General features: G+C 46.4%; 8 protein-coding genes and 1 non-coding gene across 12 annotated transcripts; 4 read left to right on the top strand and 5 right to left on the bottom strand.

Moving 5' to 3' along the window:
- Window positions 1–7,657: 7,657 nt before the first annotated feature.
- LOC135822250 (forkhead box protein L2-like) lies at window positions 7,658–10,149 on the top strand. The gene has a single exon (XM_065334975.1). It carries the CDS (start codon window positions 7,976–7,978, stop codon window positions 9,470–9,472), a length of 1,497 nt encoding a protein of 498 aa, XP_065191047.1. The 5' UTR covers window positions 7,658–7,975; the 3' UTR covers window positions 9,473–10,149.
- Window positions 10,150–22,619: 12,470 nt separating this feature from the next.
- On the bottom strand, window positions 22,620–36,633 carry LOC135822249 (ras-related protein Rab-1C-like). The gene is made up of 10 exons (XM_065334974.1): window positions 36,204–36,633; window positions 31,878–31,955; window positions 30,299–30,486; window positions 29,492–29,579; window positions 27,938–28,049; window positions 27,631–27,712; window positions 26,127–26,241; window positions 24,558–24,671; window positions 23,551–23,627; window positions 22,620–23,372 (listed from the first exon to the last, which is right to left on the bottom strand). The coding sequence occupies exons 2-10, from the start codon at window positions 31,950–31,952 to the stop codon at window positions 23,231–23,233; spliced, it is 993 nt and encodes a 330-aa protein (XP_065191046.1). The 5' UTR covers window positions 31,953–31,955; window positions 36,204–36,633; the 3' UTR covers window positions 22,620–23,230.
- Window positions 36,634–39,568: 2,935 nt separating this feature from the next.
- Window positions 39,569–41,227, bottom strand: LOC135822247 (retinaldehyde-binding protein 1-like). The gene has a single exon (XM_065334972.1). The coding sequence runs from the start codon at window positions 40,972–40,974 to the stop codon at window positions 40,138–40,140; it is 837 nt and encodes a 278-aa protein (XP_065191044.1). The 5' UTR covers window positions 40,975–41,227; the 3' UTR covers window positions 39,569–40,137.
- A 134-nt stretch (window positions 41,228–41,361) lies between these two features.
- On the top strand, window positions 41,362–48,116 carry LOC135822248 (charged multivesicular body protein 3-like). Its single transcript, XM_065334973.1, has 7 exons — window positions 41,362–41,545; window positions 41,725–41,785; window positions 43,315–43,494; window positions 44,454–44,575; window positions 45,172–45,286; window positions 45,765–45,805; window positions 46,612–48,116. Exons 1-7 carry the CDS (start codon window positions 41,501–41,503, stop codon window positions 46,705–46,707), a joined length of 660 nt encoding a protein of 219 aa, XP_065191045.1. The 5' UTR covers window positions 41,362–41,500; the 3' UTR covers window positions 46,708–48,116.
- A 578-nt stretch (window positions 48,117–48,694) lies between these two features.
- Window positions 48,695–69,253, bottom strand: LOC135822246 (Na(+)/H(+) exchanger beta-like). Its single transcript, XM_065334971.1, has 20 exons — window positions 68,874–69,253; window positions 66,015–66,060; window positions 65,258–65,299; window positions 64,693–64,755; window positions 63,764–63,845; window positions 62,931–62,958; window positions 61,883–61,995; window positions 61,474–61,620; window positions 60,382–60,493; window positions 59,894–59,975; window positions 59,294–59,389; window positions 57,017–57,138; window positions 54,638–54,711; window positions 53,998–54,126; window positions 53,489–53,635; window positions 52,992–53,134; window positions 52,586–52,736; window positions 51,985–52,080; window positions 50,313–50,542; window positions 48,695–49,771 (listed from the first exon to the last, which is right to left on the bottom strand). The coding sequence occupies exons 1-20, from the start codon at window positions 69,109–69,111 to the stop codon at window positions 49,495–49,497; spliced, it is 2,418 nt and encodes an 805-aa protein (XP_065191043.1). The 5' UTR covers window positions 69,112–69,253; the 3' UTR covers window positions 48,695–49,494.
- Trnaa-cgc (transfer RNA alanine (anticodon CGC)) lies at window positions 55,819–55,890 on the bottom strand. The gene has a single exon. It is a non-coding gene; the product is annotated as a tRNA-Ala (tRNA).
- Window positions 69,254–70,059: 806 nt separating the features above from the next.
- On the top strand, window positions 70,060–104,156 carry LOC135822243 (kinesin-like protein unc-104). Of its 2 annotated transcripts, none has more exons than XM_065334967.1 (50): window positions 70,060–70,399; window positions 70,532–70,599; window positions 71,247–71,329; window positions 72,264–72,366; window positions 72,582–72,647; window positions 73,339–73,415; window positions 75,121–75,222; window positions 76,145–76,222; window positions 76,437–76,470; window positions 76,634–76,711; window positions 77,401–77,466; window positions 77,765–77,855; window positions 78,597–78,739; window positions 79,059–79,143; window positions 79,496–79,676; window positions 80,666–80,919; window positions 81,257–81,407; window positions 84,265–84,396; window positions 84,825–84,897; window positions 85,053–85,137; window positions 85,560–85,636; window positions 86,049–86,117; window positions 86,648–87,006; window positions 87,700–87,819; window positions 87,998–88,116; window positions 89,017–89,066; window positions 89,789–89,911; window positions 90,480–90,781; window positions 91,125–91,212; window positions 91,397–91,503; window positions 91,846–91,883; window positions 92,318–92,345; window positions 92,868–92,933; window positions 93,431–93,497; window positions 94,440–94,524; window positions 94,682–94,787; window positions 95,251–95,313; window positions 95,500–95,551; window positions 96,158–96,240; window positions 96,727–96,783; window positions 97,198–97,256; window positions 97,841–97,983; window positions 98,338–98,452; window positions 98,573–98,685; window positions 99,328–99,375; window positions 99,970–100,064; window positions 100,343–100,463; window positions 100,587–100,655; window positions 102,487–102,605; window positions 103,301–104,156. In XM_065334967.1, the coding sequence occupies exons 1-50, from the start codon at window positions 70,300–70,302 to the stop codon at window positions 103,323–103,325; spliced, it is 5,016 nt and encodes a 1,671-aa protein (XP_065191039.1). In that variant the 5' UTR covers window positions 70,060–70,299; the 3' UTR covers window positions 103,326–104,156. The 2 variants fall into 2 exon arrangements, with proteins under 2 accessions (XP_065191039.1, XP_065191038.1); XM_065334966.1 differs by having other exon boundaries at window positions 70,061–70,399; window positions 92,865–92,933.
- Window positions 104,157–104,204: 48 nt separating this feature from the next.
- On the bottom strand, window positions 104,205–112,401 carry LOC135822244 (CD63 antigen-like). Of its 2 annotated transcripts, none has more exons than XM_065334969.1 (8): window positions 112,150–112,401; window positions 111,887–111,974; window positions 108,587–108,784; window positions 107,819–107,893; window positions 106,915–107,016; window positions 106,261–106,422; window positions 105,665–105,748; window positions 104,205–105,024 (listed from the first exon to the last, which is right to left on the bottom strand). In XM_065334969.1, the coding sequence occupies exons 2-8, from the start codon at window positions 111,947–111,949 to the stop codon at window positions 104,962–104,964; spliced, it is 747 nt and encodes a 248-aa protein (XP_065191041.1). In that variant the 5' UTR covers window positions 111,950–111,974; window positions 112,150–112,401; the 3' UTR covers window positions 104,205–104,961. The 2 variants fall into 2 exon arrangements, with proteins under 2 accessions (XP_065191041.1, XP_065191040.1); XM_065334968.1 differs by having other exon boundaries at window positions 111,887–111,979; window positions 112,150–112,393.
- A 7,039-nt stretch (window positions 112,402–119,440) lies between these two features.
- LOC135823254 (uncharacterized) lies at window positions 119,441–120,937 on the top strand. 2 transcript variants are annotated; one of them, XR_010554639.1, is made up of 3 exons: window positions 119,441–119,836; window positions 120,102–120,423; window positions 120,571–120,937. XR_010554639.1 is itself a non-coding variant. In XM_065336102.1 (2 exons), the coding sequence occupies exons 1-2, from the start codon at window positions 119,719–119,721 to the stop codon at window positions 120,894–120,896; spliced, it is 444 nt and encodes a 147-aa protein (XP_065192174.1). In that variant the 5' UTR covers window positions 119,441–119,718; the 3' UTR covers window positions 120,897–120,937. The 2 variants fall into 2 exon arrangements, 1 of the variants encoding a protein (XP_065192174.1); XM_065336102.1 differs by lacking the exon at window positions 120,102–120,423.
- The last annotated feature ends 7,689 nt before the right edge of the window (window positions 120,938–128,626 follow it).

Below are 128,626 nucleotides of genomic sequence, written 5' to 3'. Positions count from 1 at the left end.
GCCAACACCAACCTTGAAATCCTATGCATTCAACTTAAAAATGGCCACAAAGATGTCTATATTTTCTGCTGTTATCGGCCACCAAGGCAGGATCATTCAACCTTCCTCTCTGGCTTGCGTGAGTCCATCTCTTCCATTACGGACACTACGGCTTCCATTATCATCCTCGGTGACTTTAATGCTCGGCACAACGAATGGTATAGGCAGGACCCGAACACTGCTGCTGGAAGATGCCTTGTCGAACTGCTGGATGATACTGGTTTTACACAACTTGTACGCGACCGCCCAACACGTTTCTCCGCCGCAGGTCAGAGCTCTTCTCTCCTTGACCTTGTTCTTTGTAACCAACCATTCCTCATCCACAACCTCACCACACTTCCCCCTGTTTCTGATCACTGTCCTGTGGTATTTGATCTCGCAATACAGACTCGTTCCCAGCAACCAGTGCACTCTGATTTGCTCGTGAACAACTATGCAGCCACAGACTGGCCCGCACTTAATAACCACCTTTGGAGCCTCCCTCTTCTCGCTGCTGTACAAGAAGCCAGTAGTACAGATGAAGCATGGGTCTCCTGACGAACACTAGTTGACACAGCCATATTATCTTTTGTTCCGAAGGTTCGAAAACGAACAAATCGTTATGGAAAGCCTTGGTTCACCTCTGTGCACCATCGCCTCTGTCAACGTCGAGATCGACTATTTGCTGCAGCAAAACGTGTCAATACCCCTGAGTGCTGGGCTGCTTATCGCATTTCAAGGAACTGCCTCGTCGCTGCCATCCGTAAAGCTAAACGTCACTTCTACGACCAGATGTCAGAAGGCCTTCATGCAGATCGAGGATCTTATGACTGGTGGAAGAGAGTCAAGAAAATGTGCCACATCAATTGTCCTCACACCGCTATACCTGATATACAAGGAGTCGATACCTTAGCGGCTACCGACCCTGAGAAAGCGAACATCTTCTGTCAACAGTTCGCCAAGAATAGTCAAGCTACACCGTCGTCGGATGCAGATCATCGTGATCTCGCCATGCCTTCTTCTCCGGAAACATTTGCCATCCGCCCTCTGTCTATCGTGGAAGTATTCAAGGCACTGTCGACCCTAAGTGTGCGAAAGTCTACAGCTGGCAGTCTTCCTAACAGGATCCTACGAGAGACAGCAGAAGTGCTCGCCCAATCCCTCACTGCTCTCTTTAACCGCTGCACCACTTACCGATCCCAACCCCTTGAGTGGAAAGTTGCAATCGTTACCCCAATTTACAAGGGTAAGGGAAGTCGCAATGACCCTGCTAACTACCGGCCGATATCTCTGCTGAATGGTGTGGCAAAATGCTACGAAGCGTTAATCAGCCGCCAGGTGTACGCGTTTGTAGCGAAACACAAACTACTGTCGCCGAAACAGTTCGGGTTTCGCCACCACCGAAGCACGGTTGACCAACTTGTGCATATCACATCAACTGTCAGCTCTGCATTTGATAACCGGGCCCAGTGTGATGCCGTCTTTCTCGATTTCTCGAAGGCATTTGATCGTACCAGCCATCGCCTCCTAGCCTCATGTCTGTCCGGTTGGTGTGCACCTGACTCATTCGCGTGGCTGATGGACTTCCTGGAAGGCCGATCGATGTCTGTGCGGGTCGGAACCTCCTTATCAACCCATATGTCGCTCACCGCTGGTGTGCCACAAGGCTCCCACCTAGGCCCTCTATTATTCAACCTTTCTATCAACTCCCTTCCCAGCATTCCCCAATCCAGCGATCTGACTCTGTTTGCGGATGATTCCAACATGGTCTGCGTTTCTCCGCCTACTGTCGTACCCGCCGCGCACACTGCCTCCCTGCAACTAGACCTTGATAGATGTGTGAACTGGTCCCATAAAGCTGAAGCAGTTTTCAATGCTAACAAATGTGTCCATGTTCCCTTTTGCAGACCTAAATCAAACCCACCTGATCCCAGGACCGTCACCATGGCCGGTACGTTACTGACCCAGCCCTCTTCCCACCGCCATCTGGGCATCATCCTCACTCCTTCACTCAATCTGTCCCCCCATATTCAACACATTACCAGCAAATTTCGAGGTCGGGTTTTTCTTTTAAACCACATGTCCAACTTCCTTCCTTTTCCTGCTGTGAATCTTTTGTATAAATGTTATGTTCGTCCCCTCCTTGAATATGCTGTTCCCGTTTGGATGTTTTCCGTTTCAGCCACCATGTCCACAACCCTTGATAAACTGCAGGCTACTGCTGCTAGAGCATACTTAAATAGTAAACTCAAGCGTCGGCCTGACTGGACGACTTCCAAAGAAGACCTCAATGTTCTGTCCTCTTGGGAATCGTTAGCATGGCGACGGCAGATTCTTGGCCTTGTCTATTTCCACCATGTATTCTCCCAATACCCCTCCTTGTTGTCTCACTTCCAGCTACCCTCTTCCCAAAGCAGTCGTCACCCTTCATCCATAATTCTTCCTAAAGCTGGCACCTTCTTTCGTAAATCAACCCTTTTTTCTTTGAGTGTTGCCTGGAATAAACTTCCTGAAGATATTCGTTCACTCTCTACATCAGCGAAATTTAGTATTGCTGTTCGTCGGTATCATTCGCAATCTATGTTTTCTTTGAAAGGTATTCCTGACTTTTGTGTCTAGGCTAACCACATCTATGATAGTTTCAATAGTTTGTGTATATGTCAGTTATAGTAGTCCGCAATGCTGCTTTTCTAATTCTCATTATGATTAGCATGCAATGTACTACCCGAAGTACTGAATTTACTTCTTCTGTACTCTATATTCTAATGTATCTTCTACCTCTTCTCCCTTACGAACATACTTTCTCATTTTCCATACTTATATAGGAGACTCCCTTCGATAGGCATCTATTTGCCTCTGGAGGATCCGTGAAATAAAAATCAAAAAATCAATCAAAAAAAACTTCAATCATGTACATACTATACATGTATGTGAATGTGCGTGTGGATGTATCTTGAGAGACTAATCAATTTTGTTGATATCCAATAGAAGTTGAATTTATGGAACCTATGCAGCGTGATATTGTCTTCCACATGTACCGTACAGCTAACCTTCAATATAACGTAAATGTTCTTTCAAGAACCGTAAAAGTGTTTTTTTTTTTTACTAAATGTGCATGTACATGTACATGCACCCAATCCACAGGATTGATAGCGCAATGCAGGTCCTGCGAAGCAGTACTCTATACCCTGTGTACGTTATACCATGGTGCTGGTTAATGAACTGCTTCGCTATACTCCATTGGCATTGTGTTGATAAACGGCGCTGATCCGAGATAAGCCTTGGCTGGACGTCACAGTGTTCTATGGTGTTATGCACTTGACACAGCATTATCACAAAGACCAGTATTTCACTAAGCGTTATGTGTGTCTCCCGATCACTAGAAGAAATTTGGCATTGATTATCACAGCCTCTTTTACGGGCAAACACAATCAACATAAATGCAATACAAAACCCAATCATATGAACAGAACTCAATAAGTGAATTTCACTGCGTACACGACGTGTACTTCGATTGTATACACACGATAATACAGTCATGTATGTTGAAACTCTTCTGTTCAGTATTAATCCTTAACGACCCCTTCATTTTGACTGACTAAATCTGTACCTGCCAGGTACGATCAGTCACGTACAATGCAGTTGCCGACGATCTCTGCCTCAGACATGGACACAGCGCTTTGGTTCACTCGGTTACCAGGGAAAACTCTTGCTCAACCGTCAGGCGCCTGCATACTAGTACCTGTGTTGCTGCATAGTCCTGTCAATCGATTTCTGAAATGGCACTTATCGTGCGAGAAATCGAATTACATGACTTTATCACTGCTATCCTACATTGTATATTGCAGCTTTGTTGCAATGTCGAGTGCTCACTACATACATGTATATCATTACGTACATGTATTTCCTAATGGAGCCTGAGTAGGATGTCTAGGACGAGGGCGGGTGCCTTATCTTTAAAAACGCCTCAAATACTGACGTTAAGAATGCGACAATTGACATGTACATGTAGATTGGATGTGGACACATACATACTGTACATGACTGTACATTGGGATTCCTTCAACTGGTTTATGGTTGTAGTCAGCAGCACTGTGCGTCCTCCGTCTTTTAACATGCTGTCCACTTCTGTTTAACATGTGTACACCTCTGCGCCTTTTACACAGACGTAGTACTTTCGTCTGGTGGTATGTCCCATGCTTTAGAAGCAAGAGGTTGCTTGTTCCACCATCGTTTCCATTGTTGTTTTTGGTTTTTTGTCCATTGCCTACGCTGTCTGTCGACCCATGTGAAGAAACAGCTACTGCCTGCCCAGGCAACTAGCCTTTGCCTATCCTCATTGCTCTCTTCTCTCCTAGACTCTAGTGACCGGGACACCTTTTAGGAGATCTCCTACTCCTAGATCACTAACGCGTCTACTTCGAGGAGATGACTTAGATAATCTAGAGCTCGGCATCTGACTGTGATCGGCTAACAGCTACATGTGCCTGCACGCAACACAGCTAGTAGTACTAGCCGATTGGTGGCCGGCAACAGCACAATCATGTAGCGGTGGCAGTCTGAACCTTAAGACCAGTGGTAACTGTTGATGATTTGTCTTGGCGTCATTGTTAGGCATAATACTGCACTGATAACATCCTGTGAGCTTCGCTAGCCTGCAGTGACTTGAAGTAATAGTAATACTAATAGTTGTACCCGACAAACCCTACATAACATTCACTAAGTACTTCGAAGTACAATGCAGTACGAAAGGGGCGTATTACAGTACTGGCCGGGCAGAGAAGATTGTAACTCGGGTTTGGCCAAGATTGTAACTCGGGTTTGGCCAAGATTGTAACTCGGGTTTGGCCAAGCTGTTTAGTCATGTACTGTAGTCAGTCATGTAGTTAGGTACACCATAATGTAAGTTGCTAGATCGATCTCATCATCAGTACTATACAGTAGCCAGCGGATGGAAGGTAAATGTGCCTGTACAAGTGCATGCTGTAAGATGGAAATGTAGTGCCGCATATCACAAGCTGCGTTTGGCATTGTTCTATTGGAGTATTGCTGCCCACGGCCATGACTTGAAGCAAGTTGGTTGGGGCAAACGAACACTTTTGGCAATCCATGTAAGCAAGTATTTTGCCAACAGGGAAATTGAGCTATGTATAGGATCTGTAACTATCGGTCTCAATCGGCACGACCTTGTTTTCTATTTTGCCAATCGCACTGTACTTCCGGTCACATTGTAGTGCAATACTACTACTACTCACTGCTTCCAACAGTATGCGTGAATCATGGCTGCAATCAGCAATACGATTCAGTGATAAATGCATTACTCTCATGATTATACATGTATATGCCTCTAGCTAAGGTATACTAAGTGGATCTCCTGATATGTGGCATATATAGTCGCGTGCTAGTAAGCAGCATAGTGCCAAGACTGCAAGAGTAAATAACCCCCATGGTTAACGCCTTGAGCGGGGGTTATGTACTCTTGATAGTACACATGGTACAAAGCTAGCTAAAGGTTCAGTTGGACGTGCAACCATGCACCACGAAGATGGACCATGGACAATCATAGCATGCTCGATGTTGATGACGCCTGCCAAGGCTGCCATGCCCTGCGCTGAAATGACCATGGAGGAATCCTCATTTGAACAATGGAGTATGTGTGTGTGCGCAGAGTGCCGACTCGACACAGCGCAGGTGTGAGGCCTATCTGTTGCTGCTGGGCGCGTGCTTCATTATTGGACAACAGTTGCTGAGTGTGGCCAATCGAAACACTCAACCTGTGCCACTTTGTTGTCCCACAAATGGACGTGCTGGTAATGCGCTATATTGCACGCTTAGTTCTCGCAACTTAGTTCAAATGCCAACTATAGATCCGAAACGCCACCACGGGGCTCTAATCCATTGGGATTTATTGCCGGTCTGGTTGGGCGATTGACCATTGCGTAGTCCGGGCTGAACGGCTAACTGCAACTTTGTGATGCGCCCCAGGCTTGGGTTAGTCCTGAGCAACTGGGCTTGAAATGTCTGCAGGTAGTGCTGGCAGGCAGGGATGGTGCATTCCACTATCAGCAGAGCTTACCCTAGGCTGTGGAGACCAGAAAACTGCTCCTCGGGCCAATCCCTCCGGTCAGAACATTATGATTATGGATTAGCAACATGGATGCATAATAAACGCAGCGGCATATTTACCACTGATATCCGCTGGGAATGAGCGAAACCGGACACAAATAGATCTCCAATCATCAATCCTGTGTTGATAGGATAAGACAAACACTTGATGGAAGAGATGTTGGAACTACTTGGATGAGGAGCATGAGATACACAATGCATCATGTACCGGTACAGTCATGGTGAACAGCGTTACCGGGCCAATAGTATCCGTACTGTGACAATGTCACTGCAGTTCTATATTTCTAGTGCTGTAAAAAAATCTAGTGCTGTGGTGGATAGTATTGGATTTCGCCATTGCCATTCCTGACCAGAGTTCAACTGAACGCCTTGACACGCTCGTGTAACACCCAGCATGCCTTATGCCACTTGCGGTCCGCTTTTGAGCGCCGTGATGCTTGATACTGTGTCGGTGGTGAAGAAGCAACGGTCAACCAACCAACAACGAAATAAAATACCCTGCCACTGGTACGGATGTAGTTGATTGCAAATGCAATACATCTACAATGGCCTGGCTGCAGTGTAATGCGACGCCCGAGTGGGATAGCATGGCCACTGTTGTCAATGTGAAGGACTTCACAGCGGGAAATCAGTTCTGTTTCAGCGGCTCCACATCAGCAGTATGGCGTTCCTGACATAATCCACACCCAGCTGGCTGACAGGGAGCATGCGAGAATCGTCACAGTTGAAACGACGCCCTTTTCCGAACACTAGTCTTCACTGTAGAGGGATTGACGCCGTGACAGGCAGCTCTTTAAGTTTAGAGGGAGACGGGAGCCTTTATTCTTTGCTGGGACAACATCATTATGTAGTAGTACACATACCCCGTACCTCAGTTACTGCGATACATGCACAATGACACTCCACACAGTCCACAGGGACTACAATGTCATGTTCTATCGATCCCTCATCATCACAGAGAAGGGCCTCTTTTACGGGCAATCCAGAGAAAACCTCATCATCGTCGTCATCATCATTCAGCGCAATAATGCTGTGGTATCGCAGCGTACATGTATTATCTCTGACTGGGAGATACACTCAGTGACTGGGAGATACACTCGGTGACTGGGAGGATTATGTACATGTATTTATGGATGCCTGAGAACGTATTCATCCTGTGGAACGTCTGAGTGTCAACACTCGTGGCAAGGTAAAACATTGACCCATCCACCGTGGCTTACATGTACCGTACATCTTACGTGATCCCGATCAACAGAGCCGGAGCTGAGGCAAGGCAGCAACATTCACAGCCGCACAATTGCTGCACTTGTCTCCTCGCGTGTATGTACTCATTTGAGCCAAGCACCATCGATGATGCAGCATTGGCAAGTTAGTTAGTTGGTTGTCTGTGGCGGTACACGCAGCAGACTTCCACTGCCATGGCACATGCACACCAATCAGCAGCATGCACTAGCAAGGACGTGCAGTCAGTGGCCATACACGTAGCTCGTGTGGAGTACTAGTAGCTGCCTCTCGACCAATACAATACTAGGCAATAGCCTAAAACCGTCCTAGGTAGGTATCCGACACTGTCCGATGTTCCGCCAGGGGTGGAGTGTCTGCTCACTGCAGTCCCATAATTCTAATAAAACCACGGCCACCGCGTGAATTTCATCTTATTCCTATGAACTACCCGATTGTCAGGAGATAGGACAAATAGTTTGCATAGCTTCCCCGACATCAAAGTCTTCCAGCTTCCCCTTGAGGTGTGCCCTGTTGCGGTCCGCTGTTGGTCTATGTGCGCGAGCAAGAGTGACCCTTCCGTCCCGTCGGTGGGTGGCGAAAAGTGTGAATGCCTCCCGCCATGTACCACATTGACCACGCGTCGTCACAGCAGGTAGCTAGTCAGGCCAATACCTGCACAGTGGGGGAGCGTCACCAACAGCATTCTCTAGACCTGCACGTCATGCCGTCGTCTGCCAGTGGTAGTAGTGGTTATCGCTGTGCCGAGCAGTCCCTACTTCACCACAGTGCTGATGGTTATGCGACTGGTCGGCACCAACAGCAACAACTACAGCATCAAAGCTGTTTCCTTACTCCAGGCGACATGACTAACTCTGTGGGACAAGCCACAGGTGTTGGAGATGCTCAAAGCAGCAGACCGTCAGATGGTGCAAGCACCTTGAGCCCAAAGCAAGAACTCACAATGTCGCCCATCAGCCTTGACGACCAGGATTCGTCTAGAACCCAATTGGTCTTATCTGGTTTGGGCGGCGCGGCCGCTGACGAGGGTCCTGGTGATCAGGAAGCGGTTGCAGACAGTACGACTATGACTGGATGCAGCGACGAGGCTAACTCTGATGCAGCGTCGCCAGACCACCCCACCAAACCACAGTTCTCCTACAACGCCATGATCGTAATGGCAATACGCCAATCTCATAACAAGAAGATCAGCCTACGTGGTATCTATGATTTCATCACTGGAAACTTCCCCTACTATCGGCACAAACAAGGATGGAAAAACAGCATTCGACACAACCTATCACTGAATAAATGCTTTGTCAAAGTTCCACGCCAGTATGCTGACCCAGGCAAAGGAAACTACTGGATGGTTGATCCCCATTATGAAAACATGGAGATTGGTAGCACATCAGGCAAATTGTGCCGTAGACCGACCACAAGAAGATCATCTATGCCCTCGTTGGGTTCGGATGGTTCGTTAGAATCACAGAGAGGTAGTTCGACAGTGCCGTATTGTGCCCCCTGGCCAGTGCAGTATAGATCCTCCTGGCCAACTCCGCCGCCGCCCAACAGGACTACCTGCTTCCATCCCTCCACCCCGCTCTCGCCCAGCTCCACCTCCTACCTGGGATCCGATATGTCATCATACCCTACGTCACCGGTACGACAGCATACAGCCATGGTACCTCAGAGCAACAACTACTCCTCATCAGCTTTGCGTGATTATACTGCCAACAGTCAACAGCTACAGCAACGACAACAGCTACCTGTGCAAGTACATCCTGAGCGACAACAGCATCACCACCACCACCACCCACAACAACAACAGCAACAACAATACCACCACCACCAGCCGTCGCCACAGCAACAGGTCCCTACGTCTCAGCAGGCGGCAATTGTTGCTGTACCGGGTCCGGGGCAATGCGGCACATTGGCATCTCCAAGGCTTGGCCAGCCCACGACTGGTTTTGCAAACTATCGAGCTGTGTACTCGACGTTCTTCCCGACCGCCGCTTGCATATCGTACCATGTCGGTACTACGCCTGGATCCTCTGCTCCTCCCGTTTACCCAGTTCTTGCCCAAGTACCAAACCCCAACTCCGCTTGATCTCTGCCTCAGTGAAAGCATTGTGGGCAGAATCACGTTGATCATAGCAAGGATCTCCAATAGCCAGTCGAACACTTGGACGTACATGGACTAATGATAATTATTATGAGTATAACAACGCTCCTTGTGGCTACATACTCAGCCAGTAATTACTTATGTGCTATTCTAAGACAATCACCAAGTAATACAATGACTAATTTCAAATGTCAGAATACAATGGACTCCGATAAACAGTAACTAAGTCTAACATTGTTTCAGTAAGGGCATGCCAGAAGCGTACCCCTTATAACGCTTATGATCTAGGGTCATACTTTTCCTTCCCTATAATCGTTTTTATGTTCTACATTTTCTAAACTAAAGGTACTATTTTAACAACAGGGCCAGGTCCTACAAATTTACCCGCTTGCAATTTTTTGCAGTGTTCCTTTCTAAGCATGCTGTAAGGTTAACACGATTCTATGTACTTGTACTTGTACGATCAGCTCTCTTACTCTAATCAGATACATCTACATGTCAAAACGTGTTGCTTGTGTAATTAATTCGTAGCAGATAAAATTGTCTCTAATTATTGTCAAGATACATCATGTACACATCGCCTATTCTGGGGGATGAATGCCTTCAACTACCATTCGTACATTTATCATCAATACCTCGAATTCACATCGTGCTTTTGATATGATAATGTTGTACAGTGTACATGTAGGTCATAGCCATGATGAGTTCGTGCAGTGTAACCTCCTAGCCAATTTCCATGGGGACACTTCTTCTCTGATGCGGACAAATTCAGAGGCTGTGTAAAGTGAGCGGCTCTGGATTGAGCAGGGTCACTTTGCTGATCATGATTCGAGGGTCATTCCACAACCACTACAGGCGTATCAATGTCATGCCTGGCACACAACTCGCTTCAATAAGGCGTATCCCAAGTGTCTAATTCGATAACCCCCCTGCCATGCTAGGCATGGAGGTGATCACTGGTACCACGTGCCACGGTCAATGGATCAACTCCTCTTGCCCACGGGACTTCTTAGATCATCTTGCAACCTAAATACAGTAAATCAGCCTGCTCTGCAACGGAAACACCTGAAAATTGAGTTCATCACCGGAGTGCTCGCGCGGTGGATCACTTTCCCATTGTTTCCTCGCGTGCTGATTAGGTCAGTTCATCATTAGCATCTCTTGTTAGCATAAGAAATTTCCTCCGACCACTTGTCTAAAACGGGGAGTGCCGGTCAACGCTTGCCAGGACAACAAATTCGTCATAATAATACATGTACATGGAGCTGTCTCAGGCACGTACACATTCATAATTTCTGGACAACACTATAATTATTATTTTATTGTAATTATTTTACTTTTACAATGTACGTGTGCACATGTGGAGGTTGGAGCGATGGATCTGAGTCAGTTGATGATAGGTTACCCATGCGCCTACTTCTGCCTTATGTTTTCACTGAGAGTCTGATATCGCCTAGGGCAGCAGGGGTAAGCGGTGGTGTATGGAAAACACATCAATCCTCTGCTGTAGTTGCGTCTGCAAAATGCAGTCTGATTGTTTGATCATGACCGAGATAATCCCCGAAAGTTCCTAGCAAAAGTCTCACTGAGGGCTCGTGCCTCTTCAAACACACTGTGCCAGTGACACTGTGTATCCACAAATTCACACTTTGACACGAACATTGTTATTCAAATTCTCAAATTAATTGCAATGATACCGGGTTGTGCGCTGATTCCGATCTTTCGGCCTACGCATCCCAAAATTATTGTGAGCAGAAAAGTGGCAGGTGTCGTTCCGCCCAACAGCACCTGGAACCAAGTGAGTGGAAGATAATCTCATACATGTACATGTACAATGTACATCCATCGATACCTACATGTATCAACATAATTATTATAAGAGTCGAGTTCAGTTCATGCCCTGCATTACAGCCAAGACAAGAGTATAACCCCGGGGTTTCATATACTCTTGTTACTACATGTACCAAACTCTAGTCCAGTCACCTCAGTGCCTAATGAATATTGTCTGATATTACTTCGATTCACATCATGTGTACAGTATCCTGTTTAGACTATTTGAAAGATTACTCAAAGGCTTGTTGGGAGATCTCAAAGTGGAATAAATGCCAGCAATCTCTGTTTGCAATCTGTTTGGCCAGTGGGAAAGAAGCACTGGGCACCCGCACGTGCCCTTGTCCACTCCCTGGTGAGATCCTGAACAATGAAAATGTCATCTAGGACATCTACGAGAGAGAGAGAGAGAGAGAGAGAGAGAGAGAGAGAGAGAGAGAGAGAAGGGGGGGGGGGAGCTAGAACATCTACAAATTAACATGTAGTTCTACTAACCCAGTCCCCTGTGGAATCCATCAACTTCATAGTGACCAACCATGTTATACAATACGTTTCTGGATCTTTTCTATGCACATGAAGCTTTGAATGATGGATTTTCTATGCACATGAAGCTTTGAATGATGGAATTTCGTATGAGGTGCATGCTTCTATTTTTAAAGGATGGCCACAAATACAGGAACAACTCTACAAACCACAACTACAGGAACAACTCTACAAACCACAACTACAGGAACAACTCTACAAACCACAAATACAGGAACAACTCTACAAACCACAAATACAGGAACAACTCTACAAACCACAACTACAGGAACAACTCTACAAACCACAAATACAGGAACAACTCTACAAACCACAACTACATTCAATGGTACTACATTGAAGTTTTCCAGAGCATGCATGTACATGTATCTGTTTGTGTGTTTGTTAGTTTGATTCAGTTCCTGCCTTCTTGCGTGATCGCATGGCCAATCTCGCACATGTACATGTAAGAGAAAACAGTTGTATGAAGCAGGCAATCAGCAATATGGTTGGATCCATGGAGAAATAAAAGTGCGTGTGGAAGAGAGAGAGAGAGAGAGAGAGAGAGAGAGAGAGAGAGAGAGAGAGAGAGAGAGAGAGAGAGAGAGAGAGAGAGAGAGAGAGAGAGAGAGAGAGAGAGAGGGGGGGGGGGGTAAATGTAGACCACGAACGTCTCATCCAAGCAAAGGTTGGGATTCGGCCTTTTCGGGGCTCTGGAGTCCGGGTACAAAACGTCCTGGCGTGCCAAAAGAACAGATGTAACCTGTGTCGCTCCCTACTGTTGCATGTAATGTGCCATTGACCACTGACCAGTGCTCGGCCTGGATTTCACTACAGGTCTCTTGCGGCGCTTTGTGCAGGTGCCCCACAGACTGCAGTGCATAATTCGATTACATCAAGTACTCCTGTTCAGGTGCATGCTGCTGTTGGTTAACTGAACACTGCTTCCTTGTACTATTGGCACATGCAAAACAAGGCAATTCACACCTACATGATTGTACTATTGTTGAAGTCAAGTCATACAGTCATGTACTACATATGTACATGCTCTGTAGTTTCCGTGTTCATCGACTTCTCTCTGAAGTTAGCGATGACAATGATTATAATGACACTACATTGCACATCTGCCCGATACTACTAAACTGTACTGTCCGCTAATATCACATCATCTCCTTCACACTTACGAGTACTGTGACTAACTAATAGGGACCTTTAGCACCACGTTGTTTACGACGTAAGCCTGACGTAGGGCCTTGTCCGGGTTCGGGGTCACGTCGCGACGTAGGATGTACGTTCATCAAGCAACGTTTTCGACGTAGAAAAGGCCTTTTGTACGTTGTGACAAGACGTAGGAATTTGCCTTTGAACTTGCACCAAGAGGTCAAGAGTTCAAAAAAAACATCGATGTTTTGATGTTGTAGTTTTTGTTATTCTAGGTACGATCGATCGAGAGGCGTAATTTTATTCTTTGCTATCTTTGTTTTGTGTTTCAGTATGGCTGCCGAGGACACGCAGACTAAGGCTGTGTGCCAGAAATTTTGTTTTGGAGCCAAGGAGGACAGTCATCAATTTGTTGAAAGAAGTAGTGGCAGCGTCGAGCGAAAAGCCCTTCTCTCGTGGCTCGCCGGCCTGGAACACTGTACTCCTGAGTTTGGCAACTATATACCACGCCAAATGGAAGCCGGTAACCATCCGTACACTTCGAGATAGAACTCATTCGATGGTGACTCGGACTAATTTTCGAAGTACAGTACATGTACGAGGTGATTCGTCATTATTTAACACGAAAGTAAAAAAGCCTTCCGTAGGGTTCGAGGTGCGAATCTTTCCATCTCTTCCTCTAAAAATGAAATACTAATGTCCTTAGATTGCTATGGTGCGTTGTTCATTCACATAATCCTTGGTGTTGGGAAGCGGGGGGCAGTTGAAAAATGGCAATTTTTCTGCATATTATTTGTTGTGGTCATTTCTTAACATCATGGTAAAATCGGCCTTAGCACCACAATTTCAAGTCAGTTTTCAATAGAAAGAGACCCTACGTATCCAGGATGGTCCAGAAAGACTGGATCAAGAATATGTTCATCCAAATACAACCCATTCAAGCTTGCATAGCAATAGGTGTATCACCCTGATTTCGTATGCAATTGTGATCAACATCTGTTAGTATTCAGTAATTGCTAATGTTTGGCCAATACCAGGGCCAACACACCGACATTCCTCCTTCCCAGGCGTCGCTTCCAGTTTGTAGCTATCATATATATTCCTCTTCAGCTAAATGTGTTGTCACTGGGGGTTGAAACCAGCGGCTATGACTCTCTTATACTCTATTTTACCGTAAACATCGCGCACATGCAGACTGAAAGCTCTTGCAATGTCACTTCCTGCAGGAATATCAGTCTCAATTTTGGAGGCGAACTTGACAGAACATCGGCAATGGCAATGGCAAAAAGAAATTTGACATGACTTTTGCAGGCGCTGGCAATGAGATATTTTACCGATTTGTTAAGAAATGACTCAATGTTAAAAATTACGAATCACCTCGTAGTTTACAAAAAAAGTCTTTTCATCCACATTTCCCGCGAGGAACTTTGAAATCACGCGCGCCATTCTGCTCTGTTCCTGTGGCAACGACGTCGATCCATAATCACGTCTCGCAAAAGGCTAGCCAAGTATGCAAAACACGTATCGCGCACCCCGATCGACGTGATCAAGTACGTCAAAAGGCCTACGTTGTAACGTGGTGCTAAAGGTCCCTAGTGTTGGGCCAACGAGTGACATGCTAACTACGTTAGTGGTATGTTTCACATGGCAAACAGTTCGGTCTCAGCATGACAAAGCAGCCTAGCACTACATGTCATGATAGCAAACAATAAGAGGACCGAAGAAAGTGTTTTAACTCTGTGTTTCACGCACTAAGTGATCACCAGAAACATGTAGCAAACATGGGGATTGTGTAAGACTGCAAGACTGGCCGGGATTGAGTTGTGGCTGCAACATCTCAAGACTCAGTGGAACCACCGGCCAATGTGAAGAGAATGGGTGATAGGCTGATCTCCAACAGTCCACCGCCTCCCTCCAAGGGTCCCTCAACAGTCTTGAGGAGTGGGGCCGCAAGTGGCGTATCTGTTTTGAGCCAGCCAAGACACAGCGCATGACTCTACATCGCAAGCACGTTCCCCCCTGCACTCCACCAGTCACCTTTGGAGGTGAAGTACTCCAGGAGACAGATACCCTGAAGCTGCTGGGAGTCATGCTCGACCCTACTCTCTCCTACAGAGCGCACACTCGCAGTGTTGCACTGCGCGCCTCCCAAAGGCTGGGTTTCCTACGAAAGGCAGCACCCATCCTGGACGACCATGGTCGAGTGACGGTCTACAAGGGATTCGTGCGACCCCTACTTGAATATGCCCCACTGGCCTGGTCGAGCGCAGCCGCAACTAACATGGCCCAGCTGGACAAGGTTCAGCAACGTGCCCTGCATTTCCTGGGACCTGGAACCATCCTCCAAAGTCTTCAGCTTCGTCGGATGGTGGCAGCCCTGTCATACTTGTTCAAGCTGCACTACATTCCAGGGCCTCCCCAGGTAAAGGCCATGCTGCCACCAACCAAGCCCACTGCCGTAGCTAGCATGTGCACAAGGCAAACACGTCAGACGCACCATGCCTTTCAGCTGAAGTGGACACCCCCTCGCACAGCCCCTGACTACCTCCTGCGATCCTTCCCCTTCTTCGCCATCACACCCTGGAACAACCTGCCTGCGGACCTCCTGCTTCACGAGCCTCATTCAAGACGCCTCCAAACCTTCAAGGTCAACGTATGTAAGGATCTAATCCGAAAGAGATGGCTGTGGTCCACACAGTACCTGTGACGATGATATTGAGATTTGAGACCCATTTAGTATTTACCTCTCTACTACTACTTGCTTGTTATGATTATTGTCCTCTTTCTTCATTTTCCCTTCTGGTTTAGTCATTACACGTATTAATTTATATTATTTGGTGCAATACTAGCGCCCCTTTATCGCACCAAATTATTATTTTTGCTACCGGACCATGCAACCCCCCCCCCTTTTTTCGATGCCAGGTTGCAACGCTAACGCCGAGACCCCTGGTCGGTCGAGTTGCTCCCTGTACATCGGCACGTCGTCCCTACATCCCCTGTGTCTTGTCTTGTGTTTGTCTCCACATGTCTCTTTGTAGGGCTGTGTTCCCAATAAATAAAAAAAAAAAAAAAAAAAAAAAAAAAAAGCCAACCACGGTGATAAAGAAAAGCAGGGGTTAGGAGGGAAAACGAAAGAGTACAAGTTGCAAAATTTGAGAAAGAGTAGCAAAAGCAGCAGCCTCCGTGAAGAAAGAGGATGTCAATAACCTTGAATTCCGACCATACAATGGTCATGTACATCTACACGATCCTAGAAGTACATGTAATAGTACTCATGCAGCATCGCTGCTGGTCGCAAGCCTACATGTATATCTACATTGTACAGAGTACACAAATTCAGTGCTGTAATGGGAACCACCAGTCCGGGGCGCAAGGTTCGCACCAGGGAGTAGCACAATACCATTGTACTACTCCCTCAGCCTGGTTTGCACTGTGGGTGGGATTTCACGTCACACAGCTTCACATTATATGCGGTAAGAACAGTAAGAAGTAAGTTAGTTAGTTACACACGTACAGCCATGCAGTGATGCACTTCCTCTGCCAAGCACACAGTTCAATGCCAAAGTGCCATTGCTGTCCGCTCGTTTACACTACTACTACTAGTACTAGCACGTTCGTTCCAACTTTTTTGAACCTCCTACTGTATTTGCAGAATGCGGTGACTGTGGTGAAACTCCTACTTATAATCCGATTTCCTAGCTGGAATGTTTCCCTACGGACTGAAGCTTTGAAGGACCGTGTGCCAGTGCTTGCTTATTCGTGGCGGCTTTGTATGATCAGGACGCCCCGCCGAGTTGCATTGTACTGTACTTGCAAGAACAGGATTGTACGTTTGTACGTGTGACTGTGTGACTGTGTGACAGTGACTGACAGTCTGCACAATCCTGAGCACTACTGCGGTGAACGCTTGCATGCGTGATGCTTTCCATCCAACCCTACACACTTACTAGCTACAGTACTTCATGTCCTCACAGTCAAAGTCAGTGATTTGTCTCAACAACTCGAACGCAGCAAGAAACAGCAACAGCCGCTAACACACGATCCTCATGCACTCTACACCACAATCATGAATAATCTAGCGTCTCCGGACTCCGTAACTAGGCCCAATGATAGAAAGGCGAATGGACAGGCCAGGCCGCAAAGAAGAAATGAAAGGAGAGGAACGAAACACGTCTACAGGCATGTACATGCACTGTACAATGCAATGACATTCGATCGAGTCACTCAAGTACGCGCCGGGCGTTGCGCAGCCCTGGGCCTGCGAGCACTGGGTTGCAAAATGGTGCAGGGCGCAAACTATTTTTTTATTTTCAGAGAGCATGTCTGAGAAAACAAGAAAAGCTGGGCTGGGCCATCTCTCCGATTTCGCTCAAATTTTGCAGGTAGGTTTCCCTTTGAGTCTACAACGATTGCAACCATGCAAAAGGATTCGTTGCACAACTTCCCTCACCTTGGAACTGGGGACCACCTCGAAATGGGCCCTAAATACGACTGAATTTTAGGTCAGCTGACAACAGTTACTGTCTCCACCATGCCACTGTCGTGAGAAGGTGCTCTCTGTAGACGAGGTTGGGGACAGTTCCGACGCGGCCATGGCCCATGGCCGCGTCGGAACATCACCAGCCTGAGAGAGGGACGCCATGGGCAGAAGTTGGAAAAAGAAAAAAGAAAGAGTAGAAAAAGATGAAAGACGAACAATTCAGAACAAAGGCTACAAAGTTTATGAGGACTGAGTATCAAGAAGAACTGGAGCGAACAAAGAAAACACGGCGTACATTGGAATGGCAGGAGGACTCAAACAACTCCCGTAGTATAATGAGGGTAAAAACCAGGGCTAACACCCATAGATCTACGGTTCAAATGATCGAAAGACCGGCAAGGGCTAGGGCTCTGCCAACCTTGGACGTCCGGACATGGTGGATGCATGTAGTCAAGAGTACATAACCCCCCTGTACGTACTCTTGATGTAGTTATAAGGCTAATACTTGTAAGGGACACTGTTTCCGAACACAGCCAGTGGTCCTCCGCCTTGTAACATGCTGTCAACCAACTACAGTGCTGGCAACTGAAATCCGACCCCCTAGCAGTGCGCTAGCCGCGTTAGCGATTCGTACGAGACGCTAGGTGGTCGGATTTCAGTTGCCAGCACTATACTGTACTAGTAGTTGTACACTGGAGAATATACATGTACGACATGTACAGTGCTGGCAACTGAAATCCGACCCCTGGGCGGTGCGCCCACATCGCAAAGAATGTGAACCCACCGCTCAGGGGGTCGGATTTCAGTTGCCAGCACTGTACATGATTGTACTACACAGTCGCTGCACCATGCAAATGCAGCATGGGGAGTTGTCGTAGATCCGGATCAGGGAGTCAACGACTACTTCAACTATGTACTTTGTACTTAGTAGATCTACTTGCCTGCACCTGGTCCGGATACCCATTCACAGCGTCGGCGTCGCACATGTAGACCTACCACTACCAGCAAAAGGTCATGAGTAGTAGATCTACCTAGATTCGAAGAGAGGGAAAAATGATGCATGTTTTCCTATTTCCGGTGTATTGTTTCAATTATTTTGTTTGTGTGCGGGAGGATGAGGCCGACGCTGCGCTTGCCAACAAAATATTTTCTGCTTCAAGAAAGGCCGCTTCTAGCGGCAGTGCACAGTATCTAACTTATCATGTCATCGCTGAATGACCTACCGGACAGAACCGAAGCGTTGGACTTGCTCCTTCGCGCTGACAGCATCGACCAAGCTCTTGCAAGCGAGCACGTCATTGTCGCCGGCATCGGTGTAGCAAGGCGAATTCTGGTAGTCGGCGTCATCCTGAATGGTCTCTTGTGTCACATCTCACAGGAACTGATGTTGCAACTGCAGCACAATCCCTGGACGGTGCAGCTCAACCAGCTTTTCGGCATTGAAGCACAGAACTTTCAAACGTTGAACTTTGCCTTCCACCACCAATCGTCCCTGGATAAGGCCACTCACTATTTGACTATACCCGCTGAGTTCATCGCTTGGGCGTACGTAATACGATTCAGTCTGGGCACGGCGTCGTGTGTTGGCATGCTAGTATTGGTGGTGGTTCAGGCAGTCACCAGCAGGTTCGTGCCACTGATAGTGCTAACAGCCACTGCCAACCTTCTCACGCTTGCAGCAGTTCTGCAGGCAAGAGATCTGCCTATGGGCGAGCAGCTGATCATACAGCGTGCCATGCAGTGTGTGATCCTGTGTGGTGCTCCTGTCAGAGTGCTCGGCCATTTCTGTGCCCGGGGAGAGAATGCGAGCAGCAGGCCAAGTCGACGTCGGCATGACTCAATATCCGTGCATGCCAGGAATCGCAGGAGGCTGCCGTTCAGCCCGCATGCCATGGCCCTGACTCTGCCACACACATTATTTGCTGAGGCAAGTGCTGGTATGCCACTACGCCTTCTTGTACCTATGCTCAACAGCTCATTGGGCTGTGTATTTGAATCAGAGGAGCCGGCGACAAACACCAATACTGCAGCAGAGGACCCTGCAGAGGACCCAGCAGCAAGCACCAAAATAATGTGCAGTTGGCAAAGAAATAGAAAACAGGAAAGAAAGCTGGATGTTTACTCGACCGCCCCTGAAACGCCAAATTGAGTCAGCCCAGAGTTTGGAGTTTGTTCCTGAGTGGCTACCTGGCATGTTTTTGCCAGTCAAGTGGTTTTGGTTTTATCTAGTCGAGGTGTTGTTCTTACTGCTGCTCTCCATCATCTGGGTGTTCGCGCCCGGCGTGTTCCTTGGTGGATTCACCGTGCTCAACACACAGCATGTGCCAGCCATGGGTGGCGGCAGTGTGAACAGAGGTGGCAATGAGAATAATACTGCACTGCCGCCTTCCAGTATTGCGCTGGCCACGGCAGCGGGAGCAATCACTGCCACACTCATGTGGATACTGGCGCGAATGCTGTCGGCCAGAAAGCTGGACATCGGCATGTTCACCTATACCGTTGAACGTCTCACCATGTGCTGGATGCTGAACTTTGGCTTTGGTGTGGTTCTGCAAGTGAAAAGCTTGACGAGCACCAGCAACACGGTACTGCACACTGAGCATCCTGACATTGTTGCCATTGGTAGTGGAGCCATTGGCAGTGGAGCCATCATCGTACTGGCCATTATTCTCGTCCACGTGTTCTTCCTGCAAGTTGAAATACCTATCATCAATGCTCATAAACGCCACAGCCAGGAAAATGTAGCAGAAGCCCGGGGAAGAGACTAAGACAAGGGGACTAGCATGCCTGATCCTGATGTAGTGTCAGCACAAGCAGAAGAAGACACTTCGGACGCTGAAAACGATTGTCTAGACACTGGCAAGATGCTAAGCCGCATGGGCAGAGCGTCACGTCGTGTCTGGAGGCGTGCATCGTCGGGGTCATTTAATATGGTGTCCACTAGCAGTGGTTGAACGCTCTGACACAGCAGCTGAGCAGCATAGGTAAGAAGTACTAAGAACATTATCACATAAGATGAGGACCAACTGGATGGTGAACCTTGCTCTGACTTGCTATCTGAAGCAGATTATTGTGGTACTCAGCGCAGAGCCCAAGTGACCAGGTTGGGAGGTTCTTGCAGTGAAAGCTATAAGCCACGCGTAGTGCCGTACATTTCAGAGAAAGCCGGGCTCAGTAGTACAGTCAGACTGGTCCTCTTCCATCCATATCCCTTTGCCATCCGGAAAGAAATTGCTGGCAACCGATTTACAGCCGTGCATGATACGTGGCGCATCCGACTCGTACAACATGCCACGTGGCATTCAGAAACCTGAACCAGGGAATTGGTATAAACAAAAGGGATTTGTATGACTCTGACCTGCTGGCTACATGATAAGAGCACTGAGTTGCATGCACTTGTCATTTTTTTCTCGCTTGTTATACAGAATTGTACTAGTGAGGCGGACATAACGAAAAAAAAACAAAACAAAAAAAAACAAAGAGAATAATTATGTTTCCATATGTCCTTTTCCTTTCTACATTTATTATTGGCTCAACATCCGAGTTGCAAAGAGAATATGGTGAATCTAAATGCAAGCTTTCCTAATCCATTTTCATGAGACAATCCGATGATCAGGGAAAGTCGTCTCAACAACAGAAGCTATGTGGGAAAACAACAGAAGCTATGCGGGAAAACAAACGTATACGTCAAGAGGATAGTGCGAAGTATAAAGGTGAGATGTGAAAAAAACCCAATGTGGGACAGTACAGAGTGTGTGGGTTTACTGTATTGCATGGGATCGAGTAGCCATATACATAATATGCATACATATACATAATATGCATACATATATGCACAATTTCACACCATGACTGTGATGTTGCACATACTTATAAAGTATGTGCGTTCGGTTATCCGGCTCCCTCTTCTATCCTGATAGTCAGTGGAAAACGGATGTGTGCATTTAAGCGAGCTCTGACCGCTGGTATACCACTCGTCGAGCAAGACGGTGTGTATACTTTGCAATTATCATGTACAATGTTCTGCAGAGACGAACCAGTCCTTACCCTGCTGTAATGCATAACCAATTGTAGTACTGTGTCAAATGCCTTCAACTGACCAAAACCATTCTCTTCTTCACAGGTTCTTGATGAATTCAAAATGACGAAAAAAATCCCAAACAAGATGCCTTATGTATGATCTTCATTCACACTGAGCAGCGATTTTGGTGTCAGTTTTATGCTTGGAAGTTTTGATACTGAACTGACCTTATTGAATGAGACCGGAAACCGTGAAAACCTGTTCATGGCATCTCCGCTGACGAATGGTGCCTGAAGGCGTGATCATCAATAGCGTCCACTGATAGGACTCAGGGAGATTGTGGGTGTTTGTCTGCGTGAGTGTGTGTGTGTGTGTGTGTGTGTGTGTGTACGTGTACCAGGCTGAATAGTGGTGGTCTATTCTTCAGCCTTGCAAGCTGTTGGATGGTGCAATCCCAGCACAAGTTGCTATGGCTTCAATCGTAGCTTCGCTATCATCGCCTCCAGCGATGGGCGTCAAAAGGTCAAAGGGGTGTACGTGTGTGTGTGTGTGTGTATGTGTGTGTGTGTTTGGAAGAGGTGAAAGTTCATATCATGACGAGGCTATGTAAGAGTTACGCCATTCTCATTAAATGGTATACATATCCTATAAGATCCCCTCTGAACTGGCGATGTCCGGCGGTAGACGTTGTTGGATCCTGAGATGGCTACCCTGATGCTGTGGATCCATTTTTTGCACCTGGTGTTACCCACTTACCAGGGTGTGGTGAGGCTGGTGATCTCATGAGTGTGATCATTTCCTAGCCCACCCCAATGCAGCAGCCAGAGCTGAGCCGGGATTCAGGAATGCCGGCCAATAGGAGGTTTGATTTACAGTAGAGTCGTCATTCCGATATTCCTTCCAGCGCATGTTTCTCCCCTAGCTCTTACATAGAGACCCCAATGATCAGCCTCTGGCAGTGATCGAATGTGAACAGGTGCGAGCACGGGCAGGTGTGTGCTCCCTATGCCCATTTGTACTTGTATTCCCCACAGGCCTTTGCCTAAATTGAGGGGTCTCCGACACACGGTGCACAGCACCGGTTCCTATCAAGCAGTACAGCTGTGATGATGGGCAGGTTCTTGGCAGGAGTGAGTATTCAACAGCCCGGCGATATAGGTCTGATCGGCTCATCTACCGCAAAGCGTAGGGCCTACAAGTAAACCTGTCGCCTTAGATCTGACAGGATTTACTAGTGGTACATCTTCAAGGATGCCAGAAAAGTAAGAAAGGCGCTTGCGAACAACACGTGAAGTTAAATATACACAGCATCAAAACTGTAAGAAAGAAAAGGAATGCAAGAAAACGGAAAGACACTCGTGCTCAGATTGTTAGGGTCAGTTCATTGTCACTTGCACGAATTCGGCTTCCAATACGGTGCAGCAGGGAGACAATGTCCATAGTGCAAGAGGTGAGCTGGTGAGCATGCGATGAAATCAAAGTTCAAAGAAACCTAGTTGGATAGGTTTTAAAATGGCGTACAGAAGTGGTGCTTGGGCATATTCCGCAGGATTATTTGTTTGACAATTGAGACTGTAAATGTTGAGACCAGGTATACGGCTGCATGTGACTATGTTTAAAGCTGAAGTATCTTTTTTTTAAATGAGCTCCTTCCTATGTCAGAATCAGCTGAACGAAACGGTGAATTCGGCAGGTATGTTTCAAAACTACCCGTAGTCCCTTGGTAAAGTTACGTACAGCAACCGGAGGGTTTTGGTTGAGACGGCTCGGTGTCTAGTTGTGTGGAAGCACATGTATCTCTTCCCTCTGCAATGTTCTCGGCCAGTTGTCTTGTTTTGCTCAGCTCCTCATCTTCTGCTTTATGAAGCGCCCTGCACATGGAGAAATCCAAAGCAAAATACTAAACGGACAAGACAGACAGGCTCGTATACGAGCGTGAACATAAACTTGCCCGTCAGGACATGGCAGCATATCATAGCATGAGCACAGCTGAACACCCGTGCCTGAAGATACAACTTCAATCTACAATGCTGAGTGGTAGTGACTCACCGTGCAAGAGAAACACAGCAGGCTTGAACACCGTCTCCCTGCAAAGCACTGATCTCCGCAAAAAGAGCATTGTAGGACTGTGTGTCAGATGGCAAACACCGGGGAAAATAGTCAACAGCGGGTTAGACCCGGCACAATAAGTTACTGTGTATGTGTCGATGCGTTCAATGACATAGTGGACTATGTTAATCTGGCCGTAATAAGGAACACACATTACAGCATAGAATTGCGGAAAGAGTGGGTTCATGGATCGCGCAAGCATGGAAATGACCTCTAGTTGCATACAGGTGACAGCTGATTTCAGTGGTCAGCAGAGGGATAGGCCTTCGTACAGGTAGTATATGGAACCAGCTGAACACTGCACATTACTGTACTTTCCAGAGTATAAGCAGATTTTTTACCACGAAACACAGACATCTACCGTATTTTACCGGTTGTAAGTCGACCCCGGTTATAGGTCGACCCCCGTATCCGGAGGTCTCAATTCTGCTTTTTAAAGTTGTCACCCAGCAAAGCACTACTAACTACTCTCTGCTACTAACACATCAAACAAATCATGTAAACATTCCTTATTGGAGGGTATAACGTCCCAATCCTTGAAAAAGGCCAATAAACTGGCAAAAATGTGTACACATGGTGCACTCGTGCATGCAGTGCAGGTCATTTTTTGTAAGATACTGATAGTTCCCGGTTACAAGTCGAATCCCGGTTGTAAGTCGCCCCGCCCTTTCTCCTTCTATTTTTAGTCGTAAAAGGTCGACTTACAACCGGAAAAATACGGTACACCAATTATCACCGCTAATTAAAGTGCAGCTTATAAAGATGCTGAAGCCTCTGTGCATACAGGTCACAGTGTGGCAGAGAACACTGGCTGGACTGTTACGTACAGCAGAATGCTGAGTAGGAAAGACACACAGACTCACACAGACGTGCAGACGCACAGATACGCAGACGTACAGATGCACAGACACACAAACACATAGACACACAGATGCACACGTAAATACCTCGGCAACACTCGAGCCAACATCCTGCGGCACGGTCTTGCTCGAGCTGCCGTCTGGAGCCACATCAATCTTGTTACCAGTTACCATAACAACCACACTCGGCCTGGCTTTTTCCTAATAGAGAAACAGAGACCAGGACACTGTTCACAGTTAGGTTCTGCATGATAAGAGTGATACACCGATTCCTGCACTGTGTAGGTCACTCACAAAACTGCATACAGAACCTGTCAAGGCGACCACTTGGATAAGGTGACCACCTGCCCCAGTAGACCACTGCAGCCAGCACCAAGGGATGCTGTGTCCAGTCAAATGACCCTGGATAAGCAGACCACCTGGTAACGGCAGAGACTACATTTTGAAGGTCCCTTGAGCGGTCGTCTCTGTCTCTGTCTGTCTGTTTGTGTTTGTGTGTGTGTGTGTGTCTCTCTCTCTCTCCTCCTCCTCCTCCTCCCCCCCCCCCCCCTCCGCATCCCAACATGATTATCAGATACCACTTAAAATACACATGCACACAGACATTAACACACACACACACACACACACACGTGCTCTCTCTCTCTCTCTCTCTCACATACACACACACACACACACACACACACACACACACCTCAGACCTGCCCATCGCGGAAACGATGATAGCGAACAACTACCGTAATGTCGCGTGCATAAGCCGGATTTGTGCATAAGCCTGTCTCGTGTAGAAGCATGAAATCTGCAACAGCTTTTCGCGTACAAGCCTGTCGAATGCATAAGCCGGGCCAGTACACGAGACGCGCCACGTGTCGCGTGCGTAAGCCGGGCTACTACGCAAGACTGGTGAGCGCGCCTTTTACATGTTCATGTTTGCATGGTACCGTACACTTGCACACGCGGAAAACGTGGGAAGATGCGGAAATCAACACCAGCTGCGCTCGACGGCCATGCAGCACTCTTCAAGCTTCAAACTTACCTTTCCCATGGCATTTTCCGTCTTGTCCCTTGGCAAGTTGCTTGTTTGAAGTTGTTTCGGCGCTCCTCGAACTTTTCACTTGTGTTTGTTGCAGTCTACCCGTAGATAGAACTCATCTCAACCAAGTCTGCTTGTCGAAATGCCGAAAACAAAAGGACTTCGGAGAGAGAGAGAGAGAGAGAGAAAGGAGAGGGGGGACGCGGTTCAGGGAGCGAAAAAAAAGAAAAAAAATCCCGTTGGAAAATGTTGGTTTTGACGTCCAAAAGTCAGCAGTTTGCGCATACAAGCCTGGTCATTGAGTGGTGCTTGTCATATAAGCCTGTCTCGTGTATAAGCCTGTCTTGTGTACAAGCCTGACTCCATCACCGGCTTATAGGCATATAAGCCCCGGCTAATGCACGCGACATTACGGTATGTTAGACATAGCAACTTGTGCTGGGATTACACCATTCAACAGCTTGCAACGCTGATGAATTGACCGCCACTAATTTTAGCCTGGTCAACACCACACGGCTGATTGAAGTGGCTTTTTTCTGGCCAGTGAATCCCAATTTTTTCATTTTCCATTTTTTCACACACACATACACACACACATTATAATCATAAGCAAACAGACTGACCTGCACATCTACCATCCACGAATGCACACTGGTAAATGATGTGCTGCTCGTAACATCATACATGAGGATGACAGCATCGGCATCACGCAGAAAGGACCGGGAAATAGCACGGTACCTAGGAACAATAGGTTGAGAACAACAACAGCAGAAATGGTGAGATTTGAGTAGACAACTTCCTCAAAGTACGACGTGAACTGTACAAGTCAGCAAATAGGCCAAACTCACACCAAACAAGCTGTTTCCGGATTGTATAGAAAAATCGTTTGTGCTGAATGGAGTAAGGAATTTTACTTCCAAGAAAGTACCCATACCACAGTATGAGCTTGCTCTGGAAATACAAAATACATGACGGTCCACAAAGTATCTAGGGTCCTTGCTGCAACTACGGTGCTCTATGCCCTGGATAGGGCAGAACGTACCACTCAAAGGCGGAAAACAACAGAGACCAAAACCTTCCCTCTCAGTCTGTCGTGTTCAGAAACACTCTTCAAACCGAGTGTTTCTGAACACGAAACTCAGGGCTACGGAGGAAAGGTTTGTTGGTCCCTGTTGTTTTGCCTTGCCGTGTATACATGAATTCAAACAAACGCCTTGAGCTACAATCCAAAGAGTCGTGACGTAAAATCCTGCCACAAGAGACAGGAAATAAAAATGATACAAAACTTGTAGGCTTTGAAAATGGGTGAACATTCTGAATGGACTCAGAGCAAGGGATCCATCCATTGCAAAACAACTGACTGCTGAAAGTGGGCGGATGTTCTTACTGCGCACATTTTCCGCAGCCACACAAGCGCTCCTTATTCGCTGGAACACCATCATCCTCGAGGACCATGGCCCGGCAAATGTAGCTCCTCAACGAGAAGCAGTTGGAGGTGAGCGATCAGACCCATCACAAAGCGGTGAAAGGCCAATCAACTGTGTGCCACAGCATGGTTCGTAAACTCCTTCCGCTTCCAAGCAGAACTTGAACCTGGCAAGCTCTGTTTCTCATCCATGGTCGTTTAGGCCACTGCGCCTGCCTGCTGGAGGTTATATACAGCTGTAATACACTACAGTGCCAAACAGAGTGTGTTACACGTTATCATTAGACACCCTTAGCAAACAACGGTAACGCTATTTTTTACGGTACTCGTACCTTGATCACCCAAATAACGTTGAAGCTGCAGCGTATAAACGTTATGGGGGCTGATTTATCGTTGTGACCAACGGTACGTGTTTTGGCCAAATATTGCATAGTCCATACGCATTTCATCTTGTATCGCGTATATGGTGACAAAAATGGTTGTACCGCGCGAAATCAAAGTTATTCTCGTGGCAACAGCGTACTAAAAATAGCGTGCATCTTGCTAAAGGTCGAACCCAAATCACGGTGTTTTCCCCCTTATGATAATACCGTTACAACATAACGTTTTTCGCTAAGGGTGTCTATTGCAGGGGCTTTACTTGTATCTACCCAACAAACAAACAAACCAAACAAACAAAAACAAGGAGCACAGGTCCTCACTTTTCTGTTCCAGCCGTGTCCCAGATCTTGAGTGACGTTTCTTGATTATCAACCCGGACTTGCTTCGAGAAATAGTCCACTCCTGCCGACGGGAAAATATGAATATAGCAGTTCAAAATACACATCAAAAATGGAAAGCCATTATTATCCAAAATAGTTTTAACTTTTATTTTAATACATATTCATCAGTTTGAGGGAATGAAAGGGTAATTGCAGCGACACGGTCACACCACATCAGAAAGCTAATACTAGCGAGCAGTACAGTAATTCTAACTGTTAAATAGGGACACCGTCACATTGTACATACCAACTGTTGTGCGAGTGGACGGGTCCACGGAGCCCTTGCAGAGTCGCTGGATGAAAGTGGTCTTGCCCGCTCCACTGTCCCCGATCATAACCACCTTGAAGATACGCAGTGCCTGGAGTGCGAGCAACAATCATGCGTGAACAGGATTGGATTCATCATTTTCTCATTCACTTCATATGATCACATCAGTGGACCGTATTTTCCGGAGTACAAGCCGCACTTTGAACACCAAAAATTCACCCCAACAAAAGGGGGGTGCGGCTTATACTTCAATGATCAAATTAACAATGATAACTAGGATAGATGTCTGTATTTCGTAGCAAAAAAATGGGGAGGGGGGGGGTGCAGCTTATACTCCAGTGCAGCTTATACTCTGGAAAATACGGTACTTCTCATAAGAGGTTATGCGATAACGTCAAATCCACCATATATAGGAGCCAGTTGGGGTGGCAAAATGCCCAAAGCGGGTACAGAAACCCCTTATATAGAATAATTTGGGGTGGCAAACGTACTATAATTATGACGTGTATCGCATAACCTCTTATCCCTCAGAGTGTGTTTTTATGTTGCCCTTCACACTCTCTTGAGTCCCCTTCCCCCACCACACTGTGCTCTTAGCCGACTAGACCCTCCTGCACACAACCATCACCACTGCGAGGACCCTTCCGTAGACGATATTGATAACTCCTTCAGACAGCAGTTTCGTTAATACATAGCTCATCAGTGAAGGTAGATAGATGTTGAATGATTAAAATATAGACCAAACTGCTATTATATAGAGTTTTTCACTGACTCGACATTTCCTTCACACTCTCTGCCTGAAAATGATGCTGAAAAGGGATTAGCATACGTGTGGCACGAGTCAGCCTTTTGAAGAGACCCAGACCATTTATTCCGTCGTTTTGCCAGACAACTAGGAAAATCGACAGCGAATTCATTTCCCTGGATTTCACCAAAATCATAGAAACCAAAAGTCCATTTTGGGCATGGCCGTAATGTGCGAGTCGGAAGCGCGAGAATCGTCTGCTTTCCGCCCTGTCCAAAACTGGAAGAACCAGCAGAACTTGGCAGAATGTGCTAGATTTGGCAGAGGGTAAAGGAATGCACCCTTTAATATCGTGGGCTATTCCACAAATTCAGAAAAGTCAAGTTAGGCCGTATTTCAGTTACTGTCTTCGGGGAGTTGCAAAGGGAGAGAGTTCAAAGCAGAAAGCCATCTTCACCACCCTACCAACACCACCCTACCACCACCACCACCACTACCACCACCACCACCACCACCACCACCAGGCTGTGAAGCAGGGAACTTTGCTATAAGCCAGCGATACACGGATGACCTATCTATGACGTACATGTAGGTGTTATCCAACATAGACTGTTCAAACACGAACGCATCAATGCTGTTTTCTGTGACAATTGCATGCATCACATGCATACTCCAGTAGGAGTAGAGTCAATACAAAGCTTGTAGCATGCGCAGCATTACAAATTATCACATCGTTTACAGAAAATCACCTTATTCACTTTTTCTCATCTACTAGTATGCATCCTTACCATATACTTTGGTGTCGGTCCGGAACCTTCGACGGTGAAATCCACGTCCTCATACGCACCATCGTCCTCGCAAGGTGGTGTACTTCTCCTGCAAGCACGCCAAAGTAAAGCAAAACTCTCCTTCAATTGTAGCTACTCTATCAACCAGCCGTCGCTGGTATGTTGCCGGAATTTTCCGGGGCCCTACTGAACACGTATCACAGGTAGGTCACGTAAGACCTCGCCATGTTTAAACAGTTACCAGACACCACATTTATAGTGAAAAGACATGCAGTGAGCTGTGACTGGCATGCAGTGAGCTGTGACTGGCATGCAGTGAGCTGTGACTGGCATGCAGTGAGCTGTGACTGGCATGCAGTGAGCTGTGACTGGCATGCAGTGAGCTGTGACTGGCATGCAGTGAGCTGTGACTGGCATGCAGTGAGCTGTGACTGGCATGCAGTGAGCTGTGACTGGCATGCAGTGAGCTGTGACTGGCATGCAGTGAGCTGTGACTGGCATGCAGTGAGCTGTGACTGGCATGCAGTGAGCTGTGACTGGCATGCAGTGAGCTGTGACTGACATGCAGTGAGCTGTGACTGGCATGCAGTGAGCTGTGACTGGCATGCAGTGAGCTGTGACTGGCATGCAGTGAGCTATGACTGGCATGCAGTGAGCTGTGACTGGCATGCAGTGAGCTGTGACTGGCATGCAGTGAGCTGTGACTGGCATGCAGTGAACTGTGACTGGCATGCAGTGAGCTGTGACTGACATGCAGTGAGCTGTGACTGTCTGTCTGCCGCACGGTTTATATGCCACACAACGCACCCCTGATTGTGTGCCGTCGTGGTGGTGGTGGACTGTTCAGCCTGCTGCTGCACAGAGCCCTGGCTGCTCTGGAGCTGGGCCGCAGCGATGGTCTCTGTTGCTTCACCAGCCGGCACTGGCCGTGCAGGCGGAGCATCTCCATTTCCAGTAGCCTCGTCTGCTGCCAGTGCAAACAGTGATGGTCGTGGCTGCACAGACGGATCATGATGCATAGAAAATAAAGACAGGTGAAGGCAGAATACAGACAAATTGCGATAATATCATTGCACTGCTTACACATGTTGTACATGTGGTCGCGCTTGTAGCTCTGTGTCGTACATGCGGCTGCGCGGGTGTCTCTTTGTCGTACACGTGGCTGCGCTTGTGTCTCTTTTGTCGTACACGTGGCTGCGTATGTGTCTCTGTGTCGTACATGCTGCTGACCCGTGATACACGCCGCTGCGCTGTCTTGGAATGCTTTGTACATGCCGCTGCACCGTCTTCTGTCCCTCCGTATGCATCATTTCTCATCTCGTCCCCGTTGCATACACATTTTCTCGTCTTGTCTCCGTTGTATTTGTCTGGTTGCCGTCTTGTGTCCGTCGTATTTCCCCGTCGTTCGTCTTTGTCTCCCGTCCTGTTCAGGCCTTGTTGTACTTGGCACAGGCACCTCTTTCGTATCCCTCACCCCACTTTTTCCCCTCTTTTCTCCACGTCCCCATAATATATTATTTTTGTCCGTTTTGTTGTGTTCATCCAATTGAATTGACGACACACAGAAAGTCACGCCAGGAAGACATTTGGAATGGTGCAGTAAGGCATCGCAATTGCCGGTGAGTGAGGGTCCTGAGGTCTAGCTGGGAAGTTTAAGAATTGTTTATCTATCTATCTATCGATCTATCTCTCAAGCTCAACTGACGAGACGTGAATGCCCTGGAGCACTGTGTATTGAGTCTATTGACTATTGAGCATGGAGTTTTTTCTTTCTTTTTGTACTAAGGTGTAGGTTTGCCAAGTGAAAGACTCGACGTGCTCCTCACGTGCTTTGGATGGCAGTTGTGAGTGGATCGAGTGTCCAGTAATTCGATAGGAAGCGTCATGGTGGGCTGCACGTAGGAACAACAAACCCCGTCTACTATTTCTGACAAACTCGCTATTTCTAAGAAGAGCGTATTATGATTAATTCTCTGCCAAAGGTGCTAGGGGATCCTAGCATATCCAACATTCCGCTACATCGCTCACTTACATGTCCAACAGCTGCAGTACAGTACTGTCGGTCGCCGAAGAACTGGGGGGTCAGCCACCTAGCCTGGACTGTCCTTATTTTTCATGTACTACAGTCGATGGGCAGTTGAGTCCTCGTGTATATATTGGTATGCTGTGCTTGATGAAATTCTAGCCTGGTCGTTCTTCGGCGCCCGACAGTACTGTATACTTGCTATGTGTAAATCTGGGTCCTGCCATAACTATTGTCAACCAAAATCAACGCTGCCGAAACTTTACTGAAACTCTACACTTTTCAAACAACGTGCATGCAGAGCGTGGGATCCACCTTACGGCATCATACATTTTTAACAACAAACTGCATACTCTAACATACTGTTCCAGAGGGCTCTGGCTCCGGCTCCGGTGTGACGCTCAATGGCCGATGCCTTCCCCACTCTGCTTGCTCCATGATCTAATACCAGCACAGGCACACAGGCAAGCACATATACTCAGCAATGCATCTAGCAAGGGATGCATGGCCAGGTGATTAGCCCCCTAGGCCCTCAAGCAACCGTGCTTACATAACAACAAAGTGATGCGAGCGTTCACCACGCCGCTCATGCACTCAGAACGGTCGTGAGACAGTCAATGAGTCGATTTCAGTAGCAATCCCAGTACACGCTCACATACCATTACGCATTTCAAAAACATAGCAGTGTGAACGTGCATGAGAGTTCTACATGCACTTCTAGCATACTCTCAAACCAGTACCATATTTTCATATTTTACTGATCATGAGTCGACCTCTTTCAGTGATGACCTAAAAGCCGAACTAAAAAAAAGGGCTACTAGTACAATCAGGGTTTATTTGCCAATCAACCTGGGAATAGAGGCCCTGAGTACACGGGGGGGGGGTCAACTTAGAACAGGTAAAGATATACATCAGGCCCGCCGGAAGCAAGTTTTGATTGATCCGGCCATAACATAACAAGTTAGCATTTCATACTTTGTGTGTGACAATGCCGGTACTGTAAGTCAACAAATATTCGGCGCATATCTATTTTCGGCCTGATCATATTTGGCCGAAAATTTGTTGCAGCCGAACTCTGTTTTAGCCCTGGGAGGCGGAAATTTGAATGGGCCGAAAATTTGTCAACTTACAGTACTGGGTACACAGAACCTCCTCCTCCTCCGCAGTAAACATAAATATGTTTACGTTGGTGGCCAACAAGTTGGTCTGGTGGTGACCTGACCAACCGGACCGGTTCCGTCGTGCCTGTATAATAATCATATGAAAGAACTCTCGCAGAGCTGCATGCATTGCCACTCTTTACAACAATGGCAGGACGTGGTTTATCAGCTCAAAATCTACATTAAATTATTTTATTTTATTCTCTGACACGGCCACAGTCACGCTGAACGTCAGGAATGCTGATTGTCAGCAAAGACTCAGTGTGTGTCCACGATGCAGCAGGACAGGAACTCCAGGCTAGTCATTGGCAAGAATACTGCATGCAGTGCCCACAGCTATTGTCAGTAATGATGAGATGCTCACGAGCACACTCATCTCTAGAGTGGAGCACTACCGTGGAATTCAACCAGCACGTATTCCGCTGATAAGATGCACATTTGCTTAGTATGGACATTGTCCAGGGCACGGGTGTGTCCTGTCCCGGGGGAAAATCGCGATTCCGCGGCCGCGTTTTTTTCCGCGTTTTTGCGATTTTTTAAAAGACCGCGTTTTCCGCGGTTTTCCCGCGGTTTTTTAAAACTTTTTTGTTGCACTACACGTACACACAGTGCACTGCATGCTTACAACGGAGACTTCTAACTGATTGATTTCACTACATACTCACTGAAAATTGCCTCATATCAACTGCAAACTTGCCGGATATCAATAATATTCACCGCATATTTACCGCAAATTCACCGCAAATTATGCCATATTTACCCGCAAATTCTGGGATTTTTTCCACGATTTTCCCCAGGGACAGTGTGTCGCTCCATACTGAAGTATGTTTAGATAACAAGTACCTCAGATACCAGTGTTGGGTTAGGACCGGGTGAAGTTGTGCTATTTCGGCCGTGACTATGCTTGTCACAACATGTTCCGAGAGGTAGAGACGACATAGGGCGAGACTAACCGACCCCTCTTCTGACAAGTGGTGCTGTGACACAGGATGGCCGGCAAGAATGAGACAACCAAGTTCACCATTCCTAGGAAGAGGCGGGATCTGGGTCAGACGTTGCTCGATGGAGACTATTGGACCTGTTTCTGACAAGTGGTGCCCTTACCAGGATGGCCGGGAAGAATGAGGGGAAGAATGAGACAAAGTTCACCATTCCGAAGAAGAGAAAAGATCTCCACCCGGCGTTGCCTGACGGAGCTAACGCTCGGGATGCTATGCATCGCAGAGCTGCAGCGCAGCAGTTGCAGCGGCATACGGCCGCACTACAGGAGTTCGACAAGGCCAGTGCTGCGTTCTGGCCGCCGACCAGACCAGGAAGCTGATCGGCCGGAGGTTGAGGGGCCGCCCGCCGAAACGGCAAATGTCTCCAAGACCAAGGCGACGGTGTGTTGGCGGTGTGGTTCGGCCGGGCACCGCATTAAGGATTACACTGGTGCCCTGGTGGTGAGTGCAGAGGGCGGTACCAGTCAGCCAAAGCCAGATGAAGGGGCGGTGTCCGTGACGGAGGACGCTGCGTCCGACTGGGCAGTGGCAATAACAGCAGCAGAGGCCGAGCAGGCTCTCGCAAGTACGCAGACCGATTTGTGGGCTGTCTGATGACTGATGGTCGGCTGGCACTGACATGCTCCGCTGGTTGAATGCATGCCTGATTGCTGTTGCTTGCACAATAAGTATATCGGAGGTGTTGCATGTACCCTGCCTCGCTACTGGTTGCGTTGTTGTGTGTGCAGGAACGGCCCTCCACCAGGGAAAAAATGACGTTTGTTCGCTTCTGTGCTCGATAGGCATGGATCACTGATGAAAGAGCTGTGTTTTGTGATGAGAATAGCATGCCGGGTACATGATGGACGTCCAGTTCCCAAGGAGGGGTATGGATCACGGAAGCCAGCAGGAGCAATAAGGGTTTTAAAAAAATGGTGGCCTTGTGCACGATGCGTCATGGCATGATGTTGAGAGGCATGCATGATGCGGCATGCACTACTTGGGCCTATGATTATACACAGAATTAGGATGTCACACGAGGCTCCGCGACATGTCGCGAGCTTTGCGTGGGATTGGGAAACCTGGTGCGACGGCCGTCGCTTGGCATATACACACAGTGGTTGGGGTTACAGTGGTTGAGCACGCTGTGACCACGAGCAATTTGGGGTGCGTACTCGTAGGCGCTGGTGCAGTCCGTGATGGGTTGGCAGTGGCGTGGCCGGGTAGTACCCTGTGGTACATGCATTGCGTTGCTTTTGCCCGTGAAAGAGTGGCTGTTCTATCGGATACTAAGTACACTTTCCTCAGGCGGTGTTTACATGAGGCGTTTCAACCCGGGTTGAGTTCGACCCGGGTCAGATTTCAACCCGCCATGTGCATAAAATGAATTGCGCGTTTACATGACGCATTGCGCTTGACCCGGGTTGAAATTTCGCCCCGGGTTGATTTCAACCCTCCCCCCAAGGGGAGGGTTGAAATCAACCCGGGTCAAGAAAATCGTACAAACGTACTTCTGTGCGTATCTCGCGCCAGGTTTGAACGGCACTGCAGATGCAAATTTCGCGTGAAAGGATTCACGTGACCATACAGGACTGTAGAAGTGGACTTTTGGCGGCATATCAGTATTTGACCCGGGTCAACTGTCTTCATGTAAACGCTCACCTCTTTTGTCTATCGTACAGACTTTCAACCCGGGCTGAACTCGACCCGGGTTGAAATTTCTCATGTAAGCACAGCCTCAGTGTTTTCAGCATGAGCTGGGTACGTCTTATCAGAGTAAATATACTGTGACTACAGTCAAACCTCGTTAGGACGAACTGCAAGAGACCGAACAAGTTTGTTTGTCTTATCTGGAGTTCTTCTTATCCAGATCTGACAAAAAATTGATATGCATATTTATATGGATAGTATCTATATGAAATTGCTGCATGCTGTGGCACATGTAAACTGACATTTTTTTCATAACAGTCATAAGCCAGCAACAGGTAAGTACAATGTGCAATAAATTCATGACAGCATGCTCTCCAGCCTGCAGCTCCACCTTGTGCCTGGCCAACCATAGGATTGGCCCTAGTTCGTACTAAAAGAAAGTTCGCCGTATCAGTGTTCGTCCTAACGAGGTTTGACTGTACACTGATCAGGGGGGGGGGGGGGGGGGGATTACTGTGTGGGACCAGGGCAGGATGTAGCTGTCCATCTGCTATAATAAAGACATTCACCATTAGTCTCTGCCCTGATTGCATCAGTCTGATCATTACACCCTCAAGTCTATCATCACTACAATTATTTTCTAAGCACAGAAATAGCCTACACAGTACAGGATCATGAACCCTATCAAGAGTACAATAAGCTCCCAGGGAGTTTATTGTACTTTTGGCGGTAAGCAGAGAGTGTGCTGGAGGTGCTTCTGGGAGACTCCAGCAAATCCTTAGGCGGCCACTCATAGTACCAATGAACATAATAGCAATATATTATAATAGCTTAGTGTTAGCATTAGCGAAATCACTGAGTTCCCCAACATACGGAAGAGAAAATGACCCCAAGCTCACCCAGCGCACAGGAGTTGGTCCAGCTTATCCGGAGTATACCTGGTACACAGGCCGCTCACAGCGAGCGCTCAGTTTCCAAACAGGATTGTCTGCAGCCTGCTACTGTGACAGAGAAGGCAACCGTTTGAAACTGAAGTCTGAAGCGCCGAGGTCATTTCATTTTCAAGCCAGTCCCAACAGGGTGGAGGTGCAGTAAATCCCATTAGATTGAAAGTAGTTAGTTGAAACAGCAGGCGGCCTTGCGACGTCGACAGCAGCTCAAACGACGCGCACAGGCGCTCAGTCAAGGACGGCTCGTGACACCAGGACAAGCTGACAGGTACTGCACTACTGGTAATGGCACTATGCAAAACAGTAGAAGCGAGCATTAGCAGCAGCTTTGTTTGACTTTGGCCCTTGGGGAGGCTAGGCAGGATGTGACTCTGGACATCCTGTAATGGTGCGGCATCCAGTATCCAGGTATCCATGGCCTCTCCGCGATCCGAGGCAGATATGCACCCTGGCTTGATGCACGGTCCGTGTGCAAGAGCTCTTGACCCGCCTGACCCAGCAGTATTGTGGTGTACATACTATCCTGACCTGATGGCTGAGTCCTTCTCAAGTGAACACTTTTGAAATGGAGGTAAAATAATAATTCCAGCGCACACTCACAGTAACAATCACGGTAGTACAGTCTACAGCTAGTTCAACACTAGCAGGAGGGGTAAGCAGGTGCCTGGTGGGAACCATTCACGTAACTCGTTGACTCGGTAAGTGGTAGCCCTACATGCCTTTCTTGACTCGCATCGCACTTGGCAGTCTGCCGGAAACGCTAATTTCAGAAATTTTCGGTGCTCAATATTTTCGGTATGAGGGCAACAGGCTAGGTTAGGTGAACAGAAATTTTCGGTACAGAGAAGCAGTTCCCTATTGCCAGTATTGGATTATGTGTGTTAGTGTTTGTTCGGTGTATTGAAATTTTAGGTATGAAACAGACGCACCGAAAGTACCGAAAATAATAGTACACCGAAAATTTGTGAAATTACAGTACCTAGCACAAGGAACAAAATCGCTGACATAATTGCGATTATTGTTTTACATGTAGATCTACCTCCTTCCTTTTTTGTGTCGCAGCGATGACCATCGTCAAAAAAAATACCGGGCGAACTAGATTGCAAACATATCTTTAATTACAACTAATGGGAGACAAACAAGTCACTGGCAGAAATATATTATAATAATTATTTGATTTACTTGAGAAGGAATGCGAGGTCACAACAAAAACATGATAGAAAATGACATGAACGACACCTGCGGCGGGTACGAGCGCACTACGACCGTACGAGTCCTGTAACGATACGTACTAAATTCTAATAAGTACTGTCAGTTTTGTGCCTAGTTGTTGCACTTTCTGATTGTATGTTACAGTGGTGGAGAGTTACTAAATTAATAACTGTAAATAACTCGTTTCCATACGTCCTAGGCGTAGTGCATAGCGCTAAAACTGCTGAAAAGGTCTTGTGTCGTAAGTTGTGAACTCACTTCAGTTCAGACTTGGTAACTACTTAGCTATGCATGTAGTTGCTGCAAGGAACATAACAATCATGTATCATGTGGATCCCCTGCTGCCACAACTGCATTCCAAACAACATTCCCCACTTGTTATTGCACAGCACTGAGCGAGCTAGAACCATAGACTGAGCAGAGCTATACTATAGACTATAGTATAGAGGACATGACAGGCCAGGACAAACATCATTATCAGCGGGGAACAGTGAAAAACAGAGAAAAAGAAAAAAAACGACCAGTATTACTGTGGCAGTAGATCTATTATTGTCATAAATAGTAGTACCAGGCAGTAGTACACATGCCAGTCCCTGTTACATACTCAGTCTCACATAATTATAATGATCTAGTCATTCTTCTCATTGTAATGTCATTCTCACTCATACTCATACTAGCAAGAGTTCATCCATAACCCCAGTGGGGTTATGGGCTCTTGATACTAATTACTAGATCTATATGATTATGTAGAGAGAGAGAGTCATACCCTAGTAGAGCAGTCACTGAGAGGGACGACTTGTATGCATGAATGTTGAAAAAAATGAAAAATGCCAACCCTGGCCTGGGGGTAGGCCTCGACCAAATATGCAAAAAAAAAGGAGCATATTATGCTCGTCGCATATCAGGGAAAACGTCCATAATAATATTATGCCAAAGGCTTAGCAAAATATGCAAAAAGATATGCCAAAATATGCTCGACATATTTTTAAAGCAGAAAGTGTGGATCATTTCAGTAAAATTACAACCTTGGAATATTCATTGGCTTCACGGCTATCATGCTTATGATGCAAATCAAAACACATGCGGAATAGTATGGCTAGGGTGTGTCCCCAGCAACTGTAGCGATAGTGTTCGTCCATGGGGAAATGTAGCAAACGCCTCAACCATTCCAAATTCATCCATAAAAGGTGATTTCTGAACGCATTTTGTCCATAATATGAACGGTTTTGCCCTCATTTTCTTCAGAATATTTGAATTATATGCTGGCTTCATTCCAATATTCCCTTTGTCGCTCAATATGCCATACATGTACATGAACTGTCCGAAATATGCGGAAATATGCGCAAGCATATTTGGTCGAGGCCTACCGGGGGGGGGAGGGTAGTTGAGAAAAAAATATTCACTATCATTGTGTGTATTTTGCCCGTAGCTGAGCCTCAAATAAAGGCCCTCATCCTTGACGGACATGGCACCATGCCACATTCTGATAAAATGCCCAAGTGATGCAAGGTCTTTTGTTTACCGAGTACTGTATGAGTACAAATTTTCGTTCACGAAATCTTTCGTTAGATCACTCCACCAGCAGAAGTTCCTGTTGATTATCCCGACAATCACTGTACTCGAAACAAGTCTTGATCTCGGAGCACTTCAAGTGACCTGTCTAGTTCTCCTTATTGATTCTGTACGGCCATAGCTGTAGTACCATGCAGTGGATCTACTAGTACTTCTTCCATGAACAGTCCCTGAAAAACCTCCGTATAATGTGATGAATATCTACAATCGTAATCACTGAAAATGTTACAAAATTAAAATAATTCAGAAATTTTTGGTGTCATCATTTCAAAAAAGTTGAAAATGGAATTTTGGAAAAAATATGACATATCGGATCCCGAACACTTTAACGCAGCCACTTACACATTTAGCAAACTTCACTTCTCAACTCCAAAAACGGTCTCTTCACTGCGATTCAAACCAAAATTAAGATTAACATTACACCAAATTTTCGGACCTGACCCATCATCAGGTAATATCCCGAAAAACCAAGGCAAATCCCGAGGTTTTGCCCTGGCGATCCAGAAAAAGCACTCCCAGTACTTGGCAGGTATGATTCGGTAAAGTTCTTTTACAATATCCAGCCATTGGCACAAGCACTCTGGAATACAAGTCCAGTCAAGCATATGTGCATTGCACACGTACAGCTACTGTAAATATCAGCTGCAGTGGGCCATAAGGAAAGGTTTAAAGCAAGGTGACAAGATACATTGAGTAGATTGGAGCATAAAAAAACGTTGAAGTACGACATAGTTTTGGTCAGAGTCATTTGACACAGAAATACCGACAGTCACAATACATGGCATGGTAGTTTCCCAGTTAGAATCCAGAAACGGAAGAGCTTCTGTGACAAATAGATAAAGGCCTGAAAAATCACTGTTTGCAACCTCTGCTTAAAATGAATATTTGAAAAATATTCTAAATAATGCCATGCCGAGAGCCAGATACCAAGGCAAGTCTGGGGGCCTAATGAACTTCCACTCAGCGGTACACACACGCCCACGCACACACACACACGCGCACACGCACACACACACACACACACACACTGCGCACCCACCCCCCTATTCAGCAGGGAAGAATCAAGACGTCATCAATCATAAAACGTTTCCTAACGTTATCATCCCTGAAGAGAAGTCAGGAAAGATAGTACGTCCTGGGGATCATACGCTGGCCTATCACCATCCACTTCGTGCGGGACATCCCTCTTGGCGACTTTCGAGAAGAGACTCTCTCGATCTGCACCGTGAAAGTGATAGCGCTCACGTAGCTTCTGCTTCATGAATGGCTTGACGAGCGCCCACACAATACTGAACAGCGAGGACTGGTTGACGAGATGGAACCCTTTGAATCGTGCCGGGAACGCGTCCTGGAACAGCTCCATGACGACAGATACACGAGAGCGGTCGAACATGAGCACCTTGCCCATTGTCATGTCTGCAAAGTTCTGGATGAAGACGAACCCGTTCACCTGTGTTTCCTCATCCTCGATCACATGATCCAGAACGTATATGAGTGTGCGCAAAGCATCCTTCATTTTGAAAGAACCTTGATCTATGCGACCCGGTCTGAACATGAACATTCGCCGACCTTCTGAATCCCGGTCACCAAACACACAAACCACTTGATGCTCCAGGATAGGTCGCACAGAATTCAGATCTGCATCCTCGATCAGATCCGCATGCTTCTTACGAAACAAATGGTAGTTTAACAGTAAGCTCATCGCCCTCTCTACATCATACTTCCTAGCACGTAAGAACGCAATGAGAAATTTGTCTGTGTCCTTGCGTAGTGTGAAGTCCTCGTGTTCGACAGTGTATTCCCGAATCTTCTCCCTCAGAGCGGCTAGGCCTTCCTCCCGACGTTCCGGTGTTTCATTCAGTTCAACCTTGACCTTCTCTATACTCCGCTCGCACAGGCCTGAAGAGATCCATCTGGGGTCCACCGCGGATGCCATTGCAAAGTAATTTAGAAATGGAGGTGCATGTGAAATTGACAAACGATATTTCCTGGATCTTAGGAACCAATTCGGCACAGGTGAACGAACAACTTGTATCAGAATGTCGAGATTCTAACGACAGTATGCCGGTACGGACTTAGACCGCTTTTAATGTACTAAGACAAGAAAATAAAGTATTGCCAGTCAGGGACTACTAAAAACTACGACAATGTAGTTGACAAAGAAACAAAATTTGTAAGTGGCAACAAAATGAGAACACGAAGGAAGGTGGTGGGTGATGTCACATCAGCAGCTGTCAGGGCGATCATGCATTCATGGTAACGTCAGGGCATGGCGCATTTTGCTAAGATGACATCACCAGTTACAGTGCAGTATAACACAACCTCTTCCGCTTTCTCTTCGAAATTTAAAAGCAGTATTGCACGTTTCTGGCTTCAAAGAGTGCCTCTCCTTTCCACTCGGAGCTCTTGTCGCACATCCTTAGGGCTCAAGGAAGGTAACCATATCAGGAAGGGCTGAAAGAATGGGTCTGTTTGGAAAGGAACCTGAAAAAAGCCCGCGCGAGCAGGTGAGGAACCCAACTCTTTGAAGCACATTTCGAACTTCAGTTGAAAACAACTTGCAAATTGAAATATCCTACCTATCTTTCGGTGTGTATGTGTGTGTGTGTGTGTGTGTGTGTATCTGCAATCTGGTGAATGATGTTCAACGTATTGTGTATCGTGGCGTGCGGTGATTCGATTCCAGGTGAGAGAGTGGAGAACCAAACTGAGGCGAGAAACGAGAACTCTGGACAAGCAGATCCGCTGTAAGAAGAATTATTTGCTGTGATCGCAATGAAGTGCTTTTCGGAGAAACGTTCACTCCATGTTTCGGTCCACTGTGCTCTGAGCTTCAGAGTCTGGGATCTAGCTAGACTGAAAAAGCAGCTGCTGTTGAATTGTAGTACAATTTTGAAATAGAGTGTGACGAAACGTGCCGTATATTTCTCTGAAGTAATTCTGGTTGACCGTGTACAGGTTAGGCCTCTGGTAATCTGGAGCAGAGCAGTGATCATTGCAGACACAGCACACATACAGATGTCACGGGCTATTTTCATTGGCGTGGACTCCACGTAATTTCTGCCACCCACTATGCGGCTGCATAAACCAAAGTGCTAGTGGAGAGGTTCCGGGTACGATTTTCCATACCAAAATCCGTAGAGGCGCTAGGGATTTTTTCGAGGCGTGCTTCATATAATTTTCCGGCACGGAGAAGCCGTGTGGACTGGCTTTAATACGAACCATGTATTTGTGTGGATTTTTTGCGCCTTCGAGTGCAGAAAGATTTTTCGCATACAAATTTGGTCCGAGAAACACCGATTATCCGCAGGAAGTTTTGATTTCGGTACAAATTTTCAAATTAAAAAGGCACCGCGCGGGAATATGACGTAATTTGCGATCGTAACCTAGGCAGGTGCAGCAAATACATATGTTCTGTACTCAGGCAGTTCACTACTCGAAAATGAAGTATAAGAAATCCGTAGCGCCTCTGCGGGTTTTGGTACAGAAAATCGTACTCGGCAACCTCTGATACATCAGTCGACTTGTAAAGACTACGCATATAGCGAATTTCGTGATATAGCGAACTACCACCACAACCAACATCAGCAGCAGCAGCGAGAGTGCTGTTTTCCTGCTCTATTGCTCTTCCCTTTGTCGATTGATGGATCAATCGGTACCAACGCATTCGTAACTCCGATTAGTAACTTCGGCTCTGCTCTGTTTTGTTTTGAACTGTATACGCATTGGATTTCTTTGTATTCTGTATCTCGTTATCGCTATCTTTTCCTCTAGCCCTCTCGCTTAGGATGAGCTTTCTTTTTTATGGCAGCTTAAGCGAAGGCTATATACCTGCTTTATGCAGGTTGATGCCAACGCGAACAAGCAAAATAATAATAAATAATAATTGCTCACTAAAAAACAGGCTGGGACACATACCATGTGAATTGTAAACCACGTGATGTGAGTTTTCGCTGTCGGTGGACCGCATAGCAAGCACTGCTGGCCTCTCGTATGCTATACTAGCCTATAGATTGTACAGGTAGATGCACAACATGTGCTAGTAGTATGCAGCCATGACAGCAAGACAAAATATTACTCTTTTCTTGGGCAACTGCAGAAGGTGTCTGATTTTGACTGAAAATGATTTGGGCAGCACTGTGTTTGCTTCTTGATGTACGGATTGCTATGAAGGGGGGTGGATTTCTTGGATCCCCGACTTTAGTTTTGTAGATTGTATTTCCAAGCATTGTGAAAGTCATTGCTTGCTCATCTCGGTTGTATTGTGTGCATTCAGCCATACAAGGAGAAGAAGCAAAGGTGAAGAAATCACTGAAGGATGCAGCTAAGAAAGGCCAAAAAGACGTTTGTAATATCCTTGCCAAGGAGATGGTTCGATCACGCAAGGCTGTGAACAAGATCTACGCATCAAAGGCTCAGATCAACTCTGTGATGATGCAGATGCAGAATCAGCTGGGTAAGTTCTAAAGGAGTGTGTGTGTGTGTGTGTGTGTGTGTGTGTGTGTGTGTGTGTCTGTGTGTGTGTCTGTGTGTGTGTGTGTGTCTGTGTGTCTGTGTGTCCCATATGGTGCAGTGGTATGTGCAGCGATTTCCAATCGATAGGTTGCGGGTTCGATTCCCGACAATTATGGTCACACACGTCTTTCTTCTCTTTCTCAGACTCTTCCTGACTTTTCTTTCATTCTCCTGGGTGGTTACCAACAGCCAGTGCATGCCAGAGTATGTGGTGTGATGTGTGTGCGGGAAAAAAAAGACCAAAACGTAGGAATTCACTGGCCAGAAAAAGCCACTTCATAGCTGTGTGGTGTAGACCAGGCTGAATAGTAGCGGTCAATTCTTCAGCCTTGCAAGCTGTTGAATGGTGCAATCCCAGCACAAGTTGCTATGGCTTCTGCTGTAGCATCGCTATCATCGCCTCCAGCGATGGGCGTCCAATGGTCCAATGGTGTGTGTGTATGTGCATGTGTGTGTGTGTGTGTATGTGTGCGTGCGTGTGTGGGTGTGACTGTGTACACGTGTATGCACATGTGTGTGTGTGTGCGCGCGTGTTTTATGTCCTTCCAACACGAGCCTGTCATGCTAAGTCTCCCTATAAGCACAGCCTGGGTTTGGCACACATTGGATGTGTTGATAGCACTGGGTGGGTGTTTTTTTGAATGCAGTTGGCAGTGAGCCTTCCGCACTCTGACTTAACTGTATCATTTGTGTGTGTTGGCATATAAAAGCTGCACAGCTTGCTGTGTGTTTGTTTCAGCATAGCCCTCCCCATTGTGTTCAGTCACTGAGCATGTGTGGTCGAGTCCTAGGTAGCACTGCGTGTGCTGCCCGCACACTGGGTATTTTGCTAGTACCGGTATGTGCTGCTGTGTGTGCTCTCAAATCTCACTGCCTGTAATGTTCCCATGCTGTGTTTAGCCACACAACGTATGGCTGGTGCGATGGCGAAGAGCACGGAAGTGATGCAGTCCATGAATCAGTTGATGAGAGTGCCGGAGATTGCAGCTGTCATGCGTGAACTCTCCAAGGAGATGACGAAGGTGAGGGCACCGTGCATGGACTTTTTTCTTTCTTTTTTCGCTGGCTGTGTGCGTGTTTATGTCCACACATGCACAGGCGCCCATTCCGCCTGCAACAGTTGGAGGCCTTAGCAAAACATAGCTGGCAGGTGCTAAATCCTTTGTGTGTGTGTGTGTGTGTGTGTGTGTGTGTGTGTTTGTGTGCACGTGTGTGTGTGTGTGTGCAAACGAGGGGGGGGGGGGAGAATCCCTGCTCAAGATGCTTTATCGAGCATAGTATTCTGTGTCAGATTCTGTAGAGGGTGTGCTTGTGAGGAGGGGGTAGGGGGTACAATTTGTGTCAGTGTTGTTCCTCTCCACTTTCTCGATCCTTTCCTCCTTCAGTGCAGTCAGTCTAAGCTGTCTTGCCAACTGCCCATATTTTTGCATCTTTATTTAACGAAAATTTGGAGCAATTTCCGCAGTGCAAGAAAAACAGCACTCGTCAGTCTGCAAGGGACTGCAAAGTGCTTGGAGCAACACTGTGGAGTGTGTGTGTGTGTGTGTGTGTGTGTGTGTGTGTGCGTGTGTGTGCGCGCGCATGCGCATGATGTGTGTGCACCTGGTCTTTGTTTTAGGCTGGTATCATTGAGGAAATGATGGATGACGCATTCGAATCTGCATTGGGTGATGAGGACGAGGAGGAGGCTGCTGAGGCTGAGGTGGACAAGATCCTCTTTGAGGTTACCAATGGTATGTTGGATGAGTGTAGTGTTTTGATCCTGTTTGAGGTGACCAATGGTATGTTGGATGAGTATAGTGTTGATGAACTGTTTGCTGGTGTAACCGTTTCAATGTGACAAGAATGCTTTGCTTTCGTGATAGTGATATAGTGATGGGCTTGACATACACATGCACCTCTTGTCAGTCTTGAGGGGTGGTTGCTGAAGCAGATATTTGCTGGAGGGGGGGGGGGGGGGGGGGGGGGGGGGGAGAAAGAGAGAGACAGACTAATCCTTTCTTGCTCTTTCTTTATATGCACTTGAGGTGAATTGCAGCAAATATGGACACTCTGCATTTTGGGCTGGATTGTGTAAACTGTGGATGGCATTGGTGTATTTGAGTGCACGACCGAAATAGGGAAAAAACAATTATTAGCACTGCTGCTGCTGCCGTTGGTGGTGGTGGCGGTAACCTGATGTATGCTGTTTTGCCTATATTCTGTGTTTAGGTATTCTGGGCCAAGCAGGACCTGTGGAAGACAACCCCCTGGTGAGTGTCATCTGCTCAGTATCACACTGTGTGTTGGTGGTCTTCCTGTCTCTTCTAGCTCTGAAACTACTCTGCTCTTCAGACGGTAAAATGCCGATCATGAACATCATTCGTGACAGCCTATTTGCAGACGACTTAGCACTTGTTGCTTCGACTCATACAGGTGCCATGCTTGCTCTTTATGGATGTCGTGGGACTCGCTGGCCTCAAAGTCAATGTATCCGAAATGAATGTGATGGCTGTTGGTTTTGGCATCTGTGCTGAGGATCTGCCCCGCCCCTGCAGGCGCGGCAAGGGAATTGTTGAGAATGTTGAGAATGTTGAGAATGTGGAGTGGATGGTTTTCGTTCACTTAGGTTCCATTATACAATTCCAGCAGCGACTGTACCGCGTTAGACACCTGGTCTCGGATAGCCTCAGAGCGTTTGTAGCATTGTGCTGATCTGTATTTGGTGACAAGACCTGTCGGCTCTTAGCATCGTGTGTTCATGCTTTCTTAGCAATGCATAGGAATATTCTGTGTTGTGTGCTGTGAGTATCATGTACTCAATAATAAATTATGCACCATTGACTGGGACCCCTAGTTGATGAATTACCATTGCCTCCCAAATGGGCTCTCCACTGGGAACAACTGACTTACATCTCACCAAATTTTCGGGTTTGATCCATCATGTATGTGAAAGGTTCATTTAGGAGATTCAGTTTTTATTAGGGTGTAAGTGGCTGCGTTGGAGATTCCGAACAATGCAAGAATCGAAGATATTTAAAAAAATTCTCTCTCTTTTCACCATTTACTCTCAATGTAGCCCGCGCCAGCAGCTGCTGCCGCCGCTGCTACCGCTGCATCAGACGAGGAGGAGGATGACGAGATGCGGGCTCGCCTGGAGGCCCTACGCAGCTAAGTACAGTTGGGTTTCTGAGAGTGGGCGCTTCACTGGGAATGTGCTTGCGTCGCCCCTGGTTCTTTCGTGTTGATTCTCCCGGCCATAGATTCTCGGTCTGAAAGACGTTGGACGTTGGGAAAGAGAGAGAGGGGGGAGAATAGGCAACTTGGCGTTTTACTTGTTGCTGTACATACCCTGTATATATCGCCGTCAAGCTGTATTTTCTGCTCTTGATTGTCATGTTGTTATTTCCTTGATTATATCTACAAGTACCTCCTTTTTAACACCTTGCAGTCAACTTTCTATGCATCTTCCCAGCCCTGCTTTGCTCCAGTAGATGTCGAGCAATAGTCGATGTCTGATTCGCTTGTTTGGTGGCAACTTTCCTGAGCTGTACATTATTGCTGCTTAAATAAGTTGTGCATTCTTTGATGGTGCTGCTACAACTGCTACTGTTTATTTTGTTTATTTTTTTCCTCGTTTGCATTGGGCTGTGCCTGCTATATGATTGTCTTGTTTTGTGTCTACCACTTTTAAAGGTTTGTAGTCTATAGGAAGCCTCCTCCAGGGGGGCATATGTTGTACTGACTTGTACATGAAATGTAACAACTATCAGTCCGTGTTTTACGTTTGCACTCTTCTTCCACAGGCTGGAAGGTGTGCCTTGCTTTGCTGCTCCTTGTCCTTGCCTTGCTGCCCCTTGTCTCTATTGTTGCTTAGTGGTCTCATTTGAATGCTTTGCTTTTGCTACCAGTATACCTAGTACCTCATAAATGAACATTTGCCTGTGCACGAATGGCAATTTACTCCGTATATATTAAATCAGGGCAGTCTTGTCTGACTATAGTTGAGAACATAATCAGCATGCCCTGCACAAGCCATGAACATGGGCATGCCCGTGATAGTAGGGAGGTTTCGCTCGACGTAATTACATATGAAAATAACGTAGGAACTGCACGTAATACAATTACTCTAGACACTCTAGATACTAGATACTCGGTACTCTAGATACTAGATACTCTAACAATTTTATCAAACATTATGATAATTACCACATCAAATGCTGCGGAGACCTATCCAGAATCGGCGATATGCTGGCCCTGGCCTGGAGATCTGCAACTATAATCAGCTTCTACTTTGCAACACTAACGGATTAGTCCCCTTTGTCGATTGATGGATCAATCGGTAGATTCGGCTCTGTTTTTCTTTCCTTTCTTTCTTGTTTTGAATTGTACGTTGAACTCATTGGATTTCTTTGTATTCTGTATCTCGTTATCGTTATCGTTAGATTTCCCTCTAGCCCTCTCGCTTAGGATGAGCTTTCTTTTTTATGGCAGCTTAAGCTTTATGCAGGTTGATGCCAACGTTGCAACGCGAACAAGCAAAATAATAATAATAATAATACTGCACGTAATACGTGAAAATCAGCGCTGGTGAGTTTCGTTCTACATGATTTCTCCACGACTGCTAGCCTAGGCATGCCTTGCATGCGTCCAACACGACCCTTCATTTTGTTTTCCACATGGTTGTACCTTGTTTCCCGCGGCCGGCCGGCTTGAACGTTGCCATAGAGAAATCCGGAAAGTGCGAAAAAATATTTCAAAAAGTTTCGAAAATATTTCAAAAAACAACTCTCCTACGAAAATCCGTAGAGAGATTTACGTCTGAAAGTTGCCCTCTCTCCCTGGCGCACGCGTACGACATACGGATTTTCATACGTCATTACGTAGAGCGAAACCTCCCTAGTGTCAGACAAGGAGTGCCCCAACCATGCAGTACGTGCATGACTATGTGTGTCATTCTGCTAACTGGTAACGTGCACGCCGGGGGCTCTCGTATCTAGGCTGTGAAACCACGCATGCAGGGACTGATCAAGCAGAGAATGTCTGAGGCATACCATGGTATACCTACGTGTAGCTGTATTCTCTTTCAGTCCCGAGGAAAAATCACTTTCAACACACGCGCGCACCCCCCCCCCCCCCCCACACACACACACTGAGCGGTCTTTCTGAAGTTTTTATTTTATTTGTCGGCATAATGAGGGTACAGCAATGCATGATATACTCGGCATTGGTAAAGGCTGTACTTGTAAATAAAACTCTAGCCGTCCTAGTTGTCTACCGAGAAATGAGAACGCTGGTATGTTTCCATGGGCTACCGGTATGTAAAAATAATTAATTTGCTGAAAATCTGGTCAAGTTGACACATACAGCAAAAACACGGCACTTACGAACAAAGCAAGCAGTGCAAGCTTTGGCAGTCCTCTGGCCATGGCGTTAAAAGAGATTTGAATTTGAAAATGATGAAAACTACTCGCCGAGGAAAATCATTAAAATAAGGGGCAGCCATCACTGTTAAAGGTGGGTGCAAATAACAACGAGGAATTTGCACAGATTGTTTGGAATTAGCCCCACTGCATTGTTACAGCTGATAGCGACTGTATAGCAATGCTTGCTGACTAAAGCTGGGCGCATGGGCATTGGGGTCTGCAGCATGCTGTGCGGTGTTCAGCATATCGCGTGAAGTCACCTGTGCTCCAAGCACACTATGCCAGGCAGTGGTGGTGCTGAGGATATCTCAGCGCTCACCGTCAGAATGCTTACCACCGGGACGCTTACTCTGAGCGCGGCCAGACTGACAGAATGTATCTTGTATGCTGCCAGAAAAAATCGTTGGAAACACGATGGCAATTCCAGCTACCGACGGGAGCATTAGCAAGACTCAACAAGGAACATTGGTCAGTTCTTGGCGGCATGGTAAGCTTTGTGTAGACCCAGACTGGTGGTGGTGGTGGTGTGTTGCAGGCTACACACTGTTTCTCGTGTCTGAGCCGCCATGCGCGAGTTGGTTGCGTGCACCGATCCAGTCGTCGTCGCTGTGCCGGTCCTCCAGCTCAAAGTGAATGCTCGGGTCGGACATTGTGGCGATGGACATTTCCTCGTCGCTCCTGTGCATGGACATTGCATCTCCCTCACTCATGACACGGCGCTTGGCATTCGCCATGCTTTGCTGACTTGGCCTGGAGTCGCTACTACTCATTTGATTGCTGGTGGATGCAAAGCTTGGGGTAGTCATATCGATACTGGCGGCACACAACACAACACAACAAAACAAAACACAAGAAGAGAACACACGAAATAAAGTGGTCAGTAGCGAGCGAGTCAGTCTGGTCTGGCTCAAAAGACAGTCTGGTCTGGCTCAAGACATGATGATGGCAAGGGAAAACTTGGTTTTTGGCACTTTTCGCACAGAAAACGGTAATATCATCTACACGACTGAGCTACCCCCAACTGGCCCTGTTTGCACATGACTGACCTGCCCCAACTGACCCTGTTTGTACATGACCTGCCCCAACTGGCCCTGTTTGTACATGACCTTCCCCAACTGGCCCTGTTTGTACATGACCTGCCCCAACTGACCCTGTTTGTACATGACCTGCCCCACCTGGCCCTGTCTGTACATGACCTGCCCCAACTGGCCCTGTTTGTACATGACCGACCCCCCCCCCCCCCCCCCCCGACTGACCCTGTTTGCACACGGCCAAGCTTTCCTGATTGACTATGTTTGTACATGACTGAGCTACCCCCAACTAGCCCCGTTTGTACAAGAACAGTTTCACTCACCTGGAAGGTCTGCTGAAGGCCACGTGACGACTGTGGCGAGAGCCGCGACTGCCCTTGCCGTGGTGCATAGCACTGTGATGGTGATGGTTGTGATGGTGATGATGGTGGTTGTGATGCGACATGTGCGCCTGCGCCAGTGCTTCGTGCATGGCTGCATTCCAGCGCAGCATTCTCAGCCGCTGCTCCAGCTGGTGATTGGAGATGTGATTGCGGCTGCGCACGCCACACATCTGCAACAGAGAAACGGGAACACCCAATGCAGGGTGAGTGGCTGAGACAGACTGCATCCTAAAAGTGGACTGTATGTGGTACTGTATAGAGCGTGCAAAATATACAGGTACATGTACTCAGTTGCAAATCATGCCCATAGTGTTTGGCAGGTAGGCCGCACCGCCACGACTGGATCAACTGCGCTGATCAGAAGCTAGTACACGTAGTCATGCAAGATGATCGTATTCACAATCACACTGATGAAGAGCCAGTACTGTGTACAAACCTCCGAGACGAAATGAGTGTTGCTCTGGTTTTTAGATTCACAGGGCACCTATTCCTCACCCAGCCTTTCCATCCCAACAACGTGTACAGATGACATCACAATGACATCACAATGACATCACAATGACATAGCGTGCACACAGACTACACTCAGGGTATGCAATTGATGGCCTGCTGGTGAGTCGGCGGATTCGCTAAGTATACAGCATGAGTCGGCGGTTTTGCTGGAGCTAAGGCCACACCAAGTTTTTTCATTGTTTCTCGTCACCGCGCGCGTACCTTTCTTGAGGATTGGACCAAAAAAAAATCTCGCGTCCCGGTAAACACGCATAAAAAGGCGTTGTAAAAGTACGCGCGGCGTCAAATCTGGAGTGCAGTGCTAGTGCACGAACCGAAGGACGACTTTTGCACCGTGTATGTACGCATACCGGTAGTTCAAGTACCACGCCACCACACGACCTGGTCGTCTTCTTTGCTACACACAGTTCCGGTACAAGTCAAGACAGTGCATGACAGTGCACCGTTTTGGACTGACAGTGTTCCGGGCATCGGTAAACTTGCGGCATTGCGGACTACAAGCACTGTGAAGTTGCCGTGATTCCTTGAGTTCTATATCAGTTCATCTCGTCGTGGGCGACGATGGCATCTGAAATAGTCAGCTTCGCTGTGACTGTGGATAGCAGAGAGATACTTTCTTGGAACGCAGATAGAGGAACACATCGAGGTACAGGTGCAGGAGCCTGGTTTTCTGGCTGTATGTTGCAATTGACTGTCACGCGTGGTGTATAGTCTGATTTTAGGTCATAAATTGGGCCTTTGTAGTGTAAATAGCAGATTTTGTTTTTCAAACCCTATTTTGTTTTTTTTTCGCCCGCCCGCGTTCCTTTTGAGATTTTCAGGTGACGAGAAACAATGAAATAACTTGGTGTGGCCTAATGCTTATCCGCTTTGCCCCTCCATAAGAAAATCTCAACTGATGAATCCAAGTGATGATGTAATGGCATAACCTTTATCACTACAATCATGTACTTCTTTTGGAAGTACCAATACAGTTATACTGCATCAACATACAAGGTGAGAGAAAATGACAAAGTAGATGGCAAACCTAGAGTACATGTACTCTGCTGTGCACTACAGCGGAACATGCGCATGCAATGAGTTCATAGTGCTGCGTTACCTCCTGTAGTTCATTGCTCGCGGATGGCACAAACAGCTTCTGGATAAAGTCATCAGATGTGACCCCAGCATCGCGTGCACCTACGTCAGATAGACGCTGATAAACCACAGGGAAAAACAGAACGGAAGAGACAGAATAAGAGAAGTGAAATACACACTCCTACACAGTCTGATGCAACTAGGTACCACACGGTCCTCTGTTTATGAAGACCGGTGAAGACTGGCGAGGCATACACATGTACGTCAAATGGTGACAGACTAACGACAACACAAAGGAATTCTTTTGTGAGGTTCATGATAAACAATTGATTACGTCACATGGGCACGATCAGCGTCGATCACATCAGTGTTCCTTTTTTCATCGCAAATCCCTTACGAGCACCCCCACACCCACAAATGCTCACACAAATGCACACACAAAGGCACACACACACACACACACACACGCACACAAACACACACAGATGCACACACACACACATGTGCACATGCACACACACACACGTGCACCCACATGCACACACACGCACACACACACACACGTGCACATGCACACACACACACACACACACACACACGTGCACACACACACACACACATACCTTAGGTGCCAGCGGTGTTCTGCAGGATGGCTCTGGTGCTGCTTTCAGGTCCGATCCTAGGCAGGGCACGCGCAACTCAGATGGCAGACATGGTGTAAGTGGCTCTTCTGCATTGCTGACACTATTCAGTGGATCACGCTGATGTTGGTACCTTTGAAGAGAAGTTATGCAGTCACAGAACACAGAACATATCATTGATGTAAGCAGAACAACGAACATATCATTGATGTAAGCAGAACACAGAACATATTGATGTAAGCAGAACAACGAAGATCACAACAGACCATTTTAAAAGTACAGTAGAATACCGATAATCCAACTGTCCGAACGTCAACTATCCGAACGGTCAACTATCCGAAATGCCTGTTTGCTTGGATTGGACAATGACAGGCAGCAGCAGTCTTACCCTCGCAGATGAACAGTCTTGGCTTGATGATAGCACGTCCTCTCTATCTGACTGATCAGAGATTCGGCGCCCTCTCCGTTTTTACGGATGAAGAATGGTGTCAAGTACTTCATGTCGTAGTATGCCATTAGCTGGTAAAACCTCTGAGAGAACAGCAGATCGAGCACAGAAGACAGCTATTTACCATAGTGACTACCGCATGTTCTCCACTAAAATCTCTCTTATTTCTCAATGAGCACAGAGCGGGTTTTTCTTGCAACTAAGGTTTCACGCCGTGCGATCCTCAGGCAACACAATTCTAAGACAGATGTGCCACATGCGACTTGCGACACCTGCGACTGAGACACGCGATTCATGACATACCAAGTATTCTGTGAACCGTGTGTCTCACTCGCACAAGTGTCGCAAACCGTGTCACAAAAAGTGGTGCAATCCCATACACTGTACTCATACCCAGACCAAGGACAAAACAAGTAATAGTGGTGTCATTCTCTCACCTGGTCTCCGATTTGTCCAATGATCTCCTCAATGCCAGCGGTGATATGATCGATAGTCCTAGAGTGTATGATGTGATTAACCGTTGGATCATCTTTGCTCTCCTTCTGGACATGCAGGTAGTTGACTAGAGGCTTGATAGTTGTTCCCTGCAAAGTGAACAGCAAATCCACACGTTTGGGTCTGAGTACTTCGACGTCGTCTACCACTACCTAGCTGCTTTCTGCATCCGCGACCTCCCAGTAAGCCAGCACAACTCCCTCCAAGTAAACCAGCACAACTCTTGATGTGGATGCGATAAGTTGCACAGCGATGGGGATAATTCGTACAACCCAGGGCACACGTGCCACATCCATATCCCCGACCCCCCCCCCCCCCCCAACCACACCCACCCGTACCAGGCCTTGCGTAGAGAAAAGCCAAAAGGTGTACCAAATGCACACAGTCATGCACAGTCATGTACACATACACACCCACACACTCCCACACACACACACAGGAACACCCTAACCTGAACAAAGACTGTGAAGACAATGAGGCAGAAGGCAGCGGTGAACATGGCATCCTTGGATGGAACGTGAGACTCGTTCAGTAGTAGCACCAAACTGAACGAGACAGCACCTCGCAATCCACCATAGCCCTGAAAAAGAAAACAGATGAAGCAGTACTATATTGCATGGCGCAGCTGTTTTGTCCACACCACCATGAGAATGTAACCCCATGAGTGTGCAAATCTGCATATGGGGTCTCTGATGGCAACAACTCACATCACACAATCTACATTCGCTGCAAGTACGCTTCTACAATGTACCAGCGGAAGTTAATGTGCACACAAGTATGGATCTGTCAGCGATTTTGTCTTCTGGCCCTCATGAAGTGTGCTATCTGTACTGCTCAATTGTTTGCTACAATACTGCTTGTCAGTCAATGACAGTCACCCATGCATAAACAAAATGATGATGACATTATGAGAACAGACCTGCATTGTACATATTGAAATGACGTTTCAAACTAACTCTGGTGTATTCACAGGATACAGAAGCACATGTACTATGGTAATTATTGGACATGACATAATAATATCTTTATGTGTCAGTGATATCACACGAACATCTGAAAGTGACATCAGACATCACTGTGCTGACGCTTACCATCAAAATCTGCTCCGTCTTGGAAATCGGGAAGATCCGATATTTATTGGCCCAATAGGTCAGAGCAAAGGTGCCTGCCATGAATTAGAAAGAGGAGAAAAACACATACCCGAAGTCACAACATACACTGTCTTGGCTTATCGGAGACGGCAGCCGTGCGAAGACACGCTAACACTTGCCATTAGCCGCTGGATGTCACGCCTCGCGTAGCGAATACTACAGAGTGGTATTTGTTGACATGAGCAACGGGTTCTATCGTGTTCGTCATCGGGTGTTGATTCACGAACTTCAGAACATTCGCATTGACAGTGTGGCACTGAGATGGTTCGCCAACAACCTCAACGGTAGAATTTACGGTATCTGAATCACATGGTGATGAAACGAATGTACTCGAGGCGTGCCACAAGAATCAGTCTTGGGTCATTTGTTCTTTTGATGTGAGGCATGTGCCTAGGATATTCCGGCATGCTCAGTCCTAGCAGAACGCTGATGATATTGCTTTCCATTTGAGCACCTAGTCTATTGAAGCTGTTCAGCGTAAGCTGACCGATGAACTAAATGTTCCGAGTACACACCTTGAGAGCGTTGGACTTGTACTGAACGCTAAGAAGGCAAAGTTCATGGTACTGCAGAAGAGGTCGATGCCTGCATGCATGTCACCCCTGACCATACTATCAGCTGTGGCAACGCTACAGGTCCACTTTCCACCATGGCACGCTACCTTGGTTTGTGCATTGACGAGCATCTTACAATCGAGGATCAGACTAATGGTGTATGCATCTCTGCGTATAGGGAAACTAGAGCCTTCTGTCGTTGCCGTCAGTTAGCGGATCATGCAACTAACCATATATTTCATTTGTCTGCAATACAGTCCACCATTGAATATCGTCATAGCAACGAGGCTTTGTGCTGCATACCTCAATGTGAAAATGGGCGTTTCCTGTATGTGCGGGCTCTGTCAAACTTTCTATGGGATATGTATACGAAAAGTAGTTCTCGTGGGACAATTCCAAGCCCTTCTCAACTAATCCATCCCTACCCTTGGAAAATACCGTGGAGGTTCAAAGAGTTTGGAAGAGACTTTCATTTTTTCCAACCATAGCTTCGAGATCAGAGTAGTGCACACCCTTGAGGTGACTATTAAAATTATTCCCAAAAAAGGAAAGAGAAAGAAAAAAGTCTGGAGGTTGCGGGATTTGAACCCGCGGCCTCTCACATGCGAAGCGAGCGCTCTACCACTGAGCTAAACCCCCAATACATTATTCTACAGTGACAGAAGTACTAAGATTGGGAGGGCACATGCGATAGCTCCTGAAGAATGAAAATTCTGGCATCGGTTCCAAAATTCAGAATGCATGGATCACTACTATATAAGTACATTAACTAGTGCAGTAGATATTGGTTATAACGTGCCCTTCTGATTTTTCACATTTTATCACTATAACCGGTATATCACTACAGGCGATTTTCAACTGCGCGCGTCCCACATACACATTATACACGTGTGGGTACTCGATCGCGCTAATGTAGCGTACTGATACGTGATGGATGCTACTGCACCTTCTCCAGTCTAGAGTGAAGAACTTCTTGGCCCAAAGGCATCATCCAGGAAGCACCAGACCAGAATACCCTATGACAACACACATGCGGCTCCAAGTCGAGACATCAATGCCTCACACTCGTGTGTTGCTATCACTATAGACGATAATTTTTCTGCACAAAGAGGTGTTTTGAATGGTGATTCTGTATCCTTATAGCCGATTTATCGCTATATACGATATATTGGTTATAATGATAATTTGACTGGCCTTTTCTGGTTTTGCTTTTGATATTTTCATTTTGTATCAATATAGCCGGTTTATCACTATGTCCGATGACTTTATAACCGATATCCACTGTATAGTGAACAGCATCTTCATGAAATGTAGAACAAGAAATTGGGCACGTAGGAAAAAACAACTTATATTTGTTTATTTCCGTGGCCAGGGGCGCAAATATTTCGGCGAGCTTCTTCAATTTCAAAAGTTACTATTGTGCTCATTGAAGTAAAGCATCCTGTGCCAGTGTACTGCTCCCCAGAAACAGGTTGTCATAAAGTTGTAATTAATTATAAACCTTCGAATCCCTGCCCAGAATCCAATCTGATGCAACAAGACTTGCAGGTGGCTACACAACTTTGAACTATGATAAATACAACCAGAGCTAGTGGTTGCTTCAAACACCCGAGGCGAACTGCGGTAATTGAACAATATGATCGCGAATCGAATCGCAACAAGGAATAGCTAACTGATGGTCAAAAGCTGGAATCACTTCACCCTTGATCGTAATAAAATGCCACGTGCCTTCGCATACACTGTACAATGGGCCAATGGCACTTACCAATGAATCTGAAGAGGAAAGCGAAAACCAAAGTGCCCAGGACAAGGCCAGTATCCCAGATGAAGCGATTCGTCACCGCTTCCAGCCCGAGGAAAACAAATATGATGGTCTCGCTGGCAGCACTGCAAAGTAGACATTGCAGAAAATGCCAGAAATACAAAACGTACATTGTCCAAGTGTATGTCGGGCATACCAACATGTGAGTGTACTTGAGTGCGGGGTAGACCTGGGGCTAGGTTGCTGGGCTGCACGATTAGCGCCAAGAACACGTCTTGAACTCACACGTTACATTGTACTGCAGGGCAGGATTTACTCCAAACCGCATAGCAATTGCCGAGAATAAGTCTTGAAGTTACATGTTATATGTTACAGTGAATATAGCTCGTTTCAGGAGACGCAACTTAGAGCCACTCCTGTTCTCATATGACTGTGTACATGGCCAATATAAAATCACATTCGGATGATTCCTGAGATCAGGAGTCTGACCAAGCCATCACCCACCCTCAGGTTGCAACAGAATACAGTAAAACCTGTCTAAGACGACCGCTCAAGGGACCTTCAAAACGTGGTCTCTGTAACCAGGTGGTCTCCTCCACCAGGGTCATTTGACTGGAAAAAGCCTCCCTTCGCCATGGTTTCAGTGGTCTTTTAGGACAGGTGGTTGCCTTATGTGAGTGGTCGCATTGACAGGTTTTACTGTGCAATGGAACCTCACAGTATACCAGTGCTGTCAACCTGCTCGGTCTGATTTGCGTACTCGGACTGCAGAATTTCCGTATTTTCCAGAGTTTTTCAGTACTACCAATTTTTTTTAATCCCATGATTTATAATGTATTTTTTGCGACATTTGTAGTCTTAGCAAGGCTTGGGGGTGCTGTACCGGGTGCTCAGTAAGTCGCACATGGTCTTGGTCCCAGGAAGTAATGCGTCACACGAACTGTAGCCTAGTGTAGGACAGCCAGCAATGCACGTACATGTAGATCTACACAGCCCTTGAAAGCGTTGTCACTGTCTGAGACTGAGGTTGCAGTCAGGAACACTGTTTTTGTCGCGAATGGCACCACCATTTGCGAATCTTTCTTGTATAGTACGTTGTATTATATTGCGTCGTTTATGTCTCTCTAACTCCCATATACTTCAAAGTAGGATCTGTGCCTTTTATGGATCCACGTCCTGTATGAATCTGCGTCCTATATGGAACTGTGCCCGTTATGTCTAGGTTCCATATCGGATCTATGCACGCTTGTACGTGTGCTTGTTTTGCTCTAGGTCTAAATATAGATAAACCCCACATGCGAGCTTTCCATAACTATTCAGTGTGTACTATGAGCTTGTTTATGGTGTCTCTTGCATGCGCAATCTATTTCCATGGAAGCTAGTTTACGTTACCTTCAGCATTGACTTCCATGCACGCTGCCTTGCACACTTCAAGTGCAGAAATGTAGTTATAGCTTCTTCGCCCCTTTTGGTGTATTCTATTTGTTGCATTGCTGCGCGTACACATAACTGCCTGCGTGCACGCTTTGGTTTGGCTGTGGCACACAGCCACCTTTCATCATTCTTTCCTTTAGACCTCATGGTGGTCGCCACGTAGTTTGGTCTGTCCACAACCAACAGTCAACAGTATGATAACCGTGTTCTTGTAGCCGACATCATTATGCTCTCCCAATCTGAATCAGTTTGATATTATAACGTCTCGGCTACAGTTTTTAGCGCGATACTAGTAGTAGGTCTACTCTGCAGTTTTATGTGCTCTGCATGCAATTATGTATTATAGTCATCAGGGTTCTAGCCAAAGGGGGTAGGGGGCGCAGCGCCCCCTACTCTGTTTGCTCGCCCCCCCCCCCCCCTGTGAAAAATTGGCGCCCCCTACTCATTTTTTCCCGATTTTCGTGTTTTTCATGCATAGATGGTTCATAAAGGCTCATTTGTCTGGGGTGAAGTCAGGGATTCGCCCCATATACGTTGCATTTGGCGTGGCAAGACAATATTGGACAGTGGAAAAATGGGATATAGGGTAACTGTTTCCCATGCCCACCCCCTACTATGTTGACCTGGCTAGAACCCTGGTCATGTACATGTAGAAAAAACTGGTTGGTTCATAGTCAGCTGATCCATACTTCTCAGTTTTCCGTACAATTTCAGTCAATTTCCGTACTGCGGACAAAGGAGCGAATTTCCGTACAAACTACAAACACGGAAAAATACGGAAGGTCGGCAGCACTACAGCACTATCACATGCAGGGATAGAAAGTGCACACTGTACAGCAGCAATACCTGCTCATCTTCATGAAGTACTTGATGGTGATGCGACTGTTGTAGGAGATATTCTCGTGCAGATAGTGTCTCATCACCAGACCGCAAGCTATAGCACTGACACGGACACAGGGATAGGTAAAGAGAATGAACTCACAAGTCAGTATAGACCGTAGTACCGGCGCAGTTCTACTTGTAATATCAATAGTCCTTACGGTACATTATTCTGTACAATAAAAAGTTTAAAATAACAAGTGCAAGTCCAAAGGCGATCATGTAAAATGTAAAACGTATTGATTAAACCGTATCATACATGACACACAATGCCAATCAAAGTATGTTCAGGGTTAATTCAACTTGGACACAGCACGTCATCCTCCGCACAACAGTTGGTGAGCCTCATCGACACATAGTCATAAAGTTCGGTTGTTCCATATTACAATTGCATCCAGATGGAGTGGGCACTAGGTACGGCTCGTGTGCTACAACAAACCTTCTTACTGATGCCACACAACTCAAAGTGGTGCCATGAAAGTGACATACATGTGGCCAAGCATACATGTCGGCGTGATGAAAAATCACAGCAGAACCTTTGGAGGTGTTGGATCACTGCAGACTTACGCAAGGATTCCGGAGAAGTGGAATATCTCCGCACTGAGAAAGCTCAGATAGCCACAGAGAAACGTAATTAGAACTTCCAGAACTGGACAAGGAGCAAAGCACACGGTAGAGCAGTTTGCAAGCTGCTTACAATATACCTGTAACAGTTGATAATGGTTAGGAGATGCTGGCTGCGGCTAAGCAAAATCCGATCCCACATAGGGAATGGCACAGGGAATGGCATAGTGGTACAGGCAGAGAAGAAGCGCAGAGTTGATCTCGCAGCCACATAATGCCTGGCCCCTATATGCTGAGGGTGGGGGGTCAGACTCAGGCCTGAACTGTACATGTAGGCTGTACAGAGGCAACATGTCCACAGCACACACAGACGGGCACCACTAGCACGTGAAGAGTGGTACAGCCTCACACTCACAGCGCTTTCCGATACTAGCCAACTAGGAACAGAAGTCACCATCAACAGGTCAAACAATCCCTGAAGTGTCTCTTACTTTGGACGCTCTCCGTAAATCGTGTGATGAAGCTGGCCACTAAGCCAAACAGCAAACCAATGACAAGACCACCAATACTGACTGTGAAGAACGACACAAACGCCAGTATGATCTGCAGTAACATACACATACATACACAAATAAAAGCAGAACATGCAAACTCTAGACTCCATACATACAGAGAGCGGAGCCATCCGGTTTGATAGAGTCCTCAATGTTCACAGCAGTAGAGCTCCACTGTATATCACACGAGCCACGGAGCACACGTGTCTGGTTACACTGTAACTAATACATGTACAGTCAGACCTCGCTTATCCGGATCCCTCGTCATCCAGACGAAAAACGTTGGTTACCGATTTACAGCATATGTCATCCATACATGCAGTATGCGTGTTCGATTATCCGGTTCCCTCGCCTATCCGGATATTTTGTGGAAAACAGATGTGTGCGGTTGTGCAAGGTCTGACTGTAGTTTCATGACAACTTGACCACATGTGTGGTGCTCTGTGATTCATGTGACACTGTACAATACAATGTACGTGTACTTGTCAAGTGAATAGCTGACGTGTGTGCCAGTGAACGGTTACCTGACAGGGAACATCTTGCACTCTTGTAAAGAGAAACCCGACATGCCACATAAAACTCTTTTAATACTTTATGAGTCATAAGCCCTTGACAGAAGGTCAAATACTATTGCTCAGCCAAAATGGTCCCACACACATGAACCCGCTCACACCAATGAAGCTCCAAACGCAAGAAGAAGGAAACACAGCCTGGACACTAAGAGAAGCCAGGCATAGCTAAACTGTCATTTCACTACTGTATATAACATGCAGTTTTAGGTGTGTTAAAATTTCGGTGTCACGGGCCTGCCAGGTTTCAGGTGTAATGTGGAATTAGGTGACCAACATTCCCTTCACATACAGTGCATACTCTAGTGCCCTTTCGGTATGATCTAGATTTAGGTGCCTGGTTTCTGTACCGAAGTAACCAAAATTAAAGTTACACTGAAAATAACGTGCTATACAGTATCAATACATCAACAGAGTGTGACACAGACAGATTCAGAAATATGTATGCGAGGTGACTCACGTCGGTTGCCGTGACCGCTGGCAAAGCAACAAACGTTTCCGCCGACTGGTACAAGACAACGCTCACGGCATCGTTCAGGATCGACTCGCCAAAGACGAGGATGAACAGCGATACGTTGACGTGCACCTCATCAAAAATTGCCAAAACCTTCAGGATCAAGCAAACAGAGAGTCACACAATACACCTGACAATGAATTAACCTGCATACGCATCCGTACAGGGCACACTATGCACGCACCCATGCACAGACGATCACTTCCCAATAGCGCAGAGGAACGGCATGATACAAGAGGATCAAGTGCCGGAGAGCTCGTGCTTGAAACATGGCTACAGGCAGCACACCAGGTGTCTATGATTATTATGAGGTAGCAGTATTGAGTCGACAGAGCTTCCTTAAAAAATATCTTACAGCAACAGGGTCGACGGCAGCAGAAATGGCACCAAACAGCAGGCACTCGGGAAACTCAAACGTCGTTGTGACTTTGATAGCACCCACGGCACGTAGCGCGTATAGACCAAGAGCTGAGGCACAAGATATATACATAGATTCATGCATGCGTGCATTCGTGCACGCACGAACGCACACACACACATACACACACACACAAACGCAAAGACAGCCAGCCAGACACATAAACACACATGCAGAGGACAGAAGACAAGTTTCAAGTAGCCAAGGACAGTGAGCAAGTGACTGGACTTAAAGCACTCAGGCCTTTTTTCAACATTAATCACATTTCATTACCTGCGCTGACTGAGCCTATTGTGGAGACATCCCTATGCACCCATGCACTACTGTAGACGCCAGGTACAACTGATGGTGCTGATGGGAGAGTGCTGTTTCGCCTAATGTGCTAGTTGTCTGCAACCTAGGTAGTATGCAAGGTCAAGCATGTGTTTGCTGCCATTTTAAGACCATTTAAACGGTCATTACCAGGTGGTAGGATATCAAATTACCAACGCTACAGAGGTTCCAGAGTACGATTTTTCCTGCCAGAATCCGTTGAGGCGCTACGGATTCTTTATACGTCGTTTTCGAGCAGTAAAATGTTCCGGAATACGAAACTTATGTCTTTGCCGTCATCATGGTCATTGCCTAGGTAACGATCGCAAACACGTCATATTCCCGCCCTATGCCTTTTTATTTTGAAAATTTGTACCGAAATCAAAATTTCCCGCGAAAACTTTTCTGCACTCGATGGCGCAAAATCTTCATACGAAACATGGTTCGTATGAAAGCAAGTCCACACGAATTCTCCGTGCCGAAAAATCGTACGGAGAACGCCTCGAAAAAATCTGTAGCACCCATACGGATTTTGGCACGGAAAATCGTACCCGGAACCTCTCTATTAGTAGCAGCCACCTTTTTCAAAACTAGCACACCTTCTTCAAAACTTGCACAGTATAATTAATCAGCCTCACTTCAGAGTATGATCAGAACAAGACAGGCAGCTTACCCATAGCAAATACATTCCATATGGTTCCCTAAAGAAGCACAGATAGGCAGTAATGAAAAAAAGAGGTAGCAGATAAAGAAAATTCATTAGCTGATGACCGTCTTCAATGCTTTGCATGCACGAGTACATGTGTATTGTACTAGAAGTACAGGGTACAGTCAAGTGGTGTGCTTCACTGTCCGAAGAGTGCTCAATGCCCATGTAGGGCATGTTCTGGCTGCCCGTTTTGGATCCATCAGTTGCCTGATGATCGTAGTAATACGTGAAACTCAGAGTTGTAACAAAGCTTTCAAACTCTCTCTTGTGTAGAAGTACAGGGTATATATTTGAAAGCAAATGCATTACAATACTATACATGCCAACCGTTGCAAACCTGAGATCGGGACAATGACATACCTAGGTATGAAAATGAATACAAATCTAGCTGAGGCATGCGGCAAATGCACTTTCGGGTGCCTAGCATCACCCTGCGAAATCGGGACGGTCCCGGCCAGATCAGGATGGTAGGCAGGTATGCAATATTCAGCCAGGTTTTGCAAAATTAGGACAGGTATGCCATGGCAAAATGTATGGAGAAGCAGATCCAAAACCCAGATTTTTGAGATTTAAAGTGGGGGTTTGATCCTCAATTCGGCCCAAATCCGACTTTCAAAAGCCAGCGGGCCAGTTTCCTATGAATGGACTGTAGTCCTCTTCAAGTGCACACGTGTGCTACAACATTCAATGCTGGTCAGGCTTGCCACATCAAGTGGTAATCACCTGGCCAAACACATAACATGATACGGTGCTCAGCTGTGCATGCTTTGAATCAGGCGAGCACCCGGGCAGCTTACCACAACGGCATAGAGCAGAATAGTGGTCAGGTTGTCGAAGAATGCACGGCGCTTCATGAGGTAACCAGCATCCAGCATGATTCTGTCAGCAAAGCACAACCAGCAGCGAGTGAAAAACGGACACATAGACATGGATGTGTCATTCAGAATGCACACATACGATTTATGCCCAGAAAGATAACAGAGATAATTCCGTGCTTCTACATGTACATGTCCCTATAAATTCAATAGTCAAGCGCCCAGACCGGTTTTACCTAAATATGGCAACACCTGACTTTTATGCAAGTATTGTCATGACAAGGTGATGAGCTTTCCCAGCGTCTGCAGAGATAACCGTCGAGACAAAGAGCTTCATGCTGCACAGTTGCTCTCCGTAGTTTACCGAGCACGAGCAGCTATGTACCAAGCTACGTACCTAATACGCCGCTAACAACACCAGTATACTGCAGTGCACAAGGACCTAGCCATTGCTACTGCAAGAGTACTCAATGCTGCAAACCATCTATTATATAAATGTTCCCGACACTAGATGTTGTTGATTCAGAAAAGTGGAGCAGTTAGTGGCGTTTATTTTTCACGATTCGGACACTGTATGTCAGTCTACGTAGTACAGGTCAGGTACTAATACGTGTAATCACACAGAAATTTTGAATTCGCGTTGTCCAATTTTCGCAAAAATGAGAACATTTCTACGTCGTAAATATCAGGCGGTTCAGAGTACTACGCTGTAGTACACAAATCTGCAGAGCTGTTCGCACAATACAGTAGACAAGCGTGCCGGTTGCAATAAGACACACACCCATACACACACCCATACACACACCCATACACACACACACACACACACACACACACACACACACACACACATACACACACACACGCACACGCACGCACACACACACACACACACACACACACACACTTACGGTGGCAGGAGGTAGAGGAAAAAGAGGTTGGGGGTAAACTTGATGACTTGAGATGACGTAGCTCTATACAGCAACACCACAAAACACCACAAAATGACATTGTTGCACAAAATGACATTGTTGCACAAACCCATCACATGCATGACTCCCAATCTACTGATACTAGAGCGGCGGGAGATTTAGATAGGGACCAATACAAATGTGACTGCACCATCGGCAAGTGGAATTCGGCTCTTTAGTCGTAGGATAGATTGGCGTAGATGACTTTCACGGCATTTGGATATAACCACCCAAATGGTGGACCTACGGCCGTCCCTGCTGGATACATGTATGTGTGCGTGAGGTTAAGTTAACTCTGTCGGTGGACTGTCTCTGAATGGCAAAACTGCTATGGCGATGTTGTAGTAAGTTAGTTAATGTTTGCCACATGCACAGCCTATGATCAAGCCAAGGCAGACTGGATACGACACAAATAACATTGTAGCTAAGTGTGATCAACATCTTCACATAACTGCTGAAGTAGTGTTTTTTGTGTCAGATAATGACTACACACAGTTACACTTACTCTATGATAGCGCCCACGATAAGACCAAAGATGATCAGCATACTGTAAAGAGAGAGACGAGATATAGGCACAATAACTTACACCCGTATCAGAGGAGTCCGGATAAGAGATGTTTAAGTAGACTCATAATGTTGTATACAGTCAACCTACCCTTATAACGATAACCCCTATAACGATATTTTTCTGCCAAACCAAATCACTCCATTGACTTTTGTATACAACACCTTACCCTTATAACAATATTGCTATAACGATATTACCCCTATAACGATATAAAATGGGCTGATCACCCAGCATTTTTCTATTTTATAACAATATCTAGCAGGGAATATGTAGAGTCGACTATTCAGGTAGGGCAAGCTTCACTTGAGAAGCCGCTGGGACATGACGAAATGCAATGGGGGCACCAGTAATGCCTTGTTGTGTACACAATGTGCATAGAACATACATGTACCTTAGTTTTGATGCTATGAAGAGTGTAAAAAATGAACAAAAATCATGCATTATGACGTACATGTATGAAATGAACCAGTACCCTTATAACAATATTACCCTTATAACGATATTTCTTGGTCTGACGCAAATATCGTTATAAGGGTAGGTCGACTGTACATGCAAATAGTTGAAGAACGGCATGACAATCTTGCGACTTTAGCAGCCTGCAGACTACCAGTAATTCTAGGACATGCAACCCAGTGACTTCAGCAGGTCGCAGACTAATTCCACCCAACTTGATTTTAAACACACACACGCCTACCATGATTCAGGTGCCTTGGATGACAGCGCTTCCCATGAGTGGAACACTAGAGTTACAAGCAGGACACAGCAGCAGGCATGGACGATATCATCGACGGATACTTACCAAGTACATCAATCAAATGCACACTCGGTGAAAGTTAGGTTTCTATATATGGAGAGGAGAGGAAGAGTTCTTTACATTTTATTGGCCGAATAGTACTGTTCACAATTTGAAATAGTTTCTATAACTGTTTAAAAAAATGTAGCAAAGTATATCCAGCAAGGAGAGGAAGCTTTGCTACTTGGAGCTGAATGTCGACAGGCCCAGTCTCTTGCTCTGTTCTTAAACTTCACCTAGTGTTCCCAGTAAAAAGGCAGTGGCCTGTTGGGACTCACCTAGTAAAATAATAAAAGCTACTACCACTAGTTGCACGTTGTTGATGATCAGAAAGCAAACTGGTGCGTCAAAACAGATAGTCTGAGCATAAGGGAGAGCAAGGTGAGGAGGCAAAAGCAATAGCGTGCACTGTGCACACATGTGCAGGCAATACGGTGGTGGATTGGCAGCCACACAGGTGGCACTGGCAGTGGCAGTTCTCACACAGATGTGCTAAAAACATACATTATAAATTCCATGCTCGTGGGCTAAGGTGGCAAAAAACCCACACGGAACAAACAAACAGGAGACAGGCAGCATGACTACAAAACTATTGTCAGTGATTTTTCACGTGTAAGTCACAAGGATAGAACTTGTTTCCATGACAAATGTGAAACTGTGACTTGCAACAGACCTTTCTGTCCCTGCTGCGTGAAAAAAAGATCTGGCAGTATTGGAGCAGGGGAGCTACATGTGCCTACTTATGTATAGTAGAATCGCGCGCCGAAGAATGTCAAGCCTAAGATGCTAAGACCGCTACAGCCTTAAGTTAAGAATGATGATGTCGGTTTTCCGGCAGGTTTTGTCACACATACACGCATGTATGTAAAATAATAAGCTCCCTGGGAGATTATTTACTCTTGATGTGATCAAGTATGAACTGGTTCTAAGAACACGATGTAAGAAGTAAGAACGCAGCTGAAAATCAGAACGTCCCTGGCTAATGCCCTGGAAACGACGGTTTTCCGGCAGGTTTTGTCACACATACATGCATGTATGTAAAATAATAAGCTCCCTGGGAGATTATTTACTCTTGATGTGATCAAGTATGAACTGGTTCTAAGAACACGATGTAAGAAGTAAGAACGCAGCTGAAAATAAGAACTTCTCTGGCTAATGCCCTGGAAACAACGCTCTTGGGCGCATGACTCTCCTGTCACATGTGATCACGCACATGACAGTTCTATCCTGGTGCGAGATGCTGCTGCATTGAGCTCAGCAGTGCCATACAGTCAGGGATTTCCTACACATCCTGTGGTTGTTTCCCCCAGGTCCCCAGCCTATGAAGATTATGGGAATGAGATTCATATGGAGTGACCAACTAGTGCATATTTGTACGGAGTGACAAACTAGTGCCTGTATAGATGTGGTGCCACAGTTCTGCCACTTCATACAAAATCATATCAAATGATGACGTAATCAATAACCTCAATATCCTATATGCGATTTGTTGACAGATGTCACATGATAATTATGTGATACCAGGGCGACCTGGACTCATGTCATTTCATACTCGCTAAAAGTGAATTTTCGCCGGTGGCTACAAGATATGGCGGATCCTGATTTGATCGACTTGCACGCCCGTCAGTTGGGTTATGCGCTCCTCCTGTAAATGCATGTCTCCCCGAAAGATGCAAGCTGAGCTGGTTGCTCAGTCTGTCCCCGGGAAAATAGCTATTTCACAGATACATGCACAGTCCACAATTTGGACTAATTTTTAGAAGTTCTTTAGGAGATACGACCGCCGGAACTCCGAAGCAGTTTTTGATTGGTCCGGTAGTATTGTGGCCTTTCATACAGTTTGTGTATCGATATAGTGGATACACATGCCAGTGTGTGTATCGATATGGTGGATACACATACACATGCCCCTCCATAGTAGTAAACAAGTGTTGGTGGCCAAAAAGTTGGTCCGGCCATAACTAGGGTTGAAACCATTATACCAATTACTCGGTAATCGATCGATAATTCCTTAACAATCAACTAATCGTTACGTTATAGATTACTCGATAGGGATTCTGAGCCCAAAAGGTGCCGAAACCCCAGTTTTTGTGAAGTTTGGATGAGTTTCCGCCGTGAGTATGCAGTTGCCAGGGGTATGGTTCATGTTCTGAGGTTCAATTGCCTCCAAAACTGCCATGTTTCGGAGCTACTCTTTCACTAATGCAGATTTTTGGTATTATGAAGACTGACATAGCGTGTGGAAACAGAGTCATTTTGCATAGAATTCTGACACTATTTGCAAACGATTATAATCGAATAATCGATCGAGAAAGAGTAATCGATAGGTGAAAACCCACGATCGTTTCAGCCCTAGGACTCATAACCTGACCAACCGGACCAGTTCCGACGGGCCTGGGAGAGATGAGCCGCTTTCTGGCAGGCAGACCAGTAGGCAGTAGATTGGCCAATTCACATTCAAGTTTCCCTAAAGGAATCACAAATTCCCCACGTCGCATGCTGCAAATCGAGATTTCCTCCACGATTTTCCTGGGGAACTGGCTATTTTTTTTAAATATTAACAGCAGGGCCTAGGGACCTTTTGGAGAAAGTGCACCTTTTGCATTATAATGTATTTGCTATTTGCCAGCCACCTCACTTGACTTTGCCCTATGTAAGAACATGCACAGTCATGTAAATGATACAATATCAGCGGATTGAGTACTAAGAAGTAAATTTTAGCGAAATTATCTGTAATCTGGAAATGGGAAATCTTCTCACATAGTTTCGCTACTCCTGCCACGAAAAGAGCCATGCCGAATGTGTAGGGCGTTCTGACACGGTCAAAGTCGAAGCGAGCCACCCGGATAGAAGCATGGTGGTTGTCATCCGGGCTCGTAGAATTCTCATCGCCTCCATTTGTAATTACTTCGGCGTCCACGCTGCAGACTCCATGCTCCAAGAGGAAACATAAGGAAAGAAACACGAGAACTTTCCATCGAGATCTAGAGAGCGGCATTGGTATCGGACAGGTGTTTCACCCAACAAAATCTCGGGCAGTTACTATCAGAAGGAACATGTGCCATGTGCCACTTCAAATCCGAGTAAACCACGAAATGCTTCTCACTCTCAAGTCTCAGTTCTCGATCTCGAGTCGTGCATGCTTTGCCACCAAAGCCAGGCAAAGAGTACAAACACTGAAAAACAGTCGAAAATAAAATTAAAAGATGACGACGCCACGTGGCCAGGCTCGATTTGGAAAGGGAAAACCACATGCACGTACAAGTGTGTAGATCTCGTGCAGCTTGCCAGGCAGAAGTGAGTTCCGCGTTCGAAGGGCATCTCACTTCTGTCGGATCTGTGGAGTGTGTGGAATTCCACCGGAAGTGAACTAAAGTTTCTTGACACGTGACTCCAATCTGAGTTCTGTAGCTGAGCTGATGCCCTGCATGCACTGGCTGCAGCGATGCTCGCTCGATCGACGATCGTACTTCGGAGATCCGCACTATCACTACGTTACGTACGTAGATCTACATGCCGGTACCGGTACACCAGTACGCAAACTGCACTGCATGCATGCGACTCAGCTCGCATTTCTGACATTTTCTGCATGCACACCACGCACAGCTTCCGTGCCGAGATGCCCTTCTTTCAGCTTTTGTCTTTTTGCTACTGACTTTCATTTTTTGACAAGTCACCGCCGGCGCGCCCTTGCTTTGCATCGTGTTTTCTGCGAAGAACACGCACTTTTGTCTTTGTTGTTTTATGGGCAAGTAGCTGCAGTGTCAGTACGACAGCAGTGATCGTTGACTTTACTCTTTAGTTTAGCGCCGCTAAGGCCGCGCACCCAGTTACATACCGCACTTGCATGTATGCTGTAATCTGGTATTGCTAGCGCTGGGTAGATCTTGCAGCGATCGTATCCACACGTACACACGATCAGATCGAACACAAAAATAGTGACGGAGCGCTGAAAATGATCGATATGACCTGTTTCTCCAGGACGAAATTTATTTGTTGAAGTGTTCAGACTTCAGTTGAGCAGAGCCAACGAACTGTTGATGATGGAAGCCTGATGAAGAATTTACCCCGAATTTCTGAGTAAGATGGTATAGCAGCAAGCCGATGTCCTCGCGAAACTTACATTAGCACTGTGTGGTTGGATTAGGTAGTCAATTCTGCCCAGAGCAGGAAGGAGAAAGTCGCCATGGCGTCCGTAAAAGTGGCCGTTCGAGTGCGTCCCTTCAACCAGAGGGAAGTCGACCATAACTCTAAGCTGGTCATTGAAATGGATGGACCTCGCACAGGTAACACACACCAATCATTCACGCAGTACTATTACCCAGCGGTCAAATTTTCAGTTCACTATGCGTATCCTGAGAAAACACACCATCTCCAATTTTGCAAATTTCTGTTACTGATTGCTGCTGCTGCTACAGCAATTATTCACCCGAAAGACGGCACACCAAGAACGTTTTCATTTGACTTTTCGTACTGGTCTCATAAGGTAAGATTACCCCTCTTGTTGCTCATTTTGGCTGTGCTCTTGTTATCGTCCTCCCCTTTGGTACTTGTGCGCTGATCAAACACAATAATCAGCTGTGCAGGCTGTTTATCTGCTCACTCTCACCATGATCACTCAGCAGCAGGCAACATGTGCAGCGTTGACACGTGCACCGTTTTCAAATCCTACCGCGTTTCTCTTGTCGTCCTCTTTCTAGTCATGGCTCGTCACAGTGTGTGAGCATCCATGCGTGAGCAGGGCGGTTGAAGCGTCCTGTGTACATGTACTTGTGGATCATCCATCATGACATGATTGTACATGTGGCCCTAGAACTACAGACAGTAGAAGAGGAGCACTGATGTCACAGCCAGGCACTGGCCACAGGCACATGGGTGTGGGTGTGTGTGTGTGTGCCCTTTCTACATAGTCATTTCACAAGAAAACAAACAAAATTCAAACAGGAAGGCATGCACTTTAGCCTATGGTGCTGTCAACTTTTTTGAATTTTTGAGTTGATTTGTTCTCAATGACTTGCATGAGAGTTCACTGTATGAGTGTAGGTAGATTGCTACCACGTCGGCCATGACTATTGTACATGCGTCGCATGCATCAGGACTTGACTTATGAAAGGGATTTCTGGTTTATTGCAGACCAAGGATGATGGCACTTTCCACAACCAACAAGTTGTCTATGATGACATCGGCCATGAAATGCTGGAGCATGCATTTGAAGGGTAAGCGCATCATTTTCGCTCTGTCATCTGCACACCGACATGCATGTGCGGTGCTCATGCCATCATGCCCGAGTCCACAGAATCCACTGCTGTCTATGTACTACTCTGTGTGTGTGTGTTGCGCGTGCACTTGTGCGCTCGTGTGTGCATCTGTGTGTGTGTGTGTGTGTGTGTGTGTGTGTGTGTGTGTGTGTGTGTGTGTGTGTGTGTGTGTGTGTGTGTGTGTATGTTCAACCTTTGATCGTATAGTGGAAAGGCGAATGGTGTATGAAGTGGCGAAACCTGCGCTTGCGGTGCCACTCCACACAAAACATTTCGAACGGTGATGTAGTCGCATAGTCTCTATCTCATAATGACATTTGCCCATTCCTACAGCTATAGTCAATCCTAGGTCATTTTGAAAGTATGTACATTGAAGGGAGAATCCTGTTTAGGTGCTTGTATGTGTGCTTTCAAAGGTATAACACTTGAAAGTCGACTCTTGGCAAGTTTTCACTCTGAAGCTGCAAGTGAACAAGGGATTTCTCCACTTTCACCGTCATCAAGGCACATGATTCGAAAATGGCGCTCGGCTTGAATGTCCTCGTGTTTGCCTATGGAAAATCGAAGTTGCTGCAAGCATGACACCTGAACTGTTTGAGGCAAGATGACTGCGATCGGCGTGCTGGCATTGTGACTAAGGCACTGGACAGCAGCACTGGTGTTTTGACCCCGTTGCAACCAGTTCAGAGCTGAGTGGTAACGTCGAGCATCCAGGATGCTGAGGATTCATTTTATAATGACGTTATTATAAGTATCCAAAAAGTGCCGGAATGCCTTTTGAGTTAGGCACACTTTCTGCTTGCAATTTAGCAGGCCGCTAATAACAAAGTCAAGTACAATTGGGATGTTTGAAGCCTACATTCGTGTTTTTGTTTGATAATTTGTCTTGTAGATACAATGTATGCATATTTGCGTACGGCCAGACGGGAGCGGGAAAGTCCTACACCATGATGGGCAAAGCACACGACAAAACCGACGGTGGTATCATTCCACGTGTAAGTGTCTTACTAGTGTGCGTATACCAGTACATACTCTGCTGTGGGTTGACGTTTAGCAAGCAGCTTGCGCATGTAGATGACTTTACCGATGCTTGGACTGATGGTATGCTCTATTTTTGTTTCTGTGCCATGTCCCCCCCCCCCCCCCCCCCCCCCTTCTAACGATACGTTCCTGACTGAAAGCATCACATCTTCTGTTGTGTCTCTTGCAGCTTTGCGAGGAGCTGTTTGCGCGTGTTGATGCCAACGATGATGCTGACTTGTCTTTCCATGCTGAGGTGAGCTGACCTAGGCTTGCGGGCGCGCTCGCGCGTGTGTGGGTGTGCTTATGCATACTAATTCAAAAGCATGTCTATTCTTCTTTTGAGCTGCAGTTATTCGATTTCCTGTATACGTATAGCCACCTCTTTACTAGTCTTTAGTAGTCCAGCACTCTTGATTTCTTGCAGGATTTTCAAGAAACGAATTGCTGCCATAATGTTTGCCATGGTAATCCGCATTTTTTAATCCGTCTGCGGCAGACCTTTCCCAATGCAAGCAATCAAATGGTGTACAAACTCAAGCTTTTTATCCAGCGTCCATACATGTACAGTCCGTTGTATACTGTGATGGACTACAATGCTTGAGAGTCAATTACGTCGTAGACTACCGCAGACTAGAGATCAGATGCTCGCATTGTGTTGTCAATTTGTCATAAAGCAAGTTTGCTGTGTGTGACTAGCACCCATTTCCTCTGAAAGAAAGCTCACGAAACTATGCACAATTTGATATGCATTATTATTGCCGAAAACGTTATGTGTGGATACTAGTATTTTGTGAATCCCTCGTTAATTCAGCGGAAATCTGCCAGACAGGTGGCACCAGAGGATGAAAGGGACTGTACTTTTATTCTATTGCTCTTTTTTTTAATGTTTTGAACGCCTGTACTGCATTTTGTTCTGTTGTTTTATTTTGTGTGCGTGCTTGTAGGTCAGCTACTTTGAAATTTACTGCGAACGCGTGCGTGACCTTCTCAATCCGAAAAGCAAGGGCAACTTGAAAGTTCGGTAAGTTCTCAGCTGGTCTTCATGCACTGAACACCCGCGGTGGCTGCTGCCTGCTGGGTGTGGTGTGTCGTATTCCAGCTGGGATGTGTTGTACTGCATTGTAGGGTGGCCAGCATGATTCATAGACTTGTCCATGTTAAAACCTGAAGATGGGCCTTGCCCGAAAATTCGGATGACTTTTATAAAAAAATGTCGTTGATGGACTTCGCCTACAGTCCATTCAGAAAAAAATGAACTTCTAGCTTTTGGCCATAAATGGGTCAAACGTTGAGTTTTTTTAGAATTTTTTTTCTGCAATCCCATATGGAATCCTCTTCCAATTATGTTTCTGAAGTTTTTTTGTCCAAAAAGCAAGCCAAAGCAAGAATAGGATTTCGGCCAGGTTTTGCCCCAAAAGCACTGAATTGGGAAAAACCATCAAAATCCAGGCCGTTTGACCCCGCCTGCAACAGTGCATTCTGCGGTTCGAACCCCAGTTCAGGCACCCTTTTTGGACCCTTTTTCAAATTTCAAAGTTCGCAGCACTGCACTGTGTACGATGAAATCACGAAAAATCGCCAAATACGGGAGCTCGCCAGAGCCAGGACCCATCTTTTTATGAATGGACTGTAGAGACCATTTTAAAGAGTGTATATGTGGTTTTATTCCGTTTAGTAAATGTTGAAACCTGTGCAATATCTGCAGTGTATGTGATTAGGTATGTATAGTCGTCGCCAAAAGAATCCGGCCAATGCTATGCTAGCTGTACATGGGGCTACAGTCATGCACTGCCACTACTTACTATACCCTGCTGCCGGGCCTGCATACACTGATACAGGCAGTGCCGTGCTTGACTGCAGGCAGCATGCTCAGTGCAGGCTCTTCTCCCCTGTGCTGGTATAGTGCAGTATTCAGTAAAGCATGCATGCCACAAAGTACCGCCGGTGAACGCGTTCCATATCACTCATATCCATGGTATCGGCATTGCCCGGATTTTTTTGCGACGACTGTAGCATGTAAGTCTGTCACCCTAGTAATCAGGGCATAGATTAACGGCCGGACATCGGACATTTTCCGGCCATTTTCGGCCACTGACTGGACGTTTTCAATTTCACCGGACATAGTGTCCGGTCAAAAAAGTGAAAAGAGAGCAGCGACCTTTCGACCTTTTTATGCAGAGTTGGGCTTTCTTCGGAGCTTCGTGCCAAATGCGACTTGCATATCGTACAACTAACACGTACACCGTAGTCTCAGGCGTAGACTTCACTATTTTACTTGATCCGCCTGTGTTGCTACAGTCAATTCACACTTTCGATTGTTGGTGTCGACTTCGCACTTGAATCGATGGGTTGGACTGCTAATGAGTCATTGTGAATATACTTCAGTACTGCTAAAAAAAGAAAAGAAGAAACACCCTGAAAATGTGTTGTGGAAAATGTCCGGGCATGTCAGGACAGATTTCAAAACGGAAGGACATTTGTCCAAGCTAAATGAAATCCTTAAGCTATGCCCTGCTAGTAATATATAAGGACTTGTAGATTACTACTGGCAAAGTGTAAATAATACACCCTCAAAGGCTCCAACAGTGCTGTGCCGGCAGGAGTATGCGTCTTATGGATTCTGTCTTCAGTACGCAGTCCTTGCATGGAGTGGTGTGGAAGATGTAAGTATGTAAGGACAGTCCATGTGAATACTTCTCACCATGTGTGTTTATCTGATTCTCCAGTGAGCATCCCAAACTTGGTCCGTACGTGGAAGACCTGGCCAAGTTGGCGGTAACGTCCTTTGCCGATATTGACCGTCTCATTGATGAAGGCAACAAATCTCGGTATGGAATTATGCCGTTAGAGCTGCACATGCTAAACTGTTCAGTGCAATATTATTATGGTGGTAGTTCCTCTTATGGTTATTCCACTCATGGTTTCTCTGAAGATTTGTAGTCTCACGTCCGGTAATTTAACTGGTTGTAGTAGTCCTGTACAACGGGTAATTTTAGCGACTGTGATATTTTAGCAACTTAAGCGAAAGGAGTGTTTTCGCTAAAGTTTTGCCGCGCCAATCGAGCATTTACATGTACAGTACAGTACTACAACATCCTTCTTTTTAAAGTCTGAAGCTCGGATTGCTAAAATATTTCATCGTGAATTGGTCCAGATCCAGAAAACGCTAAAAAATTTACCCGCTAGAATTAGCCGTTCTACAGTATGTGCATGCTGTGGACTGAACACTACAGCATAGACATTAGGGCTCAAACGATTAGTCCGATTAACCGGTTGCAGACCGGTTACGAAGAATTAACGGTTAACCGATAAAGATAACGGTTGCGCAGTAACTTTTCAGTCAATTTTTCAAGTATCAGGTCGTTGCAAAGTGTGCACTTTCGCGGGCTGTCGCACGCGTACGCAATTTCTGGGCTGTCAACTCGGTCATATCTGGTCTCTTGGTGTGAGAGTATGTATGAATGAGCATGCAAGAGAATGTACACGTGTGCGTTGTACTGAATAGGGTACATTTTTTGAATGAGTATAGTCAAATATACGGTTAAAAAAGAGTCCGCAGGATTGCCGTGGCTTATAGGTTATAACCGGTTAACCGACCGTTAGCTTAGCAGTTAACCGTCAGGGGTAAAACCGTGACCGTTTGAGCCCTAATAGACATGTGTCATCTTTGGACAAGGTCAGCCCATGTCAGCCATTTCATGTGTTATCAACTTACCGTGTGTCTGTGTCTGTGTGTGTGTTGCTATATAGTACTGTTGCTGCTACCAACATGAACGAGACCAGCAGTCGCTCTCATGCTGTCTTTACTCTCGTCTTAACCCAGAAAAGGTACATTCTCTGCTTTTGCTTTCCGCGGAAACTCCAGCAACTGTGCTTCTCTGTGCCCAACTACTTCGAAGTATTTGTCTGATAGATACTGTATGTACCTTTGTGTGGTCTGTGGACATTACTTATCATCTCTGCAAACTAATCCTGTGCTGTTTCTAATTTTGCTTAATGCTTGTGTGTTTTCTTTGCGCTGTTCTTTCGTTTGGTGCTATAGATTTGATCAAATGACCAAGCTTACCTCAGAAAAGGTAATTTGTTTGTCCCAGTTATCTGGCCTGGACCTGTGAACGTATTACCTGTTCTTCATGACTAGATGCCTGAAAAGCCCGGCTTTTGCCTTCAACATGTCTGAGTTTTGATGGTCACAGGTCTGAATCTCTGTACGATGTTTCATGCATTGTATTCTTACAGGTCAGTAAGATCAGTCTGGTGGATTTAGCTGGCAGTGAGCGTGCTGACTCAACCGGTGCAACGGGTTCTCGTCTAAAGGTAGGGGTGTGCCCTAGACCTGAGTGAAGTAGGTGTTTAGTGGACAGTGGAACTCACTGGTTGGTGTAGAATCATGTTGCAGTCAAGTACCCACTTGTACCTGTATGTATGTATGGTGTAGCCCAGCAAATCCTCCTTGAATTTGCACTAGCTCAACACTGCTTTCCACGTCATAATCATTGAGTGGATATAACTTAAGGCTATTGGCCACACCTTGATCAATTGACCTCTTCTTTTTCTGCACTGCAACTGGCCCGTATTTGATCATGCCTATTGGTTATAGTCCATAATTAATCATCTAATTTGGAGCAAAGTAGAGTATACACAGTAGCCTTGTGTAACTCCCCCCCCCCCCCCCCCCCTGGATTTTAACCATATTTTTACTAGTATGTTCTATAAATGCTTGCCCCCCCCCCCCCCCCCCTCATGTGACGGATGATGTTGTTGGCAGCCTTTGTTTGTTTTCCCCACTTAAATTCTTGGATTAGACAGTTTATGCTTTACAACTTTTTTTTGTTATGTCTGCGTTTCGAAGGACTAACATTTTCTTGCAAGTTCTTTCTTGCCAAACGTGTATAATTCTGGTCAGTGGTCACCAGGATTGGTGAATCAGCCACGTCATTGTGTTTTTCTTCCTTCAATTCTCTGCTTGTTCCTCCTGCTTTGCTGTGTTGACTGATGGCGTGCAGGAAGGTGCCAATATCAACAAGTCCCTGACAACTCTGGGAAAGGTCATCCATGCTCTGGCTGAAGCCGTAAGTTGCCGAGTCAATGTACCGTCTCCTTCCCAAAATCATGCTATTTGCCGCACCAACTCATATACATGTACCTGCTTTCAATTATGTATACGTTCAAGTGACCGTCCGAGTTACTGGTATCTATGGAGACCTGGCAGCGAATGGCCGACCCAATAGATTTTGGTCTAACGTTTGCGGATCAGTCACTCAGAATGTTTAAATTCTTGCAAGCCGCTTACAGTTTGGCGAGTCTTTCTTTAGTGTGGTTTTGAAACGGTGCATGCACGCCTCCGTATGTTTCTCTGTTCTTGCACAGTCCGATCCAAAGAAGAGGAAGAAGGTTGATCTGAAGAACTTTGTTCCGTACCGAGACTCAGTTCTGACTTGGTTACTTCGTGAAAATCTTGGTAAGGCAGTGCATCATTGCAATGTTCTGAACGTTGTGAGCGTTCACTTAGAAATCATTGCCAGGGAGTTTCCCCGTTGTTCCTGATCATTAGTTGTCAGGATTTAGGCATCGTTGCCAAGGCATGATGGCTGCTCACAAATGTTATGGAGCATGCAGGCGACTGTGGCGACATCTGCTGCAAATGTATAATATTTGCCTTGTAACATCTCAGTGTAAGTTGAGGTATCAAAGAGCCCATGCTAGTATCACTCATCCATGCTTTCATATCAGTAAATGTCTTGTAATGGAGTCATTGCTTAGTTCCTGCTTCGTGGAAGTCTCAGGGCACATCCAATGCTACAGGCACTTGCTACTCCAATGTATTGCTGCATGTACCTAAGCCCGCACACGCGCACCCACACACCACACACACGCACGTGCCCGTGCATACCACGCATGCGTACATACACTTACATACACATACAGGCCTGTCTTGTTGCTGTGATGTATCCGTGACTTCGTGTTAGGCCACTACTTTCCACATATACAGTCAACCTTGCAAACAACAACCCTTGAGTGTACATGAGAATATGTCGTTATTCTCCGGGTGTCGTTATTCATGAGATTGAAAGTATGCCGTCAAACGGTCACTTGTAGTTGTAGGTCTGAAGATTGTGCCGTTATTCGCAAGTTGTTGTTATATCTGATGTCCACCGATGTTGACTGTAAGTCGTGCTGCATCTCGGTTGGTTTCTGACAGGTGGTAACTCTCGCACAGCCATGGTAGCAGCACTCAGTCCTGCGGATATCAACTATGAGGAGACGCTCGGCACGCTACGCTATGCTGATCGCGCCAAGGCCATTATGTGCAAGGCCATTGTCAACGAAGATCCCAATGCAAAGGTAAGATTGACTGCCCAAGAGCTTAGCTTAGTGGTAGAGCATCACTGGCCATAAACCAGGATCCCTGGTTCGAGTCCTGGTGGTAACAGTCAATTTTTTTCTTCAGACTTTTCCTGTTTGCAACTTTCCCTCAAAAGTAATGAATACACCTGATGTACTGTAGCAGGAGCATGGGTATTACTGTGCCAATGGCCCAGGTTTGCATGTTGGAACCCTGGTTTATTCTTGAGAAGCTGTGCTTTAAAGTGATGGTTCCTTTTTGCTTTATGCTCACACTCAAATCCGCTATTCTATCTTGCATGATTTGTTCCTCTGACAGCTGATCAGGGAGCTGAAGTCAGAGGTTTCCCAACTCCGGGACTTGATTCGCGCTGAAGGTCTTGAGGCACAGCTCAAATCCATCGGTAGGTATTAGTATCATATTTTATTTAGGTGTCACTGTGTGTGTGTGTGGGGGGGGGGGGGGGTTGACACTGGGACCCTGTGAGCAGATCTGCACCGCTTTTTGGGTTGTTCTCTCGCCCAGTCATCTTGCATTTCTACTCACGTGCCTGGATTCTGATTAGGACTATGGCAGTATCTCTTGCAACGTCATCACTCCGATATTTGAAACAATCCATTCTCATTACGTTAGGATGGACTCGGATGGAGAGCCAGGGATACATTGATAGCAAAGAAAAGGACCAAGGAACTACAAGTTACACTTTAATGTCCACTAACACTGTCTCATTCTGTTGTTGATGTGTGTTTGCCCAGGCCTCTCTGGTAAGCAAGAGCTACCCGCTGGGGCAACAGCTCGACCTCGCGCCAGTTCAGCCACGGATCAAGAGAAGCGCGAGGCTCTGGAAAAGCTGCAGGAATCTGAGAAACTGATCGCCGAGCTCAACCAGACTTGGGAAGAGAAGCTGAAGAAAACACAGCTCATGACATCGGAGCGGTAAGCTAGAGATGTTGTTTGTAAGATGTTTTTGGATTTTCCGATTGGCCGAGCTCGGCTGTGAAAACTATTCAAACCACTTATTGAAAATGAAAACAAGTGTGCAAGTGAATGATATGTAAGCCAGGTAGCCTATTTGATTCAAATGACAACATGTGTATTGCAGCTGCAGCTAGAATGGCTTTCAAGCCTCCTGGATTGGCTACCAGAGAGTTGGCTCTTTGGGTTTGCTAGGAGGTGTTATGCGTGGTGGTGGTCTTTCTCAGTGTGCACTTGAAAAGTGGTCATCGACTTCGTGAATAACGGCCTCGGGTAGAACAGCAACCCGTGAATAACGACACACTCTTCAGACCTAGGGACCATGTGACTGCGTATTTTTGAACCTCACGTATCACGCCAACTCGTGAATAACAATACTTTTCTCATGCACCATCAAGGGCCGTTATTTGCAAGGCTGACTGTATGTGTCATTTGGTATTTACGTGATTTTTTTCATTCCTGGAACAAATTGGAAGCGTTTCCAATTCTTCAATGTAGAACATGCATCTGCGCAATCCACACCAGTCCAAATGAACACTAGGAAGGTTAGAACCAAACGTTTTCGTTCCCTTCTCTTCATGGGCTCTTACAGGGAATAAAGCAAGAATGACTCGAAGACAGCAATTATCTGGGCAAAGACTTGAGGGAGATAAGCATCACGCTAAAAGTGTGAAAAGGTCAGCTGGTCAAAAACGGCATGAAGATCAAATAATAATACTAACACATCGGATGTATCAAGAGGAAAGATTGGTGTTAGTCCACGTGTGAGTGCTAAGAATAATATTTCCTCTTGATACATCCGATGTGTAAGTATTATTATTTGATCTTCATGCCGTTTTTGACCCGGTGACCTTTTCACACTTGTAGCGTGATGTATATCTCCCTCAATTCTTTGCCCATATAATTGATGTCTAAGTAATTTTTCTCATTCTATCTCTTTCAATGCGCAGTGAGACTATGCTTGCTGCAATCGGTCTGTCGGTGAACGCTCACGAGGATAGCGCTGCGGTGGGTATCGGCCAGCCGTCGACAATGCCCCACCTTGTCAACCTGAACGAGGACCCGCTGATGTCCGAATGCCTGCTTTACTACATCAAGGAGGGCGTGTGTCGTGTTGGCCGACATAACTCACCAGTCAAGCAAGATATTCAGTTGTCCGGCCTCAATATCCAGGATGAACACTGCGTCATGGAGAACACTGCAGGTATTGTACCATCTAGAAACACCTGTGATCTTACTCCGGCAGTCGCATGTCTAGATTCACTGGATTCACTGGAGCACCTGTCCTATTCTTGTCAGTATGAAGCATGTTAGTGTGGAATGGACTGGTGGCTGGTCAATCTAATCTTCGCTCTTGATTTGTCTGGGTGACTTGCTTCTATGCATAGAGTTTCCATTTCCAGTGCTTGTATTGCGTGTGTGTGTGTGTGTGTGTGTGTGTGTGTGTGTGTGTGTGTGTGTGTGTGTGTGTGTGTGTGTGTGTGTGTGAGTGAGTGTGTACATGTGCATGTGCATGTCCACACATGTCGTGTCATGATTAGGTGAGATTCAGATCACACCCAAGGACGGTACTGTGTATGTGAATGGTCAGATAATCCATGAGAGTACGGTGCTCAACACAGGTGCCCGTATAATCCTGGGTGCAAACCATGTCTTCCGGTTCAATCACCCTGAGCAAGCCCGGCTATTGAGGTAAGTATTAGGTATTCAATGTAGCAGTTCTTCCCTACTTTCAAAGTGGTGTCAGACCATTGATGTTGATACTAGAGAGGTTTCGGGGTACGGTTTTCCGTGCCGAAATCCGTATGGGCGCTACGGATTTTTTCGAGACGTGCTCCATACGATTTTTCGGCACGGAGAATCCGTGTGGACCGGCTTTCATACGAACCATGTTTCGTATGGAGATTTTGCGTCATCGGGTGCAGAAAGATTTTTTGCATACACATTTGGTACGAGAAACATCGATTCCACAGTAAGTTTTGATTTCGGTACAAATTTTCAAAATAAAAAGGCATAGCGCGAGAATGTGACGTGTTTGCGATCGTAACCTAGGCAATGACGGCAAACATAGAAGTTTCGTACTCCAGAACATTTCACTGCTCGAAAACGACGTATAAAAAATCCGTATCGCGTCTACGGATTTTGGCACGAAAAATCGTACTCCGGAACCCCTCTACTGTCTACAGGTATTTGCTGCTCTTGGCGTTCCTATTGTCGTAGTCCGGCGGGTGTCTAACGCCCTGGTCTGCTCTGCTGTCAATCCCCGGGGGCGGATCCCGTGCTGAGGGCCTGGGGGTCTCTTTAGTTGACCGGCATCACTGCCCCGTGTGCCGGTCAGTGGAAGTTTCCCTGGCGGTTTCCCCTGTTTGAGGGTGCATTTTTCCAAACCCGGTTACTTCCCCCGGCCCCTCACGGTCATTTCTCCCAAATGGTGGGACAGAAGGCACGTTCGGTCTGACAGCTAACAATTTATCAAGTTTCTCTGTCATCAGTTTCATTTCCGATTCCATATCACGTTCGGTCTGACAGCTAACAATTTATCAAGTTTCTCGGTCATCAGTTTCATTTCCGATTCCATATCAGTCAGTCTACGCTGCACAGATGGCGGACAGGGGGACACAGGAGCACTGGCCGCGGCTACTAACTGCATGTTTAGAGTTTCATGTGGTTCTTGATGGACAGCGGTCAAGTCCGTACCGTCCCATACCCTCTCTAGATGCAAAGCATATTCCAGGGCCTCATCCACATTAAACGTTGGGTTCTCCAATACCCGTAGTTGCAATTTGGAGGGAGAAAGCCCATCGATAAATAGGTCCCTCAACAACTCCCCTTGATTGTCTGGAGTCATAGTTGGGTACGCTCGCACCACTAACCGTCTTAATTCATCGCAATAACGGGCTAGTGCTTCCCCAGTCTGGCGGCGTCTGCCTTTAAATTGAGCTTTAAGCTGACGTCCATTCCCAATGGGGGCAAATCGGCGACCCACTTCTTCAAGTAGCTGCGGCCAGTCCCTCCTATGTCCTAAGGGAAGGGTGGTATAAACTCGTTGAGCCGCCCCCCTTAGTCTGACCCCTAGAAACTGTGCCTGTACTGCCTCAGTCCACCCATTTAGGTTTGCACATTCTTCAAAATACAAGACTGAAGTTATATTCTTCCCAATCACCCTCACCGTTAAAAGCCTCTGGCATGATGAGCGGCCGATTGGGTTGGGCATCCCCTCCATACCCGCCGAAGTAGGCGGCAGGAGCATCGGCATCGGAGCAGGTTGAGCCACGACACCTGGGAGAGGACCTGGAGGAGCGAGAGCAGTAACAGCAGCTGCAAGAGGAGCAGCAGCAGCAGGAGGAGCAGGAGCAGCAGCAGGATCGTTGCACCGCATGCGGCGGTGCGTACTCCCATAACGGGAATGCCGCAACCATTCCACGTGTCGTACGTTCCGTCCAAAGGTGCGCGCGCTTTTTGCAGCTCAATGAACGAAACGTGCACGCGCTTTCAGAAGTAGAAAAATTACGACTACCAACCAGCCCGGAAAGAAGATGGGCTGTGTGCAGCTTCCCATTGATCACTTGGCTTATGTGAAAGGATATCGGAGTACGACGAGTGTGTGTTGAGTGTCAGTTTGTATGAAAGTTCAATTTACATAGGATAAATGCCTCGGCTTCGTTTTTATGGAAAATAAAAACAAGTTGTAAATCCCGAGGCGAATTTTTATTTCCCATAAAAACTCAGCCTCGGCATTTATCCTATACGTACCGCCAAGAGTACATGAAAAGCAGAGTGTGCAGCTTGGGACCTTTTCTGCTATAGGTGTCTGTCATGGCGGAATTCCGTGATTACATCATATTTGGTGCAGATCTGAGGCGGGAAATGGCGTAGTGCGTACAACTGAGCTGCAGTTGTGCAGAAAGAGACCTGCTTGAATCCTGCTTGTACGCACTACATCACTAAAATGATGTAATCACGGAATTCCGCCGTGACAGCCACTCATCCGAGCTGCACACTCTGGTTTTCATGTACTCTTGGTACAAACTATTGCATAAAGAGCGGGAGCTAGCTGGGGGAAATAACAGGGTACTCTAATTTCAGAAATTTTCGGTGCTCAATATTTTCAGTATGAGGGCAACAGGCCAGGTTAAGTGAACAGAAATTTTAGGTACAGAGTAGCAGTTCCCTATTGGATTATGTGTGTTAGTGTTTGTTCGGTGTATTGAAATTTCAGGTATGAAACAGACGCACCGAAAGTACCAAAAATTAAAGTACACCGAAAATTTGTGAAATTACAGTATACCAAATATTCCCCAGGCCTTGTGTGAAGACATAAAATAAAGACGATTATGAACCCGTTTACGGGAGATAGATAAATAATTAGACACCTAAATAAGGCAGACTTGTCACGTAGAGGCCTAAAAGGCACGTGTCAATAGTATGGATATGACACTATGTACCTGCACGGCCTATGTAGTTATGTGTGGCAGCCAACGCAGAGGAGAGTAGCCTTGTAAAGGTATGAATACTGTTTGTGTGCGTGTGCACGTGTGCATCTCCGCAGGGAAGAGCGGGAAAAGGAAGAGTCATCGCAACCGGCCGATGGTGACAGCACCGCTCTAGCTGATTGGTCGTTTGCTCAACGGGAGCTGATTAAGGTTCAGGGCGCGACTGTTCAACGTGAGATGGAGGAAAAGTGAGTGCACCTACAGTCCATTTCAAAACTATAGACGCGTAGGGTTTTTGAAATATTTCAAATTTGGCTGGAACTTTTTGAGAATAGTTTTCGGAATATTGCTCAGGTCCGCTCCACAATTACTCTCATAGTTTCTAAATGATTGGATAACAGACGCCCAATTTGGAAAAATTTATGCACAAAGTGATCACAGATTTTATGTGGAAAAGAGGCTGGCATAACGGTTTTTGCCTAGGTACGCGTCTATAGTTTTGAAATGAACTGTACTCTCCTTTTTCTGAGAAAGCTGTGTAGAAATCCTGCTCTGTAATAAGTGATGCTGTCTGTTCATGTACTGACCTCTAGTGTCTTCACTCTTGCCGTTGGGTATGCTGTATGCCAATAATACCAGATGCTTGATGTTGTGATAATTGTTTTGCGTCCTTCAGGGTCTCGGTTTTAGAAGAGCAAATGAAAAGAGAGAAGGAGGAAGCGGAAGCCGTCCTGGAGCAACAGAAGGAGGTGAGACACAACATGCAGTCTGCACTCTGTAGTCAGCAGCTTATTCAGTTGTCATTCTCGCATGGTATCAGTGTACGCTAGCCGCCGGATATTGAGATTCTGACCATGTCCCGTGTCTCTGTTGTGCCTGGTGTACATGGCTGTAATCAAATCAGGAGTTTGAGCAGAAGATCAAGCAGCTTCAGGAACAAGTTCTTGCAGAGCCCTCTGGGACAGTGGTGGAGAAGCCAGCAGAGCCAGGTAAGGTGTCATGCAGTATAGCATACTGGCTTTGTTGCTATCGGCCTGGGTGAATTATTCTCGCTCTCGCTCTCTCTCTCTCTCTCTCTCTCTCTCTCTCTCTCTCTCTCTCTCTCTCTCTCTCTCTCTCTCTCTCTCTCTCTCTCTCTGTCGCTTCTCCTCTCTCTCTCTCTCTCTCTCTCTCTCTCTCTCTCTCTCTCTCTCTCTCTCTCTCTCTCTCTCTCTCTCTCTCTCTCTCTCTTTCTTTCTTTCTCTCTCTCTTTCTCTCTCACTCACTGTCCCTCTCTCAATCAAACATAGCAAATCATTTGATTCTGAAGTATCGCATGGCAGCCCAGAAACTACTGGTGCACCATTGACGAGTGTGGAGAGTGCTAACATTTTCTCTGATGCCTATTTCTTCTCTTTGTGCTGTGTGATAGAGCTGACAGAGCAGCAGCTTGTACGCGCCAGACTAGCTTTGGAGCGCTGGAAAAACCATCAGTATACTTCACTCAAGGTAACTGTTTTAGCCATGAGACGTTGTCGCCTTGATCACCTCTGTCTAGACACAGTCAAGTGTTGCTTTATATGTTTGTATCTACGTACACGTACTAGTACGTCAGCGCTTTTCACCTTTGCGTAGAAATTGACTGTTAGAAGTAGTGAACTTTTGCACCTCATGATCATAATTTGTGTTTCACATACATGTACGTACCACTTGCAAGGTGCGATGATCGCTCGATTCGATCCAGCACGAATAGCCAGGTGTGAATTTGTCAGCTAAGTATTGGCTTTACTACCGCTGCATCTTGCTTGCTTCTCTTGTTTGTCTCCAGTGCTCCTGAGCTTTTTGCTGGCGTGTTTTGTTGTCCTTGGTTTGGCTGTGGGTTTATAAATTGTGCATGTTTGTTCTTCTACATGAACTGCAGGAGGATCTCCTCACGTATGCGGTATTGTTGAAAGAGGCCAACGCTATCAGTGTAGAGCTGAAAAAGAGGGTAAGCAATTGGTTGTTGCATAGAGATCTGTGTCACACCGGAAGCAAGTGCTGTTTTGAATACTCCCACCAGACTGGGGTGTGGTTCTAGTTGGTTGTTGCTGTACATGGCGTGTGGTTATAGCTCCACTTTGTTTTGTTCCTCATCAGTAGAATGTACTGATGTGCACAATTGTCTCAGACAATTGCGACCATGCCTTACTTATTGCCTAGAGGCAATTTGCAGTGTAGACCGTACACGCACTGCATCTCATTTGTGCAACTTCGTGTTTGTTTACGTGTTGTCCTAAGCTTTATCTCCAGTAGACTGGGTAGCCAAGACTCTTTGTTCTTGTGTGCGATCAGTCCGTATGATCCTGCCCCGGACAGCGGCTCATCCGTCTTTAGATTACACAGTACTGAGTAGTGATGTGCTGTATTGTGTTTTGCATGTGCGCATGTACGTATGTGTCTCTCTGGCTGTGTGTGTGTGTGTACGTATGTGTGTGTGTGTGTGTGTGTGTTCGCTTGTGTAAATATCTGTTCTTACAGGTGTGGTTCCAGTTTACTCTACTCACATCCACACCGTACACACCGATCCCGAGCAGCGTTCACGATGGCACCGACCTCAACGAATCACAGCTCAACACCGGCATGTTTACCATGGCCTCCATCTCCAAGGATCCAGTAGACCCATCCAGCTCGGGTACCGCTACTCCACGTGCCTTGAACCAAAGCAGCGCGGCTCTAACATCACCAGCCAGTTCATCTGCCATCCTAGGCGGTGCTGCTGCTGCTGCCGCTGGCTTAGGTGTACCACCCAGTCATCGCCAGCAGCACACCGTTGTGGCCATTGAAGTGACTGATCAAACCAACCATGCTGTCCACCACTGGTCACTGCGCAAGTTCAAGTGAGTACTGGATAATGTACAGTGATGCCACGCTGTGTTCAGTGTATTGCGGGCTAGTGGTTATGGTTCCGCCGTGCACTACTCCGCCAAGTGCGTGCAAGCCAGGCCTGGAACTGCTTCATAATACTTGGTGGTAATTGGTTTACACTGCCTGGTAGCTCTGTGTCTGTGTGTATGTACCGTAAAGTCTTGTATAAAAGCCGCACTTGAATAGAAGCCGCAATTTTGGGCCCATCAAATCACACATAAGCCTGGTTTTAGTGTTGACATACATAGAAATACCTGTCTTGTATAGAAGCCTGTCTCATATAGAAGCCTGCAAAATTTCACCAAGAAAGTCATAGAAGCCGCGGCTTTTATACAACACTTTACGGTATCTATTGTCCTACAATGTTACACTAAGGCTGTATGGTAGATAGTGTGTTTGCTTGAAGTGACAAGTGCTTCCGAGTTGTAACTACAGTGCTGGCCAGGGAAATTCAACCTCATGAATAAGTAACGCCGTGTTCGAGTTCACAGACCAGTATGTGTGGTGCTAGGGCTGTGTCGCACCCGGCACTATTTTATTCATGAAGTTGGATTTCTTTTGGCCAGCACTGTAGTAAGGAGCGCATTGGTTAGTGTGTTGTATACTCTCTATTACCCCACTAATCCGTTCACAACGGTTGACGTTTTGTTTGTTCTCCGGCCTAGGCGAAGAATTTACGACATGCGAGCGCTGTATGAATCGTCTGTTGAACACCGCTTGCCAACGACTCTGTCCACAACGAATCCGTTCTCAGACCGGACAAGTTGGTTCCGACCCATTGGCAGGTACGTTCACTGTATATTGTGTAGCAACACTGTTGCTCTGCCGTCAGTTTTATTTTGCATTCCAGGCTCTGAGATGGTAATCAAATTTATCTTTGTACGAATGAGTTTCTGGATATATCTGTTTTATTTTATTTTATTGTCTGATATTGACTTGGTTGTACACTGTGTGTCTATGCAGGGGCTTTGTGTACGTCAACAACATTGTGTATGATTTTCCGCTGTCACATGAGGTCTTGCTCGTCAGTGACAAGGCAGATACCATCGGCAAAGTGCAAGTGACCATAGAACCTGTCGATGGTGAGTGGGAGCAAAGCTTTCCCAAGGCTAACACACTTGTAGAGTTATTGATACACATGTACACATGTAGAGAGTGGTAGGGAGACAGATGAGAACCTGTGCGTGTGTGTGTGTGTGTGCCAGCTAGTTCGGTTGGTGGGTACACTTATGCCTGATTGTGTTGGGTCTGTTGCCAACGGGCTCGGCTGCTTGAAGGTATAATGTTGTACCTGCCACCTTTGTTGGTTCCAGGGTTCATATATTTTCTATTTGAAGTATACATACCTGCTTACCATGGACTTCTTCTGGCTAGATTAACTCTTTTGTAATCAATGGTGCTGGTCAAGCTTATATCAGACCCACTCTGATTTAGCCACCCACACTAGTAGCAAGTATTACCTTCACTGGGGTCAGGGGTAACTGCAGTTGGATCCCGGGACGGATACCCTGATGCCGTCAATCCTTTTTCTGCACCTTGTCCTCACCCACTTACTGAGGTGTGGTGAGCCCATAAGTAGGATCATTTTCCAGTCCACCCAGAATTTTGGGGATTTCAGGGGGTGTCGGCCGTTGGGCGGTTCAATAGCCAATTGAGTCATCTTTCCAAGATTCCTTTTGAGTCTCTCTCCCTTCTCCCGGGGAGACCCACGTGACCAGTTTTGGCAGTGAGCAACAAGTACAAGTGTGTGTGTGTGTGTGTGTGTGTGTGTGTGTGTGTGTGTGTGTGTGTGTGAGAGAGAGAGAGAGAGAGAGAGAGAGAGAGAGAGAGAGAGAGAGAGAGAGAGAGAGAGAGAGAGAGAGAGAGAGAGAGAGAGAGATTGATGCACGTGTAGGGAGTGGTAGTGGATCAACGGTATTTTACTGTATACCTGTTGCTACATATTGCCTCACTGCCTTGTTTTTGTTGATCTGCTGCTGCAGCGTCGGAAGAAGTCAATGAGAAGGATCTACGCCACCTTTCTTTGGATGATGTAAGTTGAGAGCACTGGTTGTTGACAATGCTCAGAAAGTTAGAAAGCTTATGCGTGGTATGCTGCTGCCGTCTTTTGTGGTATACCAGTAGTTCACTCATGTCTCTCTTATCCAGACCTCACATTTAGGGGCACCTTGGTCGTCCGGCCAGTGTTTTTGGTCTGAGTTTCATGGAAACCACGTAGCGGACGCTATCTAAAGCAGACTACCGCAGACGTCCCGGATAAGAGACAGATATAGGTGTATTATTTCTTGTTGCAATGCACCCTGTCAGTTTGGGTTGCTAATTGCATTGGCCATGTCATGTTTTAAACTAAATATCTCCTAAGCAATAGGATAGGTGTTGTGCAGCCCCATGGCCGAGGATATAAATCTCGTCGGCTATACTGTAAAAGCAGAAATTTTCGGTGGTGTAATATTTTCGGTATTCTCCAAAATCGGCGGTTCGGTAGAGGGAAATTTTCAGTAAAACCCGTTCTCCAGGTAAGTGTGCTTGTACTACATGTATACAGTATCGGTTGTACCGAAATTTTCGGTGCGTTTTATTTTCGGTAAAACCTGTCGGCACCGAAGTTACCGAAAATAAAACACCACCGAAAATTTCTGCTCTTACAGTATGTACTTCAGTTGTAACATTGCTGATTGCATATACCATGACGTTGTTGGGTTCTGCTGCTGCTGCTGGTGGTGTCATTGACGTTGTTGTTGCGTGTGTCTTTAGGTCACGAAAACTGACGGCATTCCGGCTGCTTCATCGACACCGGTCAGGGAGATGCAATCCATGGCTGAGCCGTCAACACCAACTCAGATGGAGTCGCCTCTTGATGATGCTGATCGCCACCAGGTACTGTAGAGTAGACACAAGATAGATATGCGTGTGCCGCACTGAGCGTGAACGTATACTGTATTGTGATGCCATGTTCCCGTCAGCTATCCATCATTGGTCTTGCATGGTATTGAGCCATTGTGTGGTAGTTCCGATCTCACCTGTCATCATTCCTAGTGTTGTGTCTGTGCACCATGTGAATGCACCACGAATAGTAGTGTCTCACTTTTCCATTGTCAGCTTTTCCTGTTGTACTGGCACTCCACGTGTCAAGTTCTTTTCCATATACTGTAAAGGGAGAAACTTTCGCTAGAGATTAAATTTCGCTATTTTCGCGACCATCACACATTCGCGAACATAAATCGCCGCAAACCTCTCCGTACATTGATTGTAGACAAGATCCGACTGAAGAGATAGAATCGCAAAAGTTTCTCATCATGAACCAGCCCAATTTATGAAAACGCTAAAGTTTGTCACTTTACAGTAGGTGTACCTCACTGTAGGGTCAACTTGCAAGAGACAACGTATTTAAAAATGCTCTGTACATCATGTACTCTGTACTGTTATCTGTGTGTGTCTGTTACAGGTATGTGCTGGTGAGGAGGTGATAGACTTAGCAGGAGAGGAAGTTGGCAGCGGTGAGGAGGCGGTCGGCGAGGCTGACTCCCCGCCGTCTTCATCCAGTCCCGACGGTCGAAGGCCGATGGCGCCGCGTTTGCAGGTGAACGGCCTGCCGCCTGACGACACATCCATACACTTACCACAGCCCGGCTGGCTTTCAACGCTGGGCGCTCTCGGTGCCGATGGCCAGTCTGTGCGCTTCCGTGTGCGTGTCAACCGGCTTGTCGGTGTGTCCAAAACCGAGACGGAGCTCTTCATTCAGCTGGGGTATGTATAGTTTAGCTGTGTAATGCCTAAGTTCACTTGTCATCAGGTTCTTAATCAATCTTACTGCACCTGAGAACCCCAGAATATGTTCCGTATATCCACTAATTATCAGTGTTGTACCCTACCCACGGCTGATTTATCGGTAGGTTTGTGTGTGCAATATGTTCTTCACGAAACATTTACTGCAGTTCATGTAGAAAGCAATTTGGCCAACATTTAATAGCCCGTGATTTGTCTTGCCAGATCCATGTACTTCTTTTTCCAATATATACGTTTTTGTTGCGTTACTGCTGGAAGTACATGTAGTGCTGAGTGTGTGTGTATGTTCTTATCTCTGATGCAGTTTTGTGCAGCGTGGTGACAAGTTCAACACAACGTTCATCACCAACGATGCAGAGGAAACGTCGGACAATTTCCAGTTCTCGCAAGTGGTGAGTTGCTGAAAAGCACTGGGTTGAATGGAGACTGGAGAATCTATCAATATTCTCTACATGCAGGGTCTTTAACTGTGGAAAATTGGAAATCTTTTACTGTGTTATCTGAGAAGTCTGACAGAATGTTTGTCTATGCGTATCTCGAGCAGTGCTTGCACTTGTTCTGTGTTCTCTGCTACAGGTGGAGATTTCCCTAACACCGGAGAACTTATCGAAACTGCACCGGGTGCCTATGCTGTTTGAGCTGTATGGACGCTCTCGCGATCACCCGCTGAGTCCGAGTGCATCGTACGTTGTGCTGTTATGACCTTGTGCTAGAGATGTGTGGATATTTTCATGATGTGGTATGACTGGTCTGCATTTCCTATTGTATGCAATAATGTCCAGGTGCTGTCGTTGACTTTGTCCTCTACGGCCATTCTGATCAACCTCTACTGTGTGTGTGTCTGTCTGTCTGTGTGTCTGTGTCTGTGTGTTCCTGTCTGTGTCTGTGTGTATCTGTGTGTGTCTATGTGTGTGTGTGTGTGTGTGTGTGTGTGTGTTTCTATGTGTTTCTGTGTCTGTGTGCCTGTGTCTATGTGGTTCTGTGTCTTTGTGTGTTTGTGTCTGTCTGTCTGTTGTGTTTGGCAGGCGTCGCCAGTCCAGGACTGTATCGCGGTCAGCAAGCCGTAAGTGTGACTGTGTCCTGTGCCCCTGACGGTGCCCTTACTGTTCATGTGTTCACAGTCACACTAGTACTCATGTTCATGCACTCCAGGATTATCCACTGCTCTCAGGTATACGCTATATTCTAGCAGTAGAAACTACAAACTAATCACCGGTCTGTTCCTGTATGGACATCCAGTTGCAACTCAGTGAAGCCATTGTTGCTCTTTTCCTTAGTAGCTGTACATTGGGCTCATATTCATGCGTGCTCATGCTATTATGATAAGCATGCTGTGGAGGTCCTGGCGTGCATGCACCTGTACCCTGGAGTGCTTACTGAGACTAATGCTTGCTTCTGTTATGTCGTGTCGAGGGTAGTTCACTGTCTATGGTATTGTAGAAACCGCCCAGGAAGGCTTTTTCACATTTGTGCTTTGCTTTGATGTTGTCTTTGCAGAGGCACCCATGTCGAGCAACCCGGCTGAGTAAGTTCCTATCTGACCTATAAATCCTTTCTTACACAAATACATGCGTATATGTGTGCACATGTGGGTGGGTAGGGGCATGTGTGTGCAAGTGTGTATATGGTAGGTGGTATATAGGGCTGGGTGTATATTCAGTTTGTACTGTCGCACGGTGCCTGTTGCAGAAGTTGAAGAAGGTTCAACTTTTGCGACGTGCCACCCGCAGCATACATAAATGGATTACAGTTTCTACTCTGGGTGCACGTGCATAGTACATGCACTGCATAAGGATGTCGCGAAAACGAAAACACATAGTGAATCGTGTGTCGCGGTTGCAGCTCGTCGCAAGTCGCATGCCGCGTTGCAAAAGTGGTATTGTGAATCAGCCTTTTAAAAGCACTAAAGACCACACGTTTCTACCTCATTGAAATCTTGACAATGTCTGTACGTGTAGCGACACCGTTGTTCGAAATAGTATTTTAAGTCACATTAGGCTGGTCATGCTAATTGTTTCTCTCTCTCTCTCTCTTTCCCCTGCAGTAGTCATCTATACTCTCGCAGTGATGTTCTCATGTGGGTGGAGGTGTGCGAGCTTGCGCCGACAGGAGAGTAAGTGCAGCCACTGCTTTCTATAGTGTTAGGTGTACATGGCTTGGGATGTTGTGTTCTGTGTTATGCTGTCATCTTTGATCCTCATGGCTATTCAGTATGCAGTATGCAGTATGCAGTACTGGGTAAGCACCATCACATCTGTCATACCGTACTACGTATTGTTTTGCTTTAATATGACCTAAACCTAAAGAGTACTATCCGCCATTGCCTAATTCTGAGAGGTGTATGTGCAGACTGGACCACTCACATTTGTTCTGGAAGCAGTATCGTGCAACTCACAAACCCCTTCTTTATCTGAGGTGTGTGTCCATGCATCCATATTGTGGCTAAGAATCCACTGTAGGATTTTTGCGTCTATGCTGACATTGACAGCTATTGTTACGGCTTGTTTTCTGTTGCATGGTGTGTGTGTCTGTGTGTGGGATAATGCGTGTTTTTGCCTGTGTCTGTGTCTGTGTGCATGTATCTGTGTCTGTGTGTGCTATTGATTTCAGGTACATGCCCGCCACCGTAGATCACCATATAGACTCCCAATGCAATGGTGTATTCTGTCTGCAGCAGGTAAGCAGCTGTTCTTCCAATGCGTGTACAGGACATTTCGCATTGCTGCTTCCAACTTGTATGCAGTACCTGCTCCGCAGCTAGCTCAGCTGGGTCAGTGATCAGGGGGTGTGATAGCCTTGTTTGTAGACATCAGCCAGGTACGTGCAGACTTGGTTGAGGCTGGGTTCACTTGGCCTGTATGATCAGGCAGCTGAGGCTGTGTTTATTCGCTTCAACTAATTCCAATCAAGGTGGATGACCCGTGTGAGAAGGTAGTGGCAGGTACAGCTGTACCCGGCTCACCCCCAATCCTCCAGACACAGGCGAGTGAAATCCAACGGTACGATTTAGGAGCTGTAGCATTGCATAGCCCTGGCACTACTTACAAGATTCAGTTGGAGTCTCACGCGAACCGTAAAATTTATTAAATCAATAATGACTCGATATCCAACCAAGGCACTGAGGGACAGGCATGGTACACATTGGGCTGTGTGATGTTCTGTGAGCCAAGACACTGAGGGACAGGCATGGTACACATTGGGCTGTGTGATGTTCTGTGAGCCAAGACACTGAGAGACAGGCATGGTACACATTGGGCTGTGTGATGTTCTGTGAGCCAAGGCACTGAGAGACAGGCATGGTACACATTGGGCTGTGTGATGTTCTGTGAGCCAAGGCACTGAGAGACAGGCATGGTACACATTGGGCTGTGTGATGTTCTGTGAGCCAAGACACTGAGAGACAGGCATGGTACACATTGGGCTGTGTGATGTTCTGTGAGCCAAGACACTGAGGGACAGGCATGGTACACATTGGGCTGTGTGATGTTCTGTGAGCCAAGACACTGAGAGACAGGCATGGTACACATTGGGCTGTGTGATGTTCTGTGCGCCAAGACACTGCGAAATAGGTATGATACATGTAGAGCTGTGTGATGTTCTGTGCACGTCTTCTATACAGGGTATTCAACGTCGCCTGCGCTTCACTCTGGTGTCGGAGAGCAGCGCAGAGGTATCTTGGCGCCGTGCAAAGCAAGTCATTATTGGTGAGTTTCCCCTTGTATCTGGTGCCTCTTGGTCAGTGCAGTGTCTAAAGAACAAGCTAATAGCTGCATGTGTAGATCATTTGTTAGTGCTATTTTCTATCGACCTGGTGTGTGTGTGGGTGTGGGTGTGTGTGGGGGGGGTGTTTTATGTGTACAGGTCGTGTGCGTAGTGATTTCATGTCTACTGGTGAAGAGAGTAACTCACAGCCACTGAGCTTGAACATTCTGCCGAGTACGACCAAGTTGGACAAGGAGGATCTCAGGTCAGTCGCGTCCCTGTGTGTGTGTGTGTGTGTGTGTGTGTGTGTGTGTGTGTGTGTGTTCCGTTTGCTCCACCATCTCCGGCGTCATCAGGCTGCGTGCTCCATCTTCCTCTCTGATGCCCCTCCGGGGCCAACGTGACCCCTGTCACAGTGGCTCTACAGGACAGGACATGTGTGTGTGTGTGTATGCGTGCGTGTGTGTGTGCGTTTGCGCACGCACACGTGTGTGGGTGTTTGTGCGGGTGCACGTGTGTTCATGCGGTTGTGCGTGTGTATCTGTGTGTGTGTGTACGTGTACGTGTGTGCACATGGGAGGATTGTAATAGCATGCGGGTAAACACATGCTCTCTGGATGCAACTACAGGAGCTGGTATTTGTATGCCATGATGTTCACTTGGTCTGTTTCTCAAGGCACATTTCTTCATTAGTTGTTTGCTGCTTTTGTGTGCTTTGTATGTTTCAGGACCTACCATACGTTTGAGGCTGTGTGGGATAGCTCTCTTCATAACTCTGTACTACTCAACAGGTATGGCTGGCTGAGGACTTATCTTGCAATGCATTCAATGTATTGTGGCCATGTTGGGTAGGCATCCAAGTAAATGCTTAGCTGATTTTGTGTAGCATCAGCGGTACGGTCTCCTGTCTTTTCTCTTTCTTTGACTCTGTGTCTCTGCCACTGTGTCTTGTTTCTATGTGTGTTGTTATCACACAGGGTGACCGCCTCAGACAAATGTGTGTATCTCACTCTCACCATCTACATTGAGGTAAAGTCTAGCAACCCTGTGTGACTAGTCTTCTTCTTTGCAGACTGGCTGCTGAATTCTCTTATAGGTACTCCTACATACTCCTCCAGGTGTTGCCTAGTGTATGGCATGCAGTTGATAGTACATGTACGCATCTGCACTGTCCCCGCACAAGCCATGCAAGCCCACCAGTAGGCAATATGCAAGGGATATCAGGGGCGTCGGACACTGTACGGTCACTACGGTATTGACCGTACCACTTTTTGTTCCCGGTACCCCGTGAATCAATGAAATACACCGTCAACTGGGCTCTAAATTTCCAAAATTTTCTGCTCAGCCACCCCTCCCACACGAGTAAATGGTACTTCAGATGGCTGACCGTCTGGATATGTATGTAGTGTCAAGATGGTCGCCACAGGAGTGGCGGGTCCTTATAATTTCCATCGTGACAAATACATAAGATCTTTTTTCGTTGTGTGAGCGTGTTGCTGCTTACCATGGTATTACGTTCTGTTTGGTCTCGTGACTCTCTCTTGACACCATGTCATCTTTGCTCTGCTGTAAACCCTGAGCTGTAACCTGCATACTTGTGCTGTGCTGTGCTGTGCTGTGTGATTGTGCCTGTAGTTGGATGGTTGCAGTGAACCAGCCAGTGTTGGCAAGGACATCGCCATTCAGATGCACTCCAGAGATTCCAAGCCCGGCGGAAGGTACGCGTCCGGATTTGTCCTGTGCTGCCTGCTCATCTCTGTTGTTCTTTGCTACATGTGCTGTAGGTGGTTGTGTTGTGAGGCAATCAGGTCAATACTATCTCATACATAGCCCAGTGATCAAGTGTGTATGTAATATTGATGAGAAACTAAAATCCATACGTCATGTTCTCTGTAATGCTTGTTCTCTGTAATGCTTGTTCTCTGTAATGCTTGTTCTCTGTAATGCTTGTTCTCTGTAATGCTTGTTCTCTGTAATGCTTGTTCTCTGTAATGCTTGTTCTCTGTAATGCTTGTTCTCTGTAATGCTTGTTCTCTGTAATGCTTGTTCTCTGTAATGCTTGTTCTCTGTAATGCTTGTTCTCTGTAATGCTTGTTCTCTGCGGTCACTGTACTCACAGTAGTGGTGTCCAGCTGTGACTTTATCACCATTACGGTATGTATCAAGTTTTAACTATCAACATTTCATCTTATTTGCTGCTGCAGGAGTGTATGGCAAATGTTGACTGGCACACTGACAGGGTCTTTACCGAAGAGTCAATGGTATGTATATCCGATGTGACGTTCGTATTGTGCAGTCTCTACAGTCATGTAGTCGCTATCCGTTAGCACACATCAAAGTTTTACTCGTAGTGTTGGCTTCTGTCATAGCACGTATCTCACCTGTCTCTTTGCCCCAGGACCAGCCAGCTGAGCTTTCCGTTTCAACCGTGCCTACCTTTCTCCTGTCTGGAAATGCTGTACTTTGAAGTAGGACACACAACAAATGCTCTACCGGTAGCTGTGGTTCTTGCCTCAATAGTAGCTGTTCCTAAGTCACACTCACGCCCTAGCCTTGCCTCTCTGATCAGTAGTGAAAGCTGTTGTTTATCCCATGTCACTCGCTGCTATGAATGCCGTTATTTGAACGTAAGCCCCCTTGGTTTTTTTCTGTTGTCTCTCTTTGTACTTTCTCAGCAACCGCAGCTGTGCTGTCTATGATCTATGCTTACGCCGGTCACAAGGAAAGAAGATCGGTAAGTTCTGGTTGGGTGCCTTCTTTCTGTATTTCTGCATATGTTGGTGCCAAGTTCATTGTCCATGAACTGGATATATTGTGGTGGTGTGGCAATGGGGTCTCTCTCTATCTATCCATCTATCTATCTCTCCCTCTCGCCCCCCCCCCCCATCTTTCTCTCTCTTTTTTCCTCTCTCTCCTCTCTCTCTCTTTCTCTCTCTCTCTCTCTCTCCCCCCCCCCCTTGTATCTTTCTTGAGCTGACTGCTGACATGGAGGATGTTATGTTCATTTGGACGTAGCCATGGGCGGGGGTTGATCTAGATGTTGCTCAGTACTCTTCTCATGTACCTTGCATAGTAGAAAGTATAAACCACCCAATTTTCGCGTCACTAAATTTTCATGATTCCTCAGAACCAGCGAGTTTGCGATGGCAATTGTTCACGGAGCAAGTATGCCACGTGCATACACCAACTGCTGTAGTTTGATTTCACGATGGGTTGTATTCACGTTATGCTTTTCTCACAAAAGTAGCGAATATCAAGCAGTTTACAGTAAACTGATCGTGTCGCTGTTGTGTCTACACTGTCTTTCTTGACTTGTAGACACCAACCAATCTCGTCAGATCACGGACACATCGTCAACGTATGTGCGCGGTGAGGAGAACCTGAAGGGTTGGCGTCCTCGCGGCAGCTCACTGATCATTGATCACCAAGACCAACTAGATCGGCTGGAACGATTGCATGAGGTCAGTGATATTCCTTCACTGTGTAGTTTGGTGTCCTTGTTAGGTCTTGTTTACTGTGCTGCTTCTGCTATCTGTCACATCATGAATGATTAAGGTTGTTCCCTCTGCATTACTTGTGCTTTTGCTGTAGTTGTTCGTGTGCGTGTTGTGTGTGTTTTGTCTGCACTGCCCCAGCTTGTTACTGATTTGTGCATTGCACTGTGTGTTAGTCTGAATTTTTTTAAAGATCAATTCCCTATACTGAATGACCTCTTGTTGGTTGAGTCCTCTATTTCAAAATATTATGTTCTCTTTTACAAAAAAACAACAACTCTGTCTTGCCTGTGTTTTAATGATGTGTTTGTTTATTTCTAGGTGGTCAAATGTCGGCATTTGCTTGCTCTCTACGAGAAAGCATTGACTCTACCAAACACGCAGCTGGGTAAAGTGGAGCCTCGCCCGGATGTTGCGGAACGACTTGATTCCAAAGGTTTGTGAAGCCACTGTGCTAGTTTGTTGCCACTGTATGCTTTTTTGGTGTTGTGGTGTTTTGTCCTTGGTGTCAATATGTCTAAACTTTCCTTCTTCTTTTTTTCGTGCGTGTACTCAGGTGGTGACAGTGGTATTTCCACACCATCGCAGAGTCTGTCTGACCTCGACGAGGGGATACGACTGCAAGGCACTGGAGAGGCGCCGTCTCGTGCCTCCATGCTGACCTTCCGGGTAAGCTGTTGTCACACGCACATGCATACCCATACATGCTTCTGCTTTCAATTTTTTCCCACCAGTTGTGCTTGTACATGTATGTGGTGGGTGGGCCGAGCGAACAGATGGTAAATATTTGGTCATCCTGGGCAGGACGCTGGAATCTGACACTAAGGGTGCATTCTTTTTTCTTCTGCTGATTCTTGGAGAAATGTCTCCTGGAAGACTAAGTGTGACGGGCTGGTCTTAATTAACTGTGAATGATCTCTCCTGTGCAAAGCGCCAGCCAGCCCATGACACTCAGAGACCTAAGCACTGTACATGATCTTTTTGGTCTCACCTTGTAGCACTTGTACTTAATGGTACTCCATGTGCGTAGATCTATAAACGCCGGAATCTTAAAGTTTCAACCAACAAATGTCATAATTATAGCTTCGGAAAATCTTTTACAATTTAGAGAGGATAAAGGAACGCTTCTCCAACTTTTGCAGATTCTTGGACTTTTCCGAGAGGATTTAAAAGAGCGCATTTAATATTTTACCTCTCTCGCTGCATTTGTTGAGTTTCAGGGGCTTAGCAGGGAGACTGCTGTTAGTCATTACTCTTGTCTGTCTGTCTGTCTGTCTTCTGTTCTCTGTTCTCTGTTCTCTGTGACTACAGTATGCACAGCTGATGCAGAGGCCACTGCTGTCCCAGCGCGTTCTCGAGGTATGAGTGACACTTGCTGTTGTTTGTTGCTTTGCTCTTTATTACACTTCATTGTATGTGCACTGGCGATGGTGTTTGCTGTGGTAGTTTGTGTTGTCTCTTCCTGCAATCTCACATCTTCTTTGTCATTGGACTTCGCACTGTCCACATTTCCAAAAGTTATTTTGCCTACCGTAAAGTCTTGTATAAAAGCCGCGGCTTCTATGACTTTCTTAGTGAAATTTTGCAGGCTTCTATGCGAGACAGGCTTCTTTACAAGACAGGTATTTCTATGTATGTCAGCACTAAAACCAGGCTTCTGTGTGATTTGATGGGCCCAAAATTGCGGCTTCTATTCGAGGGCGGCTTCTATTCAAGTGCGGCTTTTATACAAGACTTTACGGTATACTGTAGTGCCATGTTTGGAAGAGGAATAGGTCATTTGCTATGGCATCCATAGCTTTGTAGAAATAGGTGATCATTGTTTTATTGCTCGGTATGCATGCATATGTGTCTGTGTGTGCACATGTGTTTGCACATGTGTGTGTGTGTGTCCATGTGTGTGTGTGTGTGTGTGTGTGTGTGTGTGCACGTGTGTGTGTGTGCGTGCTGCAGGCTGCTGATGACATCACCAATGGCCTTGTGGGACGTGTGAATCGTCAATCGTTCCGTCAGTCGCTTGTCCCGGAGATGCAGGAAATTCGACTTGGGTATGTACCTGCTCTGCTGTTGACATGCTGTTGACATGCTGTTGACATGCTGTTGACATGCTGTTGACATGCTGTTGACATGCTGTTGACGCCTTTGTATGTGGTAGTACATGTATAGTAAAAAGTACATTGTGACCGTTTGCGTACACTTCTTGACCTTTCTTACTGGGTCTCACGCGAACCATGAATTTTTCCTACGGCCAACTTTGAACTAGTGGTTTCTCTTGTGCTGTTGTTGTTTTCCTCATCGTCGTGGTTTTTTTGTTTTGTTGTTGCAGTAAATCGATTGCGATCAAGGGCTATCTGAACTTCATGCAGCAGTGTCGCAGTGGTTGGGACAAGCGTTTTGTTGTCATTCGCCGGCCATACCTGCTCATCTATGAAACTGAGAAGGATCCTGTAAGTTATGAATCAGACATTGTCTTGATGAATGAATGCTGTACAGTCTTTTCTTCTCTTGGACTTGGGCACAAGTGATAAGATTGTTGCCATCAATATTCAATGTATGGTGGTTGTGTGCAGATAATCCGTGGTGTTGTCAACTTGACCGAGGCTAAGCTGCAGTATGGAGCACAGCAACCCATGATCAATGTAAGTACTGCAGTGCACTGTCCTCCATTCTACCTACTACAGCTGCATACTTGTCCTGTGCCCCCCCCCCCCCCCCCTCCCCTTCCCTCTCTGTCTGCCTCTCTCTCTCTCTCTCTCTCTCTCTCTCTCTCTTTCTGTAAGGTGAGGGAGATCTTTTGTGCGGCAAACTCTTCCATGTGTGATTCTCAATGTGCTGTACCAGAGTACTGTATTGTAAACGGGAAGGTCTGCCAAGTCGACAATTAGTTAAAGGGGAAGTCCGGTGAAAAATTTAAATTGCACAGTCTGTAGAGTTCCGGTCGCTGAGTCGAATAGTCTTTATCCAAGGTGGCTGCGGCCTATGGTTCGTCAGATACGCCCAATCGAACATGTGCGAATTTGAGCGCGCATCACCCAGATCCAGGTGATGACGTCACAGCGTGCAGCCAGGTAGCCACACCATCTAGTTGTGTACAAAATGGCCATATTCGGAGCGCGTTCGATTGGGAAACCGTTTGTCGCAGCTTCTTCGGACCAAGACCATTCGATTCAGTGTTACAAACACTACGTACCCTGTGATTTTCAGCTCGGTATACCTCGAGGTTATACCGTATTTTAGCCTATCGAGTTGGACTTTTTCCGTCAGCATGCCTATGCCTATGGCTATGGCTCTAGCAATGCGCTGCGTGCATGCTAGCTGTAGTGCAGTCAAAAAACTCATCACACTTGGAACTACTCCGGCACTGCCGTGCTGGACTAGCTACAACAAGACTCGAGACACAAGACTCAGAAAACTAGTCAACACACGGACTTGTCGTCTACTACACTCGTGTCAGTCGTATTGTACAGTCATGTAGTCAGAGAACGTGCATTTCTCCTTGCCGGTGCCGGTGGTTGTGCTTTGAAAAAGAAAGTTTTAGTTTTCCGCTCCAGTCCCGCCTCATTATTTTATGCTACAGCGATGAGTGCACAACCGTGACAAGTGACAAAACAGCGAACAGCTTCCGGACCTAGAACTTTCAGATTCCATAGCGTTGCGAGCGAAGAGACGTGCCCGTGGTTCAAAGAGCCTGCACTGTTCTACAATTTAAGTCCGAAATATGCCAAGTTCGCACCTAAACATCACCATGTGGCAGGCTACTGCAGTCTAAGCAAATCGGTATGGAACAACATTTAGAGTACTCGCATCACTCTTCTCCATTTTGGCGACCCTGCTCTCCAGCGATCTGATAATTATATCAGCCTCGTCTGCAATAGCTGCTGTTTCTTCATCAGTCGGAAACTCAGTACTAGACAGTAGCGCTCACTCTTGACCGGCCCGCGCGGCCATTTCTTCAGCTGAATACCGAGGTTCTCAGCCCCAGACAAAACTCATGAAGATCAGCCATGGCTGCATCCTCACTCTCACAAGGAGTTAGGTCTTCGGGGTCGCTTGCACCACCTAATATCAGTCGCCAAATCATTTGAAATAGCACTGACACTATTGCTTTCACGCACTTCTTTTGACCTAGCTGCACGCTATGACGTTGCGGAGGGTGTGGCGCGGCCGCATGACGTCATGGCGCAGCCCCCGAAACTCAGTTTTTAAAACGGAAATATCTCGAGAACGCTTTGTCGGAGACACGTGGGACAAACACCATTCGACTCAGCGCCCGAAACTCTACCGACCCTGAAATTTAATTTTTTCACCAGACTTCCCCTTTAATCTTTTTGACTTGTAGTGACTCAGTCATTGCATTCTGACAGAATTTGTCACATTTCTTTGGTTGTTTTAAAAACTTTCCTGTTTTCCAGTGTTTATCCAGTCACTCTAACCATGAAGTTTCTTGTGTGTTCTACTGGCTGTTTGCAGGGTGCCCCCATGTTCTCTGTATGCACAAAGAACCGTGGTCTATTGTTGCAAGTGGTGAAGGCGAAGACGTGCGACGACTGGGTGTATGCACTTAACCCGCTGCAAGCTGGTGCTCTAAGGTAAGTTTGTGCTCGGGTGTTGCTAACTTGACCCGGTATTGGTATATGAGGCAGCTGCACACGCACTAAGTGCAACGACTGGTATGTTCTTGTATGGTACATGTATTGGGCATACGGTACTTCCATGGAGAGTTACCTGCCACACACACGAAATTAGCTTTTTATTTATTTATTTTCCGGTTCGAATTCATGATATACAAACATGCAGTGAATGAGATTTTTGGTCTTTGACCACTTTGGGTGGGTCTGATCTACATAAATTCATAAATGGATTGGCATAAAACACCGTGGTTGCAAAACAAATAGAATGGATTTTATCTAATCTTTTCACTTTTAGAATCTTTCGACCTGATGTGCTTACAGCAGAATGCCTTTCCTTGTGTAATATCATTCTGCCCTGCCTCTCCCTCCCTCCTCCTCCTCTCTCTTTTTCTCTCTTCTCTCTCTCTCTCTCTCTCTCTCTCTCTCTCTCTCTCTCTCTCTCTCTCTCTCTCTCTCTCTCTCTCTCTCTCTCTCTCTCTCTCTCTCTCTCTGCTTCTTGGTGTCTGTGATGATTGTTCACATGGCTATCGAGAGGAGGCATTTAAAGATAACCTGGCAACAGAGCAGAGAAAGTATCACTTGTTGCCATCATAGACTGATCAGTTATTTCTGGTGTATTTTTTTATCCTTCTGTTTTGTGACCGTGTGTTCAGGTCATCGCGTGCCGCCGAACCTTAGTGAAGTTGCACAGCTGTTGATGTACTGCATGTTCGGTGACTTCTGCGTTATTCAGTCACCTTCGGAAGCTGCTCTGGTAACTTGTTTAACGTATCGACTGTTCACGATGCCGATGATTGTACTTGTTTGCTCGTCTGTAGTTGCGAGCATGCACATGTGTGTGCCTTTTGTCAGTCGTGTGTGTATGCCAGTGTGTCAGGTGTGTGTACGTGTGTGTGTGTATGTGTACACTCTGTACATAGCTGCATGCTGGTGGCATGTTTAGTATTGGCGTGCACACAAGAGTTTTTCCCGCAATCGCCCACTATATCTAGATACCCTGGCCCAGTGTGTTTGCAGGGAACGGTACGGTGTCATTACTATTAGTTAGCTGTGTGGAGAATGTCCACCCTATTCGCTACAGTTCAAAAAATAGCTCTGTCCAATGTGATTCCCATCCCCCTCTCCCTTCTTGCGACAGCCACTGCTGTTTTTGAATCATACCACTTCACTACGGCTATTTGCATGTTATCTGCATTGTACCCCTCTGCTAGAATGCCTGTATGCTGCTTCACAAAACTGTTCTTGTTTACTTGTTGCATGCATTCTCTTATTCAGATTCCTTTCCACAATCACAAATTGCTGTCCCCTCTCCCAGCATGCTCGTCATCCACACTCTATATATTTCATCTATTTTTAGATCGTCATTTAAGTATTCGGAAAGGATTATCTGTCACGATGTGATTATTTATATATTTTCGAATTCCCCTGCATGTCTGGTGAATTCATTGGCCAAGATTCTTTTTTATTCGGAACAGAAGTCATTATGATGACACGTTTTCGTGAATCAGGTACCGCCGTTTTGTGACTGTGTGCAGTCTGCATTCACCCAGTTGGAGCTGAACTAGCACCTGTAGTAGGTGTTATATCTCTTCAGGTGTGACTCTATCTCACTGCAATTCAAAGAACTCTTGTAGCAACGGAAAGGATGCACGCAGCAGCGGCACACAGCAGCAAGGGGGAAATAAATCTAAAGCAAGACATAAAGGAAACCTTCAATTGATGATATCAGAAGACAAACAGGTCTTATACAACACCAACGCCACCACTCGCAAGATCAAAGCAAAGCTGGTTGACAGAATGATTTTACTCGCATGACAGCATAACCTTGGTCACGACTGAAATACACACACACACACACGCACACACACACATATCCTATAATAAAGCGAGACATTGAAATACACACATACCTTATGAGATGCAGATTAGATTATAAGGTTATGACCAGTGGATGTCCGGCTATAGCTATTAGCTAGTGATGCTTCAGGTGAAAGAAAAATCCGTTGGGAAGGCGCGACACTGGGCAATATGTATGGCAATGTGTATAGACAGTGCCGAGGAAAGGAGTGCGGGAAATGCTGCTTGCCGTGCAGTTCGCCCAGCCAGCGTCAGCAGCAGCAGCAGGAAAGAATGAAAAAAGGTCTAAAGAAGCGAGTTGAGGCAAGGCGCTGAACGAGATCTACACACGCATACTTACCGCAGGCTGTTGGTTGGCTGATGACCTTGCCCACGTTGGTCGACCCGGGTCCAGGCTGCAGCTATAGCGACGGCGATCTCATAGTCATGCAGCCAAACGAGCGAGACCAGCACATTCTTAGACGTGCTTGCTGTCACTGTCATCTCGGATGTACTTGCATGCCAGGATAATACCCAAGAACTGGGAGGAGAACAGACAGGCGAGCAGAGAGAGAGGCAGATGTGAATAACAAGCACATGTACCATGGCAGAAACAGAAAGAACAGGAAAGAGAGTACATGAATGCCGTCATGAGAAGAGATAGTCTACACTTTATACACCAGAGCACCACCTGCTGTACACGTGTCGACGACTCTGACCCGCGGGACACTCTGTGGACGTGGATCGTCCACTGCGATTCACCGCGGTGTGCTTGTAACATTATGTGCAGTGCTGGTGTACGTATGGCTGTAGTACAACGTTTATAAATAAGTCGACCGGCCGACCCTGGTGCGCAGAGAAATGGGCAACCCAAAATTAATTTTGAGCTGAACCACCGTTTCACATTGATTGTGTGAGATTTCAGTGTACATTCAGTTATGCTCGGTGAAATCCGACCTAACGTGCGTATTTGGCACCCTCTACTTGCACGGTCCTTGATGCCCTGGAAGTGGTACGCATGCGGCTGGACATACACATGCACCAGCACAGTGATGTCATCTGAACTAGTCCAGGGCGTCAGTTTGGCACTTTGGGTCGGATTTTCGTACATTAATGTTACAATGAGGCTACGCAATGCGTCATTCAAAATTTCGAATAGCTTTGAGTAGTCATCATCTTACCTGAAGAAGAGCTACCACAATGGCAATGACGAACATGCCAACACCAAGATCACCGATCTCGTCAAACAGCTTCTCACCGCATCCCTGAAGCAACAATAGCAATATGTACGATTAAGACTCAGGGAAAGGAAAAAGAAAAAAAGCTTCAGGCTCTCACAAGCAACATTCACAAGTTGAAAACTGTTTCCACGAGCACTTTCCATGCCTTCTTATCAAGTGAATACAGGCAAAAATAAGAAACTCAGAATAAACAAGCACAGTGGATTTCATACAGCAGACAGCTGATAGAAACAGCACTGTGACAGAGAAGAGTACTAGCAGCCGGAAATAACACCGCAAAGACCTACATTAAAGTCACAATAATAAAGTGTGTGTATGATATTCAACATGTTCATGTATTTGTACAAGTTGTACCAAACTACAGCATAGCACAGAGGCAATGCGCTCTGAGGAAAATAGTCGAAGCAGCAATGTGGCTTCGTTGACTTAAGTGAACGGCATTTCATGAGTTCACCTCGCTCCTGGCGTCACACATCACACCGCCAAAAAAGCTGTTTAGCCACACTTTATGGTGACCTGTAGGGTGGTGTACTTACGACGAAGTAGTAGTTCTCGGTGGTCACGGCCGCTCGTCCTCCGTTAGCTAGAGTACAGTTGCCGTTCATGATACGACAGCAGGAATCCGGGATTCGAGGCATTCCACTTCCAACAGTCGCGTTGGCGTAGTCACTGATGTTGAAGCCACCGCAGCAATTGAACTACAAACAGAGACCATTGGCAAAGCTATCGGTGAGTAGGACACTAGCACCGGCTACACTGAGCCAACATGCAGGTCTCCACTGAGCCAACATGCAGGTCTCCACTGAGCCAACATGCAGGTCTCCACTGAGCCAACATGCAGGTCTCCACTGAGCCAACATGCAGGTCTCCACTGAGCCAACATGCAGGTCTCCACTGAACAAGAGGCCATAACATTATCATAGTTTAGCTCTCAGCAGCTGCTCCTTGAGCGCCAGATGCTTGCTTAGATCTGTATTTTCCTAGCAGTAAGCAAGCAGAGTGCCCCAGCCCCGCTACCCGAACACTGATCCATGACATGAAGCACAACGTCATCATACTCAGCTCTCCTTGCCGCTTAGTCTCACATCTGTCCGTTTACCACATTTTCTGATGTGAATGTTCCAGTGAAATTTGTTGCTGCCTAGCGGGGAAGTAAGATTGTGTGTTAACTGTTAACTGTGAGTTCTTACCTCACTCTGCAGCTCATCCAGCAGTTCCGTGGTTCTAGTCGATTCTCCGCTGTAGGCAGTCTGCAGCAGGTTGGAGATGCTCTCCTTGGCACTCTCCTCACCCTACACAGATGATGCAGTGACAAATGCACACGCACACGCATCACACGCACGTGCATCACATACACACGTACGTGCATGCACACGCATGCACACACACACACACACACACACACACACACACACACACACACACACACACACACACACACAGATGCATGGAAGCCGATCTGCGACGGAATTCAACTTTTCAAGCATCACATGCATACTACATGACAGATGACACACAGCTCAAATCCTATCTTACTTCAACTGATGATACCATCATACATGTATACGAGTCTCGTAGAACAGACCCAGCAACGCAACTGCACAACACAGAAGTACACTCTTTGTACAGAACTAGTCCTTGGCCAGGCTAAGCTAGCAGAACACTGCCATTGCTGAAATTATACATACAAGTGTGACGCTCCAGCCATGATTGCATGAACACTACAACTTCATGCCCCCCCCCCCCCCCCCCACACACACACGTGTGCGCGCGCTTGGCTGGATCAAGACACATCTAGGAAAGGGAGTCACGTGCAAACTGTTCGTCTGGACTCGCAAATTTGTTTGGTGGCCACTTCCAAACCAGTATCATTGTTATCTCTAGTTACATGTGCATGCACAGCGGACCGGCCAGTGAGGGCAGCTTGAGAAAGGGCTCTATGCACCGGGGTGCACAGCGGTATACACAAATACTACATGTATGTGCCACTACAGGTGGGCTTTGCGGACACAAGTGAACCGTTCTGTAGCATGCAGTAATAGTATGTAGAGTCTGAATGCGTCTGGCTACAAACAAAAACACACTAGGGGTTACCTCATCACGGTAGACGAAGACCAGAACACAGATGGTTATCTCCAGAATGATGACGATGATGATGAAGAAGACGAACTGCAGCGCAAGGAAAGGAGTTCACACGAGAGCAGTGGCAGTCATTAGAGCATTCACGCATCACACATGCAAACACATGCACACACACACACACTTGTTACTACACTATATGCTGTGGCGTTTTTGGTAAAATAGCTTTGCAATGAAATCCGATCGTGCGAGTCAAGTCGACACTGGGCGCTGTGCAGGCCTGACGTCAGACCTATAAACACTGGGCTGCGAAATGGTGCAGGGCGCAAACTGGACTCGTGCCATCGGATACCATTCAGCATGACTGTATTGTTTCTGGACTACAGTAAAACCTGCTGTCAAGGTGACCACCTGTTCCAGAAGACCAGTGCTACCAGGACCAAGGGATGCTATTTCCAGTCAAATGACCCTGGATAAGGAGACCACCTGGTAATAGAACAGAGACCAGATTTTGAAGGTCCCTTAAGTCGTCTGAGACAGGTCTCACTGTATGTGCATTGTGTCGGTGTTCACCAAGCAACAGACAAGTAGCAACAGACAAGTAGCAACAGACAAGTAGCAACAGACAAGTAGCAACAGACAAGTAGCCATAGAGGAACTGGTACAAGCACAAGCGAACGTGTGGATCAAGCATAACTGCTTGGTTGACGCTGCCGCGGGAAAGCGTATCATAATAACAAGAAGAAGGCAGCCGATCCCTAGTCTAATGTTCATTTCACTTACCGCCTTGAGCATGCATCCGTTCTTGCAGCACAAGCCACCTACACCGAAGATACCGACCAGGACCAGGAGACAACCGACAAACAGTGCCAGTCCAACGAATCCCCAGAGGAAGCGCTGCTCAAAGAAGTCTTCCCTGGCAAACTTGCCATACTCTGCTGCAACAATACCGCCCACTACTATCAGGGCAATACCACATGCCTGCAATCAGCCAACACACACACACACACACACACACATACACACACACACATACACACACACACATACGCACACACACATACGCACACACACACACACACACATACACACACACACACACACATACGCACACACACATACACATACACATACACATACACACACACACACACACACATACACACACACACACACACACACGCACACACACACACACACACACACAAGATCCACACACACACACACACACACAAACACACACACACACACACACAAGATCCACACACGCACGCACACACACACACACACACACACACACACACACACACACACACAAGACACACACACACGACGACCACCACCACAACCACATAAACAGCACACACAATATCAGAAATAAGTTTTGCTCGCTGCTGGAATGAAGTCTCAATGTGAATTAGGCACTATTTGCCCCCCCCCCCCCCCCCCCTTTCCGTCCCCCACTGTTCCAGACAGGCTGGGATATTTAGACACAAGTAATAGTTAGTTGCAAGGACAGGTATATCTGGATCCCCGGACTTTGCCTAGGCTTTGGGCCCATTGGGATTCTTTGCAGAGTAGGTATTTACGAATTTGTGCTACAAAGTAATAGTGCAGGTACTCAGTTCCACTGTACCTTCGTGTAGGTACTCAGTTCCACTGTACCTTTGCCAGGCTTTGCCAGGCTGTGGGCAGTACTAGCACTCTGGTTTGTATGCTTGCCTAGAGGCTGTGAAGTGTGAGAAGTGAGTTATGTGCACAGCAGGCTGCTGAACAATTGAAGGCAGCAATGATTTCAATTAGTTCAAGCAGTGCTCGAGGGTGCTTGGCTGTAGGCTACAGGCTACATTCCACACCAACCTACCCTTCTCGACACACAACCTGTAGCCAGCAATTGAGGCAACCCAATGGGTTGGGTTCACCTAAAATGATGTAAACACACGGACTGCTGCACGTGCTTCTCTGCTATGCAGCATGCTCTCTGCAAGTAGATCATCGGCACATGTTTATCCCAGTACTACTAGCATAGTACATACTCAGACACAGAGTAAGTACCACGTGTGAGGCCATGTTTCAAGTCAAACTGGACATTTACGGCCATCCCTTCTGGACAGGCTGGATCCATGGAGTGCAGGGCAGGGCAGGGTTTACCTAGGCAGCTCACCCGGTATCCAGAGTGCAATGCTGATGGCACAGCCAAGGACTACTACTAGTACGTCTGACATTCCGGCGCACCAACATGCCCCCTTCAACATGCCCCTTTCAACATACCCACTTAGAAGCCTGAATTATCTACCAAGACAACAACACAGGCTGGCAGGAGTGCACACCTCCTTGCTAGCTGCACGAGGTCAGATGGGCTGCTAGACACATGGACCTCAGAGCAGGAGTCAAGCTAGGACCTTGTCCTTGATAAGTGGGCAGCATTCACAGTCACGCTTCACTGATTCTGGGCACAAGCATGCATGGTCTGAGATCATTGACATTGGTACTCATTGTGCACTGACTGATACAAGCCTTTTGAGATCATCGACACTACATTTTACCCATGCTAACTGACTAGCCAACCGTTGAAAATATGTGCCAGCCTCTGGGCAGAGTTCAACTAACACCCTAGAAGCCCTTGAACTACTAATACCCTATACCCTATACCCTATCTACATGGTATGTAGCACTAGATGATCCATAACTAGCATAAGATGTGGTTCGATAATCTGTGGTTCAGATAGTTCACACTTTTACACAGGCCACGACAAAAGAGTGCTCAAGTTTCAGTCTTTATTGACAGGCCAGTAGAGGAGAGAGTCGGGGCTACCTCGCCAAAGAGCGATTGCTATAGTCTGGTTTACATTCATAGATCTCCTCCACACTACCACTAGTGTTCTTACATTGTAGACCTAGGGTCTACCAAGTACCATATCAACGCCAACGGTATCTGATCCTTGGGTTGGACTGTTTACATATTTTGGCCCAGGGAAGCCAACCCACAGTGCGACAGGGACGAGCGCATATCTCCGCAGACCTCACTCGACTTGAACTGTGGACTTACTTGGAGTCCACTTCCAACTCGAAATAGACCATGCCTAGCACACCGAGCACCTACACTACCTACACTACTGAGTACTGAGTACTACTGTACTGGAAGACAGCGCTTCGTGCAACAAGCTCCAGGTCACGTTAGTTTTACAACATCAATACACACAAATTAATAGGTCGCATACACTCTGTCACACTCTGTGCCCGAGGAACGGCAATCAGCAGGGGACGACGGACGTCCTGGTGGAACGTTTCACACCGATCTCCAAAAACCAACAACAGGCGCCGCGACTAAGTAACACAGTTATGTACATGAGGCCACTGCTAACAATGCAAATGACGGACGGCTCGTGAAGAAGGACGATGCATACTAGTAACTATTTTTGATTCACACAAGTAAACGAGTTACGTACACCGAAATGTTTTTTAACTCCTTCTCCATCCTGGAGAAATATATTGTCACCGAAATGTAGCATTTGGCGAAGAGCGAGGATCAGACCTTGACAGAAGTAATCAAAGAGACTTCCGCAAAGCTGGCTACTCCCGTACTCGGACATACGATGCCTGATGGTTGTCGCACTCACCGGCCGTTTTCTCAGATGCAGCACACTCACAGACAGTCAGTACATGCACTGTTTACTACAATGTGTACATGAACGTTTCCGAACAGACGCTCGCTGCATGCAGGCGATACACATGCAACATTCTCAGTGCCCAAATGTAGGGGAAAGAGTGTGTGTGGAGCGCTACGGTCAGACCACGGAGTCGGAGGAGAACTGTTTACCTACAACCGGCCCTGAACTACAAATTAAAAAGCTTAGCTAGTACATGTAAGTCCAAATCAAACCTGGCATTGGCGAGAACACAAGTCACAAGAGTGGAACTCCGGCTAGGTTAAACTTAGACGTCAGGTAATACACGCAACGGAAGTAAGGGAGAACAAGCAACGACGCTACAACGCCACAAACACACTACAGGCACAATCATAATGATTATGTACTGAGTCTGTACACGACGCAACCAGACTTTTCGTAGTCAGGGACTCACCAGCAAGAAGATGTTGAAGAGGAACAGGAGCACCCTGATTATACCCTCGATACACTTGCACATGGTTGCTGATATCTGCGCTACAGTGCTATCCTGCAGCGCACATGGCAAAAACAAAACATCACACGAACCGGAACGAGTCTGCATCAAGGAACTACCGTATTTCCAGCAAAGCGGAGCAGGACAGCACCCGTGGCCGAAAGTGGCAAACGCTCACGACAGAAGCGATCAAATGTCGGCCACACTCTACAAACGCAGCTTACCTAAACAGTGAATGGTGAGCTGAGCGGCTCAACGTTCCGAATGAAGACGGGCAGGGACAACGTAACGTCGTTGCACTAGTCTAGCTAGAATATCGTCGACAAACGGAGCTGGCGAACAACAAACATACAGGTGAACACCACAAACACAAGTGACTCGTCCACTGCGGAGAGCGCCAAAGTAAAATCAAAATCAGCCACACTACTCCCGTTTAGTAGATCTACTGTACTAGTACGTACTGCTACTGTGCTAGCCTGCGCTAGAGAGTCGTGCCAAGCTACAGCCAGCCGCCCGGGCCAAGGTCAAGGAGGTGCCGAATCCAGCGTTCGAAACAGCATCGCGCTGCACTGGTGACTTCATATCAGGGGAGTGCCTTTTGCCTTGTACGGCCGGCCGATGAGTATCAGTATCACCTGGCACTTACTTATAATCATGTACATGTACATGTGTGTAGAGTGTAGTGGCAGTGCTGCCTATGCTGGTACATGTACATGCACGTGCACATACAATCATGTACGACATGGCCAAGGCCAAGCAGAAAAGAATGTAACCAGTGGTTACATCCACACTGCCACTGGTTACATCCAGATGCTAAGTACAGTATTTGAAAATTGAAATAATGCAACTACATGATTGTAATGAGTAATGTTACCAGCTTGCCCAGTAGGCCTTTCCGGATTATGTGTTTGCATATTTTTGCATTTTGGGGGTCAAAATGCATTTTGTCCATTTTGACCCACTTTGGGCCAGGGAGTCGTAAAATACCGGTATTTTACGACTCCCTGCAAGCGATAGGTACTTCACGATCACCATGAATGATCACCATGGTGCCAAATGTCACGCGACTAGCTGTCGCCATTTTGTTACCATGGCAACGGTGGCATTTTTTGTGCTTTTTGGGTAAATTTTTGCATTTTCTTTAGAAAAAAATTTGATTTATAGGGGTTTTTCAAAACACTTTCCATTTCCATTTTAGACCAAGAAAAAACGCATAATCCGGAAAAGCCTATTGCCCAGACATGTACATGTATGATGTATCATGTACATAATCCCATTGTATCTAAAAACTAGGGCTGAAACGATTATACCGAATAATCGAGTACTCGTTTGATAACTCTAACGATCGAGCAATCGTTTATATTTAGATTACCGATTACGATTATTTTGCGTTTTTTTTAATTGTTAATTTCTTATACGCGCAGTGCATGCAGCGCAGAGTATAATAATTATTTATAGGGCTCAAACGGTCACGGCTTACCCCCCCCCCCCCCCCCCCATCGGTTAACTGCTAAGCTAACGGTCGGTTTAACGGTTATAACCTATGCCACGGTAATCCTGCGGGCTTTTTTTAACCGTATATTTGGCTATACTTACTAGTATTCAAAAAAATGTACCCTATTCAGTACAACGCACACATGTATATTCTCTTGCATGCTCATTCATACATACTCTCACACGAAGAGACCAGATATGACCGAGTTGACAGCCCAGAAATTGCGTACGCGTGCGACAGCCTGCGAAAGTGCATACTTTGCAACGACCTGATACTTGAAAAATTGACTGAAAAGTTACTGCGTAACCGTTATCTTTATTGGTTAACCGTTAATTCTTCGTAACCGATTAATCGGACTAACCGTTTGAGCCCTAATAATTTATACCCCCGGTACTACACACTGCACGCGCGACTCACCTTGTAACATATTTATTAATTTTTGCTTTGTTTTTGTTTACTGCCATGGCTGGCTACCGCCCCCCTCCCTCCATATTGGCCTGTATTCTCTGGCCACGGGAAGGTGAAATAAATAAAATAAAATAAACATGCTGTCAAAATCGAAAAACAGTCCTAGTGTAGTACAACGAAGCTGGAGCATGAAGCTCGAAGGTCAAGGTCGCGTCCGGTCTACATACATACATGTAACACTTTTTTGTGCAAAATGTTGTACATATTTCCACTTTTGGCCATTCCACGTACATGTACATTGTACATATTCTAGGTGCGACCTCTTAAAGATTATAATCGAATAATCGATCGTTATGATAAAGAGTAATCGATTGGGCTAAATGGATGATCGTTTCAGCCCTACTAAAAACATAACAAGAGTATTTTTCATATCAAAGTTGTTGGCTGAAAAAAGGTGTGTGTGGCGGGGGGGGCGGCGGGGCGGGAAGGAGGGGTCGTTCGCACCCTCCGAAAACCCGTTGGCCTTGGCTACGTGCCTAGTAGATCGACACATGACTGACAAAAAAGTCTGTACTCTGTACATGGACATGTACATTTATTATGACAGTCATGTACATGTACATGTACATGTACATGTACCATCAAGAGTATACAGTGGTGGACAGAATTATTGTCCCACCTTGCATTTTGGTCATCTTTTGGAATCTAAAGACCAACCTGGACAGTTCTGTGCGCCAAACAGCCACAATGTTGAAGCATTTCAGGTATTAGCAACGAGTTTTGAAAAAGCTAACCAGTTTTCCAGAATACTCACGATTTACCGTACAAAAAGTGGGACAAAAATTATGGCCGAAATGTCACGTGTCCGACTGGCAAAACTTTTGCGACCGATTTTTGCGGGAAATTCAAAATCTTCACCACGTGGTGTTTTCCGAACCTGCTGACGGCTTCCTGACAACAATTTGAGTAATTTCACTTTGGTTTTCTGCACGATGGGGAGAGGAAAGGAGCTCAGTAAAGATAGTAGGGAATTTGTTGTTCAGATGAACAAGGAGGGTCTCTCGTCGCGATCTATAGCTGGATTGACGGGTCTCTGCGATCGTACGGTACGCAGAATTATTTCTGCGTTCAAAAAAACTGGCAAAGTCGATACGAAGCCCCATACTGGCCGCCCAAGGAAGACTACCCCCAGGTTCGATCGCAGGCTGAAGGTGCTTTCAATGTGCAATAGGTTCAAGACGGCAACAAAACTGAGAGCTGAGTTGGCGCAGGAGGGTGAGAATACCGTCTCAGTGCGAACTGTGCGTCGCAGGCTGCAAAACAGTGGATTGCGAGGGTGTGTGGCGGTGAAAAAGCCTTTTATTTCCAAGGTAAACAAAGGAAAGAGGCTGAAATTTGCTAAAGCCCACAAGAATTGGACGTGTGAGCAGTGGAGCCGAGTTCTGTGGACGGATGAGTCTAAGTTCAACCTGGTAGGGTCTGACGGGGCTGTCTACGTCAGAAGACGACCAGGAGAAGCCCTCGCAGACTCGTGCACACGCAAAACGGTGAAACATGGAGGCGGCAACATCATGATCTGGGGAGCGATGTCCGCCAAAGGCAGAGGCCGCCTGTACAAGGTCGACGGCAAATTAAACGCGCAGCAGTACTTGGGAATACTGCAGAACGTGATGCTGCCAAGCATGCAGGATGCGTTCGGCGATGCTGGTGGCATATTCATGCAGGATAATGACCCGAAGCATACAGCGCGCGCGACAAAGCAGTGGCTTCAGGAGAACAACGTCGCCGTTATGGAGTGGCCACCGCAGTCGCCGGATATGAATCCGATAGAAAACCTGTGGCACATCCTTGGCCTGAAGCGCCATGAGCTGCAGACCAGGCCCACCAGCACAAACCAGCTGTGGGATGTCTGCAAGCGTTCATGGAACCTCATCACTGCCCCAGAATGCGCGCGCATAGTCAACACCATGCCGGCGCGCATGGAGGCAGTGATCAAGGCCAAGGGTGGAGCCACGAAGTGGTAAAACTGCGTGAGTTTCATCAGATCAGGATTTTTTAGTGGTGCTAGCCTTAATTTAGTTCAATCCTAGCTGTATTTAGGTAGAGTAGGCAACCTTACCGTATATACTGGATTTCGGCCATAATTATTGTCCCACATTTTGCCCTATTATCTTCACGTATATCTGCTTTTACTAGTTGTAAACCATTATAACAAGCAAAACTTGCCTTTTCTATCAGGTATCTGATGTCTTTATCACATCAGCTAGAGTCTAGGTAGTAACAATCAACTGAATCACATTTTAGCATGGGTGGGACAATAATTCTGTCCACCACTGTACAATCATTGTACATACATGTAAGTCATGACTCATAAGTCATTGTGCTAGAATTACCCGTTCACAATCTCAGGAATCGCTCGGCCTGGTACTGCCCCATGCCAGATTGTATTTTGGCTATCACTCTGTATCTTATCTTGGAGCTGACCGATGGAACTCCCTCCCTGCCGCGATTCGCACCATATCCCTACCTGCTGCATTTCGCTCCGCTATCTTCACGTGACTAGGGCACCCTGTAAGAAGACCATAGCCTATGTCAGTGGGGACTGCCCTAGTAAAATATGAATCAGTTTTGTGCCTAGTTATTGCACTTTCTGACTGTATATAGTATCATGTTACAGTGATGGAGAGTTACTCTTAACTCGTATCCATATGTCTTTTTCTCTTCCACATTTATTTATGGCTCAACATCCGAGTTTCAAATAATAATAATAATAATTGTACATGTACATGTACATGCTCCCCTGGGAGCTTACACTTGAAATAATATTCACCAAAATGCCTCATTCTTTAAGTTAATAGCATTCTTTTATTCGCTTCCATGTAATTGGGCGTATTGCCCATTTGGTATTGCGAATTCAAATAAAAAACAACAACAACATGTACATGACATACTGATCAGATCAAATCATACACGTACATGTACATTGTACATACTTGAAGTACATTGTAGTAACTGTTGATGTGCAGATGAAGAGTTTGCATTGACACCATGTTCGGTGACATTTTTAGCCTTGGCCTAGATAGAAATTAGAATTGAAGTTGAACTGCCAAGTACGTGTACTAGTAACCAGTACTACCTGGTAACAGCTGTAGTTGACTGTGGCCTTTGTGCGGGTGTCATCAAGAGACTGAGTACATAACCCCCCCCCCTCTCTCTTGGTGTCATTGACCACACTGTCCACAGTGTCATATGTACATGTACATGTACATGTACATGTATGACTATGACAATAGTCATTGTCATAGTCATTGTAGTATTTGTACAGGCTACAGGTAGATCTACTACCGGTATGTACACCATGTACCTGTGCCATCCGCGGCATTCCGCGCGTGGTGTGACTTATATCAGAGAGGGAGTCGAGTGGGCGATAACAGTTACTGACTTTAGCGATCTGTTGGGGGCTTGGGGCGGATTGTTGTTCTCCGCAAGTGAGATGCTAGTAATGGTGGATTACTGATTCAGTATTGTGGAGTGCATTCAATGCCGTTCAGGCGTGTTGTTGGCATTTTGGCGATGTGGACTTGATTGGCGGTGAACTTTAGGGGTCATCTTTGGGATAACTCTTGTTGTCCTGGAAGAAGTCACAGGGTCAGTCCTACTCAAGCCAGTCAAGGGCGTCAAGCTACAAGTCATGTACAGTCATGTACAGTGTACAGTCAACTTCGCTAATAACGACATCGGATATAACGACAATTCGCGAATAACGACAGAATTTCCATGCCCAGAGCAAAGTCCCATCCCACTGTAATACATATAATGAGACTTCGGGTATAACGACACTTCGCGAATAAGGACACCTTTCTGATGCCCCGCCGAGTGTCGTTATAAGCGAAGTTGACTGTACATGTATGTAGTCAAGTCTTATGTTCTGGCTGCCCGTTTTGGATCCATCAGTTGCCTGATGATCGTAGTAATACGTGAAACTCAAAGTTAGTTGTAACATTACTAACAAAGCTTCCAAACTCTCTCTTGTGTACATGACTGTATTATAATAACCTAACACTAAGTCATATACATACATACAGGAATACAACGTACAATTACAATGGTCATGTAGATTTGTAAAGTGTAACAATGCTTTGCACTCACGTGACAGTGACGTCACGTCTGGCGAGTGGTGTACAACTACAAGTACAGTAAAACTCCTGCACTTAATTTAAAATAAAGACAGTAAATGTGCAAATTCCTCCATCCTGAGTACATGTGCATAACTGTACAATGTATCTTGAGGGGCCACAAAAAGCTAAATAGGGCACATTATTTTGTAATCATGTACAGCGTGCCTCCAAAGCAGATTCCTGGCTGAACCCTGCGTTGACATCAAGTTGTGTGTATTTACATGTACATGATTGTAAATCTGCGGGCATGTATTTGTGGTGTGGAGACTAGACTGTCCGCAGGCGCTAGGAGTAGGCGTGAAGACTGTGCGGGAGTGTCCGTCCCATGCTGGCCTGCGCTTCTGGCAGGTATCCATGACATGATTAGGCCATTATGGCATACCAGGCATACTGCCCCATGATACTGCACTGGCCATACAATGTCATGTACATGTAGGTAGCATGGGAGGACTCAGGTGATGGATATCGGCACTGTCTGGGGTGACGGTAGTTCTATTCATGCTATATCTGTACAAGATCCGGCAGTTCAGACTTTTAGTTCAGAGTACATGACCGTCCCAAGTCACGTCTATTTCAGGATTTGGGGAGTGCACCAGGCCAGGGAGCCCTACACATGGTAGAGGGTGTCCACGGGCATGTCACAGAGCAGGGATCCCAATGACATGTGACATACGTCATGTACATGTATGTCGTTGTGCAACACAAGTGCACATACACGTCACGTGACTGCTCCCTGACATGTGAATCTTCCTAAAAAAACTCGGTTACCATGGTTCCAATGAGGCCTCGAGGGGCAACACTCAACAGCATGCACGCCAGGGAGCCCTACAGGCTACACGTACACACCAGGCAAGGGAAGGGGAGATGGTAGATCTACGGTACACGTACATGTACATGTACATGTACGTGTACAATCGTCATGTGCATGTGCAGTGTGTATTACACATGTACATGTGCACAGTGACAGTGTGTGTCTCCAACCAAGAATACAGTAAAGCTCCTTTACCTTGGCTTGGGTCGAAAACGGTGCTCCTGACTACAACCATCATGTAATCATGGTAAGGCCAAGTAAAAAAAAAGCTAGATGATCGTCCCCGGCCGCCCCAGTTTTTGTCAGCGCCCCAAGAAATATTTTATTTTTTAAATCGTGAGTTTTACTATATGGACCACATACTACTAGTATATCACAACGTCAGTATCGATCTGCTGAAGAAAGAAAAAGAAAAAAAGAAAAAAAAAGAAAAAAAGAGAAAAAAAACCTTGATGTTGTTGTGTACACTGTGTGCATGAGAGGGTAAAAAGTAAAAAAATAAAAATAAAATCCTCCCGCCCTCCCCGATTTTTCCAAAAAAAAGGACGATCATCTAGTAATTTTTTTTACTCGGCCTAATAGATTGCATTACTGTAGTAGCTTGCCGGGAAGTAACCAGGGAGTCGTAAAATACCGGGAGGCGACACGAGATGCACAACCGCGTCGGATGATTGCCTCAGCTCGGGCACGAGTGCTGAGACCTCACGCGCTGCATGGCGAGGGACTTCCCATGAGGTCAAAGCGGCGCAGGTCATGCAAAAGGACGCGTTCGCTGTTTGGTCCAAAAAATTTGAAAACTCAATAAAATTATCCTGCACACAACGAATCCAGTGTCAGCAGTTCGTTTTGTTTTTCTAAGTACATGTAATAATACTTTGTGCCTTGGCCTTCGAAGTAAAGGATGATGGAGCTTGACAGAGATGACTGCCAAAGTGATGAGTCCACCGTGGAAGATGTAGATGACGCCACGTATTCACTTGGTGACCTGAGTTGTGGGGATGTTCAGCTGTGGGCTACAGGTGAGATTCTTTCGTTTGCATGTTTTTGTCTCTTCCTTGTGGACACGAATGTATAATCTGTAGCATACCTAAGTGCCCGAACTGACCCGATAAATTAGGTGGTCGACACCATCCTTTTCATCCTAGTCTGCCCACGATGCATTGTCTGTTCACTGTGACAGGATATTTATTGAAGTCCTGAAAATTTACGTGTGTACCTAGTATGTATCATCACCGTAGATGATGTAAACCTCCATCCTCAAACCATACTTTGTCTATTGTGCAGATCGATGTAAGAGTGGTAGTGCCATCATGGTGTACAGGCCTATGGAAGGTGCAGTGATCCATGGAATTTGCAAACTGCTGACAATGAGACAGGCGAGTGTTACTGAGGCGACGGAGTCATTCCTGCATGTTATTACGACACGGTTACACAAGGCATCAGGTACTGCAAATCTGCTATGCCAGGAAGTGTGCCAGCTGAAGGCATGCAAGGGTGCTGATATTTCGCAAGCATGGCAACAAATGCTGTCCGTCATCGCAAGCATGGCAACAAATGCTGTCCGTCATCGCAACAGCTATTCCCGAAGTGAAAATCAATTGTGAAGGTCAGTGCGTTTTGCATGCATGTTGGAAAAAAATTGGCTTCTGACTAGGTATGCAGACTAGGTATGCAAACGCTGGCTTTTGAATACTAGTACAGCCTCTGCAACCACCAGTCCTTATATGTTGTCTTTTTCTTTTCTCTTCTTCAGATTTGGAAGTTACATCTGCAGTGCTAGCGAATCTGATAAGCTACCTGCATGCCACGGCTGCCGCTGCTATCAGGAAAGCGTCAATAGCACCATCCAAAGCTGCTGAAGCCATCCCCGAACCGGTGATTGACAATTTGTCTCACCTTGCTGAAAAGTACCATGGTGGTTGGTGCTTGGTGGCCGTGCGGCGTGAGCTGGAAGGAGCAAGGTGTCGCAACGACAACTTGCTGCAGCTTATACCTTTATTTGGCAAGGATGCCGTGACAAGCCTTCAGCCTTGTTTGGAGAATTCAGGTGGCCCGGCGTGGCTCGGAAGCTCTGTATAAGACACCATACGTCACAGATAAAAACAACTGAACCAGTGATATGTGAATTTTGCGCTTGTGTGTGTGTGTGTGCGTGTGTGTGTGTGTGTGTGTGTGTGTGTGTGTGTGTGTGCTTCTGTGATAAGTGGTATAAGCAGTCCACAGGGTATTCACCTTGAGTGCATTTGCCGATAGTGTGACTTTCGTCGCACAGAACCTTCTTCAGTTGGTCAGGTGACTCGGCGTGGCTCGGAAGCTCTGTATAAGACAAAATACGACACAGATAAAAACAACTGAACCAGTGATATGTGAATTTTGCGCTTGTGTGCACGAGCATGCATGTGTGTGTGTGTGTGTGTGTGTGTGTGTGTGTGTGTGTGTGTGTGTGTGTGTGTGTGTGTGTGTGTGTGTGTATGTGTGCTTGTGTGTATGCTACTGTGATAAGCGGTACAAGCAGTATACAGGATATTGACGGGTATTCACCTTGAGTGCATTCGCCGATACTGAGTGTGACTTTCGTCGCAGAGAACTTTGCTCAGTCGGTGAGGCGACTCGGCCTTACGTTTCCTGAAGGCAATGTGTTCAGAACAGTTATGAACAGCTATGAACAGTTAAGAAATGACAAATATTGTTTGCAGTTCATGGGCCATATAGATGTGAAACACGTTGAATGCAGAAGAATGAGGATAGTGGCATCAAATACTGCATGGATTCTGTTTGATATGCTACTTTTTTTTCCCTTCCATGGAAAGGTGAGTACATCGTCGAACTTCATCTCGAAACTTCACACAAACCTAGAATGGAACTTGGACAACATGAAGGGGCCATGGGCATGGTGTGTTTAGTGGAGAACTACTCCGAAAACAGGGTGTCATTCGCATTGACTCAATTCAAATTTGAGTACATTTCGTGAATAACTTACCTTGACATTCCGTCGTCTCCAAAGCAGTGAACTTCCAAAAAAAATTAAAAGCCACGGCTCAACCTAAGGTAATGCGTGGTACGTATCAGAAACAACCAGCTTTCGCTCTGGAGATCCAGAATAGCCTCGAAGCATATAGCAAAAACAATTGAGAAAAAGAAGATGACGACGACGTTTCAATCACGCTTCAAATTTCGCGGGTCGAGTGCGGCAATCCTCGGATCGTGAAATGTGTGGCGTGTCGCCTCCCGGTATTTTACGACTCCCTGGAAGTAACACTGTAACACTGTGACCAGGTGACACCCGCTCAACCGTGAGAAGAGCCTTGTTTTATCGCACAAGGTGATAGAGAGAACACCAATGAGAATGTGAGAAGAACCGAAGTGTCAAGTTAGAAGGAAGGTGTGAGTACCAGGGAGTAGTAAAATACAGGGAGGTGACACGCCACTAATCGTGATTTTTGATGGGTGCCTCACGCTTGTTTTTTTTTCTTTCGCAAAAAAGATGATCTGCTGAATCAATCTTGAGTATTTGTCGAAGAACTAATTCCGTGAAAAGCTCTATCCATCTTATGGAACAGCATTTGTTTTGCTCTTGTGATACATCTGTGTCATCGTCATATGGAAAGGTATCACCTTTCCGAAATTCGTCCCGATCGACGGCATGGAACAATAGAACGAAGGTGATTTCCTTGAGAACAATACGTGTACGATTGGAGATGAAAAGCGAGTGCACCGATTTCGAAGTCGAAAAAATCTCTAGGACACCACACGATCGGCACTAATTTCTCCTCAGTTGTGATCAACCAGTACTTCTCTACCTTCTTTGTGATGATGAGCATTTCATATTATGGTATGCTAGAGATTCGGGAGTTCACTTTTCGGAATGAAATGTTCCTAAGTATGTCAAGGATTGAAATGCGGGCTACGTCGTCGTAAACAGCTTGTATCGACACAGGAAAAATCTACGGCACGCAGGGATATCTCCCAAAGTGATACCACTCTTGCTGGACTTCTATCCTGACATAGTGGTAGTTTGGTCGAGTACCAAACTTTGTAAAGGCAGACAATTGTTGGAAATTCTCAGCGCTGAATTTCTACGGGCTGCAGTAGGAGTCTCTTTGGCGGTAGGTATTTTACTACTCCCTGATCGAGAGAATCCTGATCCGCGCGCGTGTCACACACTTCGGTACCCATAGTACCCCAATCTCACCCGCCGGGTGAAAACGGTGCTGAGGCAATCGTCAAACTGGCCGTACATATACATGCTCGTGTCACCTCCCTGTATTTTACTACTCCCTGGTGAGTACTGTCTGCATATAGCAATAAAAACTGCTTTATGGCAGTTTTCTAAAAAAGGTTATTGTGTTCTAGTCCATGGACCCCGTCTAAAAAGTAAGAAATTAACGAAATGTGATAGCTGAAAATTAAAATTTCACACAAAACCTCACAATAATCACACACAGAATGAAAAGCTACATGCAGAAGACCTTTTCCCCTCGTGATCCTCTTTCCTATGCATGCATGTTGCCAATTGTTGGTGCAGTACAAGTTTAGTGTTGAAAGCAGCATTTCAAGTGTTGTGATTATTGTGAGGTTTTGTGTGAAATTTTAATTTTCAGCTATCACATTTCGTTAATTTCTTACTTTTTAGACGGGGTCCATGGACTAGAACACAATAACCTTTTTTAGAAAACTGCCATAAAGCAGTTTTTATTGCTATAATTTCTTTTGTTTTTTCTGTCACCAATCAATGGAATGCCCTATATGCTATATCAATATGTAAATGATGGCCTTCACATCATATCAATACCATATTATACGCATTGATGTACAAGCCTTTTCTTGCAGAAAATGGCACTAGCATAATGCATGTTCTTCTGCGGGGAAACATGTGAGCAGTGGTGGTGATACTTTTTTTAAATTTATACGGAGGTCATTCTGTGCATGTTGCTGTTGCAGAATTTCATGACTCTGTCATAAAATTGTCTTGCCTTTCAGATATTTCAGATTTATCCACCCTCAATCAGATTTATTTGAGAAATGTAGCCATGCGCCAGGTGCGTGTCGCAGATGTTTTTGTTGATTCTGTGTTTATAATGGTTTATAGTTATGGGTTATCGTGATAAGGTCATCCAGCATCATATTGAAACTGAAATCGTAATCCTGTTGATGTCGATACAACTTTTGGAAGTAGTTCAATGACTTCAAACTGTTAGTCCACGATTGTCTAAAACAACACAGCAAAGGAGGAACAATAAACATGTATTAAAATGTAAACGAATACATTGCTGAGTCCAAAACCTCGTTCCAACAACTACACTGATCCTGAGGAGAAAAGGGGCAAGGCTATGGTTGGAGGTACTGAGAGATAAACAAGGCACTCCACAATGATAAAATCTTACATATCTTTTGGTGAGTATGAATGATATCCAGTCGAACCTCTTTAGGACGAACACCAAGGGACCGATGGTATTTATTCTGTGAGTTTGTCTTAACCTATTTTATAACCAGTGAATACAATTATTTCTCCAATAGACATACCAATAGATTTCTTCTACAGCGAAAGATTCTAAGCCACACCGACTCATTGACTCGTCTCGTATGAAACAATTGAGTCACTAGAGAGATTCTGCCAAACGAAAATGCGTACAAACTTTCGCTCTACATCATGAAGTGCGAAACTTCGCACCTTTGGACGCGAAACTTGCAGGGAACGCGAAATGAACTGTCGTAGGAAATTTCGTGAGATCGGGTCATGGCGTACGTGCACTTGGCCCGCGCAAACGAGATTTTCACGAGACGGGACTGCACCCATTGGCTTGTTTCGTATGAAACAAACAAGTTACTGAACCTCTCCACAATAGAGATTTCCCCTGATATGCGAATTTATTTTTCAAACTCGGTCAATTGGTACTTGAACCTTTCCCTCCAGATTGGGAACTGCCAACGATAGTATGCCACTGACCAGTGCCTTACTTGTAACGTACCAATGTACAATGAATATGAGTATTTCGACAACACATCTAACATAAGCCTTACCGTCAAGAAGTTGAACTCGCGTTCCTCGCACACTGTAGACAAGGGCAAAGAGATAAAAATGGATTTAAATCCGAATAAAATCAGCACACGTTTCCGTAAATGAAGGTGAACATAAGCAAATGAATCGAAGGAAACCGGTAAACTTAGAGATCATCTGTCATCGAGTATTCCGTAAAAGGAGGCCTCGCAGCTCGGCAGCAGAAAAGCAAAATTTAGAAAAGAGATCCTGTCAACTTTTCCATTATTTATTGCATTCCGCCCCAAAATCAGCACACTTTTCCTGAATGAAAGAGTCAACACAAGCAAATGAATCAAAGGCAACTGGTCAACTCACCTGTCATTGAGTAATATTCCGCGAAAGGAGGTCTCAGCAGCGCCGAAACGAAATAAGCCAGGCCATGAGACGAAATATCCGAAACAGCTCATGCAAGAAGCAGTTCCAAAGAAGGAAGTTCCTCGCGCATGCACATCCGAACACGGATCCGCGGACTGCATGCATGTGCACTGAACACAATGTCTGCCGTGCACGTGCACAGCACTCGGCTACCACGCGTTGGTAGATCTAATACCGAGCACGTTACGTAGAGACTTACGTAGCCTAAGTGAAATACCGAGCACCTTACGTAGAAACTTACGTAGCATAGCGATGTCGTTTTTTCTGCCATGTGAACACAATAATAGAAAAGCTGACAGGATCGCTTTTCTAAATGCGAGAGGGTTGTGATTTGTGCTAAATGCATGCAGTGACTTTAAAAGTGAAAGGTGGGAACTGTGACATCGCATTCGGTTGGCAGAACCTCGGTCTTGAATATACTAAGTTGTAATACTCAACTGGCACTAGGCTTCAGGAGGAATCTGTTTTCGGCATGCACAGCTCCTTGCTGTCAACCAGGTCAACCGTGTTGGGTAAGCCAAGCTTGGTTGGTGGAAAACACGATGTTAGGCTGACGTGAATGAAGCCTCTTTAACGGGCAAGAGAAACACATACATGTACATGCTCATAGTGGACGGTTCGATGGACTTCTCGTGTGCTCTGGATGCCAGTCGTGAGTCAGTCAGGTGAGAACTCAAGTCGGCAGGAAAAGCGCGAGCTGCCATGTAGGGAGCAACACAATTCCCCAGTTATCGCCGAAGTCGCACCACCTCTTCTTCAAAAGAAACACAATGGATGAAAATGCAATGTTAGGTTGACAGCATGTTACTAGTGCAATGCGAAGGACGCACTGACTGTGTTGAAAACAGCGCTCCTTGCTGCAACCATCCACGGTTGGCAGAGCCCCGGTCTTGCGACCATTTGAAATGGTCGCAAGACCGGGGCTCTGCCATTTTCAACCGACCATTTGAAATGGTCGCAAGACCGGGGCTCTGCCATTTTCAACCGTATAGAAAGATACGAACAAGTTACACTCTAGTTTTCGTTCAACACCCGTCACGAATCATCGTTGAACTAATGAACAAAAACAGCAGAAATGGACTTTTATTAATAAATTTAAAAAACCCCAAAGAGAAGTAACACCGCCGTTACACCGGTGCTGAAGGAAAAAATGTGATTACCGGTATTATACATGTACGTTAATGCGAAATATGGGACTTTCGTGAGAATTCAAAGCCCTCGTGACTAGTAGTAGTACTACCGCGCCTTTGCCTGCTGAGTAATAATAATTCTGAGCTTCTTGTATTTTTCTTTGTTTCGTAGAACACGACTTATGCTGCAAAATACATGTATGCTGTTATCAATCTGCAACATTAGTAATCTATGCACACTATTTGAATAATTTCCATTTTTTCCGAAGCAGAATTCAAGCATTATCAGAGCTATTTTGGAGCAGAATGCGAGCAGAATCCGAGCATTATCCGCCGGGGCCTACAAGTTGCGGTGGCTTGGTCATGTTGCACGAATGAAGGAGACCCGGCTGCCCAAGCAGATGCTGTTCGGCGAACTGCCCTGCAAACGCCCGCAACATGGTCCCAAGAAGCGCTAGCGGGATGTTCTGTCCTCGGACTTTACTGTCATCGGTTTACCTGAAGGCTGAAGCGGACTGGTATAACACAGCGCAGGAGAGATCCACCTGGTGTCAGTGTTGTCGACAGAGCTAGCCTAGAGGCTAGAGGGTCGAGAAGGAAGCCCCAGACAACCCGTGCCCCAACCACCGCTGTGACAGAGTGTTCCGTCGTCCTGGTGACCTCAAGTGACATGCGCCATACTGCAGATTTCTGGTTTTGTGTTTATGGATTCTCCACAGGCCTTAGCCTAAATCGAGGGAGTCTCCGTCAACAGCTTAGGAAGAAGAAGCTGAGGAGAGAAATAATAGGAGATAGTAATATAACACAGTGCTGAATGACATCGCTACTCTACGTGGAATGAAACCAGAGGGCTCATAACGGGTGATAGCAACGTGTGTGCGGACAAGAGCTGCAAAACATGTTGGGCTGGATACAGTACGAATGGCAGCCGGGAGGGAGTTCCATGTGGCAGTGGTGACAAAGAGAAAGGTGGCACGGGTGTGTGTGCTGGCTTTAGCAGGCGGGAGTAGATGTTGGGGTCGCCTGGCGCTGTTTGATACTGTGTAGCCTAGGTCCTCCAGGGTCGTCTTCTGCATGGCTATTGATAAGGTGATGGAGCTCAAGAAGGCACTGAATGTGTCTTCGCCATGCGAGGCTGGGCCACTGGAGGTGCGCGAAAAGTGAGACTTTCGGCTCCGTTTGATCACACGTGCCACTCTTGCCCGTAGCCGTTCAAGGGTAGTAGCCTGAGCACTGGAGAGTTGAAATTGCCAGAGGGATGAGGCGTATTCAACCACAGGTCGAACATATCCAGTGTACAAGCGGCTGGCTACGGCTGGGGTGATACGCTTGGTCATGTGGATCAGCAGGACCACTCGCTGGCGGAATTTTGTCGTGATGGTGGCGACGTGGCTGGTGAAGTCGAGGTTAGAGTCCAAGATGACTCCAAGATGTCGGTGAGTCGTTACATCAGACACGTCATCTCCCTGCATTCTCAGGTGAGGAGTCAGATGAGTAGGGTGGGCACACTCTGCACGACTTCGGGGAGAGAACTGCATGGTGCAAGATTTCAAAGGGTTGAAGCACCCTCCGACTGAATCAGCCCACTGCAGAACGCCATCAGTGGCGGCCTGGAGGGGGTGGACCATTTTGTTGTTGGTTAGGTCCTCCGGCTGCTCTCCCAAGAGTAGTGTCATCGGCAAATAGGAGCACATCAGTAGTGACATCAGATGATATGGTGCGAGGAAGGGCAATAGAGAGAGAATGAAAAGAATGGGTCAAGGCTGCTTCCCCTCCCCCATTGAGGAATATACTACATTATGCCTATCTCGTCTAAAGAGGGTAGCCATCTAGCGTCAGGACGGCATCTAGCAGTGAATGACGGAACCAAGTTTCACTGAGAAATAGTATGTCTAAGTTGTGATCCACCAAAAGTTGCTCAATCACTGGTAGCTTGCTCACCGCGGCGCTTTGGCAGTTAAGTTGGCCGACTCGAAGACCAACTTCGGAGTATGTACAGTAGTGAAGGAAAGCGGCGTAGGGGGGATGTTACATAGATGTGGACGGGTAGGCTTGGCTGTTAACAGATCTGGCATAGTGTGCCCCCTAGGTTTGCCTACGTTGGAAGATGTGAATACAGCGGCTAATGGGTTGAGCATGTTCTTGGTGGGAAGTGGGGTAAGCTGAATATTGGTGGTGGGGTGATCAGAGGGTTTAGAGCCTCAGCGTGAGGAAGCCATCGCTATCAAGTATCATTGCTACGGCAATGGGCGTTCAAGGGGTGT

This window comes from Sycon ciliatum, chromosome 8, assembly GCF_964019385.1.
Source record: "Sycon ciliatum chromosome 8, ocSycCili1.1, whole genome shotgun sequence".
Taxonomy (NCBI): Eukaryota; Metazoa; Porifera; class Calcarea; order Leucosolenida; family Sycettidae; genus Sycon; species Sycon ciliatum.
This window is presented reverse-complemented; position numbering and strand designations above follow the sequence as displayed.

What these genes read in the sequence shown, in the direction of transcription:
- LOC135822247 (XM_065334972.1), bottom strand. Translation starts at nt 40,974, where the DNA reads ATGGCATCCGCGGTGGACCCCAGATGGATCTCTTCAGGCCTGTGCGAG.
- LOC135823254 (XM_065336102.1), top strand. Translation starts at nt 119,719, where the DNA reads ATGATGGAGCTTGACAGAGATGACTGCCAAAGTGATGAGTCCACCGTG. An exon ending in TGTTCAGCTGTGGGCTACAG is followed by an intron (nt 119,837 to 120,570) that starts GTGAGATTCTTT and finishes TCTCTTCTTCAG; the next exon opens with ATTTGGAAGTTACATCTGCA.
- LOC135822248 (XM_065334973.1), top strand. Translation starts at nt 41,501, where the DNA reads ATGGGTCTGTTTGGAAAGGAACCTGAAAAAAGCCCGCGCGAGCAG. An exon ending in AAAAAAGCCCGCGCGAGCAG is followed by an intron (nt 41,546 to 41,724) that starts GTGAGGAACCCA and finishes ATTCGATTCCAG; the next exon opens with GTGAGAGAGTGGAGAACCAA. An exon ending in CTGTGGAAGACAACCCCCTG is followed by an intron (nt 45,806 to 46,611) that starts GTGAGTGTCATC and finishes CTCTCAATGTAG; the next exon opens with CCCGCGCCAGCAGCTGCTGC.
- LOC135822243 (XM_065334966.1), top strand. Translation starts at nt 70,300, where the DNA reads ATGGCGTCCGTAAAAGTGGCCGTTCGAGTGCGTCCCTTCAACCAGAGG. An exon ending in TGTATCGCGGTCAGCAAGCC is followed by an intron (nt 91,884 to 92,317) that starts GTAAGTGTGACT and finishes TTGTCTTTGCAG; the next exon opens with AGGCACCCATGTCGAGCAAC. An exon ending in TGCAAAGCAAGTCATTATTG is followed by an intron (nt 94,525 to 94,681) that starts GTGAGTTTCCCC and finishes TTATGTGTACAG; the next exon opens with GTCGTGTGCGTAGTGATTTC.
- LOC135822244 (XM_065334969.1), bottom strand. Translation starts at nt 111,949, where the DNA reads ATGTGCAAGTGTATCGAGGGTATAATCAGGGTGCTCCTGTTCCTCTTC. An exon ending in ACGGATGCATGCTCAAGGCG is followed by an intron (nt 107,894 to 108,586) that starts GTAAGTGAAATG and finishes CTTGCGCTGCAG; the next exon opens with TTCGTCTTCTTCATCATCAT. An exon ending in CCGAGAACTACTACTTCGTC is followed by an intron (nt 105,749 to 106,260) that starts GTAAGTACACCA and finishes TTGTTGCTTCAG; the next exon opens with GGATGCGGTGAGAAGCTGTT.
- LOC135822250 (XM_065334975.1), top strand. Translation starts at nt 7,976, where the DNA reads ATGCCTCCCGCCATGTACCACATTGACCACGCGTCGTCACAGCAGGTA.
- LOC135822246 (XM_065334971.1), bottom strand. Translation starts at nt 69,111, where the DNA reads ATGCCGCTCTCTAGATCTCGATGGAAAGTTCTCGTGTTTCTTTCCTTA. An exon ending in AAGACTGTTCATCTGCGAGG is followed by an intron (nt 52,737 to 52,991) that starts GTAAGACTGCTG and finishes TTCTCTTCAAAG; the next exon opens with GTACCAACATCAGCGTGATC. An exon ending in GAACACCGCTGGCACCTAAG is followed by an intron (nt 52,081 to 52,585) that starts GTATGTGTGTGT and finishes GTGGTTTATCAG; the next exon opens with CGTCTATCTGACGTAGGTGC.
- LOC135822249 (XM_065334974.1), bottom strand. Translation starts at nt 31,952, where the DNA reads ATGGAGCAAGCAGAGTGGGGAAGGCATCGGCCATTGAGCGTCACACCG. An exon ending in GACACGGCTGGAACAGAAAA is followed by an intron (nt 26,242 to 27,630) that starts GTGAGGACCTGT and finishes TATTGTTCCTAG; the next exon opens with GTACCGTGCTATTTCCCGGT. An exon ending in CGTGGATGGTAGATGTGCAG is followed by an intron (nt 24,672 to 26,126) that starts GTCAGTCTGTTT and finishes TTTCTCTATTAG; the next exon opens with GAAAAAGCCAGGCCGAGTGT.